We start from the raw sequence: 144179 nt of genomic DNA on the forward strand, positions 1-144179 counted from the left end.
CTTTGCTCGCTTTGAGGACAATACAGTGCCACTGACACGGCTGCTACCAAAATCTGTGGACTCTCCTTCACTGCAGCCGACGTGAGTAAAACATTTAAACGTGTTAACCCTCGCAAGGCTGCAGGCCCAGACGGCATCCCCAGCCGCGTCCTCAGAGCATGTGCAGACCAGCTGGCTGGTGTGTTTACGGACATATTCAATCAATCCTTAGCCCAGTCTGCTGTTCCCACATGCTTCAAGAGGGCCACCATTGTTCCTGTTTCCAAGAAAGCTAAGGTAACTGAGCTAAACGACTACCGCCCCGTAGCACTCACTTCCGTCATCATGAAGTGCTTTGAGAGACTAGTCAAGGACCATATCACCTCCACCCTACCTGACACCCTAGACCCACTCCTATTTGCTTACCGCCCCAATAGGTCCACAGACGACGCAATCACAACCACACTGCACACTGCCCTAACCCATCTGGACAAGAGGAATACCTATGTGAGAATGCTGTTCATCGACTACAGCTCAGCATTTAACACCATAGTACCCTCCAAACTCGTCATCAAGCTCGAGACCCTGGGTCTCGACCCCGCCCTGCGCAACTGGGTACTGGACTTCCTGACGGGCCGCGCCCAGGTGGTGAGGGTAGGTAACAACATCTCCACCCCGCTGATCCTCAACACTGGGGCCCCACAAGGGTGCGTTCTGAGCCCTTTCCTGTACTCCCTGTTCACCCAGGTCTGCGTGGCCATGCACGCCTCCAACTCAATCATTAAGTTTGCAGACGACACTACAGTGGTAGGCTTGATTACCAACAACGACGAGACGGCCTACAGGGAGGAGGTGAGGGCCCTCAGAGTGTGGTGTCAGGAAAATAACCTCACACTCAACAAAACAAAGGAGATGATCGTGGACTTCAGGAAACAGCAGAGGGAGCACCCACCTATCCACATCGACGGGACAGTAGTGGAGAGGGTTGTAAGTTTTAAGTTCCTCGGCGTACACATCACGGACAAACTGAATTGGTCCACCCACACAGACAGCGTGGTGAAGAAGGCGCAGCAGCGCCTCTTCAACCTCAGGAGGCTGAAGAAATTAGGCATGTCACCAAAAGCACTCACAAACTTACAGATGCACAATCGAGAGCATCCTGTCGGGCTGTATCGCCGCCTGGTACGGCAACTGCTCCGCCCACAACCGTAAGGCTCTCCAGAGGGTAGTGAGATCTGTACAACGCATCACCGGGGGCAAACTACCTGCCCTCCAGGACATCTACACCACCCGATGTCACAGGAAGGCCATAAAGATCATCAAGGACAACAACCACCCGAGCCACTGCCTGTTCACCCCGCTATCATCCAGAAGGCGAGGTTAGTACAGGTGCATCAAAGCAGGGACCGAGCGACTGAAAAACAACTTCTATCTCAAGACCATCAGACTGTTAAACAGCCACCACTAACATTGAGTGGCTGCTGCCAACATACTGACTCAACTCCAGCCACTTTAATAATGGAAAAAAGTATGTATATATTTTTTTTCACTAGCCACTTTAAACAATGCCACTTAATATAATGTTTACATACCCTACATTACTCATCTCATATGTATATACTGTACTCTATACCATCTACTGCATCTTGGCATCTTTATGTAATACATGTATCACTAGCCACTTTAAACAATGCCACTTTTATATGTTTACATACCCTACATTACTCATCTCATATGTATATACTATACTCAATACCATCTACTGCACCTTGCCTATGCCGTTCTGTACCATCACTCATTCATATATTTGTATGTACATATTCTTCATCCCTTTACACTTGTGTGTATAAGGTAGTTGTTGTGAAATTGTTAGGTTAGATTACTCGTTGGTTATTACTGCATTGTCGGAACTAGAAGCACAAGCATTTCGCTACACTCGCATTAACATCTGCTAACCATGTGTATGTGACAAATACATTTTTATTTGATCCAAGTACCTTTGGCAGTGATTACAGCCTCAAGTCTTCTTGGGTGTGATGCTACAAGCTTGGCACACCTGTATTTGGGGAGTTTCTCCCATTCTTCTCTGGAGACACTCTCAAGCTCTGTCAGGTTGGATGGGGAGCGATGCTGCACAGCTATTTTTAGGTCTCTCCAGAGATGTTCGATTGGGTTCAAGTCCGGGCTCTGGCTGGGTCACTCAAGGACATTCAGAGACTTGTTTTTCCGAAGCCACTCCTGCGTTGTCTTGACTGTGTGCTTAGGGTCATTGCCCTGTTGGAAGGTGAACTTTCACCCCAGCCTGAGGTCCTGAGCGCTCTGGAGCAGGTTTCCATCAAGGACCTCTCTGTACTTTGCTCCGTTCATCTTTCCCTCAATTCTGACTAGTCTCCCAGGCCATGCCGCTGAAAAACATCCCCACAGCATGATGCTGCCACCACCATGCTTCACCGGAGAGATGGTGCCAGGTTTCCTCCAGACGTGACGCTTGGCATTCAGGCCAAAGAGTTCAATCTAGGTTTCATCAGACCAGATAATCTTGTTTCTCATGGTCTGAGAGTCCTTTAGGTCCCTTTTGGCAAACTCCAAGTGGGAATTCATGTGCCTTTTACTAAGGAGTGGCTTCTGTCTGGCCACTCTACCATAAAGGCCTGATTGATGGAGTGCTGCAGAGATGGTTGTCCTTCTGGAAGGTTCTCCCATCTCCACGGAGGAATTCTGTAGCTCTGTCAGAGTGACCATTGGGTTCTTGGTCACCTCCCTGACCAAGGCCCTTCTCCCCCGATTGCTCAGTTTGGCTGGGGGGCCAGCTCTAGAAAGAGTCTTGGAAGAATGATGGAGGCCACTGTGTTCTTGGGGATCATTTTTTTGGCACCCTTGCCCAGATCTGTGCCTCGACACAATCCTGTCTTGGAGCTCTACGGACAATTCCTTCGACCTCATGGCTTGGATTTTGCTCTGACATGCACTGTTAATTGTGGGACTTTATATAGACAGGTGTGTGCCATTCCAAATCATGTCCAATCATTTGAATTTACCACAGGTGGACTCCAATCAAGTTGTAGAAACATCTTAATGATGATCAATGGAAACAGGATGCACCTGAGCTCAATTTTATAGCAAAGGGACTGAATGTTATGTAAAAAAGGAATTTCTAAAAAACTGTTTTCTCTTTGTCATTATGGGGTACTGTGTGTAGGTTGATGAGATTTAAAAAATATATCAATTTTAGATTAATGCCGTAACGTAACAAAATGTGGAAAAAGTCAAGAGGTCTGAATACTTTCCGAAGGCCCTGTAAAACAACAATTGACACAACAATCCATTCATTTCAATTTAAGCTATTATATAAAATACTTGATACAAAAAGGATGCTCAGTATATGGGGCATTGAACAGTCAGCCTTGTGCAGACTCAGACACAAGGAAACATAATCAAATAGCATATTTTCTGGCACTGTCCATCGGTGGCTTGCTTTTGGAGTCCGGCCTGTGAATGGTTGTTATGTCATAATATCAGAGTTCAGATGGACCTGCGAACTGTATTGTTAGGGGATCTGAAAAAACATGATCAGTCAATGGGAAATATCATTATACTATTGGGTAAAGTATTTATTTTTAGGGCAACATCAGTAGACATTTTGCAAATAGGGAGGTTCAGGACCATATAAGACATCATAGTAAAATGGAGGGATGTATAGTGTACCACAGTATAAGTCATAATACCCATAAAACCTAGCGGTCAAACAGGAAAATAATTCCAATGGTTTTTCCACCATTCATTTTCCCATAGGGGATTTTAGAAACACTTAAAATAAGGGATGTGTTTCATGTAGGCTTAACCTGGTGTGACTTTTTGATAACCGTGTAAATTTCTCAAGGACAAGGTTACTTTTATCAATATGTTCGGCTCTATTTTCCTCTCAGATTCGAAAATGCTGAAGAGTTTGGACATCCACCACACCCCTTTTGAATCAGTTTTTGTTTTGTCAGAAAAAAACATGCACACATTTAAAAACAATATGCTACCTATTGTTTTATCTATAAGATGTCTTGCACAAAAAAAATCTTTATTACTATACTATTATTAGTATTCTAATGGCTAATTATATGATGATTCCTGATTCTGGTGTCACAGTGTACTTTAGGAGCAGTACTTAAATCAAAATCAAATCAAATCAAATCAAATTTATTAGTCACATACACATGGTTAGCAGATGTTAATGCGAGTGTAGCGAAATGCTTGTGCTTCTAGTTCCGACAATGCAGTAATAACAACAAGTAATCTAACCTAACAATTCCGCAACTACTACCTTATACACGCAAGTGTAAAGGGATAAAGAATATGTACATAAAGATATATGAATGAGTGATGGTACAGACGGCATAGGCAAGGTGCAGTAGATGGTATAGAGTACGGTATATACCTATGAGATGAGTACTGTAGGGTATGTAAACATAAAGTGGCATAGTTTAAAGTGGCTAGTGGTCCATGTATTACATAAGATGGCAAGATGCAGTAGATGATATAGAGTACAGTATATACATATACATAAGAGATGTGTAATGTAGGGTATGTAAACATTATATTAGGTGGCATTGTTTAAAGTGGCTGGTGGTACATTTTTACATAATTTCCATCAATTCCCATTTTTAAGGTGGCTGGAGCTGAGTCAGTTTGTTGGCAGCGGCCGCTAAATGTTAGTGGTGGCTGTTTAACAGTCTGATGGCCTTGAGATAGAAGCTGTTTTTCAGTCTCTCGGTCCCTGCTTGGATGCACCTGTACTGACCTCGCCTTCTGGATGATAGCGGGGTGAACAGGTAGTGGCTTGGGTGGTTGTTGTCCTTGATGATCTTTATGGCCTTCCTGTGACATCGGGTGGTGTAGGTGTCCTGGAGGGCAGGTAGTTTGCCCCGGGTGATGCGTTCTGCCGACCTCACTACCCTCTGGAGAGCCTTACGGTTGTGTGCGGAGCAGTTGCCGTACCAGGCGGTGATACAGCCCGACAGGATGCTCTCGATTGTGCATCTGTAGAAGTTTGTGAGTGCTTTTGGTGACAAGCCGAATTTCTTCAGCCTCCTGAGGTTGAAGAGGCGCTGATGCGCCTTCTTCACAACGCTGTCTGTGTGGTTGGACCAATTCAGTTTGTCCGTGATGTGTACACCGAGGAACTTAAAACTTTCCACCTTCTCCACTACTGACCCGTCGATGTGGATAGGGGGGAGCTCCCTCTGCTGTTTCCTGAAGTCCACAATCATCTCCTTTGTTTTGTTGACGTTGAGTGTGAGGTTATTTTCCTGACACCACACTCCGAGGGCCCTCACCTCCTCCCTGTAGGCCGTCTCGTCGTTGTTGGTAATCAAGCCTACCACTGTAGTGTCGTCCGCAAACTTGATGATTGAGTTGGCGGCGTGCATGGCCACGCAGTCGTGGGTGAACAGGGAGTACAGGAGAGGGCTCAGAACGCACCCTTGTGGGGCCCCAGTGTTGAGGATCAGCGGGGTGGAGATGTTGTTACCTACCCTCACCACCTGGGGGCGGCCCGTCAGGAAGTCCAGGACCCAGTTGCACAGGGCGGGGTCGAGGCCCAGGGTCTCGAGCTTGATGACGAGTTTGGAGGGTACTATGGTGTTAAATGCTGAGCTGTAGTCGATGAACAGCATTCTCACATAGGTATTCCTCTTGTCCAGATGGGTTAGGGCAGTGTGCAGTGTGGTTGCGATTGCGTCGTCTGTGGACCTATTGGGTCGGTAAGCAAATTGGAGTGGGTCTAGGGTGTCCGGTAGGGTGGAGGTGATATGGTCCTTGACTAGTCTCTCAAAGCACTTCATGATGACGGAAGTGAGTGCTACGGGGCGGTAGTCGTTTAGCTCAGTTACCTTAGCTTTCTTGGGAACAGGAACAATGGTGGCCCTCTTGAAGCATGTGGGAACAGCAGACTGGGCTAAGGATTGATTGAATATGTCCGTAAACACACCAGCCAGCTGGTCTGCGCATGCTCTGAGGACGCGGCTGGGAATGCCGTCTGGGCCTGCAGCCTTGCGAGGGTTAACACGTTTAAATGTTTTACTCACCTCGGCTGCAGTGAAGGAGAGCCCGCAGGTTTTGGTAGTGGGCCGTGTCAGTGGCACTGTATTATCCTCAAAGCGGGCAAAAAAGGTATTTAGCCTGTCTGGGAGCAAGACATCCTGATCCGCGACGGGGCTGCTTTTCTTTTTGTAATCCGTGATAGACTGTAGACCCTGCCACATACCCCTTGTGTCTGAGCTGTTGAATTGCGATTCAATTTTGTCTCTGTACTGGGACTTAGCCTGTTTGATAGCCTTGCGGAGAGAATAGCTACACTGTGTGTATTCATATATTATACATATTATACTTATGTTTGGATATAAAGATACATCAAACGTTGAGGATGAGATTAAGCTGAGATCAAGCTTGGTTGCATATTGTATTGCTGTTATAAAATAAAATAAGCACCATCCCACTTCTGACACAAATGAAGCGAATTCGGGGTATAGCCCTGACTCCATGATCCTAGGTCCAGCAAATCTAATCAAATCAGCAACCAACATCTTAGCCGTTACTCCAAGAGGTCTGGAATTATTAATGAGGTCGCCAAGTAGGCGTTTGGCAAAGGTTGTTACAATATTAACAGAATTTTCAGTTGCTTATATCAAGCTATATATTTCTTTACTTATATAGTTCTGGGGGGGGGGGGGTTATAGTATGTCATGATGTTTTCTCCTGCATTCTATAACTTTTGTAAAAAATCCACTGGGCCATGCTGAACAGGCATAATCAAAGTGTGTTACTGATATAAGCCTCAGTGTTTACCCATATACGTTTTTATTCTACTCTCTTTACTGTGTCCTTCCCTCCATTGTCGATTTCAGACAACGTATTTGATCGCTGATTGGTTGAGGGAGACCATGCCCTGGCAACGTGCCTTTGTGTGGCGATTGGGTTTCTGGTTACCATGTGATGTCCCTTTAAGATGTTTGCTTGTAGTCGAATGACTATCCGCAATCATGGCAGGGATTCAGGGAAAAGATGTGTGCACTGTCTGGGTAGGAAATAAGTCAAGAGGACGTCTGCTACTTGTAATGCATGGATATTATCCTCTGCGCTGAATGAAACAACGAGGCACGCAGATATTTTCTGCTGCAGAGCTTTACTTTTTCTTGGTCATGGATTTCGAATTGGCAAATTACGTTTAATTTATTATTTTAGCCAGAGCAAAGTGCGTGGCTGCTAGCAAACCGCTAACTTAGCTACTAGTTGGATAGAAGCTATCCTAACTAAATTAGCAACTCTGCTTTTTAATTTTTTTAATGTTTATTAATATCATTAACTAGTTAGCTTTTTTACTAGTTTAGTCAGTCTTAGCAACTTGTTTGTGTCGATGACTCTCGACAGCCTTAAACATTCTCCTATCCTTTCAACTTTGTTTAAAATGGCAGACGACATAGAATTGATAGGAGCCTGTGAATTAATAAAAGGTAAGTGAACATTTGCTAGTTAGTTATGTGTAAACTTTCTGCTAATTAATTATCAAGTCAACGCGAGTATTTTCGCCAACATGGCTAGCTAGCCTTCTTTTGCATCTCGCGAGCCAGTCTAAGCTGTCTGTGATTGACATGAATTGGTTCGAGAACTACTAGCTATGGCTAACTTGAAACGTATATTTTCTTATTTTCAAAGTAATGCGCTATCTTAGTTTATTCTGATATTTTCAGATGAATGTAGCTTTGTACGGGAAGTCAGCTACCTTGTAATCACAGCTCGCGGAAAGCGAGTGAGAATCTCATGAGTAAACAATGTTGCCAAGTCTTCCTTGGTAAAGTGTGTTCAACGCTTCTTTTATTTAAATAACTGTACCTCATTGTTCTATCTATGGTGTGATGTCTGTTTTTATGCCCCCTAAAGGCTTGCTGTTCATACATGTATGTACCCATGTTTTTTCATCTTTAGATCGATTATATTTTGCTACCCTAAGAAGCAAGCCAAAAAGCACCGCAAACACGCACTACTTCTGCACGGATGAAGAATTTATCTATGAAAAGTAAGTTTTGTTCTCCCTCTCAGTATCTCTTCGCACTTTCATCAGCTAAAGTGCATTTGTTTAGCTACGGTCCACTGGACAGCGCCAACAAGTGTCGCTGGGGCTGCTGAAGAGCTGTCACTGCAATTATGTAACAGCTTTTAATTGAACGTTTTCCAATTCAGATTAATAAAGCCATTGTGTTCCACTCGGCTTGGAGTTGACCAATGGTTTACATCAGTGGTTCGCTAACGTTTTATAGTCCTGTACCCCTTCAAACATTCAACCTCCAGCTGCGTACCAAGGCACCAGGGTCAGTTCACTTTCAAAGGTTTTTTTGCCATCATTGTAAGCACGGCAAAAAACAACATTTGAAAGTGGCTTACAATGATGGCAAAAAACATTTGAAAGTGAACTGACCCTTGTGCCTTGGTACGCAGCTGGAGGTTGAATGTTTGAAGGAGTGTGAGTTTGTCACAACCCTGCTCGTGGGAAGTGACAAAGAGCTCTTATAGGACCAGGGCACAAATAATAATAATAATAAACCGTTTTGCTCTTTATTTAGCCATCTTACATATACAACCTTATTTGTTCATCAAAAATGTTGAATAACTCACCAGAGATTAATGAGAAGGGCGTGCTTGAAAGGATGCACATAACTCTGCAATGTTGGGTTGTATTGGAGAGAGTATCAGTCTTAAATAATTTTCCACACAGTCTGTGCCTGTCTTTAGTTTTCATACTAGTGAGGGCCGAGAATCCACTCTCACTTAGGTACGTGGTTGCAAAGGGCATCAGTGTCTAAACTAGAGGTCAGACGATTTAATTAGGACCGATTTCAAGTTTTCATAACAATCGGTAATCGTCATTTTTGGACACCGATTATGGCCGATTACATTGCACTCCAGGAGGAGCTTGCGTGGCAGGCTGACCACCTGTTATGCGAGTGCAGCAAGGAGCCACGGTAAGTTGCTAGCTAGCATTAAACTTATAAAATCAATCAATTTTAACATAATCACTAGTTAACTACACATGGTTGATGATATTACTAGTTTATCTAGCTTGTCCTGCGTTGCATAGAACCGATGCGGGGCCTGTTAATTTATCATTCGAATCACGGCCTTCTTCGCCAAACGAGTGATGAATTAACAAGCGCATTCGCGAAAAAAGCACTGTCGTTGCACCAATGTGTACCTAACCATAAACATCAATGCCTTTCTTAAAATCAATACACAAGTATATATTTTTAGACCTGCATATTTAGTTAATATTGCCTGCTGACATGAACTTCTTTTAACTAGGGAAATTGTCACTTCTCTTGCGTTCTGTGCAAGCAGAGTTAGGGTATATGCAGCAGTTTGGGCCGCCTGGCTCGTTGCAAACTGTGAAGACTATTTCTTCCGAACAAAGACCGTAATTCATTTGCCAGAATTGTAAATAATTATAACATTGAAGGTTGTGCAATGTAACAGCAATATTTAGACTAAGGATGCCACCCGTTAGATAAAATACGGAACGGTTGCGTATTTCACTGAAAGAATAAGTTTTTTTTCTTTTGAAATGATGGTTTCCGGATTTGACCATATTAATGACCAAAGGCTCGTATTTCTGTGTGTTATTATAATTAAGTCTATGATTTGATAGAGCAATCTGACTTAGCGGTGGTAGGCAGCAGCAGGCTCGTAAACATTCAAGGTACTGAACGATATCATAACCGCCATCGATAAAAGACAGTACTGTGCAGCCGTCTTCATCGACCTGGCCAAGACTCTGTCATTCACCGTATTCTTATCGGCAGACTCAATAGCCTTGGTTTTTCTAATGACTGCCTTGCCTGGTTCACCAACTACTTTGCAGACAGAGTTCAGTGTGTCAAATCGGAGGGCATGTTGTCCGGACCTCTGGCAGTCCCTATGGGGGTACCACAGGGTTCAATTCTCGGGCCGACTAATTTCTCTGTATATATCAATGATGTCGCTCTTGCTGCGGGCGATTCCCTGATCCACCTCTACGCAGACGACACCATTCTGTATACTTCTGGCCCTTCCTTGGACACTCTGCTAACTAACCTCCAAATGAGCTTCAATGCCATACAACACTCCTTCCGTGGCCTCCAACTGCTCTTAAATGCTAGTAAAACCAAATGCATGCTTTTCAACCGTTCGCTGCACCCGCCCGCCCGACTAGCATCACCACCCTGGACGGTTCCGACCTAGAATATGTGGAAAACTACAAATACCTAGGCGTCTGGCTAGACTGTAAACTCTCCTTCCAGACTCATATTAAACATCTCCAATCCAAAATTAAATCTAGAATCGGCTTTCTATTTCGCAACAAAGCCTCCTTCACTCACGCCGCCAAACTTACCCTAGTAAAACTGACTATCCTACCGATCCTCGACTTCGGCGATGTCATCTACAAAATAGCTTCCAACACTCTACTCAGCAAACTGGATGCAGTCTATCACAGTGCCATCCGTTTTGTTACCATATCACCTTATACCACTGCGACCTGTATGCTCTAGTCGGCTGGCCCTGGCTACATATTAGTCGCCAGACCCACTATCTCCAGGTCATCTATAAGTCTATGCTAGGTAAAGCTCCGCCTTATCTCAGTTCACTGGTCACGATAACAACACCCACTCGTAGCACACGTTCCAGCAGGTATATCTCACTGATCATCCCCAAAGCCAACACCTCATTTGGCCGACTTTCCTTCCAGTTCTCTGCTGCCAGTGACTGGAACGAATTGCAAAAATCGCTGAAGTTGGAGACTTATATCTCCCTCACCAACTTTAAACATCAACTATCTGAGCAGCTAACTGATCGCTGCAGCTGTACATAGTCCATCTGTTAATAGCCCACCCAATCTACCTACCTCATCCCCATACTGTTTTAATTTTATTTACTTTTCTGCTCTTTTGCACACCAGTATCTCTATTTGCACATCATCTGCTCATTTATCACTCCAGTGTTAATCTGCTAAATTGTAATTATTCGCTCCTATGGCCTATTTATTGCCTACCTCATGCCTTTTGCACACACTGTATATAGACTTTCTTTTTTCTACTGTGTCATTGACTTGTTTATTGTGTTATTGGCTTGTTTATTGTTTACTCCATGTGTAACTGTTGTTGTCTGCGTCAAACTACTTTGCTTTATCTTGGCCAGGTCGGAGTTGCAAATGAGAACTTGTTCTCAACTGGCCTACCTGGTTAAATAAAGGTGAAATAATAATAAATAAATAAATAATTCAAACAGCACTTTCCTGCATTTGCCAGCAGCTCTTTGCTGTGCTTCAAGCATTGCGCTGTTTATGACTTCAAGCCTATCAACTCCCGAGATTAGGCTGGCAATACTATAGTGCCTAAAATAACATCCAATAGTCAACGGTATATGAAATACAAATCGTATAGAGAGAAATAGTCCTATAATTCCTATAATAACTACAACCTAAAACTTCTTACCTGGGAATATTGAAGACTCATGTTACAAAGGAACCACCAGCTTTCATATGTTCTCATGTTCTGAGCAAGGAACTTAAACGTTAGCTTTTTTACATGGCACATATTGCACTTTTACTTTCTCCAACAGTGTGTTTTTGCATTATTTAAACCAAATTGAACATGTTTCATTATTTGAGGCTAAATTGATTTTATTGATGTATTATATTAAGTTAAAATAAGTGTTCATTGTTCATTCGGTATTGTTGTAATTGCCATTATTACAAATATATATAAAAACAAATCGGCCGATTTATTCGGTATCGGCTTTTTTTGGTCCTCCAATAATCGGTCGACCTCTAGTCTTAACAGCGCGATTTGACAAGGCAGTATACTTTGAGCGCAGCCCAATCCAGAAATCTGGCAGTGGCTTTTGATTAAATTCAGTTCTCACAGAACCGCTTGTTGCAATTTTGATGAGTCTCTCTTGTTCAGATATCAGTAAGTGGACTGGAGGCAGGGCATGAAAGGGATAACGAATTCAGTTGTTTGTGTCATTCTTTTCGGGAAAGTACCTGCGTAATTGCGCACCCAACTCACTCAGGTGCTTCGCTATATCACATTTGACATTGTCCGTAAGCTTGTTCATTTGTACACAAAAAAAATTATACAAATGATGGAAAGACCTGTGTGTTGTCCTTGTTAACGCAGACAGAATAGAACTCCAACTTCTTAATCATAGCCTCAATTTTGTCCCGCACATTGACTATAGTTGCGGAGAGTCCCTGTAATCCTATATTCTGATAATTCGGGCGAGAAAAAACATCACCCAGATGGGCCAGTCTAATGAGAAACTCGTCATCATGCAAGTTGTCAGACAAGTGAAAAGGATCGTCAGTAAAGGAAACTTTAAGCTCTTCTTTCAATAATAAAAAAAAACTTGTCAATACTTTGCCCCTTGATAAGCAACGCACTTCTCTGTATGTTGTGAAAGCATTACATGGTTGCTGCCCATATCATTGCATAATGCAGAAAATACAGGAGAGTTCAGGGGCCTTGCTTTAACAAAGTTAGCATTTTCACCGTGGTGTCCAAAACGTCTTTCAAGCTGTCAGGCATTCCCTTGGCAGCGAGAGCCTCTCAGTGGATACTGCAGTGTCCCCAAGTGGTGTCAGGAGCAACTGCTTGCACGCATGTTACCACTCCACTATGTCTCCCTGTCATGGCTTTTGCGCAATCAGTACAGATACCAACATGAGCAGCAGCTACATACAGACCGTTAGTGGAATTCCCGCGAGAGAGTAACGGTTCATGTGATTGAATGTTAATTATTTGACTAGGCTACCTGTATTTGACATTGTTGTTATTTCGCTGAACACTAGATGGTGTAATTTTATTTTTGGCAGTGAAATGAGGATACTCAGGTGAGAAAAAAACCTCACCCAAATGTATAGCCCCGTGGGAAAATATAAATGGACTGTTTGAAAATGTGAAGGGGAAAAAAAATAAAAAAGGGATTTGCATTTTTATTTGCTGTACCCCCGGGTCTAAGTGTACCCCAGTTTGGGAATACCAGGTTTACATAATGCAAGCGTTTGATTAACCCTCCCTGTTGAACTTGTGAACAGGAAAGTAAAACACAAAATTGTGGTTCAATACAAAAATATAATTGATAAGAAATATAAAAGATGGGGTTCATTCCTGGATTAGGATAGCTAAGTCATCTCAATATTAGGCAGTTCTATGTTAAATGAAAATATGTTTTAACCAGTTCAGTCTGACATTTTTTACTGTTAATTATATTTCAGCTTCTATGCGGATTTTGGACCACTCAACCTAGCCATGCTATACAGATACAGCTGTAAACTCAACAAAAAGCTGAAGGTAAGTCATGTGCCTCTCTCTGTTCATGCCTTTCTTCCCTCATTAAGAATGTACATTATGCATCTGTGACAACAAAATCAATTTGTGTATTTCTACCTCGCACGCCCTCATTGACAACAACCGCAAGGTCTGTGGCATTTGAAAACATGCCAACACATACAGTAGTGTAGTTTATGGGGTTAGTTATTAGATAATTACAAAACCCACACACTGCCCCCTCAGCTAGAGTTTGGCTACTTGCAAGGACAATGCTAAATACAGAGGCTTTTAGCTGTAGTATATGAGCATCTTTTTTTCTCTTTGTCTGCATGTCATTTTAAAACCATTGTGCAACTTGAAGGGTAGGTATGAAATTAATGGATAAAGCACAAGTCCTCAGAACATTTAAATCAAAGCTTTGGCAAAGTAATTGGCTTTCTGTTTTTAGCCACTGACTCAACTGTCCCAAAGCTGCGTTGGCACTTTCCCTCGGACAGAGTCATTAGAGATGCCAGGATAAACTGTGTGGGCTGACACAATCTGCTCCAGCTCGTAGTATAGGCTACAATATTCACTCAGTGGCCAGTTTATTAGGTACACCCGTCTAGTACTAGGTTGAACTCCCCTTTGCCTCCAGAACAGCTTGAATTCTTCAGGGCATGGAAATGTTGTTCATTTGGTATCAAATGACCTAACGTGTGGAAGAAAAACATGACCCACAACATTACACCACTGCCACCAGGCAGGATGGGGCCAAGGAATCATGCTGCTTACGCCAAATCCTGACTGACATCAGCATGACGGAACAGGAAATGGGATTCGTTGGACTAGGCATTTTCTACTCCTTAATTGTCCGGTTTTGGTGATCACATGCCCACTGAAGTCGCTTCTTGTTTTTAGCTGAAAAGAGTGGAACCCGGTATGGTCGTCTGCTGCAATAGTCCATCCGTGACAATAACTATTGCGTTCTGATATGCTGTTCTGCACACCACTGTTGTACTGCTCTGTTATTTGCATGTTTGTGGGCCGCTTGCACAATTCTTGCCATTCACCTTTGACCTCTCATCAACGAGCTGTTTTCGCTCACAGGACTGCCGCTACCTGGATGTTTTTTTATTTGTCGCACCATTCTCGGTAAACCATAGAAAATGTTATACGTGAAAAGCCCATGAGGCCGGCCGTTTCTGAGGTACTGGTACCAACAATTATACCACACTCAAAGTGGCTTAGGTAACCCATTTTAGCCCATTCTAACATTCAATCAAACAGTAACTGAATGCCTTGATGCCTGTCTGCCTCACGAACAATGTTCCCTCTAAGCTGTGTGCCTGCGCAGGCGTGAAGTAGCCAGAGACTGCTGCGCAGCTCCCGGGGCAGAGTGCAGAACAACTATCAGGTCATGGGAGAAGCATGAGATTCAATTTCACTCAACTTTCTAGCATTTTCCCTGTTAACACTATCAACGTTTCCCTTTACTGTGGCAAGTGTGATAGAATCTGCCCAGTATTAGCCACTTTCAATGCAACATACCGAAACTAAACAAACTACGCAAGAGGTTTTGTTGTAGAGTTCTCATGGTCATGACTCAGCCTATACTCTACACAGACCGGCATAAACATTCAAAGTTGCCGTAGGCCTATATGCAAATAGACCATGCCATATGTGGATCTGTGCCATTTACTTTGAACTGGACTGTGTTTACAGCTGTGGTCATGAGTAGATATGCTTGTTTTGAGATCAAACTAAGAGCTGCATGCAGCATCAAACAACCCAAACATTTTCAGTCACCTTGTCTGGAGGACAAGTGGATGAACAGGTTCATGTCGAGCCCTGCGTGTTTCAGAAGTCTCATGGAATGTAGGCCTACATTGAACACCACACATTGCTACTGTAGGCTGAAGGAAATAGCTGTTCTATCAATGTTAAAATGTTATGGGATGCATTTTCTCCATTGTTTTTGATGGTAGGACACTCCGGTAGGCCTATATTATGATCAATTAGCCACAGTAGCCAACTTGGTCACTGTTTTAACTCTAACTTAAAGCGGCTACAGACTCCGTGTTCACAGTAAACGCACGTTGGAAGTTGTACAGAATTTTCCAAAAGTTCAAGTTTGTGCTCAGCAGGCCTGAAATTTGCTCCGTGACGAAGAATTTGAGGGAACATTGGTCACAAACCATTTTCAGGAACATAAGTAAACGGTATATTTTGGTTTATTCTGGAGCCTCCCCGAAGTATGTTTAGATACTACTGTTTGGTGAAAACAAAATCTGCAGTGATTATTAGGCTACCACTATTGATAAGATTGTGGTCGACATCACGAAAAAAAAAGTTTATGCCTATTGGCATATATACTCAATTAAAATTAAATTATTATAATAAAAAAAAAAAATCTATAAACAGGTTTCCATCCTACTTTTTTATACAAGTAAAGTAAATATCTGATAAATTCTCATTGCAGGCCTGATGGAAACAGAATATTTGTCGATAAACTTTCCAAATGTTGACTAAACAAAATATGCTAGACAAGGTGGGAGCGTTCTGTGTCTGCGTAAAATGTAGGTGGAATCGATATGACGACTATCAATATTTGCGCATAAATGCAAAGGTAACTTGGAGTCACCCGATGACATGTTGTGTGATCCTTCCTCTACAACTCGTCAGGAAAGCATGCTGTTTATTAGGATACAGATGAAATAAGTTATGGTGACCTTCACAGGGTGGTGAAAGTGCATGGTGATGAGCCTGATGCACCTTTCTATTAAATATCCAGTGTTTTATTCAGGTGACATGATCATCAATGCTTGCCATTTGACAAATAAATACTCTTGCCCTTTTGTCCATAATAATCTCATCATGTAGGTTATACCAGCACAGTATATGCGAGCTGTTGGCTAGAGCGCACGTGCCAATACCAGTGGGGACACTTGCTATGTAACGCAAACATTTTTGTGAGAACACTGTCAGTAGAGTAGAAAATACAATGGAAACCCATTTAACTTTATTCGTTACATGGGGGATTTAACCACAAAAAGGTATTTTTATGTGCACTACGTCTTCACGCACATTCTTTTATCCCCATCAAGTCAATTTGATGGAAACACATCTCTTGTGGGAAAATGTTGTTTTTATGCATATTTGAGAATATTCGCATAAAAATCTGTCGCCGATTGGATGGAAACCTAGCTAGTTAAAATCATTTCAGTGGTCATGCCTGTCAAGTACATGGCATGTTGTTTATAAATCTATTTTTGTTCTTGTTTGTGGATGTGCATTATAATTAATTTGAGTTCAATCAGGGCCTGGCTTTTATCCAGGAGTTGTAACAACAATTCTGCTGTTCACGATTTATGACACTAATGCCAATTTATACATGAGTTCAGTTGCTGTTAGGCTAACCTGAGTATTTGAGTGATTGTTGTCATTGTGGGTGCTTAAATTCTCCCAATATGTTTATTGTTCAGCAATCTCAATTATTTTCAGAGGTATGTGAGGTAAAGGAGATGTGAAGTTCTCGCTATGCCTACTAAATTTTTAGCTCTCAATTGCCCTTTTTAAAAGCCCACCTGGCCAAAACCTTCTCATAAGACCCTGGTCAAGGGGAGCTCCCAACTTCCCGGACACACACACACCAATAAAGTTGCCAATTTTGTCTAACTCATGCCTTTCTACCCCCATGTGAATGTTGCTCTCAGAAAGAGAGTTTCATTAAGAGGTTCTGCATCTTTTTGTCCTGTAATTTTTCCATTGGAGCAGACGATCTGTAGATCTGTCATATGTAGGTGTTGGTCAGTGTTGAAGGTAAAGTCTCAAGCAAGCATGATGTTTTTATGGCTGTCTCTCTCCCTTCCCGTCCACGCCACCACGCTTTGCCCTCCAGTGTTTGTTTTGTGAACAGTGTGTTGCCTTAGGGACACCAATCCTTTGAACCTCCATTGGTTTGGATCTGGTACATGAAGGCCGAGATGTAAAAAAAACGACAGGAAAAGTGGACAACCCTGATTTGAGAAATGACACCGTTTGGAGGATGTGAACATCCCACACCTGTGGGACTTGATCTGGGGCTTATAGAGCCCATTTGATATGTGTTGCCCCCACTCACCTACCCTATTTCCACATCCTCTCACCACTCATGCTTGTGCCTGGCCTCCGGTTGGTCTGGCTTAACCTGCTTAGCGACGCAGTTCACCCGTTTTAACCCCGACCTTTACCCAGAGGCCTACATCCTCTAGTAGTCTTGTTAGTTATTCTGAAGTATTTTACATATAAAGTGAAAGTATTAAAGCAGATTGGGTCTATTTCCCCCACAGTGCATGGTAGGCTATGTCCTATTGCTCATAGCCATCAATGTACTGGTAACACTGACAGTAGGCTACATTTTTCTGTGATAAAGCATTTTTTTCTAGGAAGACTAGCATATTGTTGCCATTGAATGCAAGAACTAGGTTGTTTCCCTCAGGCCTAGATGATGGTATTGGCATTTTTCTCATTTGGGCAAAAGTCCATCCTCCACCCTCTCGCCTCTTCTCTGTGACCAAGAAACCGGTAAGTAGTGGTCAAAGTGACCTCTCCTCAATAAAAAGGTGGCTATCGAGGAGGGAAGTCCTTCGTGGAAGAGTTTTGAAATCTGCCACACGCCCTTTGAATCAGGTTTTGTCAAAGGAGGAAAAAAAGCAACATGCTACATTATAACTATAAAATGTCTAGCACAACTGACTTAATTAGTTTATCACTTTACACATGTATTTTGGGATCTACCCCTGTAAACATAATTTTCATGATGACCCACAAGGGGTGGGGGGGGACTGGGTTCGTCCATACAAGCCTTTGTGGTTTCATTTCCATACCAAACTTCAATTAGGCTAGAGACTCAAGCATGCTGTTTGTCATATTGCTGATTAGCCCTGTGTAGCAGTGACTGTGTGTGTATGGATAGATGCGTCTATCTTCTAGCTTGCCTGAGCTGCTTCTGAGTGCTTTGGCTGACTCGTGCAGTGATTCTGAACGAGAACACTGACAGCGGCACACACCAGCAGCACACCTGTTCTACCAGCGGCTCCTCTTCCTGCATCCCTAGCGGATCGGTGGTGTCTTGAGCGTCTGAGCAGCAGCTACCATAGCGTCTATCTGCATTTGTCCAAATAATATAGCCTAATGTAATGTCATATACAAGCCAGAACCAGATGTGCCTTTAGGTCTATTAATAGGACCAAAAATACTGCCACGTTCTTGCGTCTTTCTCCTTGAGTGCAAAATAGGAGGCTGCCGAGTTTATCGTTGTTGATTTCTGTATGTTTCATGAACACTAGTGTTTATAGGACTAGTGTATTTCTAAGCCAGATATAAATACAACATACACAGTACTGTACAACCTTTGGTCACCTAACCGTTGTTGTTTAGATGTGGTTGAGTTTGCGCATATCTTTATCAATTATTCTGATCTAAATAGCTTTAATGTGAAGAGGTTCTAAATTAATGTGAATTAGTTTTTTCTTACGTGTATTTTCTCCTTTTGTCTGCAGTCGTTCACACTGACCAGAAAGCGAATCGTACACTACACCAGCTTTGACCAGCGGAAAAGGGCTAATGCTGCTGTTTTAATCGCTGCCTATGCTGTGAGTATTCCTTCCTATTTCTCTCCTCTCTCTGCAGGGAAGGAAGTTAGGCAAGGAAGAAAAAAGTGTATTTTGGGCCGTTGCGTCATGCTGCACCCCTCAAAAAAATGCAGCTCAACTCATTTTGCATTAGTATCAATGTACTCAGATGGCCCCAATGCACTTTTCCCCTAGCGTGTTTTTGTTGTATCTGCAGTATTGTTGTCGACCCAGGCCTTTTTTTCAGGGCTTCTTTCAGTCAGTGATGATTTCCTTTTAAGGTGGCACAACCCCTTCCAGCCAGGTCTTTCTGACTCTTGGAGAAACGGATGGGAGAGGACTGCTATAGACAGCCCTATTGTCCTGCCACAGTGGCCCCATCTTCCTGCCCCCTTTGAATGCCCAGCAGATCCTGTTGCATTAGTCCCTATTCATTTGGTCCCTTGCTGCCAGCCATGGTTGAAGGCTGACCTTTCACTCCCAGTCAGATACCAGCCTTGACTGTAATGTGTGACGGCATCCCTTGCCAGCTGGCCGCTCTGTCACATGGCAGTAAATGAGGGGATTTATCCGGTTCTTCTGTTGTTATGCTATGATGAGGACATGCCTTATGACAGAGCCCGGCGATGGCATGATGATGATCTTCTCAGGCAATGTGGGTCACTAGTATTTACTCAGTGGGCTGTGCCCAGTCCTTACCCCAAGGGAACAGACAGGAACAGCAACTGTCATGACATACTTTGCATGTAATTTAAGACCCTTCTCTGAATATTTTTTCATTGGGATGCCCTGTCTGGACTAGAAACAGGATATAGGCTATATCAACCCTTCTGGTTTTGTCCCTTAATGGCTATGACAGTGATTGGTAAAACACAGTTGAGTTTCTCACGGTAAACATGGTTTTCTTAACTAGCTAGTCTATATACATCCCAAAGTATATTCTTATAATGGCCAGGGTTGGATTGAATAAGGACCTTGGTCCCCAGAACTGTCTTGTTAGCAACCCAGTCAGTGCCCCAGTCTCATAGCTCTGGGAGGAGATTTGAAGCATCGTTGCAGCAGGGGCCTTGCTGGATTATAATCTGGATTTGGCTTCTAATCCTGATTGACAGTGGCAGGAGGACAGTTGCATGCCATAATACCCCCCCCCCCCCCCCCCCCCCAAACACACCCACCCCTGAGGTGAATCCTGTACATCATGCTATCCTATGCACAGCTGTTCACAAAGTCCCATGCTAGTTTAGTTCTGTCAGCATGTCTAGACACTAGCCATATTGACACATGATCAGATGCTTGTCAATGTCTGTCCATGCTAGAAATAATGTATGTACCATGTCTTCCAACCAAAAATAGGATTTGATCCACTCACCAAATAGATCCTGCCACTTTTCCCTTTACATTTCCTGTATTGGCCAATAGGAGACGGATGACCTTGTGGGAGTTGAATTGCACTCATGGTGTGTCTAATCTGTCACTCAGTGACCCTATTAAAGCTGCTGTCATTTATTCCTTCCTAGACAATCTCTCAAGGGTAGATGCACAAGGCGAAGCGCTCTGCTAAATTTAGCCTGAATCCTGAACCCTGACCCGAAGCCCAAGATGAACTCCTCATTCAATGACACTGAAATATCGGCACCTCTTTCAAAACCAGCCCATATCATTTCTTCCCTCTGCACGAGTCATTGGCTCACAAATGCACACAGAGGACATAGCATTCAGAAATCAATATCGAGCCTAATGAACTGCGTTTATCCACTTAGATGGGAGATGGGATGTGAGGTTTGTCTGCAATGTTGTAACCTCTGTTCTGCTGTGTGTCTAGCTATTTAGCCTAGCCCATTGTGGTGTCTTTAATAATGAGAGAACGTGCAGGGAACGTGGCAGGGCTTTCCTCCCTGTTAATTTCTCTCCAAGTGGGTCTACATTGATCCGGTCAGGTGATTGTGTGGGCTCCGTTGAGTCCTCCTGGCCCTGCTCTCGTTACAGATGTTTTAATACAAATGACCAGCTTTGAACCCAAGAGGATTATGTGTGGGATGAACAGCTGTCCCTGTTGGACTCTAAATTCTATGTCACGTGGATCACGTGGGACAACACAGACACCAGCAGTAGAATTTAAGCTGGTGCATTTCAGCAGTATCCAATTGTCTGACTGGTGAATATTTCATGAAGTGGGAGCAGGAATAACAAAGCTCTGTTCTACTTGCTGAGGGGACATAGGCTTCATGCACTGCTTGGCCTCCATGTCACCAGACCTACTGACACACAAGCGGCATACTCAAGCCCATTCTCCCATACAAGCCTCCTAGTCAAGACAAATCTTCCAGTCGACCTTTGCAAAATGGCCAGATTTTCACACCAGTGCTGTTTGGATCTGTTATTTCAGCCTGGTCTCCTAAACTAAACTTAACATAGTAAACTAATCAAATTTCAACAATTTTACTGAGTTAAAGTTCATATAAAGAAATCAGTCAATTGAAATACATACATCAGGGCCTAATGAATTTATTTCACATGACCGGGAATACAGATATGCATCTGTTGGTCACAAAATTATCATGCTGAAAGTTGAGGTGATGGTGGCGGATGAATCACATGACAATGGGCCCCAGGATCTCGTCACGGTATCTCTGTGCATTCAAATTGCAATCAAATAAAATGCAATTGTGTTCGTTGTCCGTAGCTTATGCCTGCCCATAACCCCACCACCACCATGGGGAACTCTTTTCACAACGTTGACATCAGCAAACCGCTCGCCCTCACGACGCCATACACGTGGTCTGCGATTGTTAGGCCAGTTGGACTAAGTGCAAATTCTATAAAACGATTTGAGGCGGCTTATGGTAGAGAAATTAGCATTAAATTCTCTGGCAACAGCTCTGGTGGACATTCCTGCAGTCAGCATGCAATTGCGCTCTCGCTCAGAATTTGAGACATCAGTGGCATTGTGTTCTGTGACACAACTGCACATTTGAGTAGCCTTTTATTGTCCCCAGCACAAGGTGCACCTGTGTAATGATCATGCTGTTTAATCAGCTTCTTGATATGCCACACCTGTCAGATGGATGGATTCTCATGGCAAAGGAGACATGCTCACTAATGGGGATGTAAATAAATTTGTGCACAAAATTTGAGAGAAGTAAGCTTGTTGTGTGTATGGATGATTTCTGTGATCTTTTATATCAGCTCATGAAACATGGGACCAATACTTTACATGTTAAATTCCTATATTTTTTTAATGAAGTGTCCCGGATTTACGTACAGAATAATACGAAATGCTCTGAGACCAGTTTTGTTATTTCCAGAGGGTTTGTTTACGTTCTTTGTTTACTTTGTTCATAGTTCTCCCTAATTCTCTACATCTTTTAAAATTGTATTTATTTTTTCACCTTTATTTAACCAGGTAGGCTAGTTGAGAACAAGTTCTCATTTGCAACTGCGACCTGGCCAAGATAAAGCATAGCAGTGTGAACAGACAACAACACAGAGTTACACATGGAGTAAACAATAAACAAGTCAATAACATGGTAGAAAAAAAGAGAATCTATATACAATGTGTGCAAAAGGCATGAGGTAGGCAATAAATCGAATAATTACAATTTAGCAGATTAACACTGGAGTGATAAATCATCAGATGATCATGTGCAAGAAGAGATACTGGTGTGCAAAGAGCAGAAAAGTAAATAAATAAAAGCAGTATGGGGGGTGAGGTAGGTAAATTGGGTGGGCTATATACCGATGGACTATGTACAGCTGCAGCGATCGGTTAGCTGCTCGGATAGCAGATTTTTAAAGTTGTTGAGGGAGATAAAAGTGTCCAACTTCAGAGATTTTTGCAATTCGTTCCAGTCGCAGGCAACAGAGAACTGGAAGGAAAGGCGTCCAAATGAGGTTGGCTTTAGGGATGATCAGTGAGATACACCTGCTGGAGCGCGTGCTATGGGTGGGTGTAGCCATCGTGACCAGTGAACTGAGATAAGGCGGCACTTTACCTAGCATAGCCTTGTAGATGACCTGGAGCCAGTGGGTCTGACGACGAACATGTAGCGAGGGCCAGCCGACTAGGGCATACAGGTCGCAGTGGTGGGTCGTATAAGGTGCTTTAGTAACAAAACGGATGGCACTGTGATAGACTGCATCCAGTTTGCTGAGTAGAGTGTTGGAAGCTATTTTGTAGATGACATCGCCGAAGTCGAGGATCGGTAGGATAGTCAGTTTTACTAGGGTAAGTTTGGCGGCGTGAGTGAAGGAGGCTTTGTTGTGAAATAGAAAGCCGATTCTAGATTTCATTTTGGATTGGAGATGTTTAATATGAGTCTGGAAGGAGAGTTTGCAGTCTAGCCAGACACCTAGGTACTTATAGATGTCCACATATTCTAGGTCGGAACCGTCCAGGGTGGTGATGCTAGTCGGGCGTGCGGGTGCAGGCAGCGAACGGTTGAAAAGCATGCATTTGGTTTTACTAGCGTTTAAGAGCAGTTGGAGGCCACGGAAGGAATGTTGTATGTCATTGAAGCTCGTTTGGAGGTTAGATAGCACAGTGTCCAAGGAAGGGCCAGAAGTATACAGAATGGTGTCGTCTGCGTAGAGGTGGATCAGGGAATCGCCCGCAGCAAGAGCAACATCATTGATATATACAGAGAAAAGAGTCGGCCCGAGAATTGAACCCTGTGGTACCCCCATAGAGACTGCCAGAGGACCACATGCCCTCCGATTTGACACACTGAACTCTGTCTGCAAAGTAGTTGGTGAACCAGGCAAGGCAGTCATTAGAAAAACCGAGGCTACTGAGTCTGCCGATAAGAATATGGTGAATGACAGAGTCGAAAGCCTTGGCCAGGTCGATGAAGACGGCTTCACAGTAATGTCTTTTATCGATGGCGGTTATATCGTTTAGTACCTTGAGCGTGGCTGAGGTGCACCCGTGACTGGCTCGGAAACCGGATTGCACAGCGGAGAAGGTACGGTGGGATTCGAGATGGTCAGTGATCTGTTTGTTGACTTGGCTTTCGAAGACCTTAGATAGGCAGGGCAGGATGGATATAGGTCTGTAACAGTTTGGGTCCAGGGTGTCTCCCCCTTTGAAGAGGGGGATGACCGCGGCAGCTTTCCAATCCTTGGGGATCTCAGATGATACGAAGGAGAGGTTGAACAGGCTGGTAATAGGGGGTGCGACAATGGCGGCGGACAGTTTCAGAAATAGGGGGTCCAGATTGTCAAGCCCAGCTGATTTGTATGGGTCCAGGTTTTCCAGCTCTTTCAGAACATCTGCTATCTGGATATGGGTAAAGGAGAAGCTGGGGAGGCTTGGGCGAGTAGCAGCGGGGGGGGGGGCGGGGCTGTTGGCCAAGGTTGGAGTCGCCAGGAGGAAGGCATGGCCAGCCATTGAGAAATGCTTGTTGAAGTTTTCGATTATCACGGATTTATCGGTGGTGACCGTGTTACCTAGCCTCAGTGCAGTGGGCAGCTGGGAGGAGGTGCTCTTGTTCTCCATGGACTTTACAGTATCCCAGAACTTTTTGGAGTTAGAGCTACAGGATGCAAATTTCTGCTTGAGAATGCTGGCCTTTGCTTTCCTGACTGACTGCGTGTATTGGTTCCTGACTTCCCTGAACAGTTGCATATCGCAGGGGCTCTTCGATGCTATTGCTGTTCGCCACAGGATGTTTTTGTGCTGGTCGAGGGCAGTCGGGTCTGGAGTGAACCAAGGGCTATATCTGTTCTTAGTTCTACATTTTTTGAAAGGGGCATGCTTATTTAAGATGGTGAGGAAATTATTTTTAAAGAACGACCAGGCATCCTCTACTGACAGGATGAGGTCAATATCCTTCCAGGTCGATTAGAAATGCCTGCTCGCAGAAGTGTTTTAGGGAGCATTTAACAGTGATGAGGGGTGGTCGTTTGACCGCGGATCCATAGTGGATGCAGACAATGAGGCAGTGATCGCTGAGATCCTGATTGAAAACAGCAGAGGTGTATTTGGAGGGCAAGTTGGTCAGGATAATATCTATGAGGGTGCCCATGTTTATGGATTTAGGGTTGTACCTGGTGGGTTCCTTGATAATTTGTGTGAGATTGAGGGCATCAAGCTTAGATTGTTGGACTGCCAGGGTGTTAAGCATATCCCAATTTAGTTCACCTAACAGAACGAACTCGGAAGATAGATGGGGGCAGTCAATTCACATATGGTGTCCAGGGCACAGCTGGGAGCTGAAGGGGGTCTATATCAGGTGGCAACAGTGAGAGACTTATTTCTGGAGAGAGTAATTTGTAAAATTCTAAGTTCGAACTGTTTGGGCATAGACTTGGAAAGTATGACAGAACTTTGCAGGCTATCTCTGCAGTAGATTGCAACTCCTCCCCCTTTGGCAGTTCTATCTTGACGGAAAGTGTTATAGTTGGGTATGGAAATCTCAGAATTTTTGGTGGCCTTCCTAAGCCAGGATTCAGACACGGCAAGGACATCAGGGTTGGCAGAGTGTGCTAAAGCGGTGAGTAAAACAAACTTAGGGAGGAGGCTTCTGATGTTGACATGCATGAGGCCAAGGCTTTTTTGATCACAGAAGTCAACAAATGAGGGTGCCTGGGGACATGCAGGGCCTGGGTTTACCTCCACATCACCCGAGGAACAGAGGAGTAGTAGGATGAGGGTGCGAGTAAAAGGCTATCAAAACTGGTCGCCTAGAGCGTTGGGGACAAGGAATAAAAGGAGCAGATTTATGGGCGTGGTAGAATAGATTCTGGGCATAATGTGCATCTTCAGTGGAAATGAAATCCCTTGTCTCTGCCCGCCACTCTCTGTCGTTACAACTCCTTGTATGGATGTGGGATGCCGCTGTGTTGATTCAGATGAGCCCTGCTTTTCTGACCTGGGGTTAGGAGAGGAGGACGTTCGTGGATGGATGAGTTGACTACCGTGTGTTTATGTATGGCATCTATTTGGAGAGCCTGTGGTGCTGTGACCATGCCGTCTGGCACCTTACTGGACTATTTAGGCTGATGCCTGGGGAGTCTTATGTGACACAATGTCTCCTTGTCTCCCTCTCCCTGTTATATTGCCTGTTTTATATTAGTGCTCTAACAACAAATATTTTCAAAACCAGAGTAAATCAGAAAGCTGAAGGATTACCAAAATGAGGGAATGAAAACTGGCTTCAGTGAATCCAAGCCATGGTTTACTAACTGCGCTCTCTCACACTTCCTCTGTCTCGCTCTCTTACTCTCTTTCTCTCGCTCTTTTTCTCTCTTTATCTTCTCTATTCTATCTCTCTACCAGGTCATCTACCTAAAGAAGACCCCAGAGGAGGCCTACAGGGCTCTGATCTCAGGCTCCAATGCTTCATATCTTCCCTACAGGTAAGACCAGACCAGCCATGTCCACTCTACCACACAACAGCATGATTTATAACCACAGAAACAATAATTTGATATTTGTCTAGGAAGCACATCTTGGCTAATTGCCTTACATCACAGTTCCACCTGACAAGAAAGACTTGGGTCACAGCTCCACCTGACAAGGAAGACCTGGGTCACAGCTCCCTCTGTGTCATCCTCATCACTGTCCCTTGTAGTCATCATCCTCTTATTAACAGGATGTGTGTGTCTTACAATAGATTGGGCCTGTGCGTATACAGTACCATTCAAAAGTTTGGACACCTACTCATTCCAGGGTTTTTATTTATTTTTATAATAAAAATAATAAACACATGATTCCATGTGTTATTTCATAGTTTTGATATCTTCACTATTATTCTACAATGTAGAAAATAGTAAAAATAAAGAAAAAGGCTTGAATGAGTAGGCGTGCCCAAACTTTTGACTGCTACTGTATGTGTACATAATGACGTGTTACCTGTGAGGCTCAAATAACTTCCGGAGTGTCTCGTGTCGTTCAACCAGGTCAGATATTAGACCTAAAAAGCAGTTGATTCGATGCCCTCTCGGATAGTAATTATACTTCATATAGTAAGGTTTGTGGCAATGACAAAACATTTTCTATATCCTACAAGTTTAGCCCGAACATTTTTTTCTTCAGTTATTAGATCTGCCCTACTCTGAAACAGAACACACATTTGTTTTTGTTTTTTACTCTGCATATTCCAACCACTCTCTCCCTAGCATAACATGGACTAATCTGCTTTCCCGTAGCATAAGATATCTATGCCTATTGTGGATCAGCGGACTCACTCTTTTTAATAGGATTGAACTACATTTCAGAGGAGTGAAAGTGACAAATGGAATAAACAAGAATGTTATATCACTCACACCGCTGTTACGTGCTCACATTGTTTAATCCTGATGTTAGCCTGGTTTGTTTGTCTCGTCATATAACACAAACAAGCAGTTTTCATGCATCTTTATGGAGTGACTGTTTAGAATAGATAGCTGTATTAGGATCGTTAATTTGGAATTATGAGGATGGGGTTACTGTTATCCAAGCTATCATCTTGGGTTAGGATTGCTTTTGCAATTGTTCACGTCCGTGTTAGTTTGACCTTTTTCCTTGAACGGATAACAAATACCAGGAATGAGGCTATAGTCGTGTGTGTTGGCTATGCTGGGGTCTGCAGCAAATCTCACCAGCTCTTTCCTAATGAACTGTGGAGTGAGTCACACCCTCATGACCACCGTCCCATCTGCATTCCAACCCAACTCCACATGGAGGTCAGGAATTGGGGTGGAGGGGAACATTTTAATGTGTTGCGGGAAAGGGACAGAGCAAGGTTACGTCGTCTGGTAAATGAAGTGAAGGCTTGTCGATGTTTTACCCACTCTCTGCAACTACATTGACCTGTATGACTGCTTTCTTTACTTGTCTTGTACACAAGGACTGTGATTCATTACCCTGTGACACGGGTTGGCAGCCAGGCTCTAGGATTGATTTGGGTATTGTTGGCTTGAGTTACGATAGTGACAGATATTGGCCCTGCGGGCTTGTCTCAACCTGCCTGCTTGTTTGGAGAGAGAATGGAGCTTTTGACAGTTTACTTGACCAGTTGTAATGGGCCTCTAGCAAACGGGATGGCACTTGCCAAATATGTTGAAATTGATGAAGAATGAACAAGGGGAGAATGGTGAAGAAGCGGGATGACGTTCTCATCATTCCATTATTAGGCTCTCTGGTCCATCACTTTAAACTGTAATGTTTATTTCATTTCCCCCAGTGGTAGCTTGAGGAATTACGAACACAAACGACTAAAGTCAAACAGCAATTTTAATTGCTTTAAGAGCTGTGTGTTCATTCCCAACTAAAACTACAGCATATAGGCCTCGTTTTACATTGTTGTGCAAAGAGGCTGGACCAACCCTCCTCTCTCCACTCTGCGAAGCCAGCACTTTTTTAAGTTTCATTTTGAACTGGGTTTGATGGATATCTCTGAGCTACTTTTAGAAAATCTATTTCTAACTCTGCCTTTGACCTCAACTTTTCCTCCATCTCTCCCCAGTGGTTCCCTTCAGAGGGTCAGTCAGTGTGGTTAGAATGTTATCAAGCTGGGGTGGAGGGAGGGAGGGAGGGAGAGAGTCGTAGAGGAGGTGATGGACGGACAGACGGTACCCTGATCCTCAGCTCCCATAATTAGTAGGGCAGGGACAATACCTATTGCGATATTCACTAGTATCGTGGCAAGGAAATAAAATACGAAGCGGATTTGAATTGTTTAGGGAACGGCCCAAATGTTGGAAACAATTATCATTATGTTGTCATCCAGAGTCACGTTTATTTTACAAGCTATATAAACGCATTATTTTACATAATGCAGGTTTTTAAAGGACCAAGGAGTTTGACCTGCTTTGTGTTTTAATCTTTTGACATGGAAAAAATATTACGGTACTGGTATCACAGCCCTACTAATTAGTGGTTGACTTATTTTAGCTGTTTGCAGACTGGAGTTTGAGATGGGATTGCTACACTGTCATGACAGGGAAACGGACGGACCCAAACATGCACAGTAGTACATAGATACACATTACGGTACAGAGACTCAACACAATGTGGCATGTTTGTGTGTGGTGTCACGGTAACTGAGCTCCACATGCTTCTGCCGCACTGCTTTGTGTAGGTGGCCTCTTGAAGGTTCTTGGTTGAACCTCTCCCATTCACGTTGATGCTCTTGTCAGTAGCAGAACGCTCACAGCCTGCAGCTTCACTCCAACCTAGAGAGTGGAAAGGGAACACAACAGCTGAATTTGACCCAGATTCTTTCTGCCATCTACAAAATGCATATGAAATGAGGAATCAAGTAAACTCGCGCATAATGTACATTCAGGTTGTGTATGCGTAAATGTGTTTTTGAGACAGAAACTATGTTATTGGCTAAGCCAAATAGGGCTGCAATGCAAATGCTTGGATTTTGTGAAAGATATCTCCAGAAAGATCTCTCCCACACTGTCTGGTGTCCTCTCTGGGGTAACTCTGCACGCAACATCACCATAAGAACATGGAGAACGTCTTCCGCTTTTCTCCTTGAAAGTACAGAGCTCTGTTTGAAAACAATGTTTTTTTTTCTCCTTTGTCGCTGGCCAATTATTTAGTGTCCATCTATCCCATAATATGAGACACTCCAAATGGTAATGGTCTCCAAGGTGACTCAGTGTCACCCACAGCCTGTATATCAGGGGTTCTAGATCTAGGGTGTCATCTGAGAAGTGTATGGTGACATCAATGTGGTCCTTGGTACCCATGTCCCACGAAGATGATATCATGATTTTATAGGTTTGGATAGAGGGTTGCTTATTTGTGTCTGTGCACTGGGGATGTTTGCTGTATTTTGAATCTGATATGGGTGTGTCTGGAGGGTTGATATGAGGATGCTACATTGGCTGTCCCCCGCCAATCTCTCTGAAGTACTTAGGAAAACATGTAGAATATATAGCTTACCCTATTCAAAGAGCACCTTGTATACCCTCTTATCCATCCATAGCTCTACCTATACAGTACCCATGTGTGGGTTCCAGTTTTTCCAATCTCTGACGTGTTCATTGCGACACTTATCACTCACTCATTTTTCAATGAATCGTTCACTCACGGCTTCATGTCTTTGTTTTTCAGGGATGCCTCGTTCGGAAATTGCACATACAACCTGACGATTCTCGACTGCCTACAAGGAATCCGGAAAGTGAGTTTTGTGTATTTATGGAGTTAACGGATTTACAGTAAATTGTAATGTTAAATTGAACTTCATCATTTTTTGTAACATATCTTGATTGCTTTCCTGCTGCGCCCTCTCTTCCCCCCTCTATCACCATTCTAAGCACTTTTTTATATCCAAGGCAAGCCAACACTTTACAGGAAGTGATGCTGGTCTTTAGTTACTCAGTAACTACCATAGTAGCCTAAATGTAAGCACAGTACTTATTTTAGTTCTGTCCTTAGGTCAACATTGACATGCGTAGTTAATGTGTAATTACCGTAATTCTGAATGAGTTACCAAATGATTTGAAACCCCAAACATCTACATGGTATTTATGCATCATAACCTGAAGTTAGTGACACCTTCAGCCTAAACTGAGGAAATCTAGACCTATTTCAACTTAATGGGTTAGGATGAGTCTTGCATGTGACGGGGTTACAAATTAAAGTCTTTCATCTGTCTCATCGGACCAATTATAAACTGTGGTTCGTGGCCTGAATGCTGATTTGGCAGACAGCCGTGGTGTATCGTATGACAAAACATATATTTTTACTGCTCTAATTACTTTGGTAACCAGTTTATAATAGCAATAAGGCACCTCGGGGGATAGCAAATATTCCACGGCTAATGGCTGTATCCAGGCACTTCGCGTTGTCGTGCTTAAGAACAGTCCTTAGCCGTGGTATATTGACCATGTACAACACTCCCTCGGGTCTTATTGCTTAAATAACCTGCTTTTATCCAACCAAAATAGCATTGCGACTCCATGGTCAACCGTACCTGCCATAGCAGTCTAAAGAAGTGTCTTTGTTTACAGGTTTGCCCGCACATCCTAACCTAGCATTATTAAGACCATAATCCCAGACTGAGGGCAGAGTTCTGTAGTCCGGGGGGGTGGAGGATCCGATGTTGTGTGTAGTCTATGGGGTACGAGGGTGTTCTACTTTGTTGGGGGGGATGGTGAGCGGTTGGAAGGTAGCATGAACTCACGTGGCACAGCATGTGGGGCACACTTACCTGCAGGTACATGGACAAAGGCACACTCGCTCGCGCTCTCACTTTAGGTTACACAGTGGTGCAAGCAGTGTGTGCCTCTCGGTCTGTTCTTATCATGGCTTACTAATCCTCCTCCGATCAGCCATGGAGGTCAGTATTTGGGTAGAACGTTCCCTGTAGATGCAGCGTCTCTCAGAACGTTCCCTGTATTTAATGGCAAATCTCCTAGTGGTCAAAAGGGAATGAGAACTACAAACAAAATCCAAAACATCTTTATGGTGCCACCTTAGGCTTTTTTTCTTTATATTTCTGTGTAGTGTGTGCAAACCTGGTTCTATTTAGTTGCTGGAAGTCATGGAGAAAGCTTTACAGTGCTTGTGCTGTGTTTTTAGCTACAACAGTTCTGTCCATGTTTTGACATGGAACGTAGGGCCTCGAGTTAAAATGGAATGATGTGAACTTATTACGTACTTAGCATCAACACTTGGTGGAAACGTACTACAGCTGAATCTGTCTGTGTGTGTGTTTGGCCATGCCATTCCAGAATGATTTGTCAGACAGCCATCGGACAGGAATGTCTCAGATCCCTCTGCACATTCCAGCTTTTTCCGCCATCCTCCCCAAAAGGCCCTAGCGCCCACTTAACCCACTACGTCACTCCCCCAAAACCTAGGGAATGTCTCTTCCCATTGTGAGAGGCAAGGAATAACAACTTAATCCGTGGCGATATTGACATTTATGAGAGATTTTAAACTTCAGTGCCCATTTATTTGAAATGAGGATTTGGGGTGAATTAAAAATTTGCTTCGTTAATTGTCATGAAATGTATACAAGTCCTGGTATAGGCTAGTATATAGCCCTCAGAACAACTTGCCTACTTCCCTTTGTTGTTGTTTTGCTGGTGCTTTAAGCATCCATTTCCCCACCTCTTTATGGTCCTGTAATGCTGTGAGTCTCTGTAATGTATGGTGTTGGCTCAGACAGCTCCCTGCTGTGTTAATTAAAGGCTGTTTCGGTTCTAATCACGGTGATCTGTTCCATGATTCACTGTTTGGCTGTTTCTGCTCGGTCTTCTCCCAGTGCCCTCATTAGCATGCCACTGTGCTGAAGAAGTAATCACTTGACACACTGTGTCGTACACACAGGTAAATGCTGGCTTTTGGATGCAATTTTTTATTTTATTTTTTCAGTTGAATTTGGAAGTTTACATTTAACAATTTTTCAATCACTCCAAATTTCTTGTTATCAAACTATAGTTTTGGCAAGTCGGTTAGGACCGGTTAGGTTAGGGTTTTTCCAACAATTGTTTACAGACAGATTATTTCACTTATAATTCACTGTATCACAATTCCAGTGGGACAGAAGTTTACATAAGTTTACACACTAAGTTGACTGTGCCTTTAACTTCTCTGGGATATGTGGGACGCTAATGTCCCACTTGGCCAAAAGCCAGTAAAAATGCAGAGCAAATCACACATGAAAGACACCAAATTAAAGCTACACTTGTTGTGAATCCAGCCAACATGTCTGATTTCAAAAAGGATTTACGGCGAAAGCACACCTTGCGATTATGTTAGGTCAGTACATAGCCACAGAAAAACACAGCCATTTTTCCAGCCAAAGAGAGGAGTAACAAAAAGCAGATATAGAGATAAAATTAATCACTAACCTTTGATCTTCATCAGATGACACTCATAGGTAATCATGTTACACAATACATGTATGTTTTGTTCGGTAAAGTTCATATTTATATCCAAATATCTGAGTTTAGACGGGACGCTACTGTCTCACTTGGCCAAAAGCCAGAGAAAATGCAGAGCGCCAAATTCAAAAGAATTACTATAAAAATCAAACTTTCATTAAATCACACATGAAAGATACCAAGTTAAAGCTACACTGGTTGTGAATCCAGTCAACATGTCAGAATTCAAATAGGCTTTTCGGCGAAAGCAAACAATGCTATTATCTGAGTTGGCACCATAGTAAATAAAGAGAAGCATATTTCAACCCTGCAGGTGCGACACAAAACGCAGAAATAAAAATATAATTCAACGAGCTTCTGTTGTTGGCACTCCAATATGTCCCAAAAAATCACAAATTGTCCTTTTTGTTTGATTATTTCCGTCGATATATATCACATGTTGGCGCGTTTGATCCAGAAAAACACCGGTTCCAACTTGTGTAGCGTGACTACAAAATATCTCAAGTTACCTGTAAACTTTGCCAAAACAACTACTTTTGTAATACAACTTTAGGTATTTTTTTATGTAAATAATCGATAAAATTGAAGACGGGATGATCTGTGTTCAATACAGGATTAAAACAAACTGTAGCTAGCCTTCTGGTCATGCGCCTCTAACAAACAGGACACTTCGAGTGACCCTCAATCAAGATGGCCGTACTTCTTCATTACACAAAGGAAAAACCCTCAACGAATTTCTAAAGACTGTTGACATCCAGTGGAAGCGGTAGGAACTGCAAGAAGGTGAATTAGAAATCTGTATTCCCAATGAAAATCCATTGAAGAGTGACCCCAAATTTTTTTCCCGGAATGGTTTGTCCTCGGGGTTTCGCCTGCTAAATAAGTTCTGTTATACTCAGACATGATTCAAACAGTTTTAGAAACTTCAGTGTTTTCTATCCAAATATACTATGCATATCTTATCTTCTGGGGATGAGTAGCAGGCAGTTGAATTTGGGTATGCTTTTCATCCAAATGTGAAAATGCTGACCCCTATCCTAGAGAAGTTAAACAGCTTGGACAATTCCAGAAAATTATGTCATGGCTTTAGAAGCTTCTGATAGGCTAATTGACATAATTTGAGTCCATCGGAGGTGTACCTGTGGATGTATTTCAAGGCCTACCTTCAAAGTGCCTCTTTGTTTGACATCGGATAATCAAACGAAATCAGCCAAGACCTCAGAAAAATATTGTAGACCTCCACAAGTGTGGTTCACCCTTGGGAGCAATTTCCAAACGCCTGAAGGTACCACGTTCATATGTACAAACAATAGTACGCAAGTAAAAACACCATGGGACCACGCTGCTGTCATACCGCTCAGGAAATAGACGCGTTCTGTCTCCTAGAGATGAACGTACTTTGGTGCGAGAAGTGCAAATCAATCCCAGAACAACAGCAAATGACCTTGTGAAGATGCTGGAGGAAACGGGTACAAAAGTATCTATATCCACAGTCAGTCCCATATCGACATAACCTGATAGGCCGCTCAGCAAGGAAGAAGCCATTGCTCCAAAACAGCCATAAAAAAGCCAGACTACGGTTTGCAACTGCACATGGGGACGAAGATCATACTTTTTGGAGAAATGTCCTCTGGTCTGATGAAACAAAAATACACTGCTCAAAAAAATAAAGGGAACACTAAAATAACACATCCTAGATCTGAATGAATGCAATATTCTTATTAAATACTTTTCTTTACATAGTTGAATGTGCTGACAACAAAATCACACAAATTATCAATGGAAATCAAATTTATCAACCCATGGAGGTCTGGATTTGGAGTCACAATCAAAAATTAAAGTGGAAACCACACTACAGGCTGATCCAACTTTGATGTAATGTCCCTAGAACAAGTCAAAATGAGGCTCAGTAGTGTGTGTGTGTGTGGCCTCCACGTGCCTGTATGACCTCCCTACAACGCCTGGGCATGCTCCTGATGAGGTGACGGATGGTCTCCTGAGGGATCTTCTCCCAGACCTGGACTAAAGCATCCGCCAACTCCTGGACAGTCTGTGGTGCAACGTGGCGTTGGTGGATGGAGCGAGACATGATGTCCCAGATGTGCTCAATTGGATTCAGGTGTGGGAACGGGCGGGCAAGTCCAAAGCATCAATGCCTTCCTCTTGCAGGAACTGCTGACACACTCCAGCCACATGAGGTCTAGCATTGTCTTGCATTAGGAGGAACCCAGGGCCAACCGCACCAGCATATGGTCTCACAAGGGGTCTGAGGATCTCATCTCGGTACCTAATGGCAGTCAGGCTACCTCTGGCGAGCCCATGGAGGGCTGTGCGGCCCCCCCAAAGAAATGCCACCCCACACCAAGCCTGACCCACCGCCAAACCGGTCATGCTGGAGGATGTTGCAGGCAGCAGAAAGTTCTCCACGGCGTCTCCAGACTCTGTCACGTCTGTCACGTGCTCAGTGTGAACCTGCTTTCATCTGTGAAGAGCACAGGGTGCCAGTGGCGAATTTGCCAATCTTGGTGTTCTCTGGCAAATGCCAAACGTCCTGCACGGTGTTGGGCTGTAAGCACAACCCCCACCTGTGGACGTCGGGTCCTCATACTACCCTCATGGAGTCTGTTTCTGACAGTTTGTGGCCTGCTGGAGGTCATTTTGCAGGGCTCTGGCAGTGCTCCTCCTTGCACAAAGGCGGAGGTAGCGGTCCTGCTGCTGGGTGGTTGCCCTACTACGGCCTCCTCCACGTCTCCTGATGTACTTCCAAATGGACAATGACCCCAAGCATACTTCCAAAGTTGTGGCAAAATGGCTTAAGGGCAACAAAGTCAAGGTATTGGAGTGGCCATCATAAGGCTCTGACCTCAAACCTATACAGTGGGGCAAAAAAGTATTTAGTCAGTCACCAATTGTGCAAGTTCTCCCACTTAAAAAGATGAGAGGCCTGTAATTTATCATAGGTACACTTCAACTATGACAGACAGAATTAGAAGAAAAAAAATCCAGAAAATCACATTGTAGGATTTTTAATGAATTTATTTGCAAATTATGGTGGGAAATAATTTTTTGGTCAATAACCAAAAGTTTATCTCAATGCTTTGTTATATACCCTTTGTTGGCAATGACAGAGTTCAAATGTTTTCTGTAAGTCTTCACAAGGTTTTCACACACTGTTGCTGGTATTTTGGCCCATTCCTCCATGCAGATCTCCTCTAGAGCAGTGATGTTTTGGGGCTGTTGCTGGGCAACACGTACTTTCAACTCCCTCCAAAGATTTTCTATGGGGTTGAGATCTGGAGACTGGCTAGGCCACTCCAGGACCTTGAAATTCTTCTTACGAAGCCACTCCTTCGTTGCCCGGGCGGTGTGTTTGGGATCATTGTCATGCTGAAAGACCCAGCCACGTTTCATCTTCAATGCCCTTGCTGATGGAAGGAGGTTTTCACTCAATCTCACGATACATGGCCCCATTCATTCTTTCCTTTACACGGATCAGTCGTCCTGGTCCCTTTGCAGAAAAACATCCCCAAAATATGATGTTTCCACCCCCATGCTTCACAGTAGGTATGGTGTTCTTTGGATGCAACTCAGCATTCTTTGTCCTCCAAACACGACGAGTTGAGTTTTTACCAAAAAGTTATATTTTGGTTTCATCTGACCATATGACATTCTCCCAATCTTCTTCTGGATCATCCAAATGCTCTCTAGCAAACTTCAGACGGGCCTGGACATGTATTTGCTTAAGCAGGGGGACACGTCTGGCACTGCAGGATTTGAGTCCCTGGCGGCGTAGCGTGTTACTGATGGTAGGCTTTGTTACTTTGGTCCCAGCTCTCTGCAGGTCATTCACTAGGTCCCCCCGTGTGGTTCTGCGATTTTTGCTCACCGTTCTTGTGATCATTTTGACCCCACGGGGTGAGATCTTGCGTGGAGCCCCAGATCGAGGGAGATTATCAGTGGTCTTGTATGTCTTCCATTTCCTAATAATTGCTCCCACAGTTGATTTCTTCAAACCAAGCTGCTTACCTATTGCAGATTCAATCTTCCCAGCCTGGTGCAGGTCTACAATTTTGTTTCTGGTGTCCTTTGACAGCTCTTTGGTCTTGGCCATAGTGGAGTTTGGAGTGTGACTGTTTGAGGTTGTGGACAGGTGTCTTTTATACTGATAACAAGTTCAAACAGGTGCCATTAATACAGGTAACAAGTGGAGGACAGAGGAGCCTCTTAAAGACGAAGTTACAGGTCTGTGAGAGCCAGAAATCTTGCTTGTTTGTAGGTGACCAAATACTTATTTTCCACCATAATTTGCCAATAAATTAATTAAAAATCCTACAATGTGATTTTCTGGATTTTTTTTTCTCATTTTGTCTGTCATAGGTACACTTCAACTATGATGAAAATTACAGGCCTCATCTTTTTAAGTGGGAGAACTTGCACAATTGGTGGCTGACTAAATACTTTTTTGCCCCACTGTAGAAAATGTGGGCAGAACTGAAAAAGCGTGTGTGAGCATGGAGGCCTACAAACCTGACTGTTACCCCAGCTCTGTCAGGAGGAATGGGTCAAACTTCACCCAACTTATTGTGGGAAGCTTGTGGAAGGGCTACCCAAAACGTTTGACCCAAGTTAAACAATTTAAAGGCAATGCTACCAAATACTAATTGAGTGTATATAAACTTCTGACCGACTGGGAATGTGATGAATGAAATAAAAGCTGAAATAAACCATTATCTCTACTTTTATTCTGACATGGACAGGGAATTATTACTGGGATTAAATGTCAGAAATTGTGAAACTGAGTTTAAATGTATTTGGCTGAGGTATGTATTCTTCTGACTTCAACTATATACACATGAAAAACAAATATTGTATGAAAAGCTGATCAATTAAGTTGTCTGGATAAAAATAAAAATAAATCATTGCAAATGTAATGCTTTTTATTCATTCATGGAAATACTAGTTGATGTGCACCAACTTCAATGGCAAATATACTTCATAGGCTAATAAATCCTCAAGCTACTTGGAAATTAGTGTTGGGTGTGTTCTATTTTTACTCACGCAAAAGACGTGAGGTCCTCATAGGCACTATAGCTAAGTGTGCCCTGACTGTGCAAAATTGGTATAAATTGTGTTGATTATCTCTGTGTCTAGTGTGCCCGCCGAGAGGGAATGATTTTTCCAAAACCGACGAAGACTGCTTCGCGATCGTGCCTAGAGGACAAAGTAACGAGGCTGATGGGCTTAACCTCTTTGGGATATGTGGGACGGTAGCCACCTCCCGGGTGGAGCAGTGGTCTAGGGCACTGCATCGCAGTGCTAGCTGCGCCACCAGAGTCTCTGGGTTCGCGCCCAGGCTCTGTCGCAGCCGGCCGCAACCGGGAGGTCCGTGGTGCGACGCACAATTGGCATAGCGTCGTCCGGGTTAGGGAGGGTTTGGCCGGTAGGGATATCCTTGTCTCAGTATGTAAAATGTAATAAAATGTATGCACTCTACTGTAAGTCGCTCTGGATAAGAGCGTCTGCTAAATGACTAAAATGTAAATGTAAAAAATGGTAGCGTCCCACCTGGCCAACATCCAGTGAAAATGCAGAGCGCCAAATTCAAATAAATTACTATAAAAATTAAACTTTCATGAAATCACACATTCAATATACCAAATTAAAGCTACACTTGTTGTGAATCCAGCCAACGTGTCAGATTTCAAAAATGCTTTACGGCGAAAGCAAACAGTGCTATTATCTGAGGATAGCACCCCAGCTAACAATCACAGACCATATTTCAACCCTCCACAAAATGCAGAAATAAAGATATAATTCATGCTTTACCTTTGACGAGCTTCTTCTCTTGGCACTCCAATATGTCCCATAAACATCACAAATGGTCCTTTTGTTCGATTAATTCCGTCGATATACAGTATATCACAAAAGTGAGTACACCCCTCACATTTTTCTAAATATTTGAGTATATCTTTTCATGTGACAACACTGAAGAAATTATACTTTGGTACAATGTAAAGTAGTGAGTGTACAGCTTGTATAACAGTGTAAATTTGCTGTCCCCTCAAAATAACTCAACACAGCCATTAATGTCTAAACCGCTGGCAACAAAAGTGAGTACACCCCTAAGTGAAAATGTCCAAATTGGGCCCAATTAGCCATTTTCCCTCCCTGGTGTCATGTGACTCGTTAGTGTTACAAGGTCTCAGGTGTGAATGGGGAGCAGGTGTGTTAAATTTGGTGTCATCGCTCTCACACTCCCTCATACTGACTGGTCACTGGAAGTTCAACATGGCACCTCATGGCAAAGAACTCTCTGAGGATCTGAAAAAAATAATTGTTGCTCTACATAAACAAGGCCTGGGCTATAAGAAGATTGCCAAGACCCTGAAACTGAGCTGCAGCACGGTGGCCAAGACCATACAGCGGTTGAACTGGACAGGTTCCACTCAGAACAGGCTCAGAACATATTGTTTTATTTTTTTGCACAATTTCTTTACACTTATAATGAGCATTTGGCTGATCAGCGGCCCCCTGAACAAGATGGACCGGCCTGGGTTTCTCACATTCAAAGTCAAATGCGGCATCAGCAAAGAGTCTTTCTCCGACTCTGTCATCCGACTCTCAGCCCAGATCGTGGTTTGTAAAAAAAAAAATGGGAAGGCTCCCTATAAAAGTAGAAAGAGCACATTCTACATTGTCACCTCACTCAAAACAACCTATTTTGGGGTCTGCTAAAACCCTGATTTTATCGAACAGTAAAGTGCATTATCCTTATTCTTTTAATGATAGTTTCTGACCTGTGCCTGTTTCACTGGGGCATGCTGCTGTGATGAGTAATCCACTCTCCTCCGAATGCAAAAAAAACGTGCTCTGATAATATAACATTTCAAAATGCAGTTGCAGGAAAAAACACTGCTTTGGAAGCTTTGTCCCTGTCGAAGAGAGGAGGGTCTCAAATTTCTGGAGGTATCATTTCTGTATGTCAACTCTATTTGGCTTAATAGCAACTATTTTACAACCAAGATATTTGATATGGAGCGGCACCCTCCCTGAAATGTGCACCGGCCATTGCAATTTGAACTTCCTTCAAACAGCACACACAAATAAATTGTATCAGTGAGTAGAAAAATGGCTTATTTGCCAAAGTCTTGCACTATCCCTTTAAGACTCAACTGGTGACATGACATGCTATAGTTTATTAGTCTATCTGGTTGGCATGGAAAAAAACGCCTAGCCTGCTCCGTGTCGAAGTTTCAAGTTTTATTAGTTGTATGTACGGGATATACATGGTATACACCGTCCAACGAAATGCAACAACAACAAAAGTTAAGAATACGATCATAAAGTAAATGGCTCTGACTATAACAAACATTTTAGCATGAGCATAATACAGGAAGCTACAATTTATAGTCCAATATTTACACATTTGTGTGAGTGCATGTTTGCTAAAGTGCAGAGAATCAGAGCAGGTGGTCAGTCCAGTTCAAGTGTTCGGCAGTGTGATGGCTTGTAGATACCAACAGGCTCAGCGACGGTCTCTAACAGACCTCATGCTCTGATACTGTCTGCCCGACGGTAAGGGATTGGCTGGGGTAATTTGATCACAACCAGTTTTGATTTAAGAACAAAGCCCTGGTCTTCCCGTCTCTCACTTTTTGGTTCATCAACTGGATAAAAATAAATAAAAAATCTCTTAGGCTATTATACTGACTTTGGAGTCTGTGACTGATCTAGACATGAGAAACCAGAACTGTGAAGTCTGTGTCCAGTCCATTAAACTAGTTGATAATTGATTTCCGGTGGATAAAGAACCAGTCTAAACTTCCGGACCTCCAGAACTTGAGCTAAAAAATAAAAAGGGGGCGCTCAGCCGAACTATAAAATTCACGAAATAATTTACTTCCTTGTACAGTGTTGTGAATCACGAACCCTAATGCTTATCACAGCTCAGCGGCATATGGCTCTTTACAGTGTAGTACTGGCTTTACACACACTCACTCTTATAATCAGACCCTCCCTATTTGACACCACTGCCACAAATGTCCACTGCCACAGATGTCACAGGCCTTAGACAAGAGGGACACAGTGGTGTGGAGTAGGATAGAATACTGGGAAGGAGCATGGTGATATCATGTTCTCCTCAGGCTCACCATGATCCTGGTGGCTGGATACTGACTCGGTTGGTTGCTGACTGTTCACTGTATACCTATCATCACCAACACTATACAGGAGCACTGCCAGAGCCCTGCAAAATGACCTCCAGCAGGCCACAAATGTGCATGTGTCTGCTCAAACGGTCCTGCACAAATGCACATTTGTGGCCTGCTGGAGGTCATTTTGCAGGGCTCTGGCAGTGCTCCTCCTTGCACAAAGGCGGAGGTAGCGGTCCTGCTGCTGGGTTGTTGCCCTCCTACGGCCTCCTCCACGTCTCCTGATGTACTGGCCTGTCTCCTGGTAGCGCCTCCATGCTCTGGACACTACGCTGACAGACACAGCAAACCTTCTTGCCACAGCTCGCCTTGATGTGCCATCCTGGATGAGCTGCACTACCTGAGCCACTTGTGTGGGTTGTAGACTCCGTCTCATGCTACCACTAGAGTGAAAGCACCGCCAGCATTCAAAAGTGACCAAAACATCAGCCAGGAAGCATAGGAACTGAGAAGTGGTCTGTGGTCACCACCTGCAGAACCACTCCTTTATTGGGGGTGTCTTGCTAATTGCCTATAATTTCCACCTTTTGTCTATTCCATTTGCACAACAGCATGTGAAATTTATTGTCAATCAGTGTTGCTTCCTAAGTGGACAGTTTGATTTCACAGAAGTGTGATTGATTTGGAGTTACATTGTGTTGTTTAAGTGTTCCCTTTATTTTTTTGAGCAGTGTATATATACATACATACAGTGGGGAGAACAAGTATTTGACACACTGCCGATTTTGCAGGTTTTCCTACTTACAAAGCATGTATAGGTCTGTAATTTTTTATCATAGGTACACTTCAACTGTGAGAGACGGAATCTAAAACAAAAATCCAGAAAATCACATTGTATGATTTTTAAGTAATTCATTTGCATTTTATTGCATGACATAAGTATTTGATACATCAGAAAAGCAGAACTTAATATTTGGTACAGAAACCTTTGTTTGCAATTACAGAGATCATACGTTTCCTGTAGTTCTTGACCAGGTTTGCACACACTGCAGCAGCGATTTTGGCCCACTCTTCCATACAGACCTTCTCCAGATTCTTCAGGTTTCGGGGCTGTTGCTGGGCAATACGGACTTTCAGCTCCCTCCAAAGAGTTTCTATTGGGTTCAGGTCTGGAGACTGGCTAGGCCACTCCAGGACCTTGAGATGCTTCTTACGGAGCCACGCCTTGGTTGCCCTGGCTGTGTGTTTCGGGTCGTTGTCATGCTGGAAGACCCAGCCACGACCCATCTTCAATGCTCTTGCTGAGGGAAGGAGGTTGTTGGCCAAGATCTCGCGATACATGAACCCATCCATCCTTCCCTCAATACGGTGCAGTCGTCCTGTCCCCTTTGCAGAAAAGCATCCCCAAAGAATGATGTTTCCACCTCCATGCATCACGGTTGGGATGGTGTCCTTGGGGTTGTACTCATCCTTCTTCTTCCTCCAAACATGGCAAGTGGGGTTTAGTCCAAAAATCTCTATTTTTGTCTCATCAGACCACATGACCTTCTCCCATTCCTCCCCTGGATCATCCAGATGGTCATTGGCAAACTTCAGACGGGCCTGGACATGCGCTGGCTTGAGCAGGGGGACCTTGCGTGCGCTGCAGGATTTTAATCCATGACGGCGTAGTGTGTTACTAATGGTTTTCTTTGAGACTGTGGTCCCAGCTCTCTTCGGGTTATTGACCAGGTCCTGCCGTGTAGTTCTGGGCTGATCCCTCACCTTCCTCATGATCATTGATGCCCCACGAGGTGAGATCTTGCATGGAGCCCCAGACCGAGGGTGATTGACCGTCATCTTGAACTTCTTCCATTTTCGAATAATTGCGCCAAAAGTTTTTGCCTTCTCACCAAGCTGCTTGCCTATTGTCCTGTAGCCCATCCCAGCCTTGTGCAGGTCTACAATTTTACCCCTGATGTCCTTACACAGCTCTCTGGTCTTGGCCATTGTGGAGAGATTGGAGTCTGTTTGATTGAGTGTGTAGACAGGTGTCTTTTATACAGCTAACGAGTTCAAACAGGTGCAGTTAATACAGGTAATGAGTGGAGAACAGGAGGGCTTCTTAAAGAAAAACGAACAGGTCTGTGAGAGCCGGAATTCTTACTGGTTGGTAGGTGATCAAATACTTAGGTCATGTACTAAAATGCAAATGAATTACTTAAAAATCATACAATGTGATTTTCTGGATTTTTGTTTTAGATTCCGTCTCTCACAGTTGAAGTGTACCTATGATAAAAAATTACAGACCTCTACATGCTTTGTAAGTAGGAAAACCTGCAAAATCGGCAGTGTATCAAATAATTGTTCTCCTCACTGTATATATATTAAACTGTCTCTGCTCCCTTTTCTCCAGGCCCTGCAACATGGATTCTTTGACTTTGAGACATTTGACGTGGACGAATATGAGCACTACGAGGTAATGTTGTCATGGTGACCTTGGACCCGCCCTAATAATAAGTGCCCACTCATCAGTTTGAACGGTGAAACATCTGTAAAAGCAAACCGCAGCACCCCTACAATATTCACAATCCCACTCTAAGATGTTACAAAACTTTACTGACGACCTGACCTTTTAGATTCATAAATAGTTTTCTGTGAGCGTCATCATTTTTATTTGACCCGACTCTGCAAAAACAGACAGAATATTGTCACAGAAAAAAGTGTTTGGCACTTGGTCACTAAAACAAAAGCAGCGAAGAGGAGGGATTGGTCCTTTGCCAATTGAGCGGTTGTTGATGATGACCTATTGCGTACCAAACTAGCCTGTCTGTGCCGTCTTGCCATTGTTGGTTCCAGATCGGTTAGTGCAGTCTTGCCCACCTGCAGTGTAAAGTTAGGTTGTTACTGAAGATGGCTACTAACTGGAGGCCAATCTGATTAAGTAAAGGCTAAAGTCTTAGGAACATTTTCCAGTCAGAGCAAAATGTCCATATAAGTCTGGGCCCCTGTTTGATGTGTCCTTTTATTTTTTATTTTTGTACCTTTTTTATTTAAACAGGGAAGTCCTATTGAGACCAAGGCCTCCTTTACAAGGGATCCCTGCATGTACACAATTATACAGATTCACAACATTTCCAATCATTCGAGACAATTAGTTTTCTCCCTTTTCTCTGTTGTAGCGAGTGGAAAACGGTGACTTCAACTGGATCGTGCCGGGGAAGTTTCTGGCCTTCAGTGGACCCCATCCCAAAAGTAAAATAGAGAATGGTGAGATGAGTTTTGGATTCAGTCCTTGACCTTTTATGTGCTCTTCCCCTTTTAAGAAAAACAACCGCTGTTCCAGAGTAATTTAGTACAGTTGTCTCGACCGATAAACCTTGACAGGGTTCAGGTTTAGATTCAGGTAGACTTTCCCTATGCATCTCTTCTCGCTAATCCTTTCTCTTCAGTAACAGCAGATGGCACCATTAGTGTAGTAATACATTTGACAACATACTAAGGAAGATTGCTCTATGCTTCAACATAATCCGTTTTCCTTACCTACGTTTTACACAAATTAGCTTACCTTTACTCTCCTCCCCAACCCAGGCTACCCTCTCCATGCCCCAGAGGCGTACTTCCCCTACTTCCGGAAACACAACATTACCACGGTGGTGCGGCTCAACAAGAAGATCTATGACGCCAAGCGCTTCACGGATGCCGGATTCAACCACTACGACTTGTTCTTCGTGGATGGCAGCACCCCGAACGACGTCATCACCCGCCGATTCCTGCACATCTGCGAGAGCACCGATGGAGCCGTGGCCGTTCACTGCAAGGGTGAGACACACACACTGCAGTATCTGTTGAGATATTTAAAATAGCTTGCCTGGCATATGGACTCTGCTTTTTTGGGACTATATTGATGTATTGCATTGGTGTGCCTGGCAAGCTAAATCACGCGCACCCTGACTATTTAAAATATGTAGAGAGGGATTTTAGAGTTCACAAAATTTAGCCTACATGGCGGAGCCAAGTTAATCAGTAATGCAACGCTCAACTGTAGGATACATTTTGTATTCTTGGCCCCGAAGGGCTGTTTTATGCAGGTCTGATACTTTGCTTAACAAGTCACATAATACGTTGCATGGACTCATGCTGTGTGCAATAATAGTGTTTAACATGATTTTTGAATGACTTCCTCATCTCTGTACTCCACACATAGAATTATCTGTAAAGTCCATCAGTCGAGCAGTGAATTGCAAACACTGATTCAACCACAAAGACCAGGGATATATTCCAATGCCTCGCAAAGATGGGCACCTATTGGTAGATGGATAAGAAAAGCAGACATTGAATATCCCTTTGAACATGGTGACGTTGTTAATACAAAGTGTTCTGTTTGGGGCAAATCCAATACAACACATGAGTACCACTCTCCATATTTTCAAGCATAGTGGTTGCTGCATCATGCCATGGGTATTCTTGTAATTGTTAAGGACTGGGGAGTTTTTCAGCATAACAATAAACAGAATGGAGCTAAGCACAGGCAAAATCCTACATGAAAACCTGGTTCAGTCTTCTTTCCACCAGACACTGGAAGATGAATTCTCCTTTCAGTAGGACAATTTTTATTTATTTCACCTTTATTTAACCAGGTAGGCTAGTTGAGAACAAGTTCTCATTCACAACTGCGACCTGGCCAAGATAAAGCAAAGGCTTGTGATTCCTAATCTGTCTCTATAGGCAGCCGCCTCTGATGTGCTTGTGATGACTGTTTAGCAGTCTGATGGCCTTGAGATAGAAGCTGTTTTTCAGTTTCTTGGTCCCAGCTTTGATGCACCTGTACTGACCTTGCCTTCTGGATGATAGCGGGGTGAACAGGCAGTGGCTCAGGTGATGGATGTCCTTGATGATCTTTTTGGCCTTCCTATGGCATCGGGTGCTGTAGGTGTCCAGGAGGGTGAGAAGTTTGCCCCCGGTAATGCGTTGGACAGACTCCACCACCCTCTGGAGAGCTTTGCGGGTTGTGGGCGGTGCAGTTGCCGTACCAGGAGGCGATGACAAAAGTATGTGGACACCTGCACGTCGAACATCTCATTCCAAAATCAAATTTGTATTAATTAGACCAAAGGACAGATTTCCACCAGTCTAATGTCCATTGCTCGTGTTTCTTGGCACAAGCAAGTCTTTTCATAATGGTGTCATTCAGTAATGATCTCCTCTGAACAGCGGATGTGTCTGTTACTTGAACTCTGAAGCATTTATTTGGGCTGCAATCTGAGGTGCAGTTAACTAAATATATATATATTTTTAAATTAAACTAGGCAAGTCGGTTAAGAACAAATTCTTATTTACCATGACTGCCTACACCGGCCAAACCCGGACAGCGCTGGGCCAATTGTGCGCCGCCCTATGGGACTCCCAATCACGGCCGGTTGTGATACAGCCTGGATTCGAAACCAGGGTGTCTGTAGTGACGCCTCTAGCACTGAGATCCAGTGTCTTAGATTGCTGCGCCACTCGAGAGCCGTAATGAACTTATCCTCTGCAGCAGAAGTAACTCTGGGTCTTCCTTTCCTGTGGCGGTCCTCATTAGAGCCAGTTTCAACATAACACTTGATGGTTTTTGTGACCGCACTTGAAGAAACTTTCAAAGTTCTTGAAATGTTCCGCATTGACTGACCTTCATGTCCTTCATGACTGTCGTTTCGCTTTGCTTATTTGAGCTGTTTTTGCCATAATATGGAGTTGGTCTTTTACTAAATAGGGCTATTTTTTATTTTATTTTATTAGGCTCTCCATTAGCTGTTGCAAAAGCAGCAGCTACTCTTCCTGTGGTCCACACAAAACATGAAACATTATACAGAATGACATAATACAGACCATCAATAGACAAGAACAGCTCAAAGACAGAACTACATATATTTTTTTAAAGGCACATGTAGCCTACATATCGATACATACACTCAAACTATCTAGGTCAAATAGGGGAGAGGCGTTGTGCTGTGAGGTGTTGCTTTATCTGTTTTTTGACACCAGGTTTGCTGTTTGAGCAATATGAGATTAAAATAATTAGGATTATTTTCATCTGTATACCACCACCACCTTGTCAAAGCAAAACTGATTGGCTCAAACACATTAAGAAGGAAAGAAATTCCACAAATTAACTTTTAACAAGGCACACCTGTTAATTGAAATGCATTCTAGGTGACTACCTCATGAAGCTGGTTGAGAGAATGCAAAGAGTGTACAAAGCTGTTATCAGGACAAAGGTTGGCTACTTTGAAGAATCTCCAATATAAAATATTTGTAGCTTGTTTTACACTTTTTTGGTTACTACATGATTCCATATGTGGTATTTCATAGTTTTGATGTCTTCACTATTATTCTACAATGTGGAAAATAAATAAATAAACCCTGGAATGAGTATGTGTGTCCAAACCTTTGAAGTGTGTGTATATGTGTGTATATATATACATCTCAATCAAGTCTGATGACATTGTTACTTTTAATATGTTCTATTCAATTCCTTATTTATGTCAAAATAAATCCTAATTATTTTCACTCGTTCATTCTTGTCATCAGCTGGCCTTGGGCGTACTGGCACCCTGATAGGCTGTTACCTAATGAAGCACTACCACTTCACGGCAGCAGAGACCATCGCCTGGATCAGGGTCTGCCGGCCGGGCTCCGTTATTGGCCCTCAGCAGCACTTCTTGGAGGAGTAAGTACTCCTAATAGCTAGTCCTAGATCAGTTTCATTCAGCTACATGTCTCATTCATATACACTGAACAAAAATATAAATGCAACAATGTCAAAGATTTTAATGCGTTCCATTTCATATAAGGAAATCAGTTAATTGAAATAAATTAATTAGTCCCTAATCTATGGATTTCACAAGACTGGCAATAATAAAAAAATCTCCAGCATGTCAGTGGCCATCGAAGGTGATCATTTTCCCACTGAAGTCGGTTATGACGCCAAACTGCGGTCAGGTCAAGATCCTGGTGAGGACAACGAGCACGCAGATGAGCTTCTCTGAGACGGTTTCTGACAGTTTATGGAGAAGCTCTTCAGTTGTGCAAACCGACAGTTTCATCAGCTGTCGAGGTTGCTGGTCTCATACAATCCCTCAGGTGATGAAGCCGGATGAGGGCTGGCGTGGTTATACGTGGTCTGCGGTTTTGAGGCTGGTTGGACGTACTGCCAAATTCTCTAAAACATCGTTGGAGGCGGCTTACGGTAGAGAAATTAACATTTTAATTATCTGGCAACAGCTCTGGTGGACATTCCTACAGTCAGCATGCCATTGCAAGCTCCCTCAACTTGAGTTATCTGTGGCATTGTGTCGTGTGACAAAACTGCACATTTTAAAGTGGCCTTTTATTGTCCTGAGCACAAGGTGCACCTGTGTAATGATGTATATCTATTTTAATTTTACTCCACACTTTTGTGGTATCCAGTTGGTAGTTAGTCTTGTCCCATCGCTGCAACTCCTGTACGGACTCGGTAGAGGCAAAGGTCGAGACCCCACCAAGCCGCACTGCTTCTTGACATACTGCTCGCTTAACCCGGAAGCCAGCCGCGCCAATGTGTCGGTGGAAACACTGTAAAGGGAAAGGGGGATACCTAGTCAGTTGTACAACTGAATGCCTTCAACTGAAATGTGAATGAATCAGAGGTGCGGGGGGGGGGGGGGGCGCCTTAATCGACATCCATGTCTTCGGCGCCTGGGTAAACTGTACAACTGGTGACCGTGTCAGCGTGCATGTGCCTGGCCGCCACAGGAGTCGCTAGAACGCAATAGGACAAGGACATCCCGGCCGGCCAAACCCTCCCCTAACCCGGACAACGCTAGGCCAATTGTGAACCTTCTCATGGGTCTCCCAGTCGCGACCGGCTGCGACACAGCCCGGGATCGAACCCGAATCTGTAGCCAGTGGGTTTTGCGGCGAGTATGAAGCGAGGGCCAGCCAACTTAGAGCGTGCAGGTCGCAGTGGTGGGTAGTATATGGGGCTTTGGTGACAAAACGGATGGCACTGTGATAGACTGCATCCAATTTGCTGAGTAGAGTGTTGGAGGCTATTTTGTAAATGACATCGCCAAAGTCGAGGATCGGTAGGATGATCAGTTTTACGAGGGTATGTTTGGCAGCATGAGTGAAGGAGGCTTTGTTGCGAAATAGGAAGCAGATTCTAGATTTAATTTTGGATTGGAGATGCTTAATGTGAGTCTGGAAGGAGAGTTTACAGTCTAGCAAGACACCTAGGTATTTGTAGTTGTCCACATATTCTTAGTCAGAAGCGTCCAGAGTAGTGATGCTGTATGGGTGAGCAGGTGTGGGCAGCGATCGGTTGAATAGCATGCATTTAGTTTTACTTGCATTTAAGAGCAGTTGGAGGCCACGGAAGGAGAGTTGTATGGCATTGAAGCTCGTCTGGAGGTTAGTTAATACAGTGTCCAAAGAAGGGCCAGAGGTATACAGATTGGTGTCGTCTGCGTAGAGGTGGATCAGATAATCACCAGCAGCAAGAGCGACATCATTGATGTATACAGAGAAGAGAGTCCGCCCGTCCGTCCAGACAACAGGCCCTCTGATTTGACACACTGAACTCTGTCTGAGAAGTAGTTGGTGAACCAGGCGAGGCAGTCATTTGAGAAGCCAAGGCTGTTGAGTCTGCCGATAAGAATGTGGTGATTGACAGAGTCGAAAGCCTTGGCCAGGTCGATGAATACGGCTGCATAGTAATGTCTCTTATCGATGGCGGTTATGATATCGTTTAGGACCTTGAGCTTGGCTGAGTTGCACCCATGACCAGCTCTGAAACCAGATTGCGTAGCGGAGAAGGTACGGTGGGATTCGAAATGGTCGGTATGTTAACTTGGCTTTCGAAGACCTTAGAAAGGCAGGGTAGGATAGATATAGGTCTATAGCAGTTTGGGTCTAGAGTGTCTCCCCCTTTGAAGAGGATGAACGCGGCAACTTTCCAATCTTTGAGAATCTCAGACGAGACGAAAGAGAGGTTGAACAGGCTGGTAATAGGGGTTGCAACAATTTCGGCAGATAATTTTAGAGAGGGTTCAGATTGTCTAGCCCGGCTGATTTGTAGGGGTCCAGATTTTGCAGCTCTTTCAGAACATCAGCTATCTGGATTTGGGTGAAGGAGAAATGGGGGAGGCTTGGGTGAGTTGCTGTGGGGGGTGCAGGACTGTTGATCAGGGTAGGGGTAGCCAGGTGGAAAGCATGGCCAGCCGTAGAAAAATGCTTATTGAAATTCTCAATTTAAGTGGATTTGTCAGTGTTTCCTAGCCTCAGTGCAGTGGGCAGCTGGGAGGAGGTGCTCTCATTCTCCATGGACTTAAGTGTCAGAACTTTTTTGAGTTTGTGCTACAGGATGAAAATTTCGACTTGAAAAAGCTAGCCTTAGCTTTCCTAACTGCCTGTGTATATTGGTTCATAACGTCCCTGAAAAGTTGCATATCACGGGGGCTATTCGATGCTAATGCAGAAAGCCACAGGATTTTTTTGTGCTGGTCAAGGGCAGTCAGGTCTGGAGAGAACCAAGGGCTATATCTGTTCCTGGTTCTACATTTTTTGAACGGAACATGCTTATTTAAAATGGTGAGCAACGCACTTTTAAAGAATAACCAGGCATCCTCTACTGACGGGATGAGGTCAAAATCCTTCCAGGATACCCGGGCCAGGTCGATTAGAAAGGCCTGCTCGCTGAAGTGTTTTGGGAGCGTTTGACAGTGATGAGGGGTGGTCGTTTGACCGCAGACCCATAACAGATGCAGGCAATAATTTGTGTGAGATTGAGAGCATCAAGCTTAGATTGTAGGATGGCCGGGGTGTTAAGCATGTCCCAGTTTTAGGTTACCTAGCAGCACGAGCTCTGAAGATAGATGGGGTGCAATCAATTCACATATGGTGTCCAGGGCACAGCTGGGTGCAGGGGGTGGTCTATAGCAAGCGGCAACGGTGAGAGACTTGTTTCTGGAAAGGTGGATTTTTAGTTGAAGCTCAAATTGTTTGGGTACAGACCTGGATAGTAAGACAGAACTCTGCAGTAGATTGCAACACCACCCCCTTTGGCAGTTCTACCTTGTCGGAAGATGTTATAGTTAGGGATGGAAATTTCAGGGGTTTTGGTGGTCTTCCTAAGCCAGGATTCAGACACGGCTAGGACATCCGGGTTGGCGGAGTGCTAAAGGAGTGAATAAAACAAACTTAAGGGGGAGGCTTCTAATGTTAACATGCATGAAACCAAGTCTTTTACGTTTACAGAAGTCAACAAATCAGAGCACCTGGGGGAGTAGGAGTGGAGCTAGGCACTGCAGGGCCTGGATTAACCTCTACATCACCAGAGGAGGAGTAGGCTAAAGCCTATCAGACCTGGTCGTCTAGTACGTTTGGAACAGAGAGTAAAAGGAGCAGGTTTCTGGGCGTGATAGAATAGATTCAAGGCATATTGTACAGACAAATGTATGGTAGGATGTGAGTACTTTTGAGGTAAACCTAGGCATTGAGTAATGATGACGGAAAGATTGTCTCAAGAGACGTTTTAACCAGGTGATGTTACCGCATATGTGGGAGGTTGAACTAAATTTTTGGTTAAGGCATTTTGAGCAGGGCTAGAGGCTCTACAGTAAAATAAGACAATAATCACTAACCAGGACAGTAATGGACAAGGCATATTGATATTAGGGAGAGGCATGTGTAGCCGAGTGATCATAGGGGTCCAGTGAGTTGTTGGGCTGGCAGGAGACACGGCGATTCAGACAGTTAGCAGGCCGGGGATAGCAAGCTAGCAGGAGGGCCTTAGAAAAACGTTGCGACGGAGGAAAGTCTGTTTTAGCCTCCGCGTGCAGTGACGTCGATAGACCAGTCGTGATGGATTAGTAGGGTTCCGAGTAGTAGAAGGGTCCAAGTCCAATTGGCAAAATAGGTATAGTGGCCCAAAAAATTGGCCGTCGGATCTATTCAGCTAACAATCCAATATCCTCTAGACAGCTAGCGAGCCGCGGCTAGCAGGCTAGCAGATGGGAATTCAGGGGACGTCGCGGCGTAGGGGCCAGTTGAGTACCCCCTCGAGCAGGTTACGTCGGTAGTCCAGGATCGGTGGGGTTCTGTGACCCGTTCCGGCAGTAGAAGGGGTCCGGGTATTGTAGCCCAGGAGTGGCTGATGGGCCTCTTCAGCTAGCCGGGAGAATGGGCCTAGCATGGGCTAGCTCCAGGCTAATTGGTGCTTGCTTTGGGACAGACGTTAGCCAGGAATAGTCACTCGGATTGCAGCTAGCTAGCTGCGATGATCCAGTGAGAAGGTCATGAGCTTGCGGTAGGAATCTGGGGATATGGAGAGAAAATAGGTCTGGTATGCTCTGGTTTGAGTCGCGTTGTACAAGCTGGTGAGAGCTTTCCGAGCTAAAGGTTAGCTGATGACCGCTAGCAGTGGTTAGCTGACTAGTAGCTAGTGAGCTGGCTAGCTTCTGTTGGGGGATTCCTGTTCCGAGGTAAATAAAAATACTTTAGAAAAAAACAGATCCACACCACATTGGTTGAGGCGGGTTGCAGGAGAGTATTTTGAAGTTGAGGTTTAGAAAAATATAAAAAGATATGCGAAGAAAAATATATAAAAAGATATACATGGGACACGACAAGACGAAGGACAAAGACGTCTGACTGCTACGCGATTTTGGATGTTTATATAAGCTATTGATTCTCTGAGGCTAAATTACTCCTCGTGTAGTATTGTAAATTCTATAATTTCAGTGAATCTCGAGATTCAGGTGCGCTTCTCTCTCTCATCACAGCAACGACCAGGCTGCAATGTTGCGCAAACCATGAACCCGGGCCGGCCCAACACAAATCAGTTATTAGAATATCAGGCACATTTTCACATTACGTTTTTTTAAGGGGGCAGGAGAATTTACAGAGGAGGTAACTCGAATTAACACTGATCGCTTTTATTAGAATTTTTACATTGCAAACAGTGAAAATTATTTTTCATGCCAAGAGAGGTACCAAATCCTGGCAAATGGGTTCCAGAACGAAATAGTCCAAAACTGAAAGGTCTCAAAGTCTAATAATGAGCACAGGTTTGAGGACTTGGCGAAGTAACTCTAGTCAAATCTGCGTTCAATTTAGGATAACTGGTCATACGAAAGTGGCCCACCTTTTAGCCAGGTAAATTCTATGGCAACGAATCCTTCAGAACTAACCTGCTCCGGGGCAGGCTAATTCACAGCTAACTCCACTTACCCTGAATGAAATGACGACTGAGTTGAGGACCAATGAAATCAGATTCCTTCCCTCTTGCAAAGATCAAGACATGAAACCAGAGGTCTCTTCACAATCCCCAAGTCCAGAACAGACTATGGGAGGCGCACAGTACTACATAGAGCCATGACAACATGGAACTGCTTTTAAAATAACAGTTCATGTTCGTTGCCGGTTACGTTTCTGTTCCTTGAAAAAGGACATTTATTTTCCGGTTTTCTGTTCTGTTCCCTGAACCGGTTCCAACCACTGGTTTAAACACAGTGCTTGGGTCTTGTTCCTATTCGGTCATCTGTGAAGCTGAACAGACTCCTGTCCTGGTCCCCCACAGCTTGTATCAGAGTATCTTTAATCATCCCCCCTCACCTTGACTCATCAATTTCAATCAATCAATCAATTTTATTTTATATAGCCCTTCGTACATCAGATAATATCTCGAAGTGCTGTACAGAAACCCAGCCTAAAACCCCAAACAGCTAGAATGCAGGTGTAGAAGCACGGTGGCTAGGAAAAACTCCCTAGAAAGGCCAAAACCTAGGAAGAAACCTAGAGAGGAACCAGGCTATGAGGGGTGGCCAGTCCTCTTCTGGCTGTGCCGGGTGGAGATTATAACAGAACTATGCCAAGATGTTCAAAAATGTTCATAAGTGACAAGCATGGTCAAATAATAATCATGAATAATTTTCAGTTGACTTTTCATAGCTGATCATTAAGAGTTGAAAAACAACAGGTCTGGGACAGGTGGCGTTTCCATAACCGCAGGCAGAACAGCTGAAACTGGAATAGCAGCAAGGCCAGGCGGACTGGGGACAGCAAGGAGTCACCACGGGCGGCAGTCCCGACGCATGGTCCTAGGGCCCAGGTCCTCGAGAGAAAGAAAGAGAGAAGGAGAAAATTAGAGAGAGCCAAGATTTTCAAAATGTTCATAAATGACAAGCATGGTCAAATAATAATCAGGAATAAATCTCAGTTGGCTTTTCATAGCCGATCATTAAGAGTTGAAAACAGCAGGTCTGGGACAGGTAGTGGTTCCATAACCGCAGGCAGAAGAGTTGAAACTGGAATAGCAGCAAGGCCAGGCGGACTGGGGGCAGCAAGGAGTCACCACGGCCGGTAGTCCCGACGTATGGTCCTAGGGCTCAGGTCCTCCGAGAGAAAGAGAGAAGGAGAAAATTAGAGAGCCAAGATTTTCAAAATGTTCATAAATGACAAGCATAGTCAAATAATAATCAGGAATAAATCTCAGTTGGCTTTTCATAGCCGATCATTAAGAGTTGAAAACAGCAGGTCTGGGACAGGTAGTGGTTCCATAACCGCAGGCAGAAGAGTTGAAACTGGAATAGCAGCAAGGCCAGGCGGACTGGGGACAGCAAGGTGTCAGCATGCCCGGTAGTCCTGACGTATGGTCCTAGGGCTCAGGTTCTCAGAGAGAAAGAGAGAACGAGAGAATTAGAGAGAGCATACTTAAATTCACACAGGACACTGGATAAGACAGGAGAAGTACTCCAGGTATAACCAACTGACCCTAGCCCCCCGACACATAAACTACTGCAGCATAAATACTGGAGGCTGAGACAGGAGCGGTCAGGAGACACTGTGGCCCCATCCGAAGAAACCCCCGGACAGGGCCAAACAGGAAGGATATAACCCCACCCACTCTGCCAAAGCACAGCCCCCACACCACTAGAGGGATATCCTCAACCACCAACTTACAATCCTGAGACAAGGCCGAGTATAGCCCACAAAGGTCTCCACCACAGCACAACCAAGGGGGGGCGCCAACCCAGACAGGAAGTTCACGTCAGTAACTCAACCCACTCAAGTGACGCACCCCTCCTAGGGACGGCATGAAAAAGCACCAGCAAGCCAGTGACTCAGCCCCAGTAACAGGGTTAGAGGCAGAGAATCCCAGCAGAGAATCCCAGTCATCCCTCCCGACTAGCATTCTGTGAATTCCCCTCTGATTTAACTGCTGAATTGTTCCGAATTGTTGTAGATTTTGGCAGGGGTGAATCTTTTATTTATATATACACTGCTCAAAAAAATAAAGGGAACACTATTAAATACTTTTTTCTTTACATAGTTGAATGTGCTGACAACAAAATCACTCAAAAATTATCAATGGAAATCAAATGTATCAACCCATGGAGGTCTGGATTTGGAGTCACACTCAAAATTAAAGTGGAAAACCACACTACAGGCTGATCCAACTTTGATGTAATGTCCTTAAAACAAGTCAAAATGAGGCTCAGTAGTGTGTGTGGCCTCCACGTGCCTGTATGATCTCCCTACAACGCCTGGGCATGCTCCTGATGAGGTGACGGATGGTCTCCTGAGGGATCTTCTCCCAGACCTGGACTAAAGCATCCGCCAACTCCTGGACAGTCTGTGGTACAACGTGGCGTTGGTGGATGGAGCGAGACATGATGTCCCAGATGTGCTCAATTGGATTCAGGTCTGGGGAACAGGCGGGCCAGTCCATAGCATCAATGCCTTCCTCTTGCAGGAACTGCTGACACACTCCAGCCACATGAGGTCTAGCATTGTCTTGCATTAGGAGGAACCCAGGGCCAACCGCACCAGCATATGGTCTCACAAGGGGTCTGAGGATCTCATCTCGGTACCTAATGGCAGTCAGGCTACCTCTGGCGAGCACATGGAGGGCTGTGCGGCCCCCCAAAGAAATGCCACCCCACACCATGACTGACCCACCGCCAAACCAGTCATGCTGTAGGATGTTGCAGGCAGCAGAACGTTCTCCACGGCGTCTCCAGACTCTGTCACGTCTGTCACATGTGCTCAGTGTGAACCTGCTTTCATCTGTGAAGAGCACAGGGCGCCAGTGGCGAATTTGCCAATCTTGGTGTTCTCTGGCAAATGCCAAACGTCCTGCACGGTGTTGGGCTGTAATCACCACTCCCACCTGTGGACATCGGGCCCTCATACCACCCTCATGGAGTCTGTTTCTGGCCGTTTGAGCAGACACATGCACATTTGTGGCCTGCTGGAGGTCATTTTGCAGGGCTCTGGCAGTGCTCCTCCTTGCACAAAGGCGGAGGTAGCGGTCCTGCTGCTGGGTTGTTGCCCTCCTACGGCCTCCTCCACATCTCCTGATGTACTGGCCTGTCTCCTGGTAGCGCCTCCATGCTCTGGACACTACGCTGACAGACACAGCAAACCTTCTTGCCACAGCTCGCATTGATGTGCCATCCTGGATGAGCTGCACTACCTGAGCCACTTGTGTGGATTGTAGACTCCGTCTCATGCTACCACTAGAGTGAAAGCACCGCCAGCATTCAAAAGTGACCAAAACATCAGCCAGGAAGCATAGGAACTGAGAAGTGGTCTGTGGTCACCACCTGCAGAACCACTCCTTTATTGGGGGTGTCTTGCTAATTGCCTATAATTTCCACCTGTTGTCTATTCCATTTGCACAACAGCATGTGAAATTTATTGTCAATCAGTGTTGCTTCCTAAGTGGACAGTTTGATTTCACATACGTGTGATTGATTTGGAGTTACATTGTGTTGTTTAAGTGTTCCCTTTATTTTTTTGAGCAGTGTATATATATATATACCAGTTCAGTAAAAGGTGTGACCTGACCGCTTCTTTCAAGTTTCTGATTACTCTGTGTGTGTGTGTGTGTGCATTGTCTGTCCATTTCCTGTTAGACTTTCCCCCATGGAGGAGTGTGTTCTCCCCTTAACACACACACACCAGTAGGATACTTTTGACAGCTTTTCAGGCTTACCCAACAGCCGTTCTGTGGGAAGTGTGTGTCTGCTCAAGTGTTTGTGTCTTTAAACCAGGAGTTGGAACCTAGCTTTCTTAAGATGAATGCACAAAACTGTAAGTCGCTCTGGATAAGAGCGTCAGCTAAATGACTACAAAGTAAATGTTGTTTGTCCTAATTCTCCAATCTGTCCATGTTCTGGGGTGAACAAAAGGGTAAAGATTAAATGGGGTTCTGTTTCCTCCACTCCATTCAATCCTTCAACAGCAGTTATGGTCTTATCTCTTGGCATAGTTTTCATCCCAGCGCAATGGAATGGTATGGATGGACAAGCTGGTCTGAATCGGTCTCTTTCTGGTCAGGCCACAAGTGACACGGTGTTATAGACTTAAGGTCACATGGTAGGCGAGGATTTCCTAATGCAACCTCTCCATCTTTTCATCTCTCCTTCCCCCTCCCTCCCTCTCTCTCTTTGTCTCAGGAGGCAGGCAGCCATGTGGATGCAGGGGGACATGCAGCGTTCGCAGCCGAGGGGCGTGTCTCACCTCATCTCCAGCATGGACGACCTCACCCTCAGACCAACCCACACCTCTATTACCACCAGCAGCCCTGCTGGCATCCTCGGGTCCCACAGTACCGACCGCCTTCAAGAGGTCAGCGCCACCCACAACCCTGCCCTGGGTCCTGTTCATTAGGCACCAAACGGAATAAAACAGGCTGAAACAAAAATGATAGTTTCTCTTCCGTTTAGTGCCTAATGAACAGGACCCTGACAATGCCCCATTTTCCCTGTGGATGTGATGTACATCTGCATTGTTTCCAGCTAAGAGGCTGCAGATATTCTCCTACCTTTTAGTGTCTCTCTGTTGATTGGAGAAAATCTGTGATGTCTGCGGTGTATTATTTAGTACATACCTGTAATGGAATGTGTTTGATTTATTAATCAAACCAGCACTAAACAGACTAAAGCAGCGTTTTGCAAACGCTGTCCTCGGGACCCCACGTTTTTGTTTTGTAACACTACACAAGCATCAAAGTTTGACGATTAGTTCATTATTTGAATCAGCTGTGTAGTGCTAGGGCAAAAACCAAAACATGCACTCCTTGGGATCCCGACGACATAGTTTGGGAAACCCTGGACTAGAGGATTTATTTTTATAGACAATTGTTCTTATACACAAAACAGTACCATATTCTGGTCTGTTAATCCAATCTACTGTAGATACTTAGCCACATTATCTTATGTGTTCTCTCCACAGAACGACTACATTGGGGAGAATGGCCTATGCATGACCCAAGGAGATAAATTGCGTGCCTTAAAGGGCCGGCGCCAGCCCAGGTCGGCCACAACAGGAGCCCTAAGGTAAGAGCTGCCTGGGATACTCCCCCTTTAAGATCCTCCCACCTTATTAGTTTCCACGTTTTTGAGATCCCACGGATTTTTTCTCCTTTAGATGTATAGCTTGTCACGTTTGAACTCTGTCCTCCGTTCTATGGACGGTAATACATATTTAAGTATTTCAGTTAGACCTTTCAGTTAGACACATTTCAGTTACTCAACCATAATGTCATTACAGCTTCTATTACAGGTTAAAGGTCTATACAGGAGATGTCAGATCAGTATACTTCAGGGTTCCCCAACCGGGCCCGAATTTGGCGGGTGGTTTTATTCCCCCCCCCCCCCCTAAGTTTTCTGAGCAAAAAATAAATAAATAAAAATTGCATTTTCATTGTTGGATATAAAAAAAATATATAAAAACACCAGGAAATCAGGTGATTTTAATTTGGGAAATCTGTTCCACTAATAATAGAGACACGTGCTCATAAACAAATGGAAGCAAGATTTATGTTTTATTCCAATATTATATCTGTTAACCTACTTAATCACCCTCCCGGATCCGGAATCTTCCTCATCAGAAAGCTGACTAGCATAGCCTTGCCTAGCGCCACAGGGATATCATATAATATAATTTCATGAAATCACAAGTCCAATACAGCAAATGTAAGATAAACATCTTGTGAATCCAGCCAACATTTCCGATTTTTTTAAATGTTTTACAGCGAAAACACAATATATATTTGTTAGCTCAGCACAATAGCCAAACACACAACGCCATTTTTTCACTGCAAACGTAGCTTTCACAGAACCCACAAATAGAGATAAAATTAATCACTAACCTTTGAAAACTTCATCAGATGACAGTCTTATAACATGATGTTATACAATACATTTATGTTTTGTTTTCGAAAATGTGCATATGTATAGCTACAAATCCTGGTTTTACATTGGTGCCATGATCATAAATGGCACCAAAACAGCCAGAATAATTACAGAGAGCAACGTGAAATACATAAATACTCATCATAAAACATTTATGAAAAATACATGTTGTACAGCAAATGAAAGATAAACATCTTGTGAATCCAGCCAATATTTCTGATTTTTTAAAAGTGTTTTACAGCGAAAACACAACATATATTTATGTTAGCTCACCACAATAGCCAAACACACAACGTAATTTTTTCACCGCAAACATAGCTTTCACAAAACCCACAAATAGAGATAAAATGAATCACTAACCTTTGAACAACTTCATCAGATGACAGTCTTATGACATCATGTTATACAATACATTTATGTTTTGTTCGAAAATGTGCATAATTATAGCTACAAATCTGGGTTTTACAACGCAGCCATCGTCACACGAAAATGTGCATAATTATAGCTACAAATCTGGGTTTTACAACGCAGCCATCGTCACAAATAACACCAAATTGTCCGGAGAAATTTTACACAGCGACGTAATCTAACCAAAAAACTCATCATAAACTTTGCTGAAAAATACATGTTGTACAGCAAATGAAAGATACACTTGTTCTTAATGCAACCGCTGTGTTAGATTTAAAAAAATAACTTTAGTACAAAGCACAGCATGCAATAATCTGAGACAGCGCCCAGCCATTCTCCGCCATGTTGGAGCCAACATATTCCACAAAAATACGAAATAACATCATAAATATTCTCTTACCTTTGATGATCTTCCATCAGAATGTAGCGCAAGGAGTCCTAGTTCCACAATAAATTGTTGTTTTGTTTTAGAATGTCCATTTCTTCTTTCGAATTAGCAACTTTGGCTAGCATGGTGGAGCGCACATGTCCATGAACGCTTGGCGTATGGAACGAAAAATTCCAAAAGTCACAATAAAAGTCGAATAAACTGGTCAAACTCAGTTGAAAATCCAACTTTATGAGGTTTTTCTCATATGTATCCAATAACGTCCAAGACGGAGCATTTCGTTGTGTCTACCTAACGCAGTTGTGAGACTGGTTGGACATACTGCCAAATTCTCTAAAACGACATTGTAGGCAGCTTATGGTAGACAAATGAGCATTCAATTCTCTGGAAACAGCTCAGGTAGATTTTCCTGCAGTCAGCATGCCAATTGCGCGCTCCCTCAACTTGAGACATCTGTGGCATTGTGTTGTGTGACAAAACTGCTCATTTTAAAGTGGCCTATTATTGTCCCCATGATCATGCTGTTTAACCTTTCTAGGACACACGTTCCGCTAGATCACCACCAAATCCAAAAAACACACAGCCATTTTTCCCAGCCAAAGATAGCTTTCACAAAGAACAGAAATAGAGATAAAATTAATCACTAACCTTTGAACATCTTCATCAGATGACACTCATATGACAATCATGTTACACAATAAATTTATGTTTTGTTCGATAATATGCATATTTATATCCACAAATCTCGGGTTTACATTGGCGCCATGTTCAGATATGCCTCCAAAATATCCGGAGTAATTACAGAGAGCCACGTCATATAACAGAAATACTCATCATAAACTTTGATGAACTTTGATGAAAGATACATGTTTTACATATAATTAAAGATACACTGGTTCTTAATACAACTTCTGTGTCAGATTTAAAAAAAACTTTAGTAAAAAGCTCACCATGCAATAATCTGAGACGGCGCTCAAATATAAATAACATTTCTCCGCCATGTTGGAGTCAACAGAAATACGAAGTTACATCATAAATATTCCTTTACCTTTGATTATCTTCATCAGAATGCAATGCCAGGAATCCTATTTCCACAATAAATAGGTTTTTTTGTTCGATAATGTCCATTACTTATGTCAAATTAGCAACTTTAGCTAGCATGTGTAGTACACGTGTCCAAACACTGGCGCAAGTGAAGGCAAACGTCGGACGAAAACTTCAAAAAGTTATATTACAAGTTGAATAAACTGGTCAAACTTAGTAGAGAATCAATCTTCAGGATGTTGTTATCATATATATCCAATAACGTTCCAACCGGAGCATTTCTTCATATCTGTATAAGTAATGGCACACATGACCATTCCATGACCAGCGTGCGTGACTAGAAACTAGCATTCTGCCAGACCACTGACTCATTCCCCTCCCATCCGGTCCCACATCACACTAGAGGCTTCATTCCACGTTCTACTGACTGTTGACATCGAGTGGAAGGCGTATGAAGTGCAAACAGATCCATAAATTACAGGGAATTGAATAGGCGATGACTTTCACATCGACCCTTTTCAGAATTCTCACTTCCTGTTTGGAAGTTTGCCTGCCATATGAGTTCTGTTATACTCACAGACATAATTCAAACAGTTTTAGAAACTTCAGAGTGTTTTCTATCCAATAGTAATAATAATATGCATATATTATCATCTGGGACAGAGTAGGAGGCCGTTCATTTTGGGCACCAATTCATCCAAAAGTGAAAATGCTGCCCCCTATCCCTAAAAAGTTAATCAGCTTCTTGATATGCCACACCAGTCAGGTGGAGTGATTATCTAGTCAAAGAAGAAATGCTCACTAACAGGGATGTAAACAAATTTGTGCACAACATTTGAGAGAAATAAGCTTTTTGTGCTTATGGAACATATCTGGGATTTTTTTCTTTCCGTTCATGAAACATGGAACCAACTCTTTACATTGTTTGTTTTTGTTCATTGTATTTTCGCTGGCACGACAAGATCTATTTGGCATGGAAACCATCGCCCTGCCGGGTTCAGTGTCAGGGAGATTTCAAGTTGTATTAGTCGTATTTACGGGAAACGCATGGTATACATCGTCCAACGAAATGGAATGATTTGGATTTATCTGTCTTTGTCTAGCGCAGTCTCCTAGCTAGTGAGACAGTCTGTGGTTCTGTGATCTGATTCAGGGCTCTGGTTTCCATGGTTACCTCGCTGAAATAACACAGGCACCGTCCGGCAGGTTATCCAGTATATTGGCCTGGTGTCATGCTGGGGTTTTCTGCTAAATACTTATATGCCTACATGATACACAAAACAGTACCATATTCTGGCCTACATGACTCAGTAAAGTGCTTTGAACGCTATGCTAGTGATCGCTACTTTTCCACTTCCCAGTGCTCTAAGTACCAATACAGTCCATTCGGAAAGTATTCAGACCCCTTGACATTTTCCGCATTTTGTTACGTTTCAGCCTTATTTTCAAATGGATTAAATCGTTTTTTCGCCTGATCAATATACACACAATACCCCATAATGACAAAGCAAAAACAGGTTTTTTGAAATGTTTGCAAATTTATTTAAAAAAATCAAGAACTAAAATATCACATTTACATAAGTATTCAGACCCTTTACTCAGTACTTTGTTAAAGCACCTTTGGCAGCGATTACAGCCTCGAGTCCTCTTGGGTATGACGCTACAAGCTTGGCACACCTGTATTTGGGGAGTTTCTCCCATTCTTCTCTGGTAACCCTCTCAAGCTATGTCAAGTTGAATGGGGAGTGATGCTGCACAGCTATTTTTAGGTCTCCAGAAATGTTCAATTGGGTTCAAGACCGGGCTCTGGCTGGGCCACTCAAGGACATTCAGAGACTTGTCCCAAAGCCATTCCTGCGTTGTCTTGGCTGTGTGCTTGGGGTCGTTGTCCTGTTGGAAGGTGAACCTTCACGCCAGTCTGAGGTCCTGAGCGCTCTGGAGCAGGTTTTCATCAAGGAACTCTCTGTACTTTGTTCCGTTCATCTTTCCCTCGATCCTGACTGCTCCCACAGACTGCCGCTGAAAAACATCCCCACAGCATGATGCTGCCACCACCATGCTTCAGCGTAGGGATGGTGCCAGGTTTCTTCTAGATGTGACGCTTGGCATTGAGGCCAAATAGTTCAATTTTGGTTTCATCACATCAGAGAATCTTGTTTTTCATGGTCTGCGAGTCCTTTAGGTGCCTTTTGGCAATCTCCAAGCAGGCTGTCATGTGCCTTTTACTGAGGAGTGGCTTCCGTCTGGCCACTCTACCACATAGGCCTGATTGGTGGAGTGCTGCAGAGATTGTTGTTCGTCTGGAAGGTTCTCCCATCTCCACAGAGGAGTTCTGGAGCTCTGTCAGAGTGACCATTGGGTTCTTGGTCACCTCCCTGAACAAGGCCCTTCTCCCCGATGGCTCAGTTTGGTCGGGCTGCCAGCTCTAGGAAGAGTCTTGGTGGTTCTAAACTTCTTCCATTTTAGAACGATGGAGGCCACTGTGTTCTTTGGGATCTTCAATGCTGTAGACATTTTTTGGTACCCTTCCCCAGCTCTATGCCTCGACACAATCCTGTCTCGGTGCTCTACAGACAATTCCTCTGACCTCATGGCTTGGTTTTTGCTCTGACATGCACTGTCAACTGTGGGACCTTATATAGACAGGTGTGCCTTTACAAATCATGTCCCATCAATCGAATTTAGCACAGGTGGACTCCCATGTTATTTCTGTTTCTTTATTAATTTTTTTTATTTAAAGTTCAATCAACTAACAAAACACATTCCACATTCACAGATGTGACAGACTTTTTAAAAATTAAATAATAATAATATATAAATAATAATAGAAAAAATGGTTATATATAACTAATAATAAATAGCTAATAATAATTATTACAAAATATAAAACTTGCAGCAGCATTATCAAGGTTCTTATTAGCTATTTCCAGCCTTAGCTGAGACAACAAGCAAATAATTCGTTTTTAGAATTTACAGCACCTTACACAACATGCATCTGCTCATTTCCCTAATCACCCCATTCACTCTGTCCAATTTGAAATATAGTTGAGTAATGGAGACCTATTACTAGTCTATCAAACTTGGGCTGTCTCTTGCGGAGGTCATAAGTGAGCTTTTCAAGAGGGAGAAAGTCAACAATCTGGTCAATCCACATTTTAAATGTAGGAGACGTATTAGAGGCCCACAATAGAAGAATACATTACTTAGCAAAGTATGTAATGGTCATCTGCACATTTTCTCTGTCAGGATCAAGAACAAAGTCCTGCTGGGCATTAAGAAGATAGATACACGGGGTCATATCAAACTGTACATCTAGTATTTTCTGTGCAGCAGAATGTATAGATTGCCAAAATCTGGCAATCTCTCTACAGCTCCAAAATACATGCATATAGGTTCCACTTTCAGAGGTACATCTTTTACAGTTAGGAGAAATGTGTAACAAAATTTGTACAAATGTGTAATTAGATTATTCATTTTTACATTAGTAGAGGAGCAGTATACCCTGTCGCAAACCTCTGCCCATAACTCATCACTGATAGTCAGACCAAGGTCCCTTTCCCAGATTATTTTCAAAGGAGTAAAGGAGGAGCCTCCTTTCTCAGAAAGGAGTCTATAGATATAAGATATTTTGCCTTTAATGGATTGTGCTGTGACGAGAAGGGTTTCAACTTCATTCTACTGAGTTCTAAACCTCCTCTTGGAGGTAAATGAGGAAATGACATGTCTAATTTGAAGATATATTTTTTTTTTAATGTGATCTTGGCACATTGAATTCACTGCAGAGCTCTTGAAAGGATTTCAGTGTAGTGGTTTTCTGATGAAATAGGTCTGAAAAGGTCCTGATTCCTAGAGTATGCCATAGATTAAAGTTGGCATCCCTCAGGGCTTTTGGCAAGTCTGGGTTGCCTACTATAGGCGAGTGAGAACATATTTGGGAGGAAATGCCCAGGTATTTCTTATAGTCCCTCCACACTAGTAGGGTGCTGTAAATCACAAAGGTTTTGGCTATGTTGCCCACTTCACTAAAGTTATTAATGAATATAGTTGAGCTTAGTGGCAATGAACCACAGGATTGGGCTTCTATCTGAATCCACGTTGACTCTTGTCTGTTTGTGATCCATGTTTTTTTTTTTTTTTTTTAGGGGTGGATCAGCTTAATATTGCGGAAAGAATGTTGCTTCCAATGTAATTGTCTGCATCATTTCCAATCCCCCATATTTTTTGGGGTAAATATATATATGCATACACGTATGCATACATATACACATATATACATACACATACCTATATAGACATACATACTTTTTTAAAGAGTATACCTTTATTATTATTCCCCGCAAACCCTACCACCGATCCCCCAATTGGAGTAAAATGATAAACATTTCTGTTTTTACCTTCAATTTATACATCTTATACACATTTTACAGACACAGTCTACTTTATAATAGTTCTCTCTTGTTTGTTCTTAGTCCTTCCTCTATTTCTGTTGTCCATCCAGTTTGATTTCACTTGTAACTGTGCTATTTCACAAAAGCTCCGCACCTATACACATTTCACAGATCCCGTATGCCCTACATTGTTTATCTTGTTATTAATCCCACCCTTCAGCTCCACTCAACCCTTCCCATCTATCTTCCAACATCATCCATTTCGTATTTTTATTTGCCATATATTTTTCAACTGTGCTGTGATGCTTCACAAAAGATTTGAATCTTCCTATTCTCATAGCTTCCACGGATTGTAAATTAAAAATAAACATTTTTGCTAAAATAATTACTATATTATTGATTGATTGACTATGGCTTTTCAAATCCCCCAGTATTGCTATCTGTAGCGTTAGTTCTACGCAAATGTTGCAATTCTTCAGCCATTCCTGGACCTGTGACCAAAAACGAGCTACATACGGACAATACCAAAATAAATGATCTAATGACTCTGCCTCCTCACAGCAGAATCTGCAGAGCTGGGAAGATTGTATCCCCCATATATATAACATTCTATTAGTTGCAAGAATTTTGTACAGTAATTTAAATTGAAAAATTTGAAGTTTTGAATCCAGCGTTGTTTTGCGTATCAATTCATAAACCATGTGCCATGGAATGGGTACATCGAAAATCTCTTCCCAACTATTTTGCAATTTATATGGCACAGCTGTCAGTTTTTTGGTCCTTAAATTAAATTGGTATATGTTTTTATTTATCACACTTTTCTTTAACCATTTATGTTCTTTAATATAGGGCCGACATACAAGTTCCTTACTTTTTTCCCCTTCTACTTGCCTCTTCCATTTTTGTGGTAATGCTGCAATTAATTGGTTGTAATTTTGGGTAGAGCAGACATTTCCATATGTCTGTGTTAGCTGCATGTGTGACATTACTCCACCAGTCCTATTTATGATATCATTCACAAAAATTATATATATTTTTTAAATTGCTTCGATAAATACAGTTTTATATTTGAATTTAACCACAATATTTGTTGTACTATTTGTTCCGTCCTTTCAGGTGGATTAAACTGAAATTGCAACCAACTTTCTAAGGCTTGTTTAAAAAATAAAGATATTTTGGAGATTATTTCCTTTTCAAACAACCGAAAGTGAGCAGGTGTAATCTGAATAAAGGGAAAAAGGCCCTTCTTGAACATAGGATGAGACATTCGTACCAATCTACTGGAGAACCAGTTTGGATTTAAGTATAACTTTTGTATGACTGATGCCTTTAGTGAGAGGTCTAATGCTTTAATATTGAATGATTTCTGCCCTCCGAATTCATATTCGTTATATAAATAGGCCCTTTTAATTTTATCTGGCTTGCCGTTCCAAATAAAATGGAATATTTTTTGTTCATATAATTTAAAAAGCAAGTCATTAGGTGTAGGCAAAACCATAAGCAAATAGGTAAACTGTGATATGATTACATTTAATGGTGAGATCATTTCTTTCTTTTGGGATTTGTATACCGAGTATGTCCACATCTCCGTCAGACCATTTAATTGGTAAACTACATGGCAATGTAAAATGTGTATTTTTTTAGTGATCCAATACGTAATATGGCACATTTATCATAATTTGGTTTTAATCCAGAGATGATAGCAAATGTATCTAGATCCCCTAAGAGGCCGTGGAGAGACTCTAGTTGTGGTTTTAAAAGAAAACATGAATCATCAGCGTACAATGACACCTTAGTTTTTAGGCCCTGGATTTCTAATCCCTTAATATTAATGTTTGATCTAATTTTAACAGCTAACATTTCGATGGCAATAATAAATAGATATGCCGATAGTGGACAACCTTGTTTTACTCCTCTAGATAGTTTAAAAGTTTCTGAGATGTAGCCATTATTTACTATTTTACACCTAGGGTTACTTAACATAATTTTAACCCATTTTATAAGAGATTCCCCAAAATGTAAATATTCTAGGCATTTATATATAAACTCCAGTCGTACTTTATCAAAAGCCTTTTCAAAATCAGCTATGAAAACCAGGCCTGGTGTCCCCGATATTTCATAGTGTTCTATTGTTTCCAGTACTTGCCTTATATTATCTCCAATGTATCGTCCATGTAAAAAACCTGTCTGATTAGGATGAATAATATCTGACAAAACTTTTTTTATTCTATGCGCCAAGCATTTTGCTAGAATTTTTGCATCACAACACTGAAGTGTAAAAGGTCTCCAATTTTTTTAATGGACTGGATATATATACCACTTGGGTCCTGTTTCAGTAATAATGATATCACACCTTCTTGTTGCATGTCTGATAATCTATCATTTATATAGGAGTGGTTAAAACAAGCTAATAATGGTCCTTTGAGTATATCAAAAAAAAAATGTATACTTCCACTGGTATGCCATCCAGCCCTGGAGTTTTCCCATCCTTAAAGGCCCGAATTGCATCAAGTAGTTCCTCCTCTGTAATTAGGCCTTCACATGAGTCTTTCTGTACAGATGTTAATTTTACATTATTATTAGGAAAAAAATCCATACAATTAGTTTCAGTTAGTGGAGATGGAGGAGCCTGAAACGAAAACATATTCTTAAAGTTCTTTACTTCCTCTTTCAAAATATCATTTGGTGAATCATGCGTGACTCCATCATTTGTAACAAGTTTTAATATGTTTTTTTTGGTAGCATTTCTATATTGAAGATTGAAAAAGAATTTGGTGCATTTTTCCCCATATTCCATCCAGTTCGCTTTATTTTTATAATATATTACACTGGATCTTTCTTGAATAAGTTCCTCCATTTCTTTTTGTTTTTCCTCTAACTTATTCTGTGCCTCTATGGTACCGTTTTTATTGTTATCTAACTGTACTGTTAGTCCTTCAATTTCCTTTGTTAATATGGACTCTTTTGATCTAAATTGCTTTTGTTTTATAGATGAGTACTGAATTGCATGGCCTCTAAAGGCACACTTAAGTGTCCCATACAATATGGGGATCTGCTGTACCTATGTTATGTCTAAAAAAGTCAGTTATAAATTCTTCTGTCCTAGTTCTAAACAATTTATCATCTAGTAGGCTTTGATTAAATTTCCAATATCCTCGCCCACGTGGAAATTCTGTAAGAGTAATATATATGCCAATTATGTGATGGTCCGACCGCATTCTGTCCCCTATCAAACACTTTTTAACTTTTGGTGCCAGAGAGAATGATATAAGAAAGTAGTCAAGGCGACTAGCTTGATTAAGCCTCCGCCATGTATATTTCACTAGGTCAGGGTATTTAAGTCTCCATATATCCACTAATTCCAATATATCCATAACATTCCTGATTTCCTTAAGTGCCTGAGGGTGATAGTTTGTAGTGTGATTTCCTTTCCGGTCCATAGAGGTATTTAAGACCGTATTAAAATCTCCCACTATAATAATAGAGTCTAGTGTTGCTTGTAGAGTTGATACATTCTTATATATATTGTCAAAAAAGCTTGGATCATCATTATTCGGACCGTATAGGTTAATAAGCCAATTATGTTTATTGTCCAATAACATATTTAAAATAATCCATCTACCTTGAGGATCTGTTTGGACAAGTTGCACATTTGGATCAAAATTATTGTTAATTAAAACCATCACCCCTTTTGAATTTCTTTGCCCATGGGAGAAATATATTTCGCCCCCCCCAGTTCTTTTTCCACAAAACTTCATCTAAAACTGTCGAATGGGTTTCCTGTAAACAATAGATATTATAATCCTTCTCTTTTAGCCAGGTAAATACTGATCGTCTTTTCTTATTATCTGCTAAGCCATTACAATTGTAAATGGCTATACCTATTTCACCACTATCATAATGAGACACACCTTTCAATTATTTTTTATCAAAATATATGTTTGTAAACGTCCTATTAAAAATAACATAATGATTGAGTGTCTATATAGTTGTACCATGATATTTGCATTTCTACTAAGTAAACCTCCAATTGGTCCCTACTATTCCACCCGCTAAAAGCCCTCATCTCGAGTTGGGTTGTCATCCCAATGCCCGGCAGACCACCCTCGACCCCCTGTATCCCATAGCCCTGGACCGACTGGGATCCATCCTTTGAAAAGAGCACACAGTGCCATTTACCGAATTGAAGTAGATCCATTGCCAAATGCATTTCCATCGCCCTCACCTCGATTTGTATTATATATTGCTGTGGATCATCCTCTATAGTCCCTAACATCTTTTACTTCTTCCTTCGCAACAGTTGTGGGATACACACATACACCCACACACATTCAGCCCTTACCCCCACACAACCATAAGCTCACTTTCTCAACAATTGCACCATCCCAGAGCCCAACTCAAGATAGGTCATGATTTACAAATGTACTTGCAGTTGCAGCTGCATGAGAAGGCCTGCAAGACCGCGCAAAAAAATGAGCATAAATGTAGAGATTTATTTACCATTGTCACATCCTAGATGATGGAGGTCAAATGTACACCTTCTTCCTGAAACACCCACAATACGGTCATCCGTCATGACCATGTTCCCAAGCATCTCCATGCAGTCCGACTTTGATTTCGTGCACCAGGGCCACAATAATATACCCCCTCTCTGAATGTCCGAGTGTGACCCCCTCCCCATGGGTTACTGCAGCTAGTGTTGCCAGCACTGCCACTGCCTGGGTGGGGGCACCCCACCGGAATCCCCACCGGCTAGGTACAAGGTCGTCAAGGTTCTCATTAGCAGCTTTGAGAATTTCCTTGTTTATTATGCTCTCCCTTTAGGGGGCTTTGGCTTTGCAGGACCAACCCTGCCAAGCAGGCTCAGAATCTTGAGGGGCAGTGCTGCTCTTGGTCTCTGACCTCATTTTGGCTGCATACAGACCACTTACAGCATGCACATAAAACAGTTAGGGACTTCTCCTTAGTATCTGGGCCATTCATGTGGGTGTCTAGGGTATAGGGCCATGGACCGTACCATTAAAATAGGATAATAAATGATTAGATATAATTTATTTTAAAAATGTAGTTCCCCATGATAGGACAATAAATAAATAAGACGTATAATTCATTATAAAAGTATATCCATCATCTGAACAACATTGAAAGCCCTCTCATACCCGGCTCACAGCAATACATTGGCTCTGGGATATGCAACCATTTCATTACTCACTCACTCAACTTTCCAAACATAACAAATAAAATAAACACACACCACACCATGCACACATACTGTGCCTTCTGTTTACTTAGTTTTTATCTTCACTATGTAGAAATAGTGCTTGTGTTCAATTAGTTAAATGTGAAGATTTATAGAAAAGCTATATTTTTTATTGTATTGTTACAATCAATAACCGGGCTTGAATTGTGTTTATTTTCCTCATCTATGAGAACTTTGTAATTTTTAAAATAACCATGGAGTAGTCTTTGTGTCTCTGAACAACTGGTTATCAATATATAGTTTATCAACGACGAGAGCTACTCGTTTCGCTTTTAATCTATTTTATTTGAAAATTGGATACAGAACTTTGCGCCGTTCTGCAATTTCCTTCGGAAACTGATCATTCATGCCAATTTTGGTCCCAGCAAGTCTTTTACCCAGGCTTTTAACCATTATTTTATCTTTAAATGAAGCAAATTTGGCAACGATTGGGCGTTCGTACCTCTGCCCTCTGTCCGAAGCGGTGTACACATTCAAGTTGGATCTTGTTGATAACTTCGCGTGGAATCTGAAGCGCTGTAAGAAGGAACTCTCTAACTACAGATTCAGGAACTTCTCCTTCTTTCTCTTGGATATTTGTAAGTACCAAATTCTCTCTCATGGATCTAGTTTGTATGTCCAGTAAGGCTTCCTTCAGAACGGTGTTCTCCTTTTTAATTTCATTCATTTCGGTTTCAATCTTATTGAATGTCCCTTTTAGCTTGTGAGTTTCCTTCTCCAATGTCGCAGCTTTTTCATCACTCATCTCTAGGCTTGCCTTCAACTCTTTTATATCCTTACTAACTAATTCAAGTATACCCAGTTTGTCATTTATTGATTTTAACAGATCAGTTTCGACCTTTACCATTCCCGGTGGTGAGAATATTAAATCATCAGTGTCTGTTGAAGAGTCACGTTTTCGTTTTTGAATCGGTTCCTCTGTCTTACTCTCCGTCAAGTTTGGGTGTTGCTTGTTTTCGTAATATTTGTCGATAAATGTCTCTAGTCTTAGGATTTGTTTTGTGTTATTATCCAGATTGAAGGTTATCACCCACCAGATTATTTAGTGCTAATATTTTAGTCTAATTTAGCAGATATTTAGAATATTATGTTTTATCTTGAGGTGCTCTACATAACTTCGTTCAGTCCGCCATTACCTTTACGTTACCTTTACGTCCGCCGTTTACGTCCGCTGTCTACGAGAGTTTGTGATCCATGTTAGCATGTTGCGGATTTGGGCAGACCAGTAGTACAATTGGAGGGAGGGAAGGGCAAGACCACCCTTAGATTCAGGTTTCGATAGAGTGGAGAACTTGATCCTAGGTTTTTTATTGCCCCATATAAATTTGGTGATGCTTTGGTTAGTTGTTTTGAAATAGGAAGCTGGGACATAGCATGGGAGCATCTGAAATAAATAGTTCAGTCTAGGGAGGATGTTCATACGGATGACAATAATTCTTCCTACTAAGCTAATTGGGAGGGAGATCCAGGTTTGGAGATCGTGCTTGATTCGATCCAGGAGTGGAAGATAATTCTCCTTGAAAAGGCTATTCAGATCTGGTGTTATGAAGATCCCAAGGTATTGAAACCCCTGTGTCTTCCATTGGAATGGACATAGTGTCTTCATAGAGCTGGTGAGTGTAATATTCATATTACAATATAAGGTTCTTTAGAAAGTGCATTGACGATTTCGTACCCACAGCAACGATTAAAACTTTCCCAAACCAGAAACCGTGGATTGACGGCAGCATTCGCGGGAAACTGAAAGCGCGAACCACTGCTTTTAACCAGAGCAAGGTGACCGGAAACATGACCGAATACAAACAGTGTAGCTATTCTCTCCGCAAGGCAATCAAACTAGCTAAGTCCCAGTACAGAGACAAAATAGAGTCGCAATTCAACAGCTCAGACACAAGAGGTATGTGGCAGGGTCTACAGTCAATCACGGATTACAAAAAGAAAACCAGCCCCGTCGCGGACCAGGATGTCTTGCTCCCAGACAGGCTTAATAACTTTTTTTGCTCGCTTTGAGGACAATACAGTGCCACTGACACGCTACCAAAACCTGCGGGCTCTCCTTCACTGCAGCCGAGGTGAGTAAAACATTTAAACGTGTTAACCCTCTTAAGGCTGCAGGTCCAGACGGCATTCCCAGCCGCATCCTCAGAGCATGCGCAGACCAGCTGGCTGGTGTGTTTACGTACATATTCAATCAATCCTTATCCCAGTCTGCTGTTCCCACATGCTTCAAGAGGGCAACCATTGTTCCTGTTCCCAAGAAAGCTAAGGTAACTGAGCTAAACGACTACCGCCCCGTAGCACTCACTTCCGTCATCATGAAGTGCTTTGAGAGACTAGTCAAGGACCATATCACCTCCACCCTACCGGACACCCTAGACCCACTCCAATTTGCTTACCGACCCAATAGGTCCACAGACGACGCAATCGCAACCACACTGCACACTGCCCTAACCCATCTGGACAAGAGGAATACCTATGTGAGAATGCTGTTCATCGACTACAGCTCAGCATTTAACACCATAGTACCCTCCAAACTCATCATCAAGCTCGAGACCCTGGGTCTCGACCCCGCCCTGTGCAACTGGGTCCTGGACTTCCTGCCGGGCCGCCACCAGGTGGTGAGGGTAGGTAACAACATCTCCACCCCGCTGATCCTCAACACTGGGGCCCCACAAGGGTGCGTTCTGAGCCCTATCCTGTACTCCCTGTTCACCCACGACTGCGTGGCCATGCACGCCTCCAACTCAATCATCAAGTTTGCGGATGACACTACAGTGGTAGGCTTGATTACCAACAACGACGAGACGGCCTACAGGGAGGAGGTGAGTGCCCTCAGAGTGTGGTGTCAGGAAAATAACCTCACACTCAACGTCAACAAAACAAAGGAGATGATCGTGGACTTCAGGAAACAGCAGAAGGAGCACCCCCCTATCCACATCGACCGGTCAGTAGTGGAGAAGGTGGAAAGTTTTAAGTTCCTCGGTGTACACATCACGGACAAACTGAATTGGTCCACCCACACAGACAGCGTTGTGAAGAAGGCGCAGCAGCGCGTCTTCAACCTCAGGAGGCTGAAGAAATTCGGCTTGTCACCAAAAGCACTCACAAACTTCTACAGATGCACAATCGAGAGCATCCTGTCGGGCTGTATCACCGCCTGGTACGGCAACTGCTCCGCCCACAACCGTAAGGCTCTCCAGAGGGTAGTGAGGTCTGCACAACGCATCACCGGGGGCAAACTACCTGCCCTCCAGGACACCTACACCACCCGATGTCACAGGAAGGCCATAAAGATCATCAAGGACAACAACCACCCAAGCCACTGCCTGTTCACCCCGCTATCATCCAGAAGGCGAGGTCAGTACAGGTGCATCCAAGCAGGGACCGAGAGACTGAAAAACAGCTTCTATCTCAAGGCCATCAGACTGATAAACAGCCACCACTAACATTTAGCGGCCGCACCACTAACATTTAGCGGCCGCTGCCAACATACTGGCTGAACTCCAGCCACTTTAATAATGGGAATTGATGGAAATTATGTAAAAATGTACCACTTGCCACTTTAAACAATGCCACTTAATATAATGTTTACATACCCTACATTACTCATCTCATATGTATATGTATATACTGTACTCTATATCATCTACTGCATCTTGCCATCTCAATGTAATACATGTATCACTAGCCACTTTAAACTATGCCACTTTGTTTACATACCCTACATTACTCATCTCATATGTATATATGGTATATACCATCTACTGCATCTTGCCTATGCCGTTCTGTACCATCACTCATTCATATATCTTTATGTACATATTCTTTATCCCTTTACACTTGTGTGTATAAGGTAGTAGTTGTGGAATTGTTAGGTTAGATTACTTGTTGGTTATTACTGCATTGTCGGAACTAGAAGCACAAGCATTTCGCTACACTCACATTAACATCTGCTAACCATGTGTATGTGACAAATAAAATTTGATTTGATTTGGATTTGGAATATTGAGAGGGCAGACAGTGGATTTGTTAAAATTGATCTTACAGCCTGAAAACTTGCAGTATTGAGCAATTGTGTCTAAAATGAGAGGGATTTCTCAGGGTTGGATATGTAGAGCAAGACATCATCCGCGTAAAGCGAAATCTTGTGCTGCAGGCCGCCTGCAGAAATACCTATAATACTTGGATTGCTCCTTATCAACTCTGCCAGAGGCTCCGCCCCCAACAAGTAGAGCAGGGGGGACAGCGAGCACCCTTGTCTTGTGCCCCGTCCCAACGGGAATCTGTCAGAGTTCAGACCGTTAGTAGTCACCATGGCATTTGGATGAGAGTATAGTGATTTGATCCATTTAATAAAGTTTGGGCCCATATTGAACTTTTCTAAGACTGAGAACAGAAAGCTCCACTCCATCCTGTCGAACGACTTCTCAGCATCCAGTGAAGCCAGCAGGACAGGGGTCTTCTGTGCGTTTACTTGATCAATAATATCAAAAAGACGGTGAATGTTATCAGAAGAGTGTCTCTAATAAATCCAGTTTGGTCTGCTTTTATTATTTTGGGAAGAAGAGTGTTTAGTCTTTTGGCGAGCAATTTGGTAATTATTTTGTAGTCGAAATCCAACAAGCTTATGAGCAGGATAGAGGGTCCTTGTCTTTTTTGAGCAATACTGTAATGCGAGGTGTGTGCAAAACTCCGTTTTTGCAAAAATCCTCCAGCATTGGCATGAAAATAGGGCTAAGCTGGGGCCAAAAAGCTTTGTAGAACTCTCTGGGGAATCCATCTGGGCCTGGGGACTTATTAGGTGGCTTGGAGGTAATTGCCTCCAGGATCTCAGGAGTGAAGGGGGAGTTGAGATCTTCTTGGTCGGTCTCTGATAGTTTAGGTAGCGAGATTCCCTCTAGGAAGGAGTGGAGTTCTGCCTCTGTGTGTTTTCTCTCAGAGGTATATAGTTTGCAGTAAAAATCATGAAAAGTTAAATTCATGAATCTTCATGAATTCGAGAATCTTTGTCTTGTGTGTAGTTGTCTATCAATGTATGGAACGCTTCGTTTGATAGCATGGAGGTGTTGAATTTCCAGCTCTTTGACCTCGGGATGTTTTTGCGGAGGTGGACAAAGGCATGATCTGAAAGTGCTATGGGTCCGATGGTGATTGTCTGGCTGCTGGTGGGGGCCTCGGTGAGCTCTCAAGTTCTAAGGGCTTGCCGGTGGACAGGTGGAGCCACTCGGGAAGTTTGTCTTGCAGGTAGCGGATCAGTGGCATGTTTCTTTCTTCTTTTTCGCACAGATTTAATAGAACACAATTATTCCTTTGCGCCCTGTTTTCCAGGTCCTCTGTTCTCTTCCAGATGCTCAATTTTTTTTGCATATGCTATTGTTTCCATGGATAGGATTCGCCCCTCTGCCTGGTCCAGGCGCCCCCGCGTTTATGGTAATCTTGTATATGTCAGGCAAAGCATTTTCCAGGATTGTCAGCTTGCCCCCTATCGCACTGAGCTGAGAGTTAATGGCATCTAATTTAATGTTGAGTTCTGTACGTTGGGAACTCAACTCAGAAAGGATGTCTTCGACAGAGTGCGAGGTTGGCATTCGGGGGGGAACGGGTCCTCTTGCTCCTGGCGCTAGATTTTTCTGAAGCTAATGCTCGAGTCCGGTTAATAATGTTCCCTTTTGTAGCCGCCATGACATTTTGACTAAAGCTAAAGGAGTTTAAACTTGAAGTGGAGGTAAGATTAGGAATTGGAAACTACTTGTGCGGCCATCTCGTTCAAGGGTCACATGATCCCTCCGGTTTTTATTTTTAATACATTTTCAAAAACCTGTTTTCGCTTTGTCATTATGGGGTATTGTGTGTAGATTGATGAGGAAAATGTTTTTTTTAATCCATCAGAATAAAGCTGTAACGGAAGAAGTCAAGGTGTGTGAATTCTTTCCGAATGCACTGCAAACATGCTTTCTCTGGAAGTGAACCCTCATTTATCTTTCTTGCTCTTTTCTTTCAGACTTGAAGACATGAAAATGCACACCAGGTCACCGTCCCAACCTTTTAGGTACCTTTACAAAAGTGTGTACTATGTGGTTTGTCTAAGTGTATCCTAGCTATCACAAAACAGTCCCCTCAATATAAATCAATTCAAATGTATTTATATAGCCCTTCTTACATCAGCTGATATATCAAAGTGCTGTACAGAAACCCACCTTAAAACCCCAAACAGCAAGCAATGCAGGTGTAGAAGCACAGTGGATAGGAAAAACTCCCTAGAAAGGAAGAAACCTAGAGAGGAACCAGGCTATGAGAGGTGGCCAGTCCTCTTCTGGCTGTGCCGGGTGGAGATTATAACAGAACATGGCCAAGATGTTCAAATAATAATAATCACAGTAGTTGTCGAGAGTGCAACAAGTCAGCACCTCAGGAATAAATGTCAGTTGGCTTTTCATAGCCGATCATTAAGAGTATCTCTACCGCTCCTGCAGTCTCTAGAGAGTTGAAAACAGCAGGTCTGGGACAGGTAGCACGTCCGGTGAACAGGTCAGGGTTCCATAGCCGCAGGCAGAACAGTTGACACTGGAGCAGCAGCACGGCCAGGTGGACTGGGGACAGCAAGGAGTCATCATGCCAGGTAGTCCTGAGGCATGGTCCTAGGGCTCAGGTCCTCCGAGAGAGAGAAAGAAAGAGAGAAAGAGAGAGAATTAGAGAGAGCATACTTAAACTCACACAGGACACCGGATAAGACAGGAGAAGTACTCCAGATATAACAAACTGACCCTAGCCCCCCGACACATAAACTACTGCAGCATAAATACTGGAGGCTGAGACAGGAGGGGTCAGGAGACACTGTGGCCCAATCCCACGGACAGGGCCAAACAGGAAGGATATAACCCCACCCACTTTGCCAAAGCACAGCCCCCATACCACTCGAGGGATATCTTCAACCACCAACTTACCATCCTGAGACAAGGCCGAGTATAGCCCACAAAGATCTCCGCCACGGGCACAACCCAAGGGGGGGGCGCCAATATAAGTGGCATCGACACCTCTCTCTCTCTCGAGTCTCAACACATATCTCGGCACACACAATGTCCCTCACACATACTACCATGCCTGTCTATATTAGAGGTCGACCGAATATGATTTTTCAACGCCGATACCGATTATTGGACGACCAAAAAAAGCAGATACCGATTAATCGGCTGATTTTTTTATAAATGTATTTGTAATAATGACAATTACAACAATACTGAATGAACACTTATTTTAACTTAATATAATACATCAATAAAATCAATTTAGCCTCGAATAAATAATGAAACATGTTCAATTTGGTTTAAATAATGCAAAAACAAAGTGTTGGAGAAGAAAGTAAAAGTGCAATATGTGCCATGTAAGAAGGTTAACATTTAAGTTCCTTGCTCAGAACATGAGAACATATGAAAGCTGGTGGTTCCTTTTAACATGAGTCTTCAATATTCCCAGGTAGGAAGTTTTAGGTTGTAGTTATTATAGGAATTATAGGACTATTTCTCTCTATACCATTTGTATTTCATATACCTTTGACTATTGGATGTTCTTATAGGCACTTTAGTATTGCCAGTGTAACAGTATAGCTTCCATCCCTCTCCTCGCCGCTACCTGGGCTCGAACCAGGAACACATCGACAACAGCCACCCTCGAAGCAGCGTTACCCATGCAGAGCAAGGGGAACAACTACTCCAAGTCTCAGAGCGAGTGACGTTTGAAACGCTATTAGCGCGCACCCCACTAACTAGCTAGCCATTTCACATCGGTTACACAAGCCTAATCTCGGGAGTTAATAGGCTTGAAGTCATAAACAGTGCAATGCTTGAAGCATTGCAAAGAGCTGCTGGCAAAACGCACGAAAGTGCTGTTTGAATGAATGCTTACGAGCCTGCTGGTGCCTACCATCGCTCATTCAGACTGCTCTATCAAATCATAGACTTAATTATAACATAACACACAGAAATACGAGCCTTAGGTCATTAATATGGTCAAATCCGGTAACTATCATCATCACGAAAACGAAATGCAGAACCGTTCCGTATTTTCTCTGTTACGAATCCCTTTGGCCCGACAGTCTAGGGTGTGATGTTAATGGGACCCGTAACATAACTCGTGCAAAGTGTAATAGTGACAAAGTAACGGTGAGAACTAAATAACCACGACAACTTAAATTTACCATCAAACTCAGGGTTTATCAGTAAACACACGGTAATGGGGGCGGCAGGAAAAAGGGGCTGAGCTGGACCCAAGGAAAGAAACAAATATCCCAAAACACCCCTAAACTAGACTAGCCTATTTCAACAAAAGTTAACTAACCAACCAAAAGTAGTGGGTGGTCCACCCAGTTCTAACTTGTGTATTTAACAAAGTTTACCTACCGGTAGTGTATGCCCATGGGCGTCTTATCTTGGTTACCCCCTTTTCCCACCATCAAACAAACACACACACCATAACCAAAACAATACTCACAGGTGGGGACAAAGTGACATGTATCCTAAACCACACAAGAGGTCTACAAACATATGGCATGTACAGAGAGATTGCTCTAGACAAAGAGATCAAGCTCTAGAGACAGGGTTTTTAAACCAAGGGAAAGGGAATGTGATTGGGTAGGAGAAAAGGAGCAGGTGTCTTCTGATTAGCGACTGATTGATGACTGATTGGGGAATGATGATGGTCACCTGTGAGTAGGGGAGAAGGAGAGAAAAGAAATACACACAGGATACACACAGAATACTTGTATCCGTAACATTATCTAATGGGTGGCATTCATAAGTCTAAATATTCCTGTTACATTGCACAACCTTCAATGTTATGTCATAATTACGTACAATTCTGGAAAATTAGTTCGCAATGAGCCAGGCGTCCCAAACTGTTGCATATACCCTGACTCTGCGTGCAATGAACGCAAGAGAAGTGACACAATTTCACCTGGTTAATATTTCCTGCTAACCTGGATTTCTTTTAGCTAAATATGCAGGATTAAAAATATGTACTTCTGTGTATTGATTTTAAGAAAGGCATTGATGTTTATGGTTAGGTACACGTTGGAGCAGTCCTTTTTCGCGAATGCGCACTGCATCGATTATATGCAACGCAGGACACGCTAGATAAACTAGTAATATCATCAACCATGTGTAGTTATAACTAGTGATGATGATTGATCGATTGTTTTTTATAAGATAAGTTTAATGCTAGCTAGCAACTTACCTTGGCTTCTTACTGCATTCGCGTAACAGGCGGGCTCCTCGTGAGTCAGGTGGTTAGAGCGTTGGACTAGTTAACCGTAAGGTTGCAAGATTGAATCCCTGAGCTGACAAGGTAAAAATCTGTCGTTCTGCCCCTGAACAAGGCAGCTAACCCAACGTTCCTAGGCCGTCATTGAAAATAAGAATGTTCTTAACTGACTTGCCTAGTTAAATAAAGATGTAAACAAAAGAAAATCGGCGTCCAAAATTACCGATTTCCGATTGTTATGAAAACTTGAAATTGGCCCTAATTAATCGGCCATTCCGATTAATCAGTCGACCTCTAGTCTGTATTTCATTCAATTCGGTGCAAAGTATAGCTCAACTCAAGCTGTAACTAGGCTACCTGCAGCAAAGTGCTGGATGGTCAGAGGTAGAGGAGGAGAGGTGACTTGGGAGTGTGAAGAGGGATGGAAATGGAACTCCCTCTTTTGTGCTAAAGTACAGCCCTTAATTAATTTTCCTCAAAGAGGAGCGAGAGAAGAGGCTCTACACAGCTCTGCGTCCTCCCACTCCTTTAGCCTTGGTTCTTTCACCTACTCAAAGGTTAGCGTGCAGGTGTGTTTGTTTGTATGTCTGTATGTGTGTATCTCTGTGTGTCTGTCTGCGTGACTGCATGTGTGACTGTGTGTGTGTTGTCTGCGTGCGAGTGTGTGTGTGTCACTGAAAGAGTCCGAGGCCACTCAGACTAGCACAGTCTCCTCTAATTGCTGTACCGTCCTGAATGACATTGGAAGTTCTTCAGCCCAGTACTGACAGACAGATCACAGACATCCACAAGCAGCAGACAGACTGCTTTAATGAAGGAACTGGGAGTGATGCCTCTTACCTCTTTTCTGTCTCTTATCTCTCTCCCTCATTCATTCACACATCTATAATACTGGCGTATTATACTAGAGTAAATATTCAATGCTTGTGCTTTGATAAATCCTTACCTAATCAGTAGTCCTTCAGGTACTGTTCTGTAGTCTGGGGTTACAGGGTAGAACTTTCACTGGGTGTCATCAAAGTCTTGCCCACTCTTTTGTTTGTTTCTGACAATGGGATTTGTACTGTAGGTCATTCATGTCTTTAAGGAGTGTAATCTATCCAATTAGCGTGCCCGACTGAATTTATGTGTGTCTAGTAGTAGAAATTGTGTGTGTTGGCAAAAGCTCCTCTGTTAACAGCTCTTACTTTTATTTCACCTCACACTGTGTATCCAATTATTCTTCCTTTCCTTCTGTCTGTCTCTCTCTCTCTTCCCTCTCTTTCTCTCTCCCAGTAGGATGAACCTTGGAGTGGGCACTCAGGGTACCATCTCCCCCCTCAAGTCCTCCAAAGTCCCATCATCCTCTGCTTCCGCTACGGCCAAGAGAATCAGCCGCAGCTCCTCCTCCTCGGCGTCCAACCTCAAGAGGTGAGCCCGCCCCCCCCTCCCCCGACACGTCTTACCCTTTACTCCTCTTATCTACTCACTCTTTCTTTTTTTTCCATTCTTCCCCCTCTCCTTCCATTTCTTCCCCCCTTTTATTTCTGTTTCACACTATGCAGCCTCCCATCCCTCCATTTATCCACTTACCCTTTCTCTTGCCTCCTGTAGATTTGTCTTTTACTCGTTTAACATTTCTCTTTCCCTCTCTTTCCTGTCCTGTCCTTTTTTGGCTGTCTCAGTCCCCTGGTTGTGTTTCTGCCTGTCTGTGACTACCCCATGTCCTGAAAGCAAGTGGCAGGTGGAAGGATACGCAGGGCAGGACAGGGAACACGTGTGCAGTGTGTCTCAGTGACCAGACCGATTCACAGAGAGGGTTGACGCGCTGCAGGCTGTGAGCTTTCCCAACAGACCAAATCTAAATCCCCCGCATTCTGCACCACTAGAGACAGGGACTAGCAGATAACACAACACAGAAATATGCCACAACAATCTCTCCTCTGGAGCGGTACCAGACCTACTGTACTTTGTGCTCTTTTCAGGATTGGTTATTGTCTTTTTCTATTCTACCAAATTATTCAACAGTGAATGTGTAGGTAGGTAGCCATGGCAATATAGTTTGGCTGAATCATTCTGCTATTACTGTCCGACTCAATCCACTATTGTAGACTGCTTGCCGTCAGTGTAAATCGGTTGTGTGTAATATGGCTGATCCAATTTAGTCGACTGGTCGATTGTTTGGTCGATAGTGTTTGTCGAGCAGTTAAGGAATAAATAAAATATGTTTACGCCAAGTCTTGATTGACGCCTGTTTCAGTAGACTAATCCATTGCAGAGGTGGCACACCAGTAGTACATTTAACGTTAATTCCCATAATTTCTAACCTACAATGTCTGTTTGGTTACCGTCATTTCTGCGAACGCATTACATATATTATTACAGTCTTACTGTTTTCATTGTAGGAGTGGACACATTGTTTGCAGAGCGCACAATCTAGGCTACACTTGTGAGAAACAAGTTTTGGTTTATTTCATTCCATTTATGAGTTGTCAATTTATTAATTTTGTTTTGTTTTTGGAGTGCTCCTCTCAATGTTGAGTAAGGACATGCACCTGATTACACATAGAAGTAGGACTAGTCTACCTGGCCTGCGCACAAATGTAGTCTTATAAATGTTCCCATTTGGGGATCTGATATTTCTGATTGTGTTAACTCACCACCACTAATGAGCTGTGGATCTTCTCAGTTATTTTTTCATCACTTCAAACAAGTAAACAAAGTCTGTTTTTACATCCATTGAGAATGACAATAGTTCCTCAATGTAGGCTATTTGAATAATCTTTCCAGCTCTCTCCCTTTCAGTAACCACCACTTGGTGTGAATTGGGGGAAAAAATGTAATGCTCTGATCCGGTGGAAACGTCATGAAATAGGCCTACCTGGTTACTTGTTATCCCTTGCACAAATACAGCTGTGTCTGTCCAGAGCTCACTGGCCAGGAAACTCTTGAGGGTGCAGAATATTTTATACAATGTTGCAAGATCCTAAGTGCAAGCTTTGGGCTGAACCAAGTTGATAGTTGATACAATGTTTCAAGTTCCTTGCAGACAGGCCATGCATAGCCAATGGGATTTTATTTTAATCAGGATCTTTTCTACCTACACGATGCAATGTTTTTATTTGTTGCCTTTATGTCAGCTATTTTTACATAGTTGGCAATAGAAGTTACTTTTAGATTTGTATAATTTTCATTTTGATATAATTTTTATTAATCACATGACAACGATTTTGAGATGTAAAGACTTTATTATAAAATAAATGAAACTGTTCCACGAAAGTAACTGGCACGCAGATTAGTAGAAATGGTAAGATAAATTGGCAATCCGAATGGAAAAGGTTGCTGACCCCTGGTGTAGCCTATTACCTGCAACTTCAGGAGCTAATGGCAGAATCTGAGAAGGCCAGCAGCAGCAGCGGGAGGAGGTGGTTCGGGAACAGGTTTTTTTCTTCTGGTTAGGCTGTCTTGATCTTGGAATCCCTCTTGTGTCATTTGTCTTAATTATTTAATCACAGTGCGCTTATGTAGGCTATTCAGACAAGCTGAGTAGCTTACATATAGTTGATTTTATATAAATACACGTTTTAACATTTTGTAGATTGGTCGAAAGAACAGATGACACTTGGTCGACCAAGATTTTGTTTTAGTTGGCGACAGCCCTAGTGAAAATATAGTAAATCAGTCCACTATTAGATCCACAGTACCAGTCCACAGTAGGCAGCCGTCCTCTCCTGAGCCTGTGAAAGAAGGCAGCCCTCTTGTCATTGTGTTTGTTTGGTGTTTGGGATGTGTCCTGTGTATTTATGTCCCCTTCCCCGCTCCCATCTACCTTTCCCTCAGCTCCTTCATTAACTGCAGGCTAGCCAGCTCCTTAGGCAACCTGTACGCAGCTGACGGCAGCGAGGGCAATAGGAAGCTGCCGTTCACGCCCTCTTCATCACACTCTTCCTCCTTTCCTCCATCCATCGTCACCACCCCCATCCCTCCGTCGGGCTGGGCCGTCTCCGTTCACGGCTACGTGGCTAACGGCGTGCGTGGCACCAATTACCACCACCATGAGGTCAACAACAATCAGTATAACTCCTCCCCTACTGGGGTGTTCAGCCCCACGGGGGCCCCCCAACATGCTGCAGGCAGGCTGGGCCCCGGGCCTGATAAGTACAGCCCATTCAGACCCCAGCAGGAGGGCTACTCCGGGCTCAGCGGACCCTCCAGCCGCTACCTCAGCCGCTCCATCCCCGTAAGTGTGTGCCCCGCCTCCAAAAATACTCCAACATCACCATCACCACCTTTTTAGTATTTCTGCTCTCTTACTTATTTTGAACTGTCATATTTCCTCTCTGCACTTCTGTCAAACACGAGTGTCCTCCCTTTTTGTGTAGATGTTGTCTATTTATAATCGTAGCCAGTCGGAATTCTTGTTCTTTCCCTGCTGCTGCTGCAGGCTCTCCACTGTATGTGTCTAACTCTCTGGCGGCTCCACTGAACTCCTCTCTGTTCCTTGTCTGCATGGTGCTGAAACAGGACCTGCAATGGCCTAGTTCCAGTCTAAATTAGAGGTTGACCGATTATGATTTTTCAATACCGATACCGATTATTGGAGGCCCAAAAAAAGACGATACCGATTAATCGGACGATTTAAAAAATTAAAAAATACAACAATTTCTAATAATGACAATTACAACAATACTGAATGAACACTTATTTTAACTTAATATAATACATCAATAAAATCAATTTAGCCTCAAATAAATAATGAAACATGTTCAATTTGGTTTAAATAATGCAAAAACAAAGTGTTGGAGAAGAAAGTAAAAGTGCAATATGTGCCATGTAAGAAAGCTAACATTTAAGTTCCTTGCTCAGAACATGAGAACATATGAAAGCTGGTGGTTCCTTTTAACATGAGTCTTCAATATTCCCAGGTAGGAAGTTTTAGGTTGTAGTTATTATAGGAATTATAGGACTATTTCTCTCTATACCATTTGTATTTCATATACCTTTGACTATTGGATGATCTTATAGGCACTTTAGTATTGCCAGTGTAACAGTATAGCATCCGTCCATCTCCTTGCTCCTATAAGGGCTCGAACCAGAAACACATCGACAACAGCCACCCTCGAAGCAGCGTTACCCATGCAGAGCAAGGGGAACAACCACTCCAAGTCTCAGAGCGAGTGACGTTTGAAACGCTATTAGCGCGCACCCCGCTAACTAGCTAGCCATTTCACATCGGTTACACCAGCCTAATCTTGGGAGGTGATAGGCTTGAAGTCATAAACAGCGCAATGCTTGAAGCACAACGAAGAGCTGCTGGCAAAACGCACGAAAGTGCTGTTTGAATGAATGCTTACGAGCCTGCTGCTGCCTACCACCGCTCAGTCAGACTGTTCGATCAAATTATAGAATTAGTTATAACATAATAACACACAGAAATACGAGCTGTAGGTCATTAATCTGGTCGAATCCAGAAACTATCATCTCAAAAACAAGACGTTTATTCTTTCAGTGAAATACGGAACCGTTCCGTATTTTATCTAACGGGTGGCATCCATAAGTCTAAATATTCCTGTTACATTGCACAACCTTCAATGTTATGTCATAATTACGTAAAATTCTGTCAAATTAGGCGGCCCAAACTGTTGCATATACATGGACTCTGCGTGCAATGAACGCAAGAGAAGTGACACAATTTCATTGGAGCAACGATACGCACTGCATCGATTATATGCAACGCAGGACACACTAGATAAACTAGTAATATCATCACCCATGTGTAGTTAACTAGTGATTATGATTGATTGTTTTTTATAAGATAAGTTTAATGCTAGCTAGCAACTTACCTTGGCTTACTGCATTCGCGTAACAGGCAGGCTCCTCGTGGAGTGCAATGTAATCAGGTGGTTAGAGCGTTGGACTAGTTAACTGTAAGGTTGCAAGATTGAATCCCCCGAGCTGACAAGGTAAAAATCTGTTGTTCTGCCCCTTAACGAGGCAGTTAACCCACCGTTCCTAGGCCGCCATTGAAAATAAGAATGTGTTCTTAACTGACTTGCCTAGTTAAATAAGTGCCAAATCGGTGTCCCAAAATACCGATTTCCGATTGTTAGGGAAACCTGAAATCGGCCCTAATTAATCGGCCATTCCGATTTAATCGGTCGACCTCTAGACTAAATGCCCACTTCATACACACTAACCATGGCTATTCGGCCATTTCCCACTAGCTACCCGTCTCCAGTTAAAATCATTTACTGGCACATTTGGGCTAATTATGTGTGTTGGTGGAGAGTTATTTTGCGGCTCTGTTCTTCCTAGGCTGTTTACTGTATTCACCTCTATTGAGTGGATCCTAACATCACATACCAATTAAAAATAATAAAGCTCATCAACAGAATGAACACTCATCTGAAAATGTGCTTTAACTACTAACCAGGTGGATTCTGGGTAAACAATGGTTTATTCGACACTGTGGCCTCATTGGCTGATGTGCGAGGTCATTTCATTGAGTGATTGGCTGGATTTCAGGGGGATTCATTTTGGTTTCTGGGTTTCGCTTTAACATGAGGACATCTAATATCTGAGCCATCTAACAACACTTGAAACATAAGAACTGAAAGATATTCACATGTGTGTTCGATAGATGCAAAGGAAGACCGATCACACCATCATCCCCCCCCAACGTCGTAGGCCATCATATGCCGAAGAGAGAACCCCGTTCCGCTGGCGGAACCCCTCGCCAACAGCCAATGAAATTGCAGGGCGCCAAATTCAATCAACAGAAATCTCATAATTCACATTTCTCAAACATACAAGTATTAGACATCATTTTAAAGATTAAAATTCTTGTTAATCCAACCACAGTGTCAGATAAAAAATAAAAAAAAATAAAAAAAAAAACTTGATGGATAAAGCACACCATACAATAATCTGAGTACGGCGCTCAGAGACCAACACAACAGCCACCGGCCCACAAACCGTGTGAATAGGAGGTAACCGGTGATGTGACGGATAGTGAGTGGTTATGGCAGAGGGAGCGGTTGACAATGGGGAATATTGGATGACTATCTGTTATGAATGTCTCAGCTGTCCTCTCGTCTCTTTGTTTTGCCAGTCAGTGGAGTTGTGGCTTCATCAGAATAACATAAGCTTTTCCTTCTCTCTCGTTCGCTCCCGTCTTGCAACATGCCTCCCACCCCCATCTGTTTGTCAGTCCTGCTAATTCCTTCTCTATCTGCATACACACAGACACCCTGTTTGTCTTGTCCACCATAAATGTATTCATTAGTTCAGGAAAATGCATTTGGCATTTTAAGGATTGTCTATTCGAATGGCTTTTCTGGACCTTTGCAACCAACAGTTCTATTGTACCCTGTTAGAATATAATATTTCATGCAGGCTTGTTATATAACAACCTTCTTCCTGCATGTTCTTTGTCTGCCGTCAACACTTTGAAAACAATTACATGCAGCAATTTGCTTTTACATTTGCCATCGAGCCATAGGTTGTGTTATGATGCCCTGTGATTCACATTCATTATACTCAATGTCATATTGTATCTCTGTCTCCACTCCCCACCTCTTGCAGTCCCTTCAATCTGAATATGTTCAATACTAAAGCTGCGGTTCTGCGTTGACCAAGACCGGACAGCCATCGTGACAACTGAACTGGGCGCAATGGAGTCTCCCACCCCTCTCCATCTCCCCCTTCTTCTCTGCTTTCTCCCACATACTGAAAAGGGAAATGAATAAACCAGGAGGCGCTATATGATGTATGACATTTATTCTTCTCTCTTGGCATCTGGACGGCTGTGATCTTTGGGGGCAGGCACATAGACAGCCACAAACTCACAAGGGCTTATGGAACTTTGAGTTTTGAGCTTCTTCTGTCAGCATCAGACGGCCTCGATCCACCTTAACTGAAGTCGCTGTTTGTATAATGCTAACAAAGGGAGATTACCCGGCTGTAGTTAGGCTTGGCCAGGCTGTAACTATGTGAGTGCTCTGTCTCTTTAAAGCTGAGATATGGCCATATACAGTAGACTGGAGGCTCTCTGCTTCCCTGCATTACAGATTTCCGTTTTTATTTATGTGTACATGTGCTATACAAAATTACTGTGTACACAACACATGACGTACTGAAAAAATAGGATATTTTTTAGACGAGAGGATTTTATACATGAAACATGACAATTTTGTTGCCTGGATAAAGAAATATGTTTATATTTACAAGTGGGTTAACAAACATGTTTTGGTTTATCTCAATTCTATTTTTGTCTGAGTGTTACTACTTCACTAACAACATCCAAATATGCGAGGGGTTTATGGAGAGGTTCCTTATCAGCAAAGTATTGGCAGCACAGGACCAGGCTCAGGGTGACGTGCTCTTACATTTATGATTCTGTTTTGTGTGTGAGAATGTAGACCGTGTGTGCGTGCACGCTAATGTATGTACCATAGACTGTATGAAAACCTGTACGTACCTATGTGAGCGTGTGTGAATGAAGGAGACTGCATAGTGAGTGTGTCTAGAAACCATGTGTGTGCAGTCCTCTGCCCATGGAATGAAAGGGTGACGTCGTCTCTAGAGAGAAGAGAATGACGTATAGGGAAGAGATGAGTGTTGTCTCTTCACTATTTTAAATCGTTTTTTATTTTTATTGATTCAATTGATTCAATGAACTGCTGGGATTTGGTAACCCCCAATTGGAACTAATTAATGCTTAATGTTCTCCTCTGTCGCAAGCCTACATCACTCCATTGAAAAAAGATTTGCATCTCAATAGGACTCACATGGTCAAGTAAAGGATAAATACAGAATATTACCATCCATTACCACCAAAAAGGATGTAGCTGACTTCATAAACCCTCACAGGTCAATGATTTGACCATACCAATAACCAGACTAGGTATGTTGAGCATGATGAACAGTGGTCATTAGTAGAGAAAATGTAGTATTGTGTTGTTGGACCAACACCACCCACAACATAAGCCTCAGTCCCTGCAGTATACCATACACCAGGCAGTTTAGCAATCCCCTCCACAGACACAAGATCCCACTGTAATAATGCTCTTTGAAAGGAAAAGGAGCACATTTTCAGTGTTATTCGACACGCTGTGGATTATGGAACTTGATTTGTGGCAGCCTATTTTTAACACATACCTACTGTAGAACCAGTTATGTTAGTTGTGTTATCGTCAAGGCACAATGGTAACAGATGTTCGTCGCTATTACTGAAATATTTCCCAGTTTTTGTGTTTGTGTCGAGAATGTAAAAACAACGCAGAAACCTTTCCTGCGTATTACGATTCTTTCAGACTAGAAGGAGAAGAAAAAAAATGAAAAGCACAACTGTCCCCCAAAATACCATCTTTAAAATCCCATGCTGGATGTCATTGTGTGTACAATGCAGCAGTCATTATCAAAGCTTGTTTTTTACCAATGAATATGACCTACTGTGGCTCGACTAACTCGTCCATTTTCTGTTGGACCTTATAAGAGTCCCTATATTTGTATGCTTTTTACTTTTTAAACTATTTTAATAGTTGAATTTCAAAGTTGATTTAAATAAATGTGTACCGAAGTGTCTGTTCATGGCTGCAAGGATTTTAAAAAATGTATTCTATTCGAGCTCTGTCCTGGCAGTGAAATGTGTTTATTTGTTTCGAGATGGGAGAATCTTAATAATGCAGGTATACTACCTCCTTGAAATGTACAATTTATAGCTGTAAAATTCATACTTGCATATATTTTTTCAAGCAGTATGTAAAGAAAATATATAACTGTAGATTAGTATTTTTGCTTTTCATTTTCATACAGTAAGCATAGTAAAATGTCTACTGTACTACATGTGTATATTTTACAGGGAACAGAGGTTGCTGAAGGAAGTAACACAATTAAAAAAATACTTTTCAAGATTCTTGCCTCTGTAAATGATTTTTTTCTTGCTCCTACTGTCTCTTTAGAACTCTTGCCATCTTGACAGATAAGAATTAAAAAATGTATTATAGCAAAGGAAGGAACACAAGCTCTGACTGATTCTGGTTGTCTTGGTGTGACAGCTGTTCTGTCCTTTCAGCTGTCAAAAAGGTTAAATGCTTTATTTTAAAATGCTAACTGAACATAGCATCTCTTTATAAATAGCATATTTATTTCCAAGTACAACAACTAAGGCACATCAACTCAGAGCCTTCTATTGCAATAAAGGCTCTGCATCAACTCTGCTAAGCTGGGTAGTTAACCTACATTTCTTAACTTGAAAGAGATTTTAAACAGCGACAGACAATCGTTATCATGAGCGTCGATTACCAAAAACCTTTGTATAATACTCCACAAAGATGCACTTGAAATAATTATTTAAAATAAATTAGTAACTATGTTTGCCATACTGCATAGTCAACCAAAACCGAAAGGGTACATTTGTCTCTGGTGCATAAATAAACTCAGCAAAAAAAGAAATGTCCTCTCACTGTCAACTGCATTTATTTTCAACAAACTGAATGTGTAAATATTTGTATGAACATAAGATTCAACAACTGAGACATAAATTGAACAAGTTCCACAGATGTGACTAACAGAAATGGATTAATGTGTCCCTGAACAAAGGTGGGGGTCAAAATCAAAAGTAACAGTTAGTATCTGGTGTGGCCACCAGCTGCATTAAGTACTGCAGTGCATCTCATGGACTGCACCATATTTGCCAGTTCTTGCTGTGAGATGTTACCCCACTCTTCCACCAAGGCACCTGCAAGTTCCCGAACATTTCTGGGGGGAATGGCCCTAGCCCTCACCCTCCGATCCAACAGGTCCCAGACGTTCTCAATGGGATTGAGATCTGGGCTCTTCGCTGGCCATGGCAGAACACTGATATTCCTGTCTTGCAGGAAATCATGCACAGAACAAGCAGTATGGCTGGTGGCATTGTCATGCTGGAGGGTCATGTCAGGATGAGCCTGCAGGAAGGGTACCACATGAGGGAGAAGCATGTCTTCCCTGTAATGCACAGCGTTGAGATTGCCAGCAATGACAAGCTCAGTCCGATGATGCTGTGACACACCACCCCAGACCATGACGGACCCTCCACCTCCAAATCGATCCCGCTCCAGAGTACAGGCCTCGGTGTAACGCTCATTCCTTCGATGATAAACCGAATCCGACCATCACCTCTGAGACAAAACCGCGACTCGTCAGTGAAGAGCACTTTTTGCCAGTCCTGTCTGGTCCAGCGACGGTGGGTGTGTGCCCATAGGCGACGTTGTTGCCGGTGATGTCTGGTGAGGAACTGCCTTAAAACATGCCTACAAGCCCTCAGTCCAGCCTCTCTCAGCCTATTGCAGACAGTCTGATCACTGATGGAGGGATTGTGCGTTCCTGGTGTAACTCGGGCAGTTGTTGCCATCCTGTACCTGTCTCGCAGGTGTGATGTTCGGATGTACTGATCCTGTGCAAGTCTTGTTACACGTGGTCTGCCACTGCGAGGACGATCAGCTGTCCGCCCTGTCTCCCTGTAGCGCTGTCTTAGGGGTCTCACAGTATGGACATTGCAATTTATTGCCCTGGCCACATCTGCAGTCCTCATGCCTCCTTGCTCTATGCCTAAGGCACGTTCATGCAGATGAGCAGGGACCCTGGGCATCTTTCTTTTGGTGTTTTTCAGAGTCAGTAGAAAGGTCTCTTTAGTGTCCTAAGTTTTCATAACTGTGACCTTAATTGCCTACCGTCTGTAAGCTGTTAGTGTCTTAATGACCGTTCCACAGGTGCATGTTCATTTATTGTTTATGGTTCATTGAACAAGCATGGAAAACAGTGTTTAAACCCTTTACAATGAAGATCTGTGAAGTTATTTGGATTTTTACAAATTATCTTTGAAAGACAGGGTCCTGAAAAAGGGACGTTTCTTTTTTTGCTGAGTTTACTACTTTCAAGATAAGGAAGCATTGGATTTATTTCTTCCTGTGTACGTGAAACTCCCGTTTTTGTAAATGACGTACACATAATAGGACCGTTGGATGTTTGGAGCTGAAGTCCAGATTTCTTCGCAGTGAAGAGATACAGAATGATATATTTTTCAGAAAACATTGCTTTAAATTACATGATTTGCTCTAAATCAACCGTTCGAGATTACATAAAGTGTAACCTATAATGTACTCTACATTATTTTTAAATTAGTACATGTGATTGTTAGTGTTTTATAGTGTATGAAAGTGCAGTGTCCTGTATAATCTATGGTTAGACACCCGCTGTTGAATAATTTGAAACTGATTCAGATGCATGAAGCCTTATCTTTCCTTCAGTTTGTTCCAAAGTTGATTATTTTTCATGTGAATGTCTTGTTAGCTATTGAAATGCTGCAGTCATGTTTGGAAATGAGAGGAATGCCATTGACTGGTGTGGGTTTTGGCAATTATATAAACCCGTCAATGATGATCCATCAAAACTGCAAAAGGTGGTGTAGGACTCGGCCGGTTGTGACACAGCACAGGATCGAACCCGGGTCTGTAGTGATGCCTTAGACCGCACCGCCACGAGGGAGGTCCTGGAATATATACTTTTTTAACAAACTGTTTTTTAGCTTGGCTGATACCATAGATTTTCAAAAGGCAGCCCCGACTCATCTCATTTAATATTAAATATCAGGCCATCCGCCGTTCTCTGGGGATGCATTGGTTTATGACACTTGCCTGTCATATAATCACTTTATGGATGTTCCTTACTCAATTATTAGAATAGCCTATGCTATATTACTTTAGATGATATTATGTAGGCCTAGGCAGGGTAGGGGGGGGGGGGGGGGGGGGGGTTTGTAGTCAATTTACTGAGTTAGAATAGTAGGATATGGTAGGTGCAATTTTTAATGTGCATCCGCAGTTTAATCTTGTTATATCAGTCACTGACAGTCACTCAATTAGCCATGTCAGCTAACAAGTTATATGTGACCAGGGGCCCCTGACCTCCAGGGTGCCCTGACCTCCAGGGGGCCCCTATTGATTTTGTTAGTCACTCTCACTCAGATATAATTAACATGGCAGAAGTCATGGCAAAATGTGTAGAATTGCAGGTAATTAGCTTTAAAACCGCAAAAATTACTCTGCACCATGGCAAAATGTGTAGAAATGCAGAAAACTTGCTTTTAAAATGGCAAAATCTTCTATAGGCCTCATAGCATAATGTGTAGAATTGCGGAAATTAACTTTCTCTCTGCCGTGTTTTGTGTTTTGCCTGTGAGGTGGGGAGCTCCCCCCAACCATATCTTGCCCCCAAAAGGCTAGGGCCAGCCCTGAATAAGTTACCCAACCAAGACGGGGCCCCCCAGTTACCCACATGGGCCCCCTACCTCCTCTCCTCCCCCATCTGATGAATAGCAGAGCAGTAGAAGGCTGTCTACACTCATTCAGAGCGGGCTCCTGAGTCATCCTGTGGTTGGCAGTTGCATGAAAAAAATATGAACACATACAGTTGAAGTCGGAAGTTTCCATACACTTAGGTTGGAGTCATTAAAACTCGTTTTTCAACCACTTCACAAATTTCTTGTTAACAAACTAGAGTTTTGTCCAGTCGGTTAGGACATCATCTTCTTTCCTTTCCAACAATTGTTTACAGACAGATTATTTCACTTATAATTCACTGTATCACAATTCCAGTGGGTCAGAAGTCAACATACACTAAGTTGACTGTGCCTTTAAACAGCTTGGAAAATTCCAGAAAATTATGTCATGGCTTTAGAAGCTTCTGATAGGCTAATTGACAACATTTGAGTCAATTGGAGGTGTATCTGTGGATGTTTTTCTAGGCCTACCTTCAAAGTGCCTTTGCTTGACATCATGAGAAAATCAAAAGAAATCAGCCAAGACCTCAGAAAAACAATTGTAGACCACAACAAGTCTGGTTCATCCTTGGGAGCAATTTCCAAACGCCTGAAGTTACCAGTTCATCAACACAAACAATAGTACACATTGTGGCGTACAGCAGGTTAGCCACCAGGGGGAGACTCGTCGAGGCCTGGTGACAGACGGAGTATACATTACAAGGCGATGGCTCCATCTGCTGGACGTGCCAGGTCTCGACGAGCTCTCCGCCCAGGACTAATTGGGGCTGATTGTGGCGTTTGTGAGTATTCAAGGGCTGATTGCTCACCAACTGTACAAATCCCATAAAGCTGCCAGAAGGGCAGCACACAGAAGAGGACTGGCGGAAGTAAGGTGACTTCCGTGTAGTTGGAGACGGTGCCAGAGCTAAGACGTTTGGGTTTGTGTGCCCGGCAAGATACAGCAAGACCCGGAGCCCAGAAGACGGTATCCCGGAGAGGGTCTCATGGGGGAGACCTATTCTTTTCTTTTGATTTATTATTTAAAAAACACCCTAATCATACTCTTGTCTGTGTCTGATCTGTGTAAACGTCTTGACCCAACCTCCTGGTCTGCCACAGCATGTATAAACACCATGGGACCACGCAGCCGTGATACTATTGGGGTGGCAGCATTGGACTAGTAATCGAAAGGTTGCAAGATCGAATCCCCGAGCTGACAAGGCAAAAATATGTCATTCTGCCCCTTAACAAGGAAGTTAACCAAGGCCCTATTTGAAAATAAGAATTTGTTCTTAACTGACTTGCCTAGTTTAATAAAGATAAAATAAAATAAATTAAAATAATTCCGCTCAACAAGGAGACGCCTTCTGTCTCCTAGAGATGAACGTACTTTGGTGCGAAAAGTACAAATCAATCCCAGAACAGCAGCAAAGGACCTTGTGAAGATGCTGGAGGAAACAGGTACAAAGTATCTATATCCACAGTAAAACGAGTCCTATATCGACTTAACCTGATAGGCCGCTCAGCAATGAAGATGCCACTGCTCCAAAACAGCCATAAAAAAGCCAGACTACGGTTTGCAACTGCACATGGGGACAAAGATTGTACTTTTGGGAGAAATGTCCTCTGGTCTGATGAAACAAAAATAGAAGTGTTTGGCCATAATGACCATTATGTTTGGAGGAAAAAGGGGGAGGCTTGCAAGCCGAAGAACACCATCCCAACCGTGAAGCACGGGGGTGTCAGCATCATGTTGTGGAGGTGCTTTGCTGCAAGAGGGACTGGTGCACTTCACAAAATGGATGGCATCATGAGGTAGGAAAATGATGTGGATATATTGAAGCAACATCTCAAGACATCAGTCAGGAAGTGAAAGCTTGGTTGCAAATGGGTCTTCCAAATGGACAATGACCCCAGGCATACTTCCAAAGTTGTGGCAAAATGGCTTAAGGGCAACAAAGTCAAGGTATTGGAGTGGCAATCACAAAGCCCCGACCTCAAGCCTATATAAAATTTGTGGGCAGAACTGAAAAAGCGTGTGCGAGCAAGAAGGCCTACACCAGCTCTGTCAGGAGGAATGTGCCAAAATTCACTCAACCTATTGTGGGAAGCTTGTGGAATGCTACCCGAAATGTTTGACCCAAGTTAAACAATTTAAAGGCAATGCTACCAAATACTAATTGAGTGTATGTAATCTTCTGACCCACTGGGAATGTGATGAAAGAAATTAAAGCCGAAATAAATCATTCTCTCTACTATTATTCTGACATTTGACATTCTTAAAATAAATTGGTGATCTAATTGACCTAAGATGGAATTTTTACTAGGACTAAATTGTGAAAAACTGAGTTTAAATGTATTCAGCTAAGGTGTATGTAAACTTCCAACTTCAACTGTATATATATAATATATACTGTATATATTTCCTTTTTAACAGTTTTATTTTTTGCCTATTGGACCCTCTATGCGCCTGGGCCCAGGGCCTTCCCCTGTTTACCCTGACTGCATTAATCCGTCCCTGCCTATTTGAGCTTCTAGTTATTTCAGTACCTGGAAATCATTCAATATTAATGAAGACACTGGGTGCAATAGGCTAGATGTGTAGGGTAAGTGTTAACATGAACCTGCGTGCTGTTCCATTCTTCTTCCTATAGGTCAGGGGTGTCAAACTCATTCCACGGAGGGCCTTGTGTCTGCAGGTTTTTGGTTTTTCCTTTCAATAAAGCCCTAGACAACCAGGTGTGGGGAGTTCCTAACTAATTAGTGATGTTAATTCATCAATCAAGTACAAGGGTGGAGCAAAAACCCGCAGACACTCGGCCCTCCGTGGAATGAGTTTGACACCTGTGCTATAGGTCTTTGTTGAGCTAGTGTCTGCACTCTGTAGCATCACCACAGGCGCGCTGCGCGCATAGTCTGTTACCCCCCATGCAACTGTATCACTGCCGCATTAACATGGGGAACATATCCACTGAATAGGAGATTGGCATAAACAATATTGCATAAGGACTCCTTACCGTTTTTTCGTATTAAAAACCGTTTTTATTCTTCAAACATGCCAAACGAATCGTCGCAACTGATAGACTGCGATGTGGGACACAATGCCAACATCAGCCTTGCGGCATTGCGTCTATTCTCTCGTGTGCTTGTTTGAGACAATTTTAAACTTTTTGGTTGTCTACCTGGTCGTGACATTTAAGAAACTTCGGACGGCTAGCAATGCGTTCATTGTGAACGGCTGTATAGCCGACCTGTTGGTGTGCGTGTTTTGGATGCCGCACGAGGCAGTGGAGATATCCGCTGGCAGTTCTTTTCCGGCTGTGTACCAAGCCTTCAAATATGCGCTCCTATTCCTCGGCATCACTGTCTCTCTTCTCTCCCATTCCCTCACAGCCGTCAACCGATACGTCGCTGGTGATTTGGTAATCAACACGTATCTGTCCATCTACCAAAAAAGATACACAGAATGGATGCTAATTCCGTCGTGGCTTTCGGCGCTGGGATTTCTTCTACCCTGGATCACGTCTTCGCGGTACTCACAGGAAGGATGCTCATGTCTCCCTGCTTCCGCAGCATCATTGCTCAAAGGAGGGACGCCCATTCTCTCTGACCCATTTGAAGCGGGTACCCTGGTGTTGACTATTGCTGGTCAGACAATGGTTGTTTTGTATTGCTATTTGAAAATATTTCGAAGGGTGCAGATCAGTGTGAAGAGGCTCAGCATATTACATTTTCCTATCGTGAATAACCTTCCCTATTCGCTCCCTCACTACACTACACACTACACTACACACTACACTACAGACCTTTCTGGGTGTTATTACCAGCACTTTTTACCACGGTTTCATTGGCACTTAAGAAATGTTCATGGATGATTTTCTGCACTATCTTTGTTACAAACCCATTTTTTCTACACTTGGAAGAACGAGGAATTTAGAAAAGATCCGTGCTCATGGGAGAATTTTGGAGAGGGTTTGCAGTTGGGGTTGAGCCCATTACGATAAATACAATATCTGACCTTCTCCCAAGACAAAATAGTCGAAGGGAATTTTTGGCCGAGATGAATTGAACATAATCTGAACTGCTATGACATTGGTTATTGTAAGCATACAGCTGCTACAATGTTTTAGAAAGCCTACCTGACAACAATCGAAAATTACACTATAATGTTGCTCTCAATTGGAAAATGTTAGTGATGCTGTTACAGCGTTATTCTGTAGGTCCATTATGGAATACACTGTCAACTGGAAGCACACTCAACAAATTAGTCAATTATTTGTAAAAACATTGTGTATAACACTAGTTTGTCTAATTTCATGTATTTTTCAATATACTGTTTTATGGACCATGGTTGTAATAGTGTTATATGCTAATTGTAAATCAGTTTGTGTTCATTTTAATAAAGCAAAGATTTTAAGTGCAAAACTTTATGTCACATTTGGCCATTACAGGAGACTAGGGGCTTCATTATCATCACTTTCACACCACACACACACACACACACACACACACACACACACACACACACACACACACACACACACACACACACACACACACACACACACACACACACACACACACACACACACACACACACACACACACACACACACGGTCTCCTGTGGCCATCAATATTTTCATTTGGAAATGGCTTAAGGAGCCCAAAGTAACAGGAAAAGATCTAGCCTAGCCCTTCTTGGCATCAGAATCATGGAATGTGTAACGGCTGTCGACGTCGTTCTCCTCCTCAGACGAGGAGGAGCATGGATCGGACCAAGGCACAGCGGGTGATGAATACATAATGAATTTAATAAATGAAAGACGAAACACGAAGAACACTTGAATGAATTACAAAATAACAAACGACGTAGACTGACCTGAATAAGAACTTACATAAACACGAAGATCGCATGAAACAGGAACAGACTACCTAAACGAACGAACAAACGAAACAGTCCCGTGTGGTGCAAACAGACACAGGAACAATCACCCACAAACAAACAGTGAGAACAGCCTACCTTAATATGGTTCTCAATCAGAGGAAACGTCAAACACCTGCCTCTAATTGAGAACCATATCAGGCAACACATTTAACCCAACATAGAAACACATAACATAGAATGCCCACCCCAACTCACGCCCTGACCAACTAAACACATATAAAAACAAGGAAAACAGGTCAGGAACGTGACAGAATGTCCGGTCTTTTTAAAGTAAAGGGTGGATACCTTGCACATTGAGTGGCCAAGCTCTGCAACAAAACTTTACATTCAAGCTCAATATTCTACCTGAAGAATGGACATGAAAAAGATGCAACTTCTTCAACTGTGTGCCTTCTTCCATGTTACAGGTAAACATCCTTTCTCTGATCAATAAATGAACATTATTAATTCCATTTATGCTATGGATATTTTATGTATTCAATTCATGTATGTATTGTTGTTTTGTAGTCAGTAGTCAGATAGAAGAAGTCGCCATTTCACCTCCTGGGAATGAGGTATTTGTGCTGGCAGGTTCAGCCTTCCAGTTCACCTGTGCTTGCGTTGGTAGTTGTAAGGCACCACAGTTCAGGTGGACAAGAGCTACTACTGACTCTGATGGTATGCTAACCAAAAACAGCACTCAAATTTCCAACGTGATGATTGAGGATGCGGGTCGATATACCTGCAATGCAAAGTGCGATGGCAGTTCAGAGAAAAAACTAAAAACTGTCAAGATGACTGTCTATGGTAAGTAGAATAATTGTAGCATGTGATGACATAACCTCAAAAACTACTGTCAATGTCTTGAATAATGTCTTGAATAATTTGACATATTTACACTGTAAATTATAATGCTAGTATACTTTAGCCAAGGCCTAAATAACTTGTTTTGCCATCATGTGAAAGAGCAAAATCATTCTCCATCAACTTCTCTCTGATTTTACAGCTTTTAGTCAACCTGTGTTGGTGATGCCAAGTATTTTGACGGAAAATGTGACTTGTGATGTAACATGCAGTGTTGATGCATTTGACCACGTTGACCGTGTCCACATAAGCTGGTATCTAGGAAGTGTGCTTCTTAAAAATGAAACCCAGCAGACTTTGGATGCAGCTAACGTGTCAGACACACTGACTCTTACTGCCCTGAGGGACCATACTGGGAAGGGTCTGACCTGTGAAGTGAAAGCCTACATGAGAAATAACTCAAAACAGGTTTCTTACTGTCTAGACATACACTGTGAGTACCTAATTACAATTCAGATTCACTTTAGAATGTTATACGGTGTTTTAGTGATAGTCCCTAGTTAATTTGTGAATAAATATTGGTAACACGTTACTGAAAGCATCCATGTATAATGCATTATGATGCAGCTATGCATTGCAAGACTTGTCATGAGTATGTTTGAACCCCTTTATATTGTCTTATAATCATCTTATATCCCCTTTATAATGTCTTATAATTCTAATGATCTGGACTAAAATTCCAGCCAGGTTGGAACGTTTGAAAATCTTACGCATAGAGAAACAGCAAATAAGACTTGTTATAAGACTTGCTTTTAACAAGTTAGAAACCATTTTACCTGGATGCTCTCGGTAGAGTGTTACTGAAATGATTCACTGTGTTCAAAGATGTCTCCTTCCAGCCTTGATGGCAGTACAGTACACTTAATCCTTGAGCTATTGAACTGTTTGACTTATGCTGAATTACTAATCGCCATAAAGGCGGCACTCCCTGGGCACTCATGTAGATCAGACAAGATCGGATAGATCCTGAAGCAACATGATAATATGATATGTCCTCAGATATCTCATAGTTGTGTTCCAGATGCACCCAAGATCAACATCAGTGCTTCCTCATCTGGGATGGAAGAGGAGGAAGTGGTGATGAGCTGCAGAAGTGACGGCCACCCCACCCCCACCCCACCCCCACCATTGAGTGGGAGAGAAAAGGGGAGCTGTGGCCCAAGAATCTGCATCGACACGCACAAGGAAACGTCACGGGCCGGCTACACCGCAGCAAACAAGGGTTACCAGTGTGTGGCCAAGAATGTGGTGTCCGAGGTAAAGGAAGAGATGAAACTGAAGGTGCAATGGTTTTCCTCTAGGTTTTTGCTTGTGCTTAACTTTATTCCACTTCTTTTTAAACCCCAAAAACTCCCTAGTCCTTGCTCATTACAAGCATACCCATAACATGATGCAGCCACCACAATGCTTGAAAATAGGAAGAGTGGTTGTCGATGGAATTTATATGTTTAAATGAATGATTAGACTATTCCACCCTGAAACCATATAATTGTATGAAATTGATTAGAATCATAAAATTATTATTAATGATGTGTGTAGTTTTAGTCAGTAAAAGTATATTTCATGATGTGTGTAGTTTTAGTCAGAATTAGGGTAAAACAATATATCTGTACAATATGTTGTTTATAGTATCTTAAACACGGACTGTCTGAGCAAAATTCGGTGCCGACCTTGCTAGGGGCATCTGAGAGATTTGGGAGAGGGCAGTGAGTACTCCCTAATCTTGAGGGAGGACAGGGAGTGCTTCTCACGGTCCCTAATCTTTGTCGGCTGGGTATTGGTACAGTGTGTGCGTAGGATACCTACTGTTCGTGTGTATGTATGTGCGTATGATATCTACTATTTGTGTGGAAGTATGTGTGCCGCTATAAAATGGATGTCTTTGTATTGTGGACTTGAGAACGTTCTCTGAATAAACTGTACTAACATTTTGCATAAGCTGAGTCTTTGACTAATTATTATTATACCCATGGTCTTACAAACCTCGCGAATTGGTCAGAGCTATTGATTGTTCGTTATTATCATTGGGATTGAAAATTCTCGTGACAATGGTACTTAGTGATGTTTTGTGTTGGATTTGCCCCAAACATAACGCTATGTATTCAGAACATGAAGTTCATTTCTTTGCCACATTTTTTGCAGTTTTACTTTAGCACCTTTTAGCAGACAGGATGCATGTTTTGGAAAATGTTTATTCTGTACAGACTTCCTGCTTTTCACTCTGTCATTTAGGTTAGTATTTTGGAGTTGTTGATCCATCCTCAGTTTTCTCCTAACATAGCTATTAAACTCAGAGTTAGGAAGGAAGCCTGTTTCTTTGTATCAGAAGCTGCTAAAGCATGACGTAATTCTCTGGAATTTTTCAAGCTGTTTAAAGGCACAGTCAACTTAGTGTATGTAAACTTCTGACCCACTTGAATTGTGATACAGTGAATTATAAGTGAAATAATCTGTCTGTAAACAATTGTTGGAAAAATTACTTGTGTCATGCACAAAGCAGATGTCCTAACCAACTTGCCAAAACTATACTTTGTTAACAAGAAATTTGTGGAGTGGTTGAAAAACGAGTTTTAATGACTCCAACATAAGTGTATGTAAACTTCCGACTTCAACTGTATATTGAAGCAACATCTCAAGACATCAGTCAGAAAGTTAGAGCTTGGTCGCAAATGGGTCTTCCAAATGGACAATGACCCCAAGCATACTTCCAAAGTTGTGACAAAAGGGCTTAAGGACAACAAAGTCAAGGTATTGGAGTATCACAAAGCCCTGACCTCAATCCCATAGAAAATATGTGGGCAGAACTGAAAAAGCATGTGCGAGCAAGGAGGTCTACAAACCTGACTCAGTTACACCAGCTCTGTCAGGAGGAATGGGCCAAAATTCACTCAACCTATTGTGGGAAGCTTGTGGAATGCTACCCGAAATGTTTAACCCAAGTTAAACAATTTAAAGGCAATGCTACCAAATACTAATTGAGTGTATGTAATCTTCTGACCCACTGGGAATGTGATAAAAGAAATTAAAGCCGAAATAAATAATTCTCTCTACTATTATTCTGACATTTCACATTCTTAAGATAAAGTGGTGATCCTAACTGATCTAAAACGGAATTTTTACTCGGATTAAATGTCAGGAATTGTGAAAAACTGAGTTTAAATGTATTTGGCTAAAGTGTATGTAAACTTCCAACTTCAACTGTATGTATGGCTCATTTCCTTTTGTGTTTTTTGTTTCGATACAAATTTCCCCAGATTGGGATCCTGGAGTGGGGAATTCTGCGAGGGGTTAGGGTGCTAACTTCATAATCTGGTAACTCTTCCGAGAGGTCGCCAGTAGAATAAGGGGGTATGGACTAATTTAGAAAATGGTTTTAGCAGTAACAGTATGTTATGCTTTTTGAAATGTGTCTTAGAGATGTTATTAAGAAAAGGTTAATATAATAATTTGTCATATAGTTAATGTTTGTCTGAATTTCCTGTAAACAGAAATGAAATTAACTAAACTGTTATGATCTTTGTTTTTTTTAGGAATCATGGAAGGTGACGTCAGATCGTGTCTTAACTTCTTGACGCTAGGGGTCAGATTTTTTAAAATATTTTTTAAAATAACGTTCCCAAGGTAAACTGACTATTTCTCAGGTCCAGATCGTAGAATATGCATATAATTTACAGATTAGGATAGAAAATACTCCAAAGTTTCCAAAACTGTCAAAATATTGTCTTTGAGTATAACAAAACGTATTTTGCAGGCGAAAACCTGAGGAAATCTAACCCGGAAGTGATTATTTTTTTACATTTTTAATCTGTGTTTCATTTCCCGTCGACAGGAGGGAGACTCTGGCTGCTCCGGACAGGAGGGAGACTCTGGCTGCTCCTGACTGAAGCCTGTCGCTGGAGGCTCCGGACTAGAGGGCGTCGCTGGAGGCCTCGTGCCGTAACTCCTCACTGGAGGCTTCGTGCCATGGATCATCCCTGGAGGCTTCGTGCCATGGATCATCACTGGAGGCTTCTTACCATGGAGCATCACTGGAGGCTTCGTGCCATGGATCATCACTGGAGGCTTCGTGCAATGGATCACCACTGGAGGCTTCGTGCCATGGATCATCACTGGAGGCTTCTTGCCATGGATCATCACTGGAGGCTTCTTGCCATGGATCACCACTGGAGGCTTCGTGCCATGGATCATCACTGGAGGCTTCGTGCCATGGATCATCACTGGAGGCTTCGTGCCATGGATCATCACTGGAGGTTTCGTGCCATGGATTATCACTGGAGGCTTCGTGCCATGGATTATCACTGGAGGCTTCTTGCCATGGATCATCACTGGAGGCTTCTTGCCATGGATCATCACTGGAATGGAGAGACACACAGGAGGCCTGGCTCTGGGAGAAGGCACAGGACTCACCAGGCTGGAGAGACATGCAGGAGGGTTAGAGCTTAGCACAGGCACAGGACTCACCAGGCTGGGGAGACATGCAGGAGGCCTTGTACTTGGCTGAGGCACCGGATACACTGGGCCGTGGAGGTGCACTGGAGGTCTCGAGAAAAAAGCCTGCACAACCCGTCCTGGCTGTATGGTGACTTTTGCCCTGCACCTGCGGGGCGCAGGCACAGGACGCACTGGGCTGTGCAGACGCACTGGAGACACAGTGCGCAAAGCTGGCGAAGAATAACCCGGGCCGAGGAGACGCACTGGAGACCAGATGCGCTGAGCCAGCATCATCCCTCCTGAGTCGATGCCCACTCTAGCCCGGCAGATGCGAGGAGCTGCGATGTAGCGCACCTGGCTATGAACACGTACTGGAGGCACCGTGCGCTCCACCGCATAGCACGGTGCCTGACCAGTACGACGCTCGCCACGGTAAGCACGGGGAGTTAGCTCAGGTCTCCTACCTGACTCCGCCAATCTCCGCCCAAAAAATTCTGGGGCTGCCTCCCGTGCACTTCTCCTCGAGCCAACTCCTCATAGCGTCGCCGCTCCGCTTTTGCTGCCTCCAGCTCCTTTTTCGGACGGCGATACTCTCCCGGCTGTGCCCATGGTCCTTTGCCATCCAAAATTTCCTCCCATGTCCAGGAGTCCATTTTCCCACGCTGCTTGGTCCTTTGTTGGTGGGTGGTTCTGTAACGATTGTCGTCTGGAGAAAGAGAAGAGGACCAAAGTGCAGCGTGGTACGTATCCATAATACTTTTAATCAAAATGAATACACGAACAAAAACAGCAAAAACAACTAACACATCATTGTGATCTCTACAGCGCTGTTGGCTGGTCGTCATTGACCTTGAGTAGGCTTAAACACTGGTATACACTGATTTATAAGGCCGTATTGGGTAAAATGCCATTTTATAGTTTTTTTTCAGGTCAGTAAATAAATATCAATTACGGTCCCATTCTGATTTGCTTCTAACAGTACCAACAATTAGAACAGGTCATGGTAGAAATAGTTTTAGTTACTTAGCACCGTGGTCCTGGAATTCTCTCCTGAACATTTTAAAATGTGATGATCTAGTTTTGTTGGTGGAGTTTAAACACTTGATCGATGTATATATCATAGAAGAGTGTAATTGTTTTTAGGCCAGCTGTTTTTAGTCAAGATGTTTGTGTTTTTAATGTAATATGTAATTGTTGTACTGTATGTGTGTTTATAGTTCTGTTTAATGTTGTGTTAGTGTATGTAAGTTGTTTTGTCTGAAACGTTGCTATTGGACCAGCAGGGGGAACAACTTGGAAAAGAGATATTATCTCAATGAGAAAAAATGAGAAAAAACCTGTATAAATAAAGGTACAAAAATAATAACAGTAATAGTACAGAGGTCATAAGTCTCTGAATTTGTAAACCTCACGGTGAATGTTTGTTCATTGTTTGTTCCATTTGTTAGTTTGTTTAATTCATGTTTTATAATAATTATTATTATTTTTTTTAAATGCATATTTTATTATCATTGTTTATCCATTTATAAGTCATTTCCAAGTTTATGTATATTGAACATTAGGACGCTATTGTTCAAGAAGAGGGACTGTTGGATTCAGGATAAACTCTGAACATTGAGATATTAAATAAATGTTGGATCAGAAGAATAGACTATAAGGAGTGAAAGAGACTGGGTTTTATGTCAGAAGCTAATGGTTTTCTGTAGAAAGACAGATGGCTTTGGAATGTGTTGGGTGGACAGGAGGAGATCACAGGATTGCTATAGGGGAGCGGATGGACATCTGTGGATTAGGCGAAGGAGGGGTTGAGGTCAGGAGGTCAGATCCCCTGAAGGGAATAATAAGGGTTTATTACCCTATTACCCTCTTCCCGTGGAAAGATAAGATGTAAGGATTGGAGAGCAGGAGGAGTGTCTAAAGTGGGGTATATATAATTGTGATGGTGAGAAATGTTATTTTGTCTGAATACAGCTGTAACAACCCTTTGGGAAGAATTAAACTTGGTTAAGCTTCTCTAGTGTCCATGAGTTATTTACTCTGAAAAATTAGAACCTAATCAAAGGGGTATTCAATGTCTGGTTGTGATACAGCCCGGGATTGAACCCAGGTCTCTAGTGACACCTCTAGCACTGAGATGCAGTGCCTTTGACCGCTCGCCACTCGGTCCCACAAGAATTGAGTCTGTTCTGAGGGAAAAAGGGGATACAACTCAATATTAGGAAGATATTCCTAATGTTTTGAACACTCAGTGTATATTGTTAAGATAACAGGTTGTTCTTAACCAATCAAACGGAAATAAATGGAATGCTTGTGTTCAATGGAAGGATTTGAACCTTACTAGAAAGTCTACAACAGGTTGTATATGGGTTTTACTGTAATGCTATACCATCTCTATTGCAAATATGATCGGTGCCCTTCCCCCCCACCCCAAACACACACTTGTTATATCTTTGTAATGTTTTGAAGCAAGAAGATTTCCAAGATATGAATAGTAATCCAGATATAAAAACAATTCAAAGAAGTTCAAGAGTTTCTTCGTTTTGCTTCTGATTGTTTCATTCCAGATTGCAATCAAAGTGTTTTATATCTTTTCTCCAAGAAAAGCTACAGCTTATTACTTACTGTAAAAAGTATTACAGAGGATAAAGTTGGATATTGAAAATATTGTTAATCACATTTCTATTTGTTTCCATAGTCACAGGTTTAAGTTTAAATCTGCAACATAGTCTTACATTTAAAATAGATCATGGGGTATTGATGGGGTAGATCCTCATCAGGGACCTCTGAGCACATAAGGCGATCTGGAGCGTAGTGGCCCTCGTACAGAGGGGTGTGATGGGTTAGATCTGCGGTGAAGAGAATCAGCGGATTACAACTTTATCAATTTGAGATTTTAAAACAAAACAACAAGAAAAGGACATTCCTGAAGAAACTTTGTGCACTCAGCTAGCTAAACGTTATTATTAGAATTGATGAACACGGAGCACTCTGTGTACTAGACTCTCTCTGTCTGTTTTCCAACAAGTAAGACTGATTTAGAGTGTACATTCTATACCAGGGCAGTGCTCTTCCACACCCTCCAGCCCCCCCTGAAATCTCATTGAGATACCACAGCAATTTCATACGATCCAAAGGCGCCTGGGAAGTAATTTGGGGGTGGGGGTGCAGCTGTTATCCGGTGAAGCATGGTGGTGGCAGCATCATGCTGTGGGGATGTTTTTCAGTGGCAGGGACTGGAAGACCAGCCAGGATTGAGGGAAAGATGAACAGAGCAAACTACAGAGAGATCCTTGATGAAAACCTGCTCCAGAGCGCTCAGGACCTCAGACTGGGGCGAAGGTTCACCTTCCAAAAGGACAATGACCGTAAGCACACAGCCAAGACAACACAGGAGTGGCTTTGGAAAAAGGCTCTGAATGACCTTGAGTGGCCCAGCCAGAGCCCGGACTTGAACCTGATCAAACATCTCTGAAGAAACCTTAAATTAGCTGTGCAGGGACACCACCCCATCCAACCTGACAGAACTTGAGAGGATCTGCAGAGAAGAATGGGAGAAACTCCAGGTGTGCCAAGCTTGTAGCGTCATACCCAAGAAGCCTTGAGGCTGTACTCGCTGCCAAAGGTGCTTCAACAAAGTACTGAGTAAAGGGTCTGAATACTTATGTAAATGTGATATTTCAGATTTGTATTTTTAATAGATTTGCAAAAATGTCTAAAAACATGTTTTTGCTTTGTCATTATGGGATATTATGTGTAGATTGATGAGGGGAAAAACTATGGATTCAATTTTAGAATAAGGCTGTAACGTAGCAAAATGTGTAAAATGTCAAGGGATCTGAATACTTTCTGAATGCACTGTATGTGGGTGAATACTGGTCTGTAAATCAGACTGGTCTTATCACATGGACGTCTATATCCTCAGATGCATTGGTGTTGTCCTAGAAATACATTCTAGTTATATTGCTATGTGTATACTTAATGCTGCATTTAGGTAGTAAACCACAGAGATAGCCTACATATTATTTTTATTTTTTTCCCAAGATGGCGTAGCAGTGTAGACGTCTTTGTCCTGTCGTGTCCCGTGTCCCTTGTATATATCTTTTTACATCTTTTTCTTCGCATATCTTTTAAAAATACTTTCTTAAACCTTAACTTCTAAATACTCTCCTGCAACCCGCCTCACCCAATGTGGCGTGGATCTGCTTTTTTCTAAAGTATTTCTATTTACTTCTGATCTGGAATCCATCTACTGAAGATAGCCAGCTAACTGCCTACCAGCTATCAGTTAGCAAACCATTGCTAGCGGTCATCAGCTAACCTTTAGCTCGGAAAGCTCTCGCTAGTTCGAACAACGTGACTAAAACCAGAGCATAACGGACCTATTTCTCTCCATATCCCCGGATTCCTACCGCAAACTCTGAACATTTTCATCTGGATCTTCGCAACTAGCTAACCACAATCCCGGGTGACCACTCCTGACTAGCGTTTCCATCCCGGAGCAAGCACAAATTAGCCTGAAGCTAGCCCGGCTAGGGCTCCTGTGCTACCACTGAAGCCCACTCCTGGGCTACAATATCCGGACCCCTTTACTGCCGGTACGGAGCACGGAACCCCGCCGATCCTCTACGACTGGAATACCGACATAATCTGCCCGAGGACTCCAACAGGCCCCTCAGGCGTGACGCCCGCTGAAGGCCCATTCTGCTAACCTACTAGGCCTGTTAGCTACCTAGAGCTACCTGGAACCCTACTAATTCCACGACTGGTCTATCGACGTCACCGCACGAAGAGGCAAAAACAGACTTCCCCCCCCATCGCGACGTCCCCCAAAGGCTAACTTGCCTGCCCCGGTCTGCTAACTGCTAGCTTATCTTGCAGCCAGGAAGCTAGCACCAGTTAGCAAACACAATTCTACAATTCACAACCTCTCTTTCGCCATCGCTATCCGGCTTGGATTCTCTGTCGACACGACCACGTCTGGTCTGCAGACGTGCCCTCAACCGGTGCCCTCAACCGGCCTCCGTCTGAGCAGACCCCCTCCGTCTGAGCAGACCACCCCCCGGGCTACTAACTTTAAACGCGTGCTAGCTTAGTGGAGGCCTCACTGCTCCATCTACGGCTGCCCCCTGGACACTATGATCACTTGGCTACATAGCTGATGCCTGCTTGACTGTCCATTAATTCATGGTACTCCATTCTGTTTATTTGTGTTTTATCTGTCGGCTCTGTGCCTTAACTCAGGATCTGTGTGTAGTTAATCCGACCCTCTCTGCCCAGTCGTCGCCATTTTTACCTTCTGTTGCTGTGTTAGCTGACTAGCTGCTGTTATCTCACCTGTTGTTTTAGCTAGCTCTCCCAATTATGACCTGCAATCACTTTATGCCTTATTGTATGTCTCTCTCAAATATCAATATGCCTTGCATACTGTTGTTCAGGCTAGTTATCATTGTTTTGGTTTGCAATGGACCCCGTAGTTCCACTCTCCGTACCTCTGATACCTGCACATTATGCCCAGAATCTATTCTACCACGCCCATAAATCTGCTCCTTTTATTCCTTGTCCCCAACGCTCTAGGCGACCAGTTTTGATAGCCTTTAGCCGCACCCTCATCCTACTACTCCTCTGTTCCTCGGGTGATGTGGAGGTAAACCCAGGCCCTGCATGTCCCCAGTCACCCTCATTTGTTGACTTCTGTGATCGAAAAAGCCTTGGCCTCATGCATGTCAACATCAGAAGCCTCCTCCCTAAGTTTGCCTTACTCACCGCTTTAGCACACTCTGCCAACCCTGATGTCCTTGCCGTGTCTGAATCCTGGCTTAGGAAGGCCACCAAAAACTCTGAGATTTCCATACCCAACTATAACACTTTCCGTCAAGATAGAACTGCCAAAGGGGGAGGAGTTGCAATCTACTGCAGAGATAGCCTGCAAAGTTCTGTCATACTTTCCAAGTCTATGCCCAAACAGTTCGAACTTCTAATTTTAAAAATTAATCTCTCCAGAAATAAGTCTCTCACTGTTGCCGCCTGCTACCGACCCCCCTCAGCTCCCAGCTGTGCCCTGGACACCATCTGTGAATTGATCGCTCCCCATCTAGCTTCAGAGTTTGTTCTGTTAGGTGACCTAAACTGGGATATGCTTAACACCCCGGCAGTCCTACAATCTAAGCTTGATGCCCTCAATCTCACAAAAATCATCAAGGAACCCACCAGGTACAACCCTAAATCCGTAAACATGGGCACCCTAATAGACATTATCCTGACCAATTTGCCCTCCAAATACACCTCTGCTGTCTTCAATCAAGATCTCAGCGATCACTGCCTCATTGCCTGTATCCGCCACGGGTCCACGGTCAAACGACCACCCCTCATCACTGTCAAACGCTCCCTAAAACACTTCTGCGAGCAGGCCTTTCTAATCGACCTGGCCCGGGTACCCTGGAAGGATATTGACCTCATCCCGTCAGTTGAGGATGCCTGGTCATTCTTTAAAAGTTACTTCCTCACCATATTAGACAAGCATGCTCCGTTCAAAAAATGCAGAACCAAGAACAGATATAGCCCTTGGTTCACTCCAGACCTGACTGCCCTCGACCAGCACAAAAACATCCTGTGGCGAACTGCAATAGCATCGAAGAGCCCCCGCGATATGCAACTGTTCAGGGAAGTCAGGAACCAATACACGCAGTCAGTCAGGAAAGCAAAGGCCAGCTTTTTCAAGCAGAAATTTGCATCCTGTAGCTCTAACTCCAAAAAGTTCTGGGATACTGTAAAGTCCATGGAAAACAAGAGCACCTCCTCCCAGCTGCCCACTGCACTGAGGCTAGATAACACGGTCACCACTGATAAGTCCGTGATAATCGAAAATTTCAACAAACATTTCTCAATGGCTGGCCATGCCTTCCACCTGGCGACTCCAACCTTGGCCAACAGCCCCGCCCCCCCCGCTGCTACTCGCCCAAGCCTCCCCAGCTTCTCCTTTACCCATTTCCAGATAGCAGATGTTCTGAAAGAGCTGGAAAACCTGGACCCATACAAATCAGCTGGGCTTGACAATCTGGACCCCCTATTTCTGAAACTGTCCGCCGCCATTGTCGCACCCCCTATTACCAGCCTGTTCAACCTCTCCTTCGTATCATCTGAGATCCCCAAGGATTGGAAAGCTGCCGCTGTCATCCCCCTCTTCAAAGGGGGAGACACCCTGGACCCAAACTGTTACAGACCTATATCCATCCTGCCCTGCCTAGCTAAGGTCTTCGAAAGCCAAGTCAACAAACAGATCACTGACCATCTCGAATCCCACCGTATCTTCTCCTCTGTGCAATCCGGTTTCCGAGCCGGTCACGGGTGCACCTCAGCCACGCTCAAGGTAATAAACGATATCATAACCGCCATCGATAAAAGACATTACTGTGCAGCCGTCTTCATCGACCTGGCCAAGGCTTTCGACTCTGTCAATCACCATATTCTAATCGGCAGACTCAATAGCCTCGGTTTTTCTAATGACTGCCTTGCCTGGTTCACCAACTACTTTGCAGACAGAGTTCAGTGTGTCAAATCGGAGGGCATGTTGTCCGGTCCTCTGGCAGTCTCTATGGGGGTACCACAGGGTTCAATTCTCGGGCCGACTCTTTTCTCTGTATACATCAATGATGTTGCTCTTGCTGCGGGCGATTCCCTGATCCACCTCTACGCAGACGACACCATTCTGTATACTTCCGGCCCTTCCCTGGACACTGTGCTATCTAACCTCCAAACGAGCTTCAATGCCATACAACACTCCTTCCGTGGCCTCCAACTGCTCTTAAACGCTAGTAAAACCAAATGCATGCTTTTCAACCGTTCGCTGCCTGCACCCGCACGCCCGACTAGCATCACCACCCTGGACGGTTCCGACCTAGAATATGTGGACATCTATAAGTACCTAGGTGTCTGGCTAGACTGCAAACTCTCCTTCCAGACTCATATCAAACATCTCCAATCCAAAATCAAATCTAGAGTCGGCTTTCTATTCCGGAACAAAGCCTCCTTCACTCACGCCGCCAAACTTACCCTAGTAAAACTGACTATCCTACCGATCCTCGACTTCGGCGATGTCATCTACAAAATAGCTTCCAATACTCTACTCAGCAAACTGGATGCAGTTTATCACAGTGCCATCCGTTTTATTACTAAAGCACCTTATACGACCCACCACTGCGACCTGTATGCCCTAGTCGGCTGGCCCTCGCTACATGTTCGTCGTCAGACCCACTGGCTCCAGGTCATCTACAAGGCTATGCTAGGTAAAGTGCCGCCTTATCTCAGTTCACTGGTCACGATGGCTACACCCACCCGTAGCACGCGCTCCAGCAGGTGTATCTCACTGATCATCCCTAAAGCCAAAACCTCATTTGGACGCCTTTCCTTCCAGTTCTCTGCTGCCTGCGACTGGAACGAATTGCAAAAATCTCTGAAGTTGGAGACTTTTATCTCCCTCAACAACTTTAAAAATCTGCTATCCGAGCAGCTAACCGATCGCTGCAGCTGTACATAGTCCATCTGTAAACTACCCACCCAATTTACCTACCTCACCCCCATACTGCTTTTATTTATTTACTTTTCTGCTCTTTTGCACACCAGTATCTCTTCTTGCACATGATCATCTGATGATTTATCACTCCAGTGTTAATCTGCTAAATTGTAATTATTCGATTTATTGCCTACCTCATGCCTTTTGCACACATTGTATATAGATTCTCTTTTTTTCTACCATGTTATTGACTTGTTTATTGTTTACTCCATGTGTAACTCTGTGTTGTTGTCTGTTCACACTGCTATGCTTTATCTTGGCCAGGTCGCAGTTGCAAATGAGAACTTGTTCTCAACTAGCCTACCTGGTTAAATAAAGGTGAAATAAAAAAAAAAAATTAAAAATATATTTATGTTAATGGGGATTTAATTTAGCCCAATACATGTTGTATACATTTAGGCTCCCGAATGGTGCAGCGGTCTAAGGCACTGCATCTCAGTGCTAGCGGCGTCACTGCAGACCCTGGTTTGATCCCAGGCTGTATCACAACCGGCCGTGATCGGGAGTCCCATAGGGCAGTGCAAAATTGGCCCAGCGTCGTCTGGGTTAGGGGAGGCCAGGGTAGGCTGTCATTGTAGAAAAGAATTTGTTCTTAACTGACTTGCCTAGTTAAATAAAGGTTAAATAAAATTAAATAAAAAAATACATGACAGACAACCAGGCAGGCAACCAGACAGATAAAATACATCAATATAGTTCATGTATGGAGCATGTCTATGTTAGTTAACATATCATGTCTGGGATTTTCAGAGGGATCCCAAATATCTTGCTCAGCTGCTAAAAGAGAATTTAATCACGTTTTAAAGGAAACCATCTTGTGTTCCATTTAAACCAGCAGAGGGGGTTGTCATTCACAACCAAACCAGACAAAGAGAGAGAGAAAGAAGAGTGAGAGAGAGAGACAGAGAAAGAGACTAGAGGCCACTCAAGGAGTGGGGGAATTCATCCTTGGTATTTTAAGGGGGTGTTTTAAATATATATTTTCCCCCTGTTGGTATCCCCCTATTACAAGTGATAAATCCACAGGCTCTGGATCTGGACACTGGGCAGACCAGACACAACATCCACAGCATAACAAAGGAGGACTAAGGAAATTTACAGTCTAGCTCAATGTCTCTGTTATGGATAGTGATACTACCAGTAGCAGGTAAGCTTATATTTCTATCATTCCAACAGATTTATACTTTACAATCAGTGTGACTTGTCTTCAATCTATTAACTGTAGGTAGCCTACTGTGTTTCATGCATTTTAATATGATTATGGGTAGGCTTGCGATGTGAACTAATCAGAAAATGTCAGTATTGTACTTGACGATATGTACATATGCAGCCATAGTAGGCTAAATATTCAAATTTACTAATAGGCCTACCTTATAACTAATAATTGACTGTCATGACCTCAACATTCCTTAGACTACTTTATAGTTACCGTTATGTGTTATTGATTATGAATGTGAATTCTAATTAATTCTTATTTTACATTTCAGCCTTTGCATTTCATGTGGAGCTAAAACCAAAGAGTGCATTTTTCAGAGTTGGTGATAGGCAGGAGCTGCGATGTTCGGTGAAGGATTGTAACGAAAAGGTTACTATGTCCTGGGCTTTGCTGGGGGATAAGCCCATGTTTGCTAAAATACACACCTCAGGGTCGGAATCCGTGGCGGCCTTTGACCCTGTGATGACAGTACATGATGACATACTTCTCTGCAAAGTCAGTTGCGGAGCATTGACCAAACAACAGCGTGTGGTTGTCAAAGTGTACTGTAAGTCCATTAAACTTGATTCAGTAAGCCATCATAAACCATTGTAATAAGCCAATATAAAATGCATATGAATGCTTATAAGTTTGTCACTGATTATTATAAATATTATGAAGGCTTATGAATTGTAATGCTTACCATACTTATAAATGAAATATGAATGGATCAATAAATTGTTTATTAATACTTTAATAATCACACAACGTATTATAAAGTTAGCCGTATGTAACTTAATTCATTAGTGAATTTAATCAGTCCAATTGAATCAGTTCTACAGTGACTTCAGAAAGTATTTACACCCCTTGACTTTTCCACATTTGTTGTGTTACAACCTGAATTTAAAATTGATAAAATTTGGGGTTTGTGTCACTGACCGACACACAATACCCCATAAAACAGTTACAGAGTTTAATAGCTGTGATAGGAGAAAACGGAGGAGTTACATTGTAGTTACTCCACAATACAAACCTAAATTTGGAAGCCTGAACAGAATACAAATATTCCAAAGCATGCATCCTGTTTGAAATAAGGCACTAAAATAAAACTGCAAAATATGTGGCAAAGAAATGTACTTTTTTATCTTGAATACAAAGCGTTACGTCTGGGGCAAATCCAACACATCACTGAGTAGCACTCTTCATATTTTCAAGCATGGTGATGGCTGCATCATGTTATGGGTTTGCTTGTCATGTCAACGGCAAGGACTACAGAGTTTTTATGAATACAAATAAATGCAATAGAGCACAGGTGTCAAACTCATTCCACGGGGGGCCGAGTGTCTGTGGGTTTTCGCTCCTCCCTTGTACTTGATTGATGAATTAACATCACTAATTAGTTAGGAACTCCCCACACCTGGTTGTCTAGGGCTTTATTGAAAGGAAAAACCAAAAACCTGCAGACACTAGGCCCTCCGTGGAATGAGTTTGACACCCCTGCAATAGAGCTAAGCACAGGCTAAATCTTAGAGGAAACCCTGTTTTAGTCTGCTTTCCAACAGACACTGGGAGACAAATTCACCTTTCAGTAGGACAATAACATAAAACACAAGGCAAATATACACTGGAGTTGCTTACCAAGATGTCATTGAATGTTCCTAAGTGGACTAGTTACAGTTTTTACTTAAATCGGCTTGAAAGTCTATGGCAAGAATTGAAAATGGCTGTCTAGCAATGAACAACAACCAATTTGACAGAGCTTTAAGAATGTTTATAATGTACACATACTGTACAATTCAGGTGTGCAAAGCTCTTAAACACTTACCCAGAAAGACTCAAAACTGATATAATCACTGGCGACAGTGATTCTAACATGTATTACTTAGTTAAATTAGATATTTCTGCATTTCAGTTTCAATAGATGTGCTAAATTATCTAAAAACATGTTTCCACTTTGTCATTATGGGTTATTGTGTGTAGATGTGTGCTAAAGCAAAATATAATTAATCAATTTTGATTTCAGGTTGTAACACAACAAAATGTAGAATAAATAAAGAAGTATGAATACTTTCTGAAGGCACTGTACATGTACAGTACATGTTGAAAGTAGGTCTACGAATTCCAATTTCAAACATGTGTAGCTGCCCTACAATCGACATTTGATATTCCAGCATTTCCAGAGGCTCCTGTCATATCAGGCTACGACCATCTTCTCTTGGGCCAGTCCAACACTCTGACATGTGAGGTGATAGACGCTTATCCCGCGGAGCACCTGCGACTTGAGTGGCTGCGAGGAGACATCACGCTCCAGACAGACGCAGAGTCCGTTGTATCTAGCTACAGGTTCACGCCCACCCCAGAGGACAAAGAGGCAAGCATCACATGCAGAGCCTCTCACGATCAGGATGGTGTGCCTGATGAAGAGAAGACCAAGGAAACCACCGTGTCTCTCACAGTGTTTTGTAAGTTACTAAAGTATAAATGTTAGACAAAGGGTAATCTCTGTTAACCCAGTGTAAAATCTTGCGGAATTTGGTCAGCTGTGCGATTCATTTCTGTTAATATGTGTTAGAAATGGAGAGTTCTGTCCCCACCCTCACAAAAAAAAGTCACACACCCAGGACTCCCCCAGGACAACTGGTTCAAGTGAACTACTATACAGTTTGGAAACATTTGGAACTTAACTTTCATAACGGCAACAAATAATAATTTTGAATTCAAAAGATATACTTACCATGCACAGTTTAGTAATTAGCAATGTCTCAATGGAATACAATGTAATTTGAGTCATGAATATGGATTAGATTGAGACCTACCTACAACAACCACATCAAAAATGTATTCTTTATTTTCTCCAGATGCGCCACAGAATATATTAATATCTGAGCCGACTGCTGTGAGAGTTGGCTCCAGTCTCACGTTGTCATGCCATGCTGAAGGGAACCCCAGACCAGATACACAGTGGAAGGCCATTGGTCCAGATGGACAGGCTGTTATTGTGGGGCAGAGCGAGGAGCTTGTTCTTACAGAGATGACACTGGTGGATTCTGGTCAATATGAGTGTGTGGTGAGCAACACCATTGGAAACATCACAGCCAGCGTGAACGTCATTGTTCAAGGTAGGATGACTTTGAATTTCCCCTTGGTTCTGTATTTTGGATCATTACTGTTTGGTGTCACTCTGTGATAGTTTAATAGTTAGGAGTAATCTTTATAGCTTTGTCTAAAAAGTCTGTTTGGAGGAGCAATCTCAATAAAGCAATGTCTAAACTAGCAAGCTAAAGTTTTGTCTTGTGTTCTCTATCCTGGATGATTTCCCTTCTGGCAGCTCCCCCAACCAACACCACTATCACAGTGAGCCCAGCCAGTGCGGTGAAGGAAGGGGAGAGCGTGACGGTGTCCTGCCTGTCGGACGGAGTTCCAGTGGGACGTATGGTGCTGAAGAGACTCTCTGAGGGCCAGGATATAGAACTCCAGTCCAGCAATGGCTCCTCCACCTCCTTCACCCTCTCCTCTGCCCTGCTAGCAGACTCTGCTCTCTACCAGTGTGAGGCCTTCAATGAGCACGGTAGCCAGCGAGCTAGCACACACATTACAGTCAAAGGTGGGTGCCAGGCTTCTGGCAAGAACACAGCACATCACGTCTTTATTCCGCTTCCACGCATTCATACTGGCAACAACAGTAAACTTTCCCTAACCCTGATTAGCTTTTTTTGCTTCTTCAATGAAGTTACTGTTCTCTACACCCACAGATCTCTTGTTTACAGTCTTGTATTTGATCTCATTTGTTGGAGTGTGGCCGTTCTATCGTCATGTGGCAGCTGCAGTGGTGTAAAGTATTTAAGTACTTTCTTTGGTATCTGTACTTTACTATTTATATTTTTCTTCTCTACATTCCTAAAGAAAATAATGTACTTTTTACATTTTAATTGTCCAATTCACACACTTATCAAGAGAACATCCCTGGTCATCCCTACTGCCTCTGATCTGGTGGACTCACTAAACACAAATGCTTTGTTTGTAAATTATTTTAAAAATAAGACAGAAAATTAAGTTTTTCTTAATATAAGAAATTTGAAATGATTTATACCTTTACGTTTGATACTTAAGTATGTTTAAAACCAAATACTTTTAGACTTTTACTCAAGTAGTATTTTACTGGGTGACTTTTACTTGAGTCATTTTCTGTTAAGGTATCTTTACTTTTACTCATGTATGACAATTGAGTACTTTTTCCACCCCTGGGGAGCTGTCAGTATCTAAGAACATGCTGTATAAGTTCGTCATTGGCTGAGCTGTTGTCACACTGTACCAAAATAGAATATCACACTTATACCACACTTAACACTGCACAGGAACTCAACAACATGAAATGACATAAAGTCATTCTAGATAATGGATTCTATGCCTCATTGATATTTCACACACGGTTGTCAGTAGTTTCACACATTTTGGTCAGTAATCAACAATATAACAGACAGTAATAGTACGAAAATCTCATTCCAAAATCATGGGCATTAATATGGAGTTGGTCCCCCTTTTGCTGCTATAACAGCCTCCACTATTCAGGGAAGGCTTTCCACTAGATGTTGGAACATAGCTCTGGGCACTTGCTTCCATTCAGCCACAAGAACATTAGTGAGGTCGGGCAGTGATGTTGTGCGATTAGGCCTGGCTTGCAGTCGGCGTTACAATTCATCCCAAAGGGGTTCGATGGGGTTGAGGTCAGGGCTCTGTACAGGCCAGTCAAGTTCTTCCACACTGATTTTGACAAACCATTTCTGTATGGACCTCGCCTCACCTTTGTGAACGGGGACATTGTCATGCTGAAACAGGAAAGCGCCCACCCCAAACCGTTGCCACAAAGTTGAAAGCACAGAATCGTTTCGAATATAATTGTATGCTGTTGCGTTAAGATTTCCCTTCACTGGAACTAAGGGGCCTAGCCCGAACCATGAAAAACAAAACGATGCTTGGCATTGCGCATGGTGATCTTTGGCTTGTGTGTAGCTGCTCGGCCATGGAAACCCATTTCATGAAGCTCCTGACGAACAGTTCTTGTGCTGACGTTGCATCCAGAGGCAGTTTAGAACTTGGTAGTGAGTGTTGCAACCGAGGACAGACGATTTCTATCGCAGCACTCTGCGGTCCCGTTCTGTGAGCTTATGTGGCCTACCACTTCGTGGCTGAGCCTTTGTTGCCCCTAGACATTTCCACGTCACAATAACAGCACTTACCAGATGACCGGGACAGCTCTAGCAGGGCAGAAATTTGACGAACTGACTTGTTGGAAATGTGGCATCCTATGACGGTGGGGTGTCCACGTACTTTTGTATAAATATTGTATGTTGCATTGTAAACTGCCAATGGACTACATGTCGTACAGTATTTCAGACTATAACTGTACTATATTCATACAATTTATTCCTTTGTTGTCCCAAGGCAGTCTCAAGTGTCTTCCCTCAGTATTGATGTGTGTTCTATTTTTCTTGTGTCCAGCACCTCCTAGGAACACAACAGTCCTGATATATCCATCTGCTGAGGTGCAGGAAGGCCAAAATGTCACCATCTGCTGTCGCTCTGTCAGTTTCCCCCCACCTGCTGTGGTTTTAAGGAAACTGGATAATGGCACAGAGCTCTACTCCCCGGATGGGAACTTCCTGCTGGTTAACCTTACGCCCAATGATACAGGCCTATACCAGGTGAATGTTACCAATGACCTGGGTTATGAGACCGAGATCTTCAGCATCAACGTCATAGGTGAGTGGTGTGGTTCAGTGTTCGTTCTTTAGCTTGGCATGCTAGAAGAAACAGGAAGAGAGCTCTTTATTTCCCTTCACCACAAATATAATTATTATATTTGTTATTATTATATGAAATATAATTCACAATAAAACCAGTTACTTGAAACCACTTTGAACCCCATGTTGAACTGAGAAATTGGGAACAGTGACTACGGAGATAGACCTGACAACAGTATACAGTAGTTTGAGAACAGTGAAGCTTGCAAAAGCCAAGGAAATTCCATCCACCAATAACAAACACTGGTGTCATTTGAGAGGACTCGAATGCTGTAAAAACATCCAATCAAAAATGTTAGGCAATCTGTCTCGTCCTCACTGTCTCCCTGTTCTTCCCCTCCTCCCTTGGCTTCCAGAGAAGCACTCCAGTACTTCACCAGACTGGAACCACATAGTCATTCCTGCTGTCTGTGTGAGTATCATGGTGACCACCACGGGCCTAGTCCTGGACTACCTGAGGAGAGCCAGGAGGAAGGGCTTCTATGAGCTGGCCAAGTGTAAGCCCGGGTCTGCATAGACTAGAGGAGTCTAAAACATGCGGCCCGGAGCCAGATTGTGGCCCCCACTTGTGACCATGTACTGTATGAGTATCACATCGGTGAGTGTTTTGTGGTTCCTCAGGCAAAATTACTTTTACACTGTGTGCAGAGGCATACCAAGGGACAGACCTACCTGGAGTGGAGAGGGAACAGACGAGAGGTTCGTCCACTGTCAGGTCTCCGTTGAAGGGCAGAGGACAAGGCCGTATGACCTTTGGATGTTACTGGAAGAGGAAAAGAGAAGTACCTTTAAGGAGGTGTGGTCTTCTGGATGTTTTTCATTTTTATTAAACCTAAGCTAAAAGTCAGTACAATGTTGAATAATCTAACTGTCTGCAACTAACTATCATTTGCTCATTTTTTCACTTCTTGGCAGCTTTCATTGAACCCATTGATGTCTAAGTGTCACAACTATTGGATGAATGCAATATGTTACATGTTTTTAAACAAAATTATACAAATTGTAATTGACTGTGATAAAAAGTTGAAATGTTTAACGAGTTAATTACAATGCATTTGAAATGTACAGTTTAAATTCACTTTGTTATATCAGTATGGGAAGGTGGTTTCCCAACAATAGGTGAAGTCAGTATTGTGGTAATGTAATATAGAGAAGCAAGGCAAACTGCATTTTCCTCATGGCTTTTTCTGTATACAGTATAGGTCTTTAAAGATGGAATCCGCAGTAGGGGAAACAGCATCACTGTCCGCCCCACAGCTGTTGTTATTGTTTTTGTTTTGTTGACGAAGCAGACCTGGGGAGTGTCGTAGTAACAAAAAAATGCAGTACATATGCTGGTGTTCTTTCGCACGTACAATCATGTCCGCGGCGGGAAAAAAACAGTGTTTGTTGTTTGCAGTAACTTATTTGGTTGTTGTAATATCGCAAACGGATGTGGCAATTTCACCATTAAGGATTCCAGCTTTAATGTGGACACTTACTAGAAGTGTTTGCATGTGTGGAGAGTGTGCAATGTGCATGGAGTATTTTTGTCCCACACCATTTACTTTATTGCTGTGGGATATTAGAGCCGGTTTGGTACGTGATTAAAGAAGCTGTTGTTTTTAAATCAAAGCCTATATAGAATGTATTTGTTATGTTTATGACTGTTCATACTCCTTTGTATGTTTTGAATATGTTTTGCCCTATTTTTTGTGAATTGTGTTTGAGTTGTACGTTTGTAGAGATGTTCATTATTAAATATTTATTTCCATAACTAAAAGCTGTTCATTGAAATAGGAGCTTTGGGTTTGGGGTCTCCTGTTGCGGTGGGGAAAGCCAGGGAACATTTCAACAAGCATCAGGAGCTTTGGGTTTGGGGTCTCCTGTTGCGGTGGGGAAAGCCAGGGAACATTTCAACAAGCATCAGGGGCTTTGGGTTTGGGGTCTCCTGTTGCGGTGGGGAAAGCCAGGGAACATTTCAACAAGCATCAGGGGCTTTGGGTTTGGGGTCTCCTGTTGCGGTGGGGAAAGCCAGGGAACATTTCAACAAGCATCAGGAGCTTTGGGTTTGGGGTCTCCTGTTGCGGTGGGGAAAGCCAGGGAACATTTCAACAAGCATCAGGAGCTTTGGGTTTGGGGTCTCCTGTTGCGGTGGGGAAAGCCAGGGAACATTTCAACAAGCATCAGGAGCTTTGGGTTTGGGGTCTCCTGTTGCGATGGGGAAAGTCAGGGAACATTTCAACAAGCATCAGGAGCTTTGTACGAGTCACTGAATGCTTTATTTATTTTTATTTGACCTTTATTTAACTAGACAAGTCAGTTAAGAACAAATTCTTATTTACAATGACGGCCTACCCCGACCAAACCCTGAACCGGACAACGCTGGGTTGTGCGCCACCTTATGGGACTCCCAAACATAGCCAGTTGTGATACAGCAGGGAATCAAACCAGGACCTGTAGTGACGCCTCTAGCACTGAGATGCAGTGCCTTAGACCGCTGCTCCACTCGGGATCTTACAAGCTCTTTCCCAACGATGCAGAGTTTAGATCCTTTATGTAGTCTCTTATCTTAGTCTTCTTAACTCTTAAAAATTCTAAATATTAGCTATCCCCACTCTGGCTGGATTCCAATCGGAATTACACATCACTTTGCAAGCCAGTATAATGTGACTTGCTGGCCTGATGTGGCCTGCAAACCGTGAGTTTCAGGCCACTGTATTAGGGTAAACTAAGCCCTCAAAATAAGGCCTTAGGAAATATGTATTGTATCGTCTTAAATAATGCAATGATAGCATATTCACTTAGGATCTCACTTGGTGAAAGCCACATGACTGGTTGATTGGGATGTTATATTCATATACACTGCTCAAAAAAATAAAGGGAACACTTAAACAACACAATGTAACTCCAAGTCAATCACACTTCTGTGAAATCAAACTGTCCACTTAGGAAGCAACACTGATTGACAATAAATTTCACATGCTGTTGTGCAAATGGAATAGACAAAAGGTGGAAATTATAGGCAATTAGCAAGACACCCCCCAAAACAGGAGTGATTCTGCAGGTGGTGACCACAGACCACTTCTCAGTTCCTATGCTTCCTGGCTGATGTTTTGGTCACTTTTGAATGCTGGCGGTGCTCTCACTCTAGTGGTAGCATGAGACGGAGTCTACAACCCACACAAGTGGCTCAGGTAGTGCAGTTCATCCAGGATGGCACATCAATGCGAACTGTGGCAAAAAGGTTTGCTGTGTCTGTCAGCGTAGTGTCCAGAGCATGCAGGCGCTACCAGGAGACAGGCCAGTACATCAGGAGACGTGGAGGAGGCCGTAGGAGGGCAACAACCCAGCAGCAGGACCGCTACCTCAGCCTTTGTGCAAGGAGGTGCACTGCCAGAGCCCTGCAAAATGACCTCCAGCAGGCCACAAATGTGCATGTGTCAGCATATGGTCTCACAAGGGGTCTGAGGATCTCATCTCGGTACCTAATGGCAGTCAGGCTACCTCTGGCGAGCACATGGAGGGCTGTGCGGCCCCACAAAGAAATGCCACCCCACACCATGACTGACCCATCGCCAAACCGGTCATGCTGGAGGATGTTGCAGGCAGCAGAACGTTCTCCACGGCGTCTCCAGACTCTGTCACGTCTGTCACATGTGCTCATGTGCTCAGTGTGAACCTGCTTTCATCTGTCAAGAGCACAGGGCGCCAGTGGCGAATTTGCCAATCTTAGTGTTCTCTGGCAAATGCCAAACGTCCTGCACGGTGTTGGGCTGTAAGCACAACCCCCACCTGTGGACGTCGGGCCCTCATACCACCCTCATGGAGTCTGTTTCTGACCGTTTGAGCAGACACATGCACATTTGTGGCCTGCTGGAGGTCATTTTGCAGGGCTCTGGCAGTGCACCTCCTTGCACAAAGGCGGAGGTAGCGGTCCTGCTGCTGGGTTGTTGCCCTCCTACGGCCTCCTCCACGTCTCCTGATGTACTGGCCTGTCTCCTGGTAGCGCCTGCATGCTCTGGACACTACGCTGACAGACACAGCAAACCTTTTTGCCACAGTTCGCATTGATGTGCCATCCTGGATGAACTGCACTGCCTGAGCCACTTGTGTGGGTTGTAGACTCCGTCTCATGCTACCACTAGAGTGAGAGCACCGCCAGCATTCAAAAGTGACCAAAACATCAGCCAGGAAGCATAGGAACTGAGAAGTGGTCTGTGGTCACCACCTGCAGAATCACTCCTGTTTTGGGGGGTGTCTTGCTAATTGCCTATAATTTCCACCTTTTGTCTATTCCATTTGCACAACAGCATGTGAAATTTATTGTCAATCAGTGTTGCTTCCTAAGTGGACAGTTTGATTTCACAGAAGTGTGATTGACTTGGAGTTACATTGTGTTGTTTAAGTGTTCCCTTTATTTTTTTGAGCAGTGTATATTATATTGGGATGTTGATATTCACAGAGGGCTGAATCCTGTCTTGAATCATACGTTGATGACAATAGAAGATTAGGAATTTTTGGAAAATGTACATCTTGCGTTGCTCTTGTGCCGTAGTCAAAAAGCATCCTCAATGTGCTAGCATCAGTTTTCCCTTTTAGATCATATTGAATCAGATTATTTAGATATGCTAGATCAAGATTCCTACTCTGAGACACTTGATACATAAGGCCCCAAACACAGTAATGGGTGGTACCAGAGAGGAAGAAGCGAACCGAGAGGGCTGACTCCACCCTAAAATTTGTCTGCGTGACATGGGGATTTTTTGCCTGAAGGTTAATGAGTGTCGAATTTGGTCAACATAAAATTGAATTCCTAATTTGCTAAGTGGGGCTAATTTGATCAAATAGAAGTTTCGTAATGTTTAGGTTGTTTAGAATGTACTGATATAAGTGGAAACACAAGGCATTATCTGTGTTTTATCTGTCGGCTCTGTGCCTTAACTCAGGATCTGTGTGTAGTTAATCCGACCCTCTCTGCCCAGTCGTCGCCATTTTTACCTTCTTTTACCTTCTGTTGCTGTGTTAGCTGAATAGCTGCTGTTATTTCACCTGCTGTTTTAGCTAGCTCTCCCAATCATGACCTGCAATCACTTTATGCCTTATTGTATGTCTCTCTCAAATATCAATATGCCTTGCATACTGTTGTTCAGGCTAGTTATCATTGTTTTGGTTTGCAATGGACCCCGTAGTTCCACTCTCCGTACCTCTGATACCTCCTTTGTCCCACCCCCCACACATGCGGTGACCTCACCCATTGAGACCAGCATGTCCAGAGATACAACCTCTCTTATCATCACCCAGTGCCTGGGCTTGCCTCCGCTGTACCCGTGCCCCACCATACCCTGGTCTGCACATTATGCCCAGAATCTATTCTACCACGCCCATAAATCTGCTCCTTTTATTCCTTGTCCCCAACGCTCTAGGCGACCAGTTTTGATAGCCTTTAGCCGCACCCTCATCCTTCTACTCCTCTGTTCCTCGGGTGATGTGGAGGTAAACCCAGGCCCTGCATGTCCCCAGTCACCCTCATTTGTTGACTTCTGTGATCGAAAAAGCCTTGGCCTCATGCATGTCAACATCAGAAGCCTCCTCCCCAAGTTTGCCTTACTCACAGCTTTAGCACACTCTGCCAACCCTGATGTCCTTGCCGTGTCTGAATCCTGGCTTAGGAAGGCCACCAAAAACTCTGAGATTTCCATACCCAACTATAACACTTTCCGTCAAGATAGAACTGCCAAAGGGGGAGGAGTTGCAATCTACTGCAGAGATAGCCTGCAAAGTTCTGTCATACTTTCCAAGTCTATGCCCAAACAGTTCGAACTTCTAATTTTAAAAATGAATCTCTCCAGAAATAAGTCTCTCACTGTTGCCGCCTGCTACCGACCCCCCTCAGCTCCCAGCTGTGCCCTGGACACCATCTGTGAATTGATCGCTCCCCATCTAGCTTCAGAGTTTGTTCTGTTAGGTGACCTAAACTGGGATATGCTTAACACCCCGGCAGTCCTACAATCTAAGCTTGATGCCCTCAATCTCACACAAATCATCAAGGAACCCACCAGGTACAACCCTAAATCTGTAAACATGGGCACCCTAATAGACATTATCCTGACCAACTTGCCCTCCAAATACACCTCTGCTGTCTTCAATCAAGATCTCAGCGATCACTGCCTCATTGCCTGTATCCGCCACGGGTCCACAGTCAAACGACCACCCCTCATCACTGTCAAACGCTCCCTGAAACACTTCTGTGAGCAGGCCTTTCTAATCGACCTGGCCCGGGTACCCTGGAAGGATATTGACCTCATCCCGTCAGTTGAGGATGCCTGGTCATTCTTTAAAAGTTACTTCCTCACCATATTAGACAAGCATGCTCCGTTCAAAAAATGCAGAACCAAGAACAGATATAGCCCTTGGTTCACTCCAGACCTGACTGCCCTCGACCAGCACAAAAACATCCTGTGGCGAACTGCAATTGCATCGAAGAGCCCCCGTGATATGCAACTGTTCAGGGAAGTCAGGAACCAATACACGCAGTCAGTCAGGAAAGCAAAGGCCAGCTTTTTAAAGCAGAAATTTGCATCCTGTAGCTCTAACTCCAAAAAGTTCTGGGATACTGTAAAGTCCATGGAAAACAAGAGCACCTCCTCCCAGCTGCCCACTGCACTGAGGCTAGATAACACGGTCACCACTGATAAGTCCGTGATAATCGAAAACTTCCAACAAACATTTCTCAATGGCTGGCCATGCCTTCCACCTGGCGACTCCAACCTTGGCCAACAGCCCCGCCCCCCCCCGCTGCTACTCGCCCAAGCCTCCCCAGCTTCTCCTTTACCCATATCCAGATAGCAGATGTTCTGAAAGAGCTGGAAAACCTGGACCCATACAAATCAGCTGGGCTTGACAATCTGGGCCCCCTATTTCTGAAACTGTCCGCTGCCATTGTCGCACCCCCTATTACCAGCCTGTTCAACCTCTCCTTCGTATCATCTGAGATCCCCAAGGATTGGAAAGCTGCCGCTGTCATCCCCCTCTTCAAAGGGGGAGACACCCTGGACCCAAACTGTTACAGACCTATATCCATCCTGCCCTGCCTAGCTAAGGTCTTCAAAAGCCAAGTCAACAAACAGATCACTGACCATCTCGAATTCCACCGTACCTTCTCCGCTGTGCAATCCGGTTTCCGAGCCGGTCACGGGTGCACCTCAGCCACGCTCAAGGTACTAAACGATATCATAACCGCCATCGATAAAAGACATTACTGTGCAGCCGTCTTCATCGACCTGGCCAAGGCTTTCGACTCTGTCAATCACCATATTCTTATCGGCAGACTCAATAGCCTCGGTTTTTCTAATGACTGCCTTGCCTGGTTCACCAACTACTTTGCAGACAGAGTTCAGTGTGTCAAATCGGAGGGCATGTTGTCCGGTCCTCTGGCAGTCTCTATGGGGGTACCACAGGGTTCAATTCTCGGGCCGACTCTTTTCTCTGTATACATCAATGATGCTGCTCTTGCTGCGGGCGATTCCCTGATCCACCTCTACGCAGACGACACCATTCTGTATACTTCCGGCCCTTCCCTGGACACTGTGCTATCTAACCTCCAAACGAGCTTCAATGCCATACAACACTCCTTCCGTGGCCTCCAACTGCTCTTAAACGCTAGTAAAACCAAATGCATGCTTTCAACCGTTCGCTGCCTGCACCCGCACGCCCGACTAGCATCACCACCCTGGACGGTTCCGACCTAGAATATGTGGACATCTATAAGTACCTAGGTGTCTGGCTAGACTGCAAACTCTCCTTCCAGACTCATATCAAACATCTCCAATCCAAAATCAAATCTAGAGTCGGCTTTCTATTCCGGAACAAAGCCCCCTTCACTCACGCCGCCAAACTTACCCTAGTAAAACTGACTATCCTACCGATCCTCGACTTCGGCGATGTCATCTACAAAATAGCTTCCAATACTCTACTCAGCAAACTGGATGCAGTTTATCACAGTGCCATCCGTTTTGTTACTAAAGCACCTTATACGACCCACCACTGCGACCTGTATGCCCTAGTCGGCTGGCCCTCGCTACATGTTCGTCGTCAGACCCACTGGCTCCAGGTCATCTACAAGGCTATGCTAGGCAAAGTGCCGCATTATCTCAGTTCACTGGTCACGATGGCTACACCCACCCGTAGCACGCGCTCCAGCAGGTGTATCTCACTGATCATCCCTAAAGCCAAAACCTCATTTGGACGCCTTTCCTTCCAGTTCTCTGCTGCCTGCGACTGGAACGAATTGCAAAAATCTCTGAAGTTGGAGACTTTTATCTCCCTCAACAACTTTAAAAATCTGCTATCCGAGCAGCTAACCGATCGCTGCAGCTGTACATAGTCCATCTGTAAACTACCCACCCAATTTACCTACCTCACCCCCATACTGCTTTTATTTATTTACTTTTCTGCTCTTTTGCACACCAGTATCTCTTCTTGCACATGATCATCTGATGATTTATCACTCCAGTGTTAATCTGCTAAATTGTAATTATTCGATTTATTGCCTACCTCATGCCTTTTGCACACATTGTATATAGATTCTCTTTTTTCTACCATGTTATTGACTTGTTTATTGTTTACTCCATGTGTAACTCTGTGTTGTTGTCTGTTCACACTGCTATGCTTTATCTTGGCCAGGTCGCAGTTGCAAATGAGAACTTGTTCTCAACTAGCCTACCTGGTTAAATAAAGGTGAAAAAATAAAAAAAATAAAAAAAATACACTGGTTCTTAATGCAACCGCCGTGTTAGATTTTTAAAAATAACTTTACCATAACAAACAGCTTGCGTTATTGCGAGACAGCGCCCGCCAAAACGGCGGAGAATAGAAATAACATTCTCCACAGAAATACGAAATAACATCATAAATTGTTCTTACTTTTGCTGAGCTTCCATCAGAATCTTGTACAAGGAGTCCTATTTCCAGAATAAATCGTTGTTTGGTTTTAGAATGTCCTTTTCTCCTGTCGAATTCGCGCCACAATGCTAGCCAAGCTTGATGATGTTCCCAGTTTCTCTCGACGCAAAGAACGGAAAACTCCAAAAGTCCCAATAAACGTTGAATAATCTGATAAAACTCGGTTGAAAAACATACTTTACGATGTTGTAGTCCCGTGTAGCTCAGTTGGTAGAGCATGGCGCTTGCAACGCCAGGGTTGTGGGTTCGTTTCCCACGGGGGGCCACTACAAAAAAGTATGAATGTATGTACTTGTAAGTCGCTCTGGATAAGAGCGTCTGCTAAATGACTTAAATGTAAATGTAATGTTATTATCACATGTATCAAATAAAATCAGAGCCGGAAATATTAGCCGTGTATACCGAACGCTTATCAGAAGACAATATGGAGGTGCTTCGCACACCTAGGTAGAGAAAGGAAATTCCTGACCTGCCACTCCAAAAGCTCTTGTTCGACCTCAGATCAAGCTAGACACCCCATTCCACCTTCCACTGCCTGTTGACATCTAGTGGAAGGCGTATGCAGTGCATGCATATCGATAAATATAAACCAGTTGAATAGGCAGGCCCTGGAACAGAGCCTCGTTTTCAGATTTTTCACTTCCTGTATGGAAGTTTGCTGCAAAATGAGTTCTGTTTTACTCACAGATATAATTCAAACAGTTTTAGAAACCTGAGAGTGTTTTCTATCCAATAGTAGTAATAATAATATGCATATTGTATGATCTAGAATAGAGTACGAGGCAGTTTAATTTGGGCACGATTTTTTCCAAAGTGAAAATAGCGCCGCCCTATTGACAAGAAAATTTAACAATGCGATTAAATGTCTGCAAAGGCAGAAGACAGGCGGTAGCAGGCAGGAACATTCTAGCCAACAATAGGGGAGACACACGTGAACAACAGGCACAACTCTGATATAAAATAGTTTTTCTGAAATTTGCCGTAATTTTTATTTTATTTTTTATTTCACCTTTATTTAACCAGGTAGGCTAGTTGAGAACAAGTTCTCATTTGCAACTGCGACCTGGCCAAGATAAAGCATAGCAGTGTGAACAGACAACAACACAGAGTTACACATGGAGTAAACAATAAACAAGTCAATAACATGGTAGAAAAAAGAGAATCTATATACAATGTGTGCAAAAGGCATGAGGTAGGCAATAAATCGAATAATTACAATTTAGCAGATTAACACTGGAGTGATAAATCATCAGATGATCATGTGCAAGAAGAGATACTGGTGTGCAAAAGAGCAGAAAAGTAAATAAATAAAAGCAGTATGGGGGTGAGGTAGGTAAATTGGGTGGGTAGTTTACAGATGGACTATGTACAGCTGCAGCGATCGGTTAGCTGCTCGGATAGCAGATTTTTAAAGTTGTTGAGGGAGATAAAAGTCTCCAACTTCAGAGATTTTTGCAATTCGTTCCAGTCGCAGGCAGCAGAGAACTGGAAGGAAAGGCGTTCAAATGAGGTTTTGGTTTTAGGGATGATCAGTGAGATACACCTGCTGGAGCGCGTGCTACGGGTGGGTGTAGCCATCGTGACCAGTGAACTGAGATAAGGCGGCACTTTACCTAGCATAGCCTTGTAGATGACCTGGAGCCAGTGGGTCTGACGACGAACATGTAGCGAGGGCCAGCCGACTAGGGCATACAGGTCGCAGTGGTGAGTCGTATAAGGTGCTTTAGTAACAAAACGGATGGCACTGTGATAAACTGCATCCAGTTTGCTGAGTAGAGTATTGGAAGCAATTTTGTAGATGACATCGCCGAAGTCGAGGATCGGTAGGATAGTCAGTTTTACTAGGGTAAGTTTGGCGGCGTGAGTGAAGGAGGCTTTGTTGCGGAATAGAAAGCCGACTAGATTTGATTTTGGATTGGAGATGTTTGATATGAGTCTGGAAGGAGAGTTTGCAGTCTAGCCAGACACCTAGGTACTTATAGATGTCCACATATTCTAGGTCGGAACCGTCCAGGGTGGTGATGCTAGTCGGGCGTGCGGGTGCAGGCAGCGAACGGTTGAAAAGCATGCATTTGGTTTTACTAGCGTTTAAGAGCAGTTGGAGGCCACGGAAGGAGTGTTGTATGGCATTGAAGCTCGTTTGGAGGTTAGATAGCACAGTGTCCAGGGAAGGGCCGGAAGTATACAGAATGGTGTCGTCTGCGTAGAGGTGGATCAGGGAATCGCCCGCAGCAAGAGCAACATCATTGATGTATACAGAGAAAATAGTCAGCCCGAGAATTGAACCCTGTGGTACCCCCATAGAGACTGCCAGAGGACCGGACAACATGCCCTCCGATTTGACACACTGAACTCTGTCTGCAAAGTAGTTGGTGAACCAGGCAAGGCAGTCATTAGAAAAACCGAGGCTATTGAGTCTGCCGATAAGAATATGGTGATTGACAGAGTCGAAAGCATTGGCCTGGTCGATGAAGACGGCTGCACAGTAATGTCTTTTATCGATGGCGGTTATGATATCGTTTAGTACCTTGAGCGTGGCTGAGGTGCACCCGTGACCGGCTCGGAAACCGGATTGCACAGCGGAGAAGGTACGGTGGGATTCGAGATGGTCAGTGATCTGTTTGTTGACTTGGCTTTCGAAGACCTTAGCTAGGCAGGGCAGGATGGATATAGGTCTGTAACAGTTTGGGTCCAGGGTGTCTCCCCCTTTGAAGAGATGGATGACAGTGGCAGCTTTCCAATCCTTGGGGATCTCAGATGATACGAAGGAGAGGTTGAACAGGCTGGTAATAGGGGGTGCGACAATGGCGGCGGACAGTTTCAGAAATAGGGGGTCCAGATTGTCAAGCCCAGCTGATTTGTATGGGTCCAGGTTTTCCAGCTCTTTCAGAACATCTGCTATCTGGATATGGGTAAAGGAGAAGCTGGGGAGGCTTGGGCGAGTAGCAGCGGGGGGGGCGGGGCTGTTGGCCAAGGTTGGAGTCGCCAGGAGGAAGGCATGGCCAGCCATTGAGAAATGTCTGTTGAAGTTTTCGATTATCACGGACTTATCAGTGGTGACCGTGTTATCTAGCCTCAGTGCAGTGGGCAGCTGGGAGGAGGTGCTCTTGTTTTCCATGGACTTTACAGTATCCCAGAACTTTTTGGAGTTAGAGCTACAGGATGCAAATTTCTGCTTGAAAAAGCTGGCCTTTGCTTTCCTGACTGACTGCGTGTATTGGTTCCTGACTTCCCTGAACAGTTGCATATCGCGGGGGCTCTTCGATGCTATTGCAGTTCGCCACAGGATGTTTTTGTGCTGGTCGAGGGCAGTCAGGTCTGGAGTGAACCAAGGGCTATATCTGTTCATGGTTCTGCATTTTTTGAACGGAGCATGCTTGTCTAATATGGTGAGGAAGTAACTTTTAAAGAATGACCAGGCATCCTCAACTGACGGGATGAGGTCAATATCCTTCCAGGGTACCCGGGCCAGGTCGATTAGAAAGGCCTGCTCGCAGAAGTGTTTTAGGGAGCGTTTGACAGTGATGAGGGGTGGTCGTTTGACCGTGGACCCGTGGCGGATACAGGCAATGAGGCAGTGATCGCTGAGATCTTGATTGAAGACAGCAGAGGTGTATTTGGAGGGCAAGTTGGTCAGGATAATGTCTATTAGGGTGCCCATGTTTACGGATTTAGGGTTGTACCTGGTGGGTTCCTTGATGATTTATGTGAGATTGAGGGCATCAAGCTTAGATTGTAGGACTGCCGGGGTGTTAAGCATATCCCAGTTTAGGTCACCTAACAGAACAAACTCTGAATCTAGATGGGGAGCGATCAATTCACAGATGGTGTCCAGGGCACAGCTGGGAGCTGAGGGGGGTCGGTAGCAGGCGGCAACAGTGAGAGACTTATTTCTGGAGAGATTAATTTTTAAAATTAGAAGTTCGAACTGTTTGGGCATAGACCTGGAAAGTATAACAGAACTTTGCAGGCTATCTCTGCAGTAGATTGCAACTCCTCCCCCTTTGGCAGTTCTATCTTGACGGAAAGTGTTATAGTTGGGTATGGAAATCTCTGAGTTTTTGGTGGCCTTCCTAAGCCAGGATTCGGACACGGCAAGGACATCAGGGTTGGCAGAGTGTGCTAAAGCGGTGAGTAAGGCAAACTTAGGAAGGAGGCTTCTGATGTTGACATGCATGAGGCCAAGGCTTTTTCGATCACAGAAGTCAACAAATGAGGGTGACTGGGGACATGCAGGGCCTGGGTTTACCTCCACATCACCCGAGGAACAGAGGAGTAGTAGGATGAGGGTGCGGCTAAAGGCTATCAAAACTGGTCGCCTAGAGCGTTGGGGACAAGGAATAAAAGGAGCAGATTTATGGGCGTGGTAGAATAGATTCTGGGCAGAATGTGCAGACCAGGGTATGGTGGGGCACGGGTACAGCGGAGGCAAGCCCAGGCACTGGGTGATGATAAGAGAGGTTGTATCTCTGGACATGCTGGTCTCAATGGGTGAGGTCACCGCATGTGTGGGGGGTGGGACAAAGGAGGTATCAGAGGTACGGAGAGTGGAACTACAGGGTCCATTGCAAACCAAAACAAATATAACTAGCCTGAACAACAGTATGCAAGGCATATTGATATTTGAGAGAGACATACAATAAGGCATAAAGTGATTGCAGGTCTTGATTGGGAGAGCTAGCTAAAACAACAGGTGAGATAACAGCAGCTAGTCAGCTAACACAGCAACAGAAGGTAAAAATGGCGACGACTAGGCAGAGAGGGTCGGATTAACTACACACAGATCCTGAGTTAAAGCACAGAGCCGACAGATAAAACACAAATAAACAGAATGGAGTACCGTGAATTAATGGACAGTCAAGCAGGCATCAGCTATGTAGCCAAGTGATCATAGTGTCCAGGGGGCAGCCGTAGATGGAGCAGTGAGGCCTCCACTAAGCTAGCACGCGTTTAAAGTTAGTAGCCCGGGGGGTGGTCTGCTCAGACGGAGGGGGTCTGCTCAGACGGAGGCCGGTTGAGGGCACCGGTTGAGGGCACGTCTGCAGACCAGACGTGGTCGTGTCGACAGAGAATCCAAGCCGGATGGCGATGGCGAAAGAGAGGTTGTGAATTGTAGAATTGTATTTGCTAACTGGTGCTAGCTTCCTGGCTGCGCTAGCTGCAAGATAAGCTAGCAGTTAGCAGACCGGGGCAGGCAAGTTAGCCTTTGGGGGACGTCGCGATGGGGGGGAAGTCTGTTTTTGCCTCTTCGTGCGGTGACGTCGATAGACCAGTCGTGGAATTAGTAGGGTTCCAGGTAGCTCTAGGTAGCTAGCAGGCCTAGTAGGTTAGTAGAATGGGCCTTCAGCGGGCGTCACGCCTGAGGGGCCTGTTGGAGTCCTTGGGCAGATTATGTCGGTATTCCAGTCGTAGAGGATCGGCGGGGTTCCGTGCTCCGTACCGGCAGTAAAGGGGTCCGGATATTGTAGCCCAGGAGTGGGCTTCAGTGGTAGCACAGGAGCCCTAGCCGGGCTAGCTTCAGACTAATTGGTGCTTGCTCCGGGATGGAAACGCTAGCCAGGAGTGGTCACCCGGGATTGTGGTTAGCTAGTTGCGAAGATCCAGATGAAAATGTTCAGAGTTTGCGGTAGGAATCCGGGGATATGGAGAGAAATAGGTCCGTTATGCTCTGGTTTTAGTCACGTTGTTCGAACTAGCGAGAGCTTTCCGAGCTAAAGGTTAGCTGATGACCGCTAGCAATGGTTTGCTAACTGATAGCTGGTAGGCAGTTAGCTGGCTATCTTCAGTAGATGGATTCCAGATCAGAAGTAAATAGAAATACTTTAGAAAGAAGCAGATCCACGCCACATTGGGTGAGGCGGGTTGCAGGAGATTATTTAGAAGTTGAGGTGTAAGAAAATATTTTTAAAAGATATGCGAAGAAAAAGATGTAAAAAGATATATACAAGGGACATGGGACACGACAGGACAAAGACGTCTACACTGCTACGCCATCTTGGAAAGAAAAATTTGCCATACAACAAGTCTTTTTTAGTAAAGTTTATGATGAGTTCTTTGGTCAGATTAGGTGAGTGTCCAAACTAGCTTCGGACAATTTGGTGAATCGATGCTACATATTCACAATGTATAACCACGGTTTGCAGCTCTAAATATGCACATTTTCGAACAAAACACAAGTGTATTGTATAACCTCATGTTATAAGACTGTCATCTGATGAAGTTGTTCAAGGTTAGTGATTAAGTTTATATCTTTTGCTGGTTTTTGCGAATGCTATCTATGCGGTGAATAAATGCGGTTGTGTGTTTGGCTATTGTGGTAAGATAATATAATTCTATATTGTGTTTTCGCTGTAAAACTATATTGGCTGGATTCACAAGATGTTTATCTTTCATTTGCTGTACACCATGTATTTTTCATAAATGTTTTATGATGAGTATTTAGGTATTTCACGTTGCTCTCTGTAATTATTCTGGCTGCTTTGGTGATATTTTTGATGGTAGCTGCAATGTAAAACTATGATTTATACCTCAAATATGCACATTTTAGAACAAAACATACATTTATTGTATAACATGTTATAAGAAAGTCATCTGATGACGTTGTTTCTTGGTTAGTGACTAATTATATCTCTATTTGGTCGGTTTTGTGATAGCTACCTATGCGGTAGAAACATGGTGAAAATATGCGGTTGAGTCTTTGGCTATTGTGGTTAGCTAATATAGAAATACATATTGTGTTTTCGCTGTAAAACATTTAAAAAATCGGAAATGATGGCTGGATTCACAAGATGTTTATCTTTCATTTGCTGTATTGGACTTGTGATTTCATGAAAATTATATTATATGATATCCCACTCCCGTTAGGCTAGGCTAGGCTATGCTAGTCAGCTTTTTTGATGAGGATGCTCCCGGATCCGGGATGGGTATTACTGAAAGGTTTAAGTGGTCAGTCCAATATCTTGTCAATATATAGATCATTTTAACTGTAAAATTCCCTCTAATTGCACCATGGGAAATATGCAAATCAGGCTCAACACCCAAAACAACACAAAAAACATCAAAATAACCATTACTGGTTCCATATTATTGTAGAAACAATAATGGTTCTTTGGAGCTCTTGATTTTTGTATGGTTCTTCAAATAACCATCCCATTTAAAGGGTTAAAGGGAAACCTCACCGCTAGACACTATTTGGAGTGTTTTTCCAGGGTGTTCTACCAGGACGTGTACTGCAAGCATGCGCTGACCAACTGGCAAGTGTCTTCACTGACATTTTCAACCTCTTCCTGTCCGAGTCTGTAATACCAACATGTTTTAAGCAGACCACAATAGTCCCTGTGCCCAAGAACAATAAGGTAGCCTACCTAAATTACTACCAACCCGTAGCATTCACGTCCGTAGCCATGAAGTGCTTTGAAAGGCTGGTCATGGCTCACATCAATACCATTATCCCAGAAACCCAAGACTCACTCCAATTTGCATACCATCCCAACAGATCCACAGTTGAAGCAATCTCTATTGAACCCCACACTATCCTTTCCCACTTGAACAAAAATAACACCTACGTGAGAATGCTGTTCATTTAGTACAGCTCAGCGTTCACCATAGTGCACTCAAAGCTCATCACTAAGCTAAGGACCTTGGGACTAAACACCTCCGTCTGCAACTGGATCCTGGACTTCCTGATGTGCCGCCTCCAGGAGGTAAGGGTAGGTAACAACACATCTGCCACTCTGATCCTCAACACGGGAGCCCCTCAGGGTTGCGTGCTTAGTCCCCTCCTGTTCTCCCTGTTCACCCATGACTACGTGGCCAAGCACGACTCCAACATCATCATTAAGATTTCCAACGACAGGGTGGGGTGTTTGGCCTGATCACCGACAACGATGAGACCACCTATAGGGAGAAGGTCAGAGACCTGGCAGTGTGGTGCCAAGACAACAACCTCTCCCTCAATATGAGCAAGACAAAGGAGCTGATCGTGGATGACAGGAAAAGGAGGACTGAGCACACCCTCATTCATATCGACGGGCCTGTAGTGGAGCGAGTCGAGAGCTTCAAGTTCCTTGGTGTCCACATCACCAATAAAATATCATGGTCCAAACAGACCAAGACAATCGTGAAGAGGGTACGACAAAACCTATTCCCCCTCAGGAGACTGAAAAGATTTGTCATGGGTTCTCAGATCCTCAACAAGTTCTACAGCACCATTAAGAGCATCCTGACTGGTTTCATCACAGCCTGGTATGGCAACTGCTCGGCATCCGACCGCAAGGCACTACAGAGGGTAGTGAGTACAGCCCAGTACATCACTGGGGCCAAGCTTCCTGCCATCCAGGACCTCTATGCCAGGTGGTGTTAGAGGAAGGCCCTCATTTTTGTCAAAGACTCAAGTCATAGACTGATCTCTTTGCTACCGAAGCATCCCATGGCACTTATCGTAAGAGTAGGGGTGATAACCCCGGTGTCCTGGCTAAATTCCCAATCTGGCCCTCAAACCATCATGGTCACCTAATAATCCCCAGTTTACAATTGGCTAATTCATCCCCCTCCTCTCCCCTGTAACTATTCCCCAAGTCGTTGCTGCAAATGAGAACGTGTTCTCAGTCAACTTACCTGGTAAAATAACGGTAAAATAAAATAAAAAATAAAATACCACAAAGCAAGTACCGGAGCGCCAAGTCTAGGTCCAAAAGGCTCCTTCACAGCTTCTTCCCCCAAGCCATAAGACTGCTGAACAGTTAATCAAATGGCTACCCAGACTATTTGCATTGACGCCTTTTTTAAGCTGCTGCTACTCGCTTTTTACCTATGCATAGTCACTTTACCCTGATCTACATATTACCTAAATTACCTCAACTAACCCGTACCCCTGCACATTGACTCGGTAGCGTACTTCCTGTATATAGCCAGGTTGTTATTTTATTGTGTTACTTTAGTTTATTTAGCAAATTTTTTGATACTCTGCATTGTTGGTTAAGGGCTTGTAAGTAAACATTTCACGGTAAGGTCTACAACTGTTGTATTCGGCGCATGTGACAAATAACATTTTATTTGAATTTGAAGTCAACACTTCAGTAGTTTCCGATGCACCTGGAATCATTTTGTCACTTGTCAGTACACTTGTAAAGATATATGTATAAAACACCATTATATACATACAACAGCTAGAAGTATCTATATCACAATTCAGTTGTGAGCATATTAGGCATTCCATATTATACTACAACATCAGTCTAACTGAATATGGATGTTGTGTTGGTTGAATGTTCCAGGCAGGTTCCAGAATGTTCTTCAGCTGGTGAACCTCTTATTGTGTTGGTAATGGTTTAGCAGATTTTGGCGATGTTATAGCCTACTTGTAAACACACCAACTATGACAAGACACGGACCATGTTTATGCCTGGCTCCAGTATATACATTTGCTCGTCATGGAAAGATTTAGTAGATTGTAGGTGACATACACTAGTTCCTGGTGCTGAGCTTGATGTTGAAGCCTCTTCAAATGTTGATGGGATTGGACTCTAAATAGAACACATATAGTCACGTTAGCATCTGAGGTAGTCCGTTAGCTAGCTAATGGTTAGTTAACGTAACCTGAGAAGGCTAATGTTAGTTTGCAAAGTTAACATCGCATCGCCAGATAGCAGCTGGCTAATTACATTGGCATGCTTTGGAATGTCTTGCCAGCGTATTATGAAAGCTAGATAGCTATATTTTGGTTTAGATAAAGAAATGTAGTTTGCTACCTTAACGCAGCTTGCCCTCTCTTCTGCTGCGCTGATGTTGGCTGATCAGATGCCTTCTTCTTTGAAGTGAAGGGTAAACTCGATGGAATAGCATCCCTTTCAACGTTCGACGACACGGCATCCCCATCAGTTGAGTCTTCAGTTCCTAGCTGGCTGAAAGCGCTGGCTACAAACACAGACATTTTGTCACTGGTGTAGAGAGGAGTAGGCAGGAGGCAGTCGCAGGTTTAGAACGACTGAGTTAATTTAAAGCACCATAGATCAAAGCGGGACGAAACCCAAACGCTGTTGTGCTCAAAATTTTGAGCATCAGCTATCTGAGCAGCTTACCGATCGCTGCAGCTGTACACAGCCCATCTATAAATAGCCCATCCAACTTCCTACCTCATCCCCATATTGTTTTTATTTACTTTTTTTGCTCTTTTGCACACCAGTATTTCTACTTGCACATCATCATCTGCACATCTATCACTTCAATGTTAATTTGCTAAATTGTAATTACTTCACTACTATGGCCTATTTTTTGCCTTACCTCCTTACTCCATTTGCACACACTGTATATAGATTTTTCTATTGTTATTGACTGTACTTCTGTTTATCCCATGTGTAACTCCGTGTTGTTGTTTTTTGTCTCACTGCTTTGCTTTATCTTGGCCAGGTTGCAGTTTTATATGAGAACTTGTTCTCAACTGGCCTACCTGGTTAAATAAAGGTGAAAAAATATATATATATCTTCATAAACAAAAAGGCACAGGGCGAACCCAAAGTGCATAATATAAAGTACTCAGGAAATAGTAGGCGAGATTCCTCTCAGGAAAACAAGTAACATTTGCAATGACCGACAAAGACAAACGGCAGAGGGAGTATATATACAGTGACAGAGTGGGGATTGGAACCACGTGTGTGTAATGATGACGAGACAAGTCCAAGGTTGATGAGTGAAGGGCATTTGCCAGCAGTATGTTTGGCAGCAGCTAGAAGGCCGGCGACGCCAAACGCCTGAGCTGGACAGGAGGGAGAGCCAAAGCGAAGGCGGTCACTTGTCACACATTTTTATATTTCTCACATCAATTGGATACACCTCAACGGGGTGGTCCTCCACGTCCTGAAATCAATATGAATTCTGGACATTGTGGTTTCCTTACAACCAGGACATTTAGTTGGCCTGTTTCTACCGCTGAAATGAAGAAACACTCTTTTTTTCATGTAATGAGAAAATTCTCAATTTTTATGAAACATATATGTTAATAACATATTAATGGACATATATTGTTAACTACAGCAGTGGTGAAATGCCCCTTTAAGGTTCCCCTATGGCATCATTCTGAAGAACCTTATTTGGTTTCAACTGTTACCTTTATTTTTAAGAGTGTAGTATCTATTCTTAATCACAGGGAACATTGAGTTTCTCAATTATGTAGTGAAACGAGGCCCAGGTGTCTTACACAATCAGATTGCATGTTCAGAGAGTTCTAGCACACTGAGGATGTGTCACACCAAACTGAACTGTTTAATCATTGGGTTTCAACATCATTAGTGTCCATAACAAGCTTCCATGTTCTGTCTTTAAAGGTTATTTTAAATGATGGCCATTGATGTCTTTAATCAAACCTAAACTGAGCCCCCATAGGCACTGGTAGTCATTCTCAATGCGCTTAATATGGCAAATGAATCAGGGTGAACAAATCAGAACAAGGCATTGCTGCTTTAACAAGCCTTTATCATGTTCCCAGCTCCTTTCTTCAGCACATTGTCCATTGATTTTCTTTTCCCTTTCCACCATATTTGCTAGTCACCATGGAAACAGCCCTGATGCCTGGCTTCAGAAGGAAAGACGGGTGTAATATCCAGGGGACAAAGACAACTCCCGAGAACAAAGACGTGTGAGAGAGTAGGGGAGGTGCAAATGGAGTATTGTGGTCTGTCTTGGAGAGAGGGCAAAGTAGGTTTATCCAGGCCACTGATGTCTCAAATTTTACAGACAGTGAGCGAGAGACCCATTGGTAGCGGACCATGTTAAGGGTGAAGAGGATCTCCTTGGGTGTAGGTCTATTTTGTGATCATATGGATCCCAAGACTATGAGTTAAAAATGCTATTTTGCTGAATGGGTTAAAAATGCATTTGCTGAATATGAAAAAAAACAGTTCTTCTATGGAATTAATTAGTGTTCGCAAGCAGTTTCATTGGAATAGATTTACTGTTCACCTTCATTAAGTAGAAATACTGTTATTAATTTATGAAGACTAATATAATATACTTCATGATTTGATTGTGATTGGATTGGTTTCCGATATAAGCAGCCCTGTACTTACACCTGAAAAAGGAGTGAAAAAGCACATTGAGGGATTCTGTAAATAAATATCACTGATGATTTTGATCAAAAACCACATTTGAATCTTATTTTGGTCAGATGTGCAACTGAAAACTCTTCCTATAGTATCTATTGTTGTATTAGGTTCTCTCCACAGCCTAACTTTGAACACATTAGAGTGGGCATGTAAGGTGTGCATTGATATGCTGCTCAGCAAGTTGGTATTGTATAAGAATGCACTTGGCCAGTCTCGGGCCGGCCTACGCTAGAAGAAGAGTTACCAGAAATGTCTTTCTCAAAGAAGATAATAATCATGGAAAAGATTTCCAAAGCATTTTTAACCAATTAGCTATGGTAAATCAATGGAACTGAGCTAACGTTCAACACGGGTATGGGAGTGTTCTGTACATGGTGAACCACATGATCTGCTCTCTTGCTTCACTGGCCTGTGCCATAGTGGTATTAAAGGAGATAAATGTTGTGTTTTTTTATTTTGTCATTTAGCAGACACATTCTTATCCAGAGTGACTTACAGGAGGAGCAATTGGGGTTAAGTGCCCTGCTCAAGGGCACATCAACAGAGCCTTGTCGACTCGGGATTCAAACCAGCAACCTTTCAGTTACTGGCCCAACAACTACATTAGCAAGATGGCGCCGACAGATATGGTCACCTCACTTCGAGTCCTTAGGAAACTATGCAGTATTTTATTTTATTTTATGCATTTCTTACATTGTGTGAGGGCATTTTTCTGCTTTACCAAATGAGGAGAGTTACAAACTACACACCAGTCAGAGTTATACTTAAATTACATCTTTAATAATAATAAGAGCTTTGCAATAGCCCTTTTTGAGGGGGAACACGTGGCGAAGCCAGGTAAGAGACCTGCGCAAACTCCCCGTGCTTACTATGGAGAGAGAGAGCGTTGTACTGGTCAGGCACCGTGTTATGCGGTAGAACGCACGGTGTCTCCAGTACACATGCTTAGCCCGGTGCGCTACATCCCAGCTCCCCGCATCTGCCGAGCTAGGGTGAGGATCCAGCCAGGGAAGATGGTGCCAGCCCTGCTCTCCAGACAGCCAGTGGGTCTCCTCGGGCCAGGATATCCTGCGCCGGCGTTGCGCACTGTGTCTCCCGTATGTTTGCACAGCCCAGTGCGTCCTGTGCCTGCGCCCCGCACGTGCCGAGCTAGAGTTACCATCCAGCCAGGACGGGTTGTGCAGGCCATTAGCTCGAGACCTCCAGTGCGTCTTCACGGTCCGGTCTTTCCAGTACCACCAGTGCTAACACCACGCACCAGGCTTCCTGTGCGTCTCCAGAGCCCTGTAAGCCCTGTTCCTCCTCCCCGCACTCGCCCAGTCCGGTACCACCAGTTCCGGCACCACGTACCAGGCCTACTGTGCGCCTCCAGGGTCCAGTATGCCCTGTTCCTGCTCCCCGCACTCGCCCAGCGGTGCGTGTCCCCAGTCCGGTACCACCAGTTCCGGCACCACGCACTTGGCCTACTGTGCGTCTCCAGAGCCCTGTACGCACTGTTCCTTCTCCCCGCACTCGCCCTGAGGTGCGTGCCCTCAGCCCGGTACCACCAGTGCCGGTACCACGCACCAGGCTTATAGTGCGCTTCGAGAATCCAGTGTGCCCTGTTCCTTCTCCCCGCACTCGCCCAGTGCGTGTCCCCAGTCCGGTACCACCAGTTCTAGCACCACGCACCAGGCCTACAGTGCACCTCGGCAAGCCTGAGCTGCCCGTCTGTACAGCGCCGCCTGAGCTGCCCATCTGTCCAGCGCCGCCTGAGCTGCCCGTCTATCCAGCGCCGCCTGAGCCGCCCGTCTGTCCAGCGCCGCCTGAGCCGCCCGTCTGTCCAGCGCTGCCTGAGCCGCCTGTCTGTCCTGAGCCGTCAGAGCCGCCCGTCTGTCCTGAGCCGCTAGAGCCGTCCGTCAGTCAGGAGCTGCTAGAGCCGCCCGCCAGTCAGGAGCCGCCAGAGCCGCCCGCCAGTCAGGAGCCGCCAGAGCCGCCCGCCAGTCAGCAGCCGCCAGAGCCGCCCGCCAGTCAGCAGCCGCCAGAGCCGCCCGCCAGTCAGGAGCCGCCAGAGCCGCCCGCCAGTCAGGAGCCGCCAGAGCCGCCCGCCAGTCAGGAGCCGCCAGAGCCGCCCGCCAGTCATGAGCTGCCCCTCAGTCGTGGGCTGCCCCTCAGTCCGGAGCTGCCCCTCAGTCCGGAGCTGCCCCTCAGTCCGGAGCTGCCCCTCAGTCCGGAGCTGCCCTTCAGTCCGGAGCTGCCCTTCAGTCCGAAGCTGCCCTTCAGTCCGGAGCTGCCCTTCAGTCCGGAGCTGCCTTTCAGTCCGGAGCTGCCCTTCAGTCCGGAGCTGCCCTTCAGTCCGGAGCTGCCCTTCAGTCCTGAGCTATCTCTCAGTCCTGAGCTACCTCTCAGTCATGAGCTACCTCTCTGTCATGAGCTACCTCTCTGTCATGAGCTACCCCTCAGTCATGAGCTACCCCTCAGTCATGAGCTACCCCTCAGTCATGAGCTGCCCCTCAGTCCGGAGGAGTTTCCTCAGTCCAGAGGCGCCCCTCAGTCCAGAGGCGCTCCTCAGTCCGGTGGGGCCCTTTATTAGGGTTCCCAGGCCAGGGTCGGCGGCGAGGGTCGCCGCTCAAAGGGCGTCAGTGAAGCGGACAAAGACTACAGTGGAGTGGGGTCCACGTCCAGCGCCAGACCCGCCACCTGGTTGGTCAGGACGTGAGCTAGTTGGTCAGGACGTGAGCTGGGTGGTTATTATCTATGTTGTCTGTTTCTATGTGGGGTTTCTTGTTTGGCCTGATATGGTTCTCAATCAGAGGCAGGTGTTAGTCATTGTCTCTGATTAGGAACCATATTTAGGTAGCCTGTTTTTGTAGTGTGTTTTGTGGGTGATTGTTCCTCTTCGTGTGTTCATCTGGTCTGTGTTCACTAGTTCGGGACTGTAGCGTCTTCGGTTCTTTCTGTCAGTTTGTTGTTTTTGTTCGTTGTTTAAGTAGCCTATTAAAATATGGATTATCATCACCACGCTGCAGTTTGGTCCTCCTCTCTTTCACCCGAAGACAGCCGTTACAGGAACAGTGTAAACAACACTAAAAGAATTATAAATAATACCAGAGAGGCTGGTCTAACAAAAAAAGTGTAAAGCCTTTATTACAGCATAGCAAAGATTAAAAACAGACGAATTTGGGAAATTGTTTAACCGACAAGTTGTGGTTGCGTGAGGCTTGGTGCTCAAGGAATCAGTAGGCTATTTAACAAACACTCTGTCACACCCTGATCTGTTTCACCTGTCTTTGTGTTTGTCTCCACCCCCCTCCAGGTGTTGCCCATCTTCCACATTATCCCCTGTGTATTTATACCTGTGTTCTCTGTTTGTCTGTTGCCAGATCATGTTGTTCGTCAAGTCAACCAGCGTTTTGTCTCAGCTCCTGCTTTTCACCAGTCTCTCTTTTTCTCGCGCTAATGGTTTTGACCTTTGCCTGTCCTGTCTCTGAGCTCGCCTGCCTGACCCGGACGCTGTAATAAACATTATTACTTCAACACAGTCTTCATCTGGGTCTTACCTTCAAACCTGATACACACGGTCTAGGAAAAGGAACCAATTCAACAGTGCACTGATGTATTTCAGAACCCACGGACAGCGACCACTATCCAACGCGGGAGAAAGCTAATTTGTTATAAAATATTATTTTTTATTTGTGTTGCACCATTGTTCTTACATAATATAACTATGTACAATGTCAGTAGCAAATGTCTTAGACTGCTGGGCTGTGCCATCCCCATGGCCTCCACAATGGATCAGTCAACTCAGACATGCACGAATCAGACAGGCGTCTTGTACTCCATGATTTATTAGTTGTGTTTTTTTGCTACTGCTCTCTCGGTCAACCAGCAGCCTATCGACCAAACAATCGAACAGTCAACTAAATAGGGTCAGCACTACTCTGGAGCGCCGTGTACGACAGCGTGTTCCAGTTGCCAATATCCATCAATATCCATCAACTTCGCACAGCCATTAAATAGTAGTGGGACATTATTCCACAGGCCACAATCAACAGCCTGATCACTTCTATGCGAAGGAGATGTGTCGCTCTGAATGAGGTAAATGGTGGTCACACCAGATACTGATGGGTTGTCTGATCCATGCCCCTATTTTTTGAAGGTATCTGTGACCAACAGATGCATATCTATCTGTATTCCCAGTCATGTGAAATTCACAGATAGGGCCTAATGAATTTTAAATTGACTGATTT

The 144179-nt window shown here is 43.5% G+C and overlaps 3 protein-coding genes and 2 long non-coding RNA genes across 13 annotated transcripts; 3 read left to right on the forward strand and 2 right to left on the reverse strand.

Annotated features, from left to right (window-relative positions):
* The first annotated feature begins 6967 nt into the window (after window positions 1-6967).
* cdc14ab (cell division cycle 14Ab) lies at window positions 6968-89735 on the forward strand. Of its 6 annotated transcripts, none has more exons than XM_055941024.1 (16): window positions 6968-7478; window positions 7951-8041; window positions 13271-13346; window positions 18848-18940; window positions 26196-26275; window positions 29970-30036; window positions 43295-43357; window positions 44061-44148; window positions 44470-44700; window positions 47449-47587; window positions 57360-57531; window positions 58138-58241; window positions 76589-76636; window positions 81121-81252; window positions 83662-84061; window positions 87406-89735. In XM_055941024.1, exons 1-16 carry the CDS (start codon window positions 7382-7384, stop codon window positions 87433-87435), a joined length of 1911 nt encoding a protein of 636 aa, XP_055796999.1. In that variant the 5' UTR covers window positions 6968-7381; the 3' UTR covers window positions 87436-89735. The 6 variants fall into 6 exon arrangements, with proteins under 6 accessions (XP_055796999.1, XP_055797000.1, XP_055796998.1 ...); XM_055941023.1 differs by having other exon boundaries at window positions 6969-7478; window positions 81118-81252; XM_055941025.1 differs by lacking the exon at window positions 76589-76636 and having other exon boundaries at window positions 81118-81252.
* Window positions 89736-96000: 6265 nt separating this feature from the next.
* On the forward strand, window positions 96001-97549 carry gpr88 (G protein-coupled receptor 88). The gene is given in 5 exon segments (XM_055941030.1): window positions 96001-96248; window positions 96250-96892; window positions 96895-97028; window positions 97030-97060; window positions 97063-97549. Coding segments are annotated over 5 exon segments (1008 nt in total). The 5' UTR covers window positions 96001-96179; the 3' UTR covers window positions 97194-97549.
* A 15226-nt stretch (window positions 97550-112775) lies between these two features.
* vcam1b (vascular cell adhesion molecule 1b) lies at window positions 112776-120671 on the forward strand. Of its 4 annotated transcripts, XR_008761638.1 has the most exons (9): window positions 112777-113060; window positions 113401-113676; window positions 115280-115570; window positions 115967-116227; window positions 116437-116712; window positions 118608-118868; window positions 119266-119321; window positions 119558-119705; window positions 119825-120671. XR_008761638.1 is itself a non-coding variant. In XM_055941033.1 (8 exons), exons 1-8 carry the CDS (start codon window positions 113024-113026, stop codon window positions 119832-119834), a joined length of 1560 nt encoding a protein of 519 aa, XP_055797008.1. In that variant the 5' UTR covers window positions 112776-113023; the 3' UTR covers window positions 119835-120671. The 4 variants fall into 4 exon arrangements, 3 of the variants coding, with proteins under 3 accessions (XP_055797008.1, XP_055797006.1, XP_055797007.1); XM_055941033.1 differs by lacking the exon at window positions 119266-119321 and having other exon boundaries at window positions 112776-113060; XM_055941031.1 differs by lacking the exon at window positions 119266-119321 and having other exon boundaries at window positions 119558-120671.
* On the reverse strand, window positions 115939-119672 carry LOC129867555 (uncharacterized). Its single transcript, XR_008761639.1, has 2 exons — window positions 119582-119672; window positions 115939-118909 (listed from the first exon to the last, which is right to left on the reverse strand). It is a non-coding gene; the product is annotated as an uncharacterized LOC129867555 (long non-coding RNA).
* A 16573-nt stretch (window positions 120672-137244) lies between the features above and the next one.
* LOC129867556 (uncharacterized) lies at window positions 137245-138457 on the reverse strand. Its single transcript, XR_008761640.1, has 3 exons — window positions 138134-138457; window positions 137602-137767; window positions 137245-137376 (listed from the first exon to the last, which is right to left on the reverse strand). It is a non-coding gene; the product is annotated as an uncharacterized LOC129867556 (long non-coding RNA).
* Window positions 138458-144179: the final 5722 nt, after the last annotated feature.

This window comes from Salvelinus fontinalis, chromosome 12 (assembly GCF_029448725.1).
Source record: "Salvelinus fontinalis isolate EN_2023a chromosome 12, ASM2944872v1, whole genome shotgun sequence".
Classification (NCBI taxonomy): Eukaryota; Metazoa; Chordata; class Actinopteri; order Salmoniformes; family Salmonidae; genus Salvelinus; species Salvelinus fontinalis.

Bases quoted from the DNA above. Each gene is read 5' to 3' on its own strand.
- cdc14ab (XM_055941023.1), top strand. From the start codon at position 7,382: ATGACTCTCGACAGCCTTAAACATTCTCCTATCCTTTCAACTTTGTTT. The intron at 7,479-7,950 runs GTAAGTGAACAT...TTTCATCTTTAG, and splicing joins AGCCTGTGAATTAATAAAAG to ATCGATTATATTTTGCTACC. The intron at 44,701-47,448 runs GTGAGACACACA...TCTTGTCATCAG, and splicing joins CGTGGCCGTTCACTGCAAGG to CTGGCCTTGGGCGTACTGGC.
- vcam1b (XM_055941031.1), top strand. From the start codon at position 113,024: ATGTCTCTGTTATGGATAGTGATACTACCAGTAGCAG. The intron at 113,677-115,279 runs GTAAGTCCATTA...TTGATATTCCAG, and splicing joins TGTGGTTGTCAAAGTGTACT to CATTTCCAGAGGCTCCTGTC. The intron at 118,869-119,557 runs GTGAGTGGTGTG...CACTGTGTGCAG, and splicing joins CTTCAGCATCAACGTCATAG to AGGCATACCAAGGGACAGAC.